Source organism: Prunus dulcis, chromosome 1 (assembly GCF_902201215.1).
Source record: "Prunus dulcis chromosome 1, ALMONDv2, whole genome shotgun sequence".
NCBI classification, from domain to species: Eukaryota; Viridiplantae; Streptophyta; class Magnoliopsida; order Rosales; family Rosaceae; genus Prunus; species Prunus dulcis.
In genome coordinates this window covers 39006612-39145498 of record NC_047650.1, presented here as the reverse complement: position 1 = coordinate 39145498, position 138887 = coordinate 39006612, and the positions used below count along the sequence as shown (strand labels likewise).

Sequence of the window (138887 nt, the reverse complement as noted above, 5' to 3'; positions counted from 1 at the left end):
GTCTAAAACAATTATATAAAAAAATTCCCGCATCCCATTTTTGGTACCCACCCAAATTTTTGCACGACGAAACATATGTATTGGTCGCGCAAAGTTTTACGCGACAAAACATATTGGTCTCGCAAAGTTTTGCGCGACGAATATAGGAATATTGGTCGCGCAAAGTCTAAAAAAATTATTTTTTGAAAAAAAATTCCCGCATCCCATTTTTGGTACCCGCCAAAAATTTTAAATTTTTGTGCGACGAAAAATACATATTGGTCGCGCAAAGTCTAAAACAATTATATAAAAAAATTCCCGCGTCCCATTTTTGGTAACCGCCCATGGTCGCGCAAAGTTTTTGCGCGAACGAAATTTTTTGTATATTGGTTTTTTTTAAAAAAAAAATTCCCGCATCCCATTTTTTGTACCCGCCAAAATCTTAAAATTTTTGCCCGAGGAAAAATACATATTGGTAGCGCAAAGTCTAAAACAATTATATAAAAAAATTCCCGTGTCCCATTTTTTGTACCCGCCCAAATTTTTGCGTGACAAAAAATATTGGTCGCGCAAAGTCTAAAGTTTTTTTTTTTTTAATTTTAAAAACCCGCGTCCCATTTTTGGTACTCGTCCAAATTTTTTGAGTTTTGCACGACGAACTGTTGGTCGCGCAAACTTTTGAGAGACGAAAAATTGGTTCGTACCACAATATTTATAAAAATAATTGTTATGAATAATAAAAAATAAAAACATTTTATTTTATGATTTAAAATATAATTAAGGTGAAAGCTACTTAATAAATGTATATACTATTCAATTTCTTAAGTGTTATATGTACAAAATAAATAAATTTAAAGCTACTTAATAAATAAAAATATATACACACACACACACACACACACACACACACACACTTCAACGATCTAACCATAAGACTTGTTTGTATATACTTCAAGATCGTATACCCCAAAAATCACAAAAACAAACATTCAGAGATCTAGTAACGGGACAAAACTTTTCGATAGTTATAAATGAAAAATCACGATTTAACGGTTATTTTAACTCCGATTTTGATGATTTTTTTTACAGCTACACTCCTTGACCCTATATGAATACAATGACTGAATTTGATCTTCAATTTAAAACATTTGCACTAGTGGATACCACAAAATGTTATGTTATATTTAATGAAAGTATAAATAAACTCTTAATTGTTAGTGAATATATTGTTTTGATGGCATATGCATTCTATGAAACTAGTTTCAACGATCCAACCGTCAAACTTGTTTTTTTATACTTCGAGATCATATACGCCAAAAATCGGAAAAAATAAATATTCATAGATCAAGTAACGGGACAAAACTCTTCGACGGTTATAAATGAAAAATCATGATTTAATGGTTATTTTAACTCCGATTTTGATGATTTTTTACAGCTACACTCCTTGACCCAATATGAATACAATGACTGAATTTGATCTTCAATTTAAAATATTTACACTAGTGGATACCACAAAATCTTATGTTATATTTAGCGAAAATATAAATAAACTCTTAATTGTTAGTGAATATATTGTTTTGATGGCATACACATTCTACGAAACTAGTTTCAACGATCCAACCGTCAAACTTGTTTGTTTATACTTCGAGATCATATACGCAAAAAATCGGAAAAAATAAACATTCATTGATCAAGTAACGGGACAAAACTTTTCGATGGTTATAAATGAAAAATCAAGATTTAATGGTTATTTTAACTCCGATTTTGATGATTTTTTTACAGCTACAGTCCTTGACCCTATATGAATACAATGACTGAATTTGATCTTCAATTTAAAATATTTACACTAGTGGATACCACAAAATCTTATGTTATATTTAACGAAAGTATAAAGAAACTCTTAATTGTTAGTGAATATATTGTTTTGATGGCATATGCATTCAAAAAAACTAGTTTCAACGATCCAACTATCAAACTTGTTTGTTTATACTTCGAGATCATATAGCCAGAAATCGGAAAAAATAAACATTCAGAGATCAAGTAAGGGGATAAAACTTTTCGACGGTTATAATGAAAAATCAAGATTTAACGGTTATTTTCACTCCGATTTTGATGATTTTTTACTGCTACACTCCTTGACCCGATATGAATACAATGAAATAATTCGATCGTCAATTTAAAATATATATTTTCTAACAAAAACCCAATCCGAACAACAAGAATATATTTTTCTAATAAAAATCCGATCCGATCTAAAATAATAAATTTAAAGTTACTTAACAAATATATATACCGTTTAATTTCTTAAGTGTTATGCATACAAAATAAAAAACAAAAATAAATTGGTTTAGGTGACAAAATGTTTGGATTACGTCATGGAAAAATTTTTTAAAAATATTTTTTTATTTTTATAAGGACTTTGCGCGACGAAGTTTACTTTTCGTCGCGCAAAGTCACTTTGAGCGACGAATTATTTTTCGTCGCCCAAAGTCACTTCGCGTGAGCGACGAATTATTTTTCGTCGCGCAAAATTGGTCATGCAAGACTTTGAGCGACGATGTATTGTCGTCGCGCAAAAGTTTGTCGCGCGAAGTGACTTTTTGGCGACGAATTACTTTTCGTCGCGCAAAATTTGGTCGCGCAAGACTTTGCGCGACGATGTATTGTCGTCGCGCAAAAGTTTGTCGCGCAAAGTGGCTTTGGGTGACGAATTATTTTTCGTCGCGCAAAATTTGGTCGCGCAAGACTTTGCGCGACGATGTATTGTCGTCGCGCAAAAGTTTGTCGCGCGAAGTGACTTTGGGAGACGATTTATTTTTCGTCGCGCAAAATTTGGTCGCGCAAGACTTTGAGCGACGAAGTTTCACGTTTCGTCTCGCAAAGTGACTTTGCGCGACGAATAGTTTTTCGTCGCGCAAAATTTGGTCGCGCAAGGGGTTTTTTTTACTAGTGCGTAAGTTATCTGGCTTGTTAACAGACCCCATGCGTGGCGTTGGTAGTACCCGCGTATGGGGAGATTATGTGAAATACAGCGAAATGAATAAAGGTATTGGCTATGTGTGGAATTGGGTTTTAGGAAAGAACTACGTGTGGTTTGATCCCTTAGTGAAGGTAAGTAGGCAGCCTAAGGTTATTAAGTGCAGTTGCGGACATAGATGTGATTGTGTTAGGAGGTTAAAACCTCGTATATTGGGATTGGAAAAGTTTAAATGATACATGTTGAAATTTAGTAATCATAATTCATATTTGAATTTATCGTTTGCCTTGTTTAAGGCATGAATTGATTTGTTAGCATGCTTGGTAGTTGAGAATTATTGGAAGGCCAAAGGCCGTTTATGTGGATTGCATGAAATTATATTGTGCATGCTGCCAGTTGTGGATATTAAATGTGTTTTTATGCAGGTCGAAATTTTGGGAAATGTCCAATTTATAGGGGAGACTCTGTCGAAATTTTGCCAGAAAGTCTCGGTCTTTAGTATGTGGGCCTGGCATTGAGGTGATGTCGAGAATTCCACAGGATTCGTCCCGAGTTTCAGGAAATTTGGGACGGGTCCTTTCATCAATATATATATATATATATATTTATAGCAATTAAAGATTTAAATCTCTTCCAAAACGTTAAGGTATAATAATAATGCCACTTAAAATAGTCTGTAGGTTTTTTTATTTTCAAACACTTGCAATAATTGCCCAAACGTTAGCAACAAATTATAAAAATACAAATGTACCAACAATATTTAAAGCAGTTGCAATTGTACAGACAATATGAAAGCTTCAAACTGCATCTACCCAAAATAAATCGTAATTTTCATTTTGAAAATCCAATACAAATGCAAAAGCTTCAGTCAAAGAGTTAAAAGATATTAAAGCTAGGAATACGGGAAGAAAACAACTTTAACTTACAAAGGCTTTAGATTGTTATAAAAAATAGAGTTTTCCTCTTTTCATAAAGCCAAATACAAAACATTTATATTATAAATAACATATAAACAAATTGGAAATCTTTGAAGGTATAATGAAATTGAAGAAAACAAAATAATAGGTAAGTAAAAGGAAAATAAATAATAAGTAAGAAGGTGAGTTTGGTACGGTGAAACACGTCAAAGACGCTGTCCTAAAGCCTTTGTAGCCTCCCTACGTGCAGGTACTGATGGTCTACAAGACTGATACGACCCCTTGTACACAAACTCAAGATCCGCTATGAGCACGTTCACAGATAGATATAGGTATCCAAGTCACATAACCATTGCCCAAAATAATAACAATATAAAGTAGAGAATATATGTAAAAGTAGAAAAGGAAAGAATTAGAATGTGTATGTGATATTCTGATAATGTATTGTGTGTTATTGTGTGTGTTCAAATGTGAAGGAGGAGTGGCCTTTTATAGGCATCCAAAAACATGTAAACCAACCAAAAAATTAAGGCTTTCACCAACCAGAAATAAAACCTGAATATTAAATATTTATAACCCCACAATAAATAAAATAAAACAACCAAAATAATTAAATAAATAAAACGGTTAAATTTTAAAAACCTTTAAAATTCCAACATAAGGTGTATAGAGTAGACAATTTAAATATATAAAGTTACATTGGATGCTCTAGGAATAGATATTTAAACCGTCAGTGGTTGTTTTCATGCCTGATTAAAATATCAAAATGGTAGAGCCCAGCAAGACTTTTAAGTCTCCTCCTGAGAGTTAAAGAAGCTCCTCTACCTGTCTCTGCTTGCTATTGCTGTCTTGTATTGCATATCTGCATTCATCATCTCCTTCTCCTTCTACCTACGAGAGAAGCTCTGTGCCTGTGCGTCTTCATCCATCTTCAGTCTCTTCTTCTCGTTTCTTAATTAATTAACTAGCATTAATATGATCTGCTGTTTGTCTTGCGCAGGGTTACACAAGGAAACTAAGATATGGCAGTAGAATCTGTGCTTACTTTTGCGACCGAGGGAATACTGATGAAGCTGATTTCCCTTGCTGCTCAAGAAATCAGTCTTGCCTGGGGATTCAAAGCTGAACTAAACAGGCTTCGCAAAACACTGTCCACCATTGAAGGTTACTTAGCCGACGTTGCCCAGGGACCACAAGGTCGGAGCAAGTCCGTAGAAGATTGGGTGACGAATCTTAAACGCCTAGCTCAAGATGCAGATGATGTCTTGGATGAATTCAACTATGAACTTCTCCGGCGCAAAGTAGAAATCCGAAATCATATGAAGAAAAAGGTACTCAACTTCTTTTCACTCTCCAATCCGGTTGCATTCCGCCTTAAAATTGCACATAAAATTCAGAAGATCAATGCATCCTTGGTGAATCTCAAGAGTGAGGCTCCTATCATTGGACTAGTTTCCAAGAAAACAGATGCAGCTCCTCAAGGAATTAGAGGACGGATACAAACCGACTCACTCCTTGAAAAAGATGGAATCATTGTTGGAAGGGAGGAGGTCGTGTCAAACATAGTTACAACCTTGACCAACTCCAACATCAATCAAGAAAATATTGCTGTTATGGCCATTGTGGGAATGGCAGGCCTAGGAAAGACAACTTTGGCCAAGTCTGTATACAATGATAATTCAGTAATAAACTATTTTGAAAAAAGGATATGGGTGTGTGTATCTGAACCTTTTAACATCAATGTGATTTTGATCTGCATGTTAGAATCTCTTAACCCATCAAAAGCCACTGTAAGAGAAAATCAAGATGCACTGCTTAAATACCTTGAAGAAGAGTTGAGAGCGAAAAGATACTTGCTGGTACTTGATGATGTTTGGAATGAAGATTCGGAGAAATGGGAAAGTTTGATGAGCTATTTGTCAAAGTTGAATTCTGATCTAGGAAGCAAAATTATTGTCACTACCCGCAGTGTCAAAATTGCATCAATCACAGAAACACTTCCGCGCCCTAAATTGGAACTTCTATCAACAGATGAATGCTGGTCCATATTGAAACATGCAACTTGCTCAGATGGTAGTTCTGATATACCTCTTCATTTAGAGAGAATTGGACGGGAAATTGCTAAAAATTGTGAAGGCCTACCATTGATGGCAAAGGTACACATACATACATATATATATATATATATTTATATTTATATATTTATTTATTTATACAAGCATTGCTTACAGCAGGCATTTTTATTTATTTATAATTTTATAGATTGTTGGATGAGTTCTTGGCATTTAGGGATCATATCATGAATGTGTTACTTTGAATTGCATTGATGCATTTTCGTGTAGAAGGAAATAACAAGGTCTGAAGCTCTTTTAGTTTCATGTCATCATGACCATCACAATCTCTTTATTCACAATCACTTTATTAAATAGAAATTATCACTTTATTCCATTAGTACCCCACTGGTAAATATTGATATATGCAAATATTGCCTATTGGTGTGGTGATTCGCTAAAAACCTTGCTTCTAATAATTAATTTTGATTTACCTAACAAATATAAAATTAAGGGTTAAAAACCTTTTTGATCATTGGGTTTTGTGTGATTTACTAAATTTACAATTGATTCCATCAATTTGCTATTAAAAGATATTAAACTATTAAAAAATCAATTAAACATGATCTGTCGGTCGGCTTTTCCCAGGCATTATCTGTCGGTCAACAACAATACAAGAGATTCCCCCTTTCAAATCTTAAACAAGTATAACAAAAAAGTGCTATGAAAAAATCCAAACCCCATCGAAACCACCTTCTTTTTTTAGATTATTATACAATAAAACATTCAATCTCATATCCAAAAGTTTTGTTTGGTTTTGTTTTGTTTTTTTTTTTTAATGCATAGGCCACTTATAATACAATAAAATTTTCGTATGGGCTTGCGGGCCGGGGACTGTTAATAAAAGGGATTTTTAAATGATTTTATTTTATTTTTTGTCTCAGAAAATAAGGGATTTAAAAGAGAGAATCTGTTCGGTGCACAGTATTAAATATCGATATTATCGGCGATATTTCGCCGATAATTTCGTTTTTTTGAATGGGCGATATTTTAGCCCATATCCACTTAATTATCGTCAATATATCGATATTTTCGCGATAATATCGGAGGCGATAATTTCCTACTCATTCGTGCTTTATTTGGGCAATATATCGCGATATTATCGATAATATCGATAATATCGCGATTGAAACTAAAATACATTAAATTTGTTTAGAAATGGTGCTTTTGCCAACAAGGGGATTCGAACCAGTCTCAGCCACATCCAACTATTGGGCCTTAACCAACAGGCTGCGAATCAATTTGTTAACAATGTTACGACGTGTAATATTTATATGATCTAAAACGTTTTGCAAGCTAATATTATACAGGATATATTTCCATTTAGAAAAAAAAAAAATCCCTAATATTATTTTATTATGTTTAATTTAGGCATATGTTTAATGTTACGACTTGTAATATTTATATGGCCTTAAAAATTTATGCAAGTTAATATTATCTAGGATAAATTTCTATTTATTAAAAAAAAAATCCCTAATGATAAATTTAGGCATATGTTTAATTTTATTTATTATTTTATTATGGAGGTTTTTTTCTTTTTTTGTGGTTATATATTACGGAGTTGTATTATTATTCACTATTGAGTTTTAATATTGTTCATTATATGTGATACTAAGTTTTAACTTTAATAGGAATACTTTCTATGTGGTAGTAAGTTACTCATATATATATATATATATTTGGTCAAGCTCATATATCTTATCATATGCAATATATTGTAGTAAATTAATATAACTAAAAAATTGTGGTGTGTTTAATTTTCTTTCACTAATTACTATATATTTTCTAAAGACACGGTGTTTGTTAGGTCGCTAAATAATCAACTTAAATCACTCTAACCCACCATGCCATGCATTTTATTCCAGTTTTTTGTGATAAAATAATAGACAATTGACTAAATAAACATCCTCTAAAGTTTCAATAAAAATTTCCAAGTTTTTCTCACAATTTCCTTGATTTTTATTCAATTTTTATCGATATCGATATTTTGTCGATATTTCCATCGATATATCCGTGTTTTTGGACCACCGATATTTCCGAAACTCTCGATATTTTAGACCTTGGTTCGGTGCTAAACATAGGGGGGTTATGGCATGGGGTTGTTAATAAATCATTATTAATGGATAATTTTGCCGTTCAATTCAAATTTTGGGTTTTAGTTAGAAGTATGTGGGTTTTTGTCTAGACTATTTTAGGGGCTATATCTGGACGACTCTTCTTTAAATTGCTAATTATATTATCTACTAATTATTTGATAGAAATTCTCTAATCCATTACCAGGTTTTGGGAGGCATTTTGTGCTCTAAAAAGACTCCTGCTGAATGGTCTGAAGTCAAAGACAACAGAATATGGGACTTACCAAAGGCAGAAGATAGAATCATGTCAGTCTTGAAGTTGAGTTTCGATAATTTGGAATCACCGGCACTGAAGCAATGTTTTTCATATTGCTCAGTGTTCATGAAAGAAGCCAAGATGGAAAGAAATGACTTGATTCAACTTTGGATGGCTCAAGGATTCCTCCATCCTTCTCCTGAAAAAAGTAATCTAGAGATGGAGGATATAGGTAAAGAATATTTTGATATTCTATTCCAAAGATCCTTATTTCAAGATGCTAGACTGGATTATGCTGGCATTATTAAATACAAGATGCACGATCTCATACATGATCTTGCAGAACGTGTATCCGAAACTGGAAGCATGATGAGAGACTTCCATGAGGATGAAGATGTTGCAACTCCCATTATAGAAAGAATTCCAGAAGGAAGTAGTGGGAAATTGAGATCACTGTTTTCGAATGCTGAAGCACTACCTGGAAACATGTTGCCATGGTTTAAAGCTTTACGTGTCTTGAAATTATATGGGGCAAATATTGTGGAGCTTCCAAGTTCAATCAAAAAGCTGAAACACTTGAGATATCTTGACATTTCCTCTACGTGGATCTCCAGACTCCCAAATTCTATTGGCAAGCTATATAACCTACAGACATTAAGAGCAACAGACTGCCTTATTGTAGAATTTCCAAAAGAGGTGCAAAACTTGATCAACTTGAGACATGTTTATTGTGAAAAGGAAACGAAATTTCCAGTTGGGGTATTAGGGAGATTAACTAGCCTTCGAAAATTACCTTGCTCTTATGAGGATTCTGAGGTGATGGGTAGGGAAATTGAGGAGCTGGCTGTCTTGAATCAATTGAAGGGTAAATTGATTATTTGTAATTTGGAACATGTAAGGAATGGAGATGAGGCAAGGGTAGCTAAATTAAAGGATAAGAAAAACGTACGCGACTTGAAATTTGTATGGTCGGAAGATAGGTCAATAACAAACAATAATAATGAAGAGGATGTACTAGAAGGCCTCCAGCCGCATTCTGAGTTGGAAAGGCTAGAGATTCGATATTTCATGGGTACTAAATTTCCATCGTGGATGATTAAGCTTGAAAACTTGAAGGAGATTAAGCTTTTGGGGTGCAACAGATGTGAAAAAGTGCCGACACTCGGCCATCTACCTCATCTTACAGTTGTTTGGATTGGAGAAATGGATAATCTAAAATGTGTTGGAGAAGAGATTTATGGAAATGTTGGATTTCCAGCACTGAAAGAATTATACATTTGTTATTGCAATGAGCTAATTGAATGGATGGATGCACCAGAACAAGTCATGGTGTTTCCTTGCCTGGAGAAGCTGGAGATGTGGAAATGTCCCAAATTGAGAAAGGCTCCCAGTCATCTTCCATCTTTGAAGGAGTTGGTTGTATTCTATTGCTCTAGTCTACAATCTATTCCAGATTTAAACCTCTTCACATCCCTCCGTGAATTGAGAATAGAATATTGTGAGAGATTAGAAAGTTTGGTGAGCAGTGGGCCCTTCAATGTTGTGGAGTTGTTGACTATAACAGGTTGTAGTGGTCTACAATCTATTTCAGATTTAAACATCTTCACATCCCTCCGTGAATTGAGAATAGAAGATTGTGAGAGATTAGAAAGTTTGGTGAGCAGTGGGCCCGTCAATGTTGTGGAGTTGCTGACTATAACATGTTGTTGTGGTCTACAATCTATTCCAGATTTAAACCTCTTCACATCCCTCCGTGAATTGAGAATAGAATATTGTAAGAGATTAGAAAGTTTGGTGAGCAGTGGCCCCGTCAATGTTGTGGAGTTGATGACTATAACAGGTTGTAGTGGTCTACAATCTATTCCAGATTTAAACCTCTTCACATCCCTCCGTGAATTGAGAATAAAAGATTGTGAGAGATTAGAAAGTTTGGTGTTCAGTGGGCCCGTCAATGTTGTGGAGTTGCTGACTATAACAGGTTGTAGTGGTCTACAATCTATTCCAGATTTAAACCTTTTCACATCCCTCCGTGAATTGAGCATTGAATATTGTGAGAGATTAGAAAGTTTGGTAAGCAGTGAGCCCGTCTCTGTTGTGGAGTTGAAAATAAGAAATGCACCTAATTTAGAGAGTCAAAGTTTGGACAACCTAACGTCTCTCTCTCTGTTGGTAATTGGTAATTGTGGGAAATTAAAATATCCACCCACAGGTCTACATTGCTGCGCCAGTTTGAAGACATTGAAACTTGGTCGGTTCTGGGAGGAGCTCGATTCCTTCCCTGATTTCCATCTTGGAACCGGATCATCACAACTTCAAAAATTAGAGTTGAACGGGTGGCCCAAGCTCAAGTCTCTGCCTCAACAAATTCAAGACTTCACTTCTCTAACATCTTTGGTAATATGTGAATTCGATGGAGTGGAGGCTCTTGAGGATTGGTTAGGTAACCTTACATCCCTTACGACGCTGAATATTATCTTATGCAAGAAGCTGATGTATCTACCTAGTGTCACAGCTATGCGATGCCTCACCAAATTACGAACCCTAAATATTTGGCAATGTCCCCTTCTGAAGGAAAGATGCACCGAGGACAGCGCCCCAGAATGGCCCAAGATTTATCACATTCCATATATCAACAGTAATTTCTTCTTTCCTGAAATCAAATTTCTTTTTCAATCTTCACCTTTCTGTTTAACTAGAGTTTGTTCATTCTGAATAATTTCTCAAAGGAATAAGACTTGTTTATCCTTCTCCTTTTTCTTGTCAGTTCGATGACTAGACAGAAGACAAATTGACTCTATGCGTACAATGAATTCCTAAGAGCTCCAACTTTGACAGTGAAGAAATGTAAGCTTTGACACAGAAGTTGGTCTTCGTCTACAAGTTTCAGTAATATATGTTGTTCAGGAGTTTATCTGCATTCATTTTTCACTTTTGTTCAGGATTCTATTCCAATTCTATTAAGGATATATTCAAAATACGCTGTAGATGGGTTCACGGACTACGTACGTTTCTTCATAGGAAGGCCATCCACTACAACTAGAAAACATGACAAGAAAGAAAAAAAAATTGAAATTTAACTCGGTAGTTTGTTGGGTTTATAGCATAAAAGGCTTTCTTTTTTAGTGGGAGAGTGAAATTACAATTCAGCTCTAGCATGATTTCTGTACTTGTATGTTTGATTAGAATTACAATTATAGGTATTTATGACTCCATGATTGGTATTTATTTATGCATATGAATATTTTCTTAGGCATGCCGTTTGTCTTTGAGCAGGTACCCTTTCGTTTCAAGGCAATGCTTCTCGGTATTTGTGGATTCTTTATCACCACTTGGTTAGAGGTAATGTGTCTAGTCTGAGTAAATATTCTTGTCCATTGTTAATTTCAGTATTTCTGTTATATGAAGTTGATAAGGCTGAGCATTTTCGTTTTTTCTTTTCAGGGCCTGAAGGGGTGGGTAGAGAGAGAGATTTTGATATATAGAGAGGATTTATTTGCATCGTAACAACTTAATTGAGATAGAACAAAGAAGAAGAAGGACAAAAAATGCAGGACTTTTTCACATTTTGAACCTACATTTTTTAGCATCCAAGGACAAAAAAATGAAGTGGAGTGGAGTTCGTTGTTTCTTTGAATGCTATGACAACCATTGACAAATATTTAAGTCTTAAGCATCAGTCTCATTACCATTATTGTTCTGACATAGCCTGTTCTCTAATGCTGGGATGCGTGTATAACTTTTGTTGGTTGGCATGTCAACCCATTTCTTGTCTGTAATTGATATGACCTTCTGTTGCAATTTATAGATGATAGTTGCAAGCTTTGTACTACGGTATGTCGAACCTCCTCCAAGCATAGTGGATTGACGGGTGTCTTCCTCTATGACTATGGTACAGATTTCGAGAGGGGTCGGGACAGGATTAAGAGCAAGAATAAGGCTACGGACACCATCATACTGTGGATAATGTCCTCCAAGAAAATCATAAACTCGATCGACTTCAACTTCTTTCAGACGACGAGCCCCATCATCAGCACAACTAAACTCATGTGGACGCAGACAATCAATCTCCTGCCAGATAACATGGAGTTTTTCATAGAACACTTTGACAGATTCACCATTCTGGCATGTAAGTGTGGACTGCCGTCGAAGTTGAAACAGCCAAGACCTATTCTGAGTCACAATAGAGGTCTTTCGGGCAGCCTCCCATATATCAAAAGCAATATCACCATGTTCAAACAAGGCGCGAATTGGCTTAGTCATGGAATTGAGAAGCCATGACTGCACTAGACAATTATCTTCTTCCCATTCGACATAGGCAGCAAAATCTTTAGACGGAGCAGGCTTCTTCCCACCGATCCAACTTGCCATACGACGACTAGTAATTGTAATACGAGCACCACGAGACCAAGAGGCATAATTGGAGCCATCCAATTTGTCAGAAGTAATCAGGGTAGAGTAATCGCGCGAGGGACGTTCCTCCTTTGTTGTAGACGCACTAGCACCCACCACGACTTTGAGATCATCACCCATGATAGCAGCGAAAAAAAAATCACAACACGAAGCAGATATGACAAACACAGCACAAGCACGGGCACAAGAACCCTAAAAGGAATCAGGGCACACAATAGAACATGAGTGGGCACAACACACATAGGTCATCAGAAAACCGGCTCTAATGCCAAGTCAAACAATATGGGTAGAATATTTTCATATGTATTTCATTCTCCGAAATGAGGTATTTATAATACAAGGTTACAAACCCTACTAGGAAATAAGAAAAGTCCTAATCACATAATATTTATACAAAAGGAACTAAATAAAAATCCTAATAGAATAAGAAGGAAATATCTTAATAGAACTAGGATATCTCGCCAACAAATCGTTTAGATGACATATTTTGGCCAAGCAAAAACGACTCCCATTGTGCTTGCAACAGCTTTCTAAATCATATTAAAAAGGAACAAAATGTGTTTATTGTTATCTTTTGTGAAGCATTTTTAATAGGAATTTACAGAGAGACCATTAAAGAGAAAAATGTCCCAGTTGTAAAAAATTACCTCCATTCCAGTTGGAACTTGATCTATAATTATTTTGGCTTAGTTTGTAGTTTCTTAGTAGGTAGGTAAATACAATACTTATATTATAGATCTTGGACAAAGTGCTCCAAGATCTAAAAGAAAGGGCGGAATAAAGATAATATTTCGGAAGAAGAAGTTGGGGGACTATGACCCCTTCTATGTTCCTAATGTACATCATATCATAATGGTTGTAAACAATTGTTTTCGTGCCCAACTCTAGTAACCAAAAATGTTTTTAACCCTTTCGTTTTTACACTCTGTTTATTTTTCCTGTTTTGCCAAGAAATGCATGCGGTAATACAAGCACCACGGTATAAAGTAGACAGTAACAGCTGTCCAGGTGTCGTCTAATTATTCGTCCCTGTGAGAAAACTAAAATTGTATACTCAAATTTTTTTTTTTTTTGGTCAATTACATTGATGTTATCCAACTAGCATAATAAGAGGATGAGAAGTACCACTGTAATATTGGGAGTGGAATTATATTTCTCTTTGTGGTGTTTACACTGACAGAATTTCTCCTCAGATAGACTCCACTCTTTCTCTTCTCTCTGACTCTCACTCTATTCTCTTCTCTCTTTCGTATGTGTTTACAAGCAAATATAATGCCTATTTATAGGCAAAGCAAATGGCTTTTAAGGGAGACATAATGATTTCTCCCCAACATCATTATCCCATCTTTTGACTAATACCTTCTAGCTTTATCTCCATCTTTTGACTAATTGCCATCTAGTTTTACCTATGTGGGCTTCATTTCTTTATAACACTCCCCCTTGAAGACCACATGTCCCTAGATTGGTTGCCTCATTAAAACCTTGCTTGGAAAAACCCAGTGGGAAAAAACCTAAGCGAAGGAAAAAGAGTACAACTTTATTTGGGACATAAGGGTAATGCACTCATGTTGCCTCGTTAAAACCTTGCTAGGAAAAACCCGGTGGGAAAAAACCCTAGTCGAAGGAAAAAGAGTACAACGCGCATATGTCCTGTGTTAGAGGACTCTTGAATGCTCCCCCTGATTTTGCATGCTCCAACTTGATTGCTTGCAGAGTTGTCGTAATCCGATGCCATGCACTAACTTTTGGAATGTACATTTCGGCAATGATTTAGTGAAGAGATCTGCCAGGTTATCGCTTGAGCGGATTTGTCTGACTTTGATTTCTTGACTCTTCTGGAGCTCATGTGTATAGAAAAACTTTGGTGATATGTGCTTGGTCCTGTCACCCTTGATATACCCTCCTGTGATCTGAGCAATACAAGCTGCATTGTCCTCATTCAGAATTGTTGGAGTGTCTGTTGCTGAGGGTAGGGCACATGTGCTTCGGATGTGATGGATCACCGACCTTAACCAAACGCATTCACGACTGGCTTCATGGAGGGCAAGTATTTCTGAGTGATTGGAAGATGTGGCCACTAATGTTTGTTTTGTTGAGCGCCATGAGATTGCAGTTCCTCCACATGTAAATACATACCCAGTCTGTGATCGTCCTTGATGTGGATCAGAGAGATATCCTGCATCAGCATAACCAACAATACTCTGGGCGTTGGTCGATTCACTGGAATAGAATAACCCCATGTCTGTTGTCCCACGAAGGTATCGTAGAACATGTTTGATGCCGGTCCAATGTCGCCTTGTTGGAGCAGAACTGTACCTTGCTAACAGATTTACTGAAAATGATATGTCTGGTCTGGTACATTGTGCTAGGTACAATAAAGCACCTATTGCACTAAGATATGGTACTTCTGGACCAAGGACCATTTCATCATCCCCTTTTGGACGATATGGGTCTTTCTTAGTGTCAAGCGATCGAACGACCATTGGAGTGCTAAGTGGATGGGCTTTATCCATGCCAAACCGTTTCAATACTTTTTCAGTATAAGTTGATTGATGCACCAAAATTCCATTAGCATTGTGCTCAATCTGCAAGCCAAGACAATATTTTGTCTTTCCAAGGTCTTTCATCTCAAACTCACGTTTGAGATAATCAGCAGTCTTTTGAAGCTCTTCAGAAGTTCCAATTAGATTCATGTCGTCGACATATACTGCCACTATCGCAAATCCAGACTCTGATTTCTTAATAAACACACATGGGCAAATAGGATCATTTGTGTATCCTTCCTTCAGTAAATACTTACTGAGACGATTGTACCACATTCGTCCAGATTGTTTTAGCCCATATAATGATCTTCTCAATTTAACTGAGAACATGCCCCGTGGTTTATTTCTGGCTGCTTCAGGCAGCCTGAATCCTTCTGGAACTTTCATGTATATATCTGTATCCAATTCTCCATACAAATATGCGGTAATGACATCCATGAGTCTCATTTCAAGTTTTTCTGAAACCGCCAAACTTATTAAGTAACGGAATGTAATTGTGTCCATTACTGGAGAGTACGTTTCCACATAATCAATTCCAGGCCTTTGTGAAAAACCTTGCGCAACGAGTCGCGCTTTATACCTTGAGATCTCATTTTTCTCATTGCGCTTTCTTGTAAATACCCACTTGTAACCTACAGGGTTCACATTGGGTGGAGTTGGAACAATATGTCCAAAAACACTCCTTTTTTTCCAAAGAATTTAATTCTGCCTGGATTGCATCTTTCCACTTAGGCCAATCTTGCCTCTGTGTACATTCATTAATAGAGCACGGCTCAATATCATCATCTTTTATGATCTCAGCAGCCACTGAGAATGCAAATATATCATCGATGATCATCTCATTTCTACTCCACAATTCATCAGTGGACGTATAATTTATGGAGATTTCTTGACTTTCAGGTACGATTGCCACTCCAGGGGCACTTGTCTCACCAATGACGTTTTCCTTTTCAAGAAGTACCTGTCCCTCTTTGGGGGCATTTGAATTATGAATTGTGGGCTCTCTATTTATTTCATTTGGATTCATTTTGTCCATCAACTTCCTCTTTCGAGGAACTGAATCCTTTGAGCCTAGTGGTCTGCCACGCTTTAGGCGTGCAGCAGATGAACCATTTGCTGGCACATTGCTTTGTCCATTATGGACATCAATCCGTGCGGGTGCATTTGCAGCTGGGATATGAGATTTTGTCACCTTTGCTGCATCATTAAATGCATCTGGCATCTGATTTGCAATACTTTGGAGGTGAACGATCCTTCTCACTTCGTTTTCGCATTGAGCAGTATGAGGATCGAGATGAGACAATGTGGATACATTCCATGATAATTCATGTCGTTTTTCAGGAATGAGTTTGCCTTGTTCTTTAGACACAGATTTTTCTCCCCCTAATGGTGGGAAGATTGTCTCATCAAAATCACAATCCGCAAATCGTGCGGTAAAAATATCACCCGTCAGGGGTTCCAAGTATTTGATGATAGATGGTGAATCAAAACCAACATAAATTCCCAATCTGCGTTGAGGGCCCATCTTAGTACGTTGCGGTGGTGCAATGGGCACATATACCGCACACCCAAAAATTCTTAAATGTGAAATGTTTGGTTGATTTCCCAATACGAGTTGTATTGGAGAATATTGATTGTTGGCGACGGGCCTCAATCGCACAAGTGATGCTGCATGTAAAATGGCATATCCCCAAGCAGAAATTGGCAACTTTGTTTTCATTAGCAAAGTGCGTGCTATCAATTGAAGGCGCTTAATTAAAGCTTCTGCCAAGCCATTTTGAGTATGCACATGGGGAACAGGATGTTCAATATCAATGCCTAGTGACATGCAGTAGTCATCAAAAGTTTGAGATGTAAATTCACCAGCATTATCGAGTCTGATTGACTTAATGGGATAATCTGGGAATTGGGCTCGTAATTTAATTATCTGAGCCAAAAGCCTAGCAAATGCCATATTCCGAGTAGATAAAAGACAAACATGTGACCATCGGGTAGATGCGTCCACCAAGACCATAAAGTACCGAAATGGTCCACATGGGGGATGAATAGGTCCACAAATGTCCCCTTGAATTCTCTGCAAAAATGATGGAGACTCAACATCAACCTTTGGTTGTGATGGTCTGATCACCAACTTCCCTTGTGAACAAGCTTGGCAAAAGATGTCACTTGATAACATAATGTGTTTAGTCAACAAGGGATGTCCTTTAGAGTTGGTGATGATCCTGCGCATCATGGTGGATCCAGGATGACCCAACCTGTCATGCCAAAGCTTAAAAGCATTTGAGTCAATGGACTCTTGGTCCATGACACTATGTGCCTCAATTGTCCGTATGGTTGTATAATACAACCCTGATGAGAGCTCACAAAGCTTCTCCAGTATACGCTTTTGGGTATCACTGGAGGTAATGCAAAGATATTCCATGTTTTCCTCTTTCTTTGTTTCAACATGGTAGCCATTCAAACGTATATCTTTGAAACTCAACAGATTCCTTCTGGAGTTAGATGAATACAAAGCATCTGAAATAGACAGTATTGTTCCATTTGGTAACATAATTTGGGCTATTCCTGAGCCTTCAATCAGATCTGCAGGACCTGATATGGTTGTTACCTTTGCTTTTGTAAGCATTAATTTTGAGAAATACTTCCGATCTTGAAGGATCGTATGAGTAGTCGCGCTGTCTGCGAGACAAATATCTTTGCCATAGCCTTTGTTTTGAGGGCATCCATAATTTACATCCATGCCACCAAATAAGTAAAATAAGCTGAATCAATAAAGAAGAAAACATTACCACTTTTATTGGATTGAAATTTAAACAACACTTCAGCTAATACAAATAGTACATTAAGGAATTTAATCTAATTCGGACTCATAAGCTTCATTCCCTCTTTTAGTAACAAAATCAGAAACATCCAGATGCGTCTTGTTTAGCTGACGTGATATTTCTGATGAGCCATCTGTGGCTGGCGGAGCATGATCAATGTAATTTATCTCCACTTTCCTGTTCTTAAGTGAAGCTTGATAGAGATCCGCCAAATGCTTGGGCGTACGACATGCGCGCACCCAATGTCCCTTTGCACCACATCTGTGACAAGGGCTTTCAACATTTCTAGGCACATGGCTCATCTGTGCCTTTCCCTTATTACGGGATGCATTTTTGCCATTCGTGGATGGACCGCTCCTTGGACCTAAACCCTCTGAACGAGCACCACGATTTTTTCTATTTCCTTGCCAGTGGCCACGCTTGCCCCATCGCCCACGTTTGTGGATATTACCACGAGATGAAGTGGCATTCACTTCCTGAGATGCAGCATTTATTTCAGGAAGTGGTGCTGAGCCCGTTGGGCGAGATTGGTGATTCTTTAATAAGAGCTCATTATTCTGCTCAGCTAACAAGAGGCAAGATACAAGTTCCGAGTACTTCTTGAAACCGCTATGTCTGTATTGCTGCTGAAGGAGGACATTTGAAGCATGAAAAGTGCTCAGAGTTTTTTCGAGCATATCCTCCTCAGATATATTTTCCCCACATAGCCTCATTAATGAGGTAATTCTGTGCATAGCAGAGTTATACTCGGACACTGACTTGAAATCTTGAAATCTCAAGTGAGTCCATTCGTATCTAGCTCTTGGGAGAGTCACCATCCTCTGGTGATCGTATCTTTCACCTAGAGCTTTCCATAGAACCAACGGTTCATCAACCACCACATATTCGCTCTTCAGCGCTTCATGGATGTGGCGGCGAAGAAAGATCATGGCCTTCGCATTCTCTTCAGGCGAAGCATCATTCTCATCTACAATTGTTTGTCCGAGGCCATTGGCTCGTAGATGAATTTTGGCATCCAGGACCCATGATAAATAGTTGTCCCCGGAAAGGTCCAAGGCAGCAAACTCTAGTTTTGCCAAATTTGCCATCCAAAACTTTAGGCTCGAGATCTGGGACATTAAGCCACTTATTAATAGGAATTTCAGGCCCTCATTATTCAGGTATATTAATTGATGATAAAAATAAAGTGCTATGAATTTGCTGGTATGGACGATAAACCCGCACCATACCTTAAATAAAATTAAATGTGCGGTAAAGTAAATTCATAAAGTAAATTGCTTGCTGTATGGACGTTAATTCCGCACCATACTTTAAATAAAAGTAAATATGCGGTAAAGTAAATTCATAAAGTATGAGGGTTAATTCCACATCATACTTTTAATAAAAGTAAATGTGCGGTAAAGTAAATTCATAAAGTATGAGGGTTAATTCCACATCATACTTTTAATAAAAGTAAATGTGCGGTAAAGTAAATTCATAAAGTATGAGGGTTAATTCCACATCATACCTTAAGTAAGAGTAAATGTGCTTGTATGGGCACTAATTCTGCTCCATACTTTTTAAATAAAAGTAAAGGCAGCTGTGTGGACGATAAACCCGCGCCACACCTTTAAATAAATATTGCCGTATGGGTAATAAACCTACACCATACCATAAATAAAATAAATGTGGGGATAAAAACCTCCACCTAATATATATGAAGTGCATAATATATCATATATTGTGGGCAATATAACTGCGCCACTATTCAAGATATAATAGATGGGTTTTAAGATCACACCATCATTTTATTACAATAATTTGTGTTACAACGCGATGGGTAAAAAAAAAAATTACACCACCATAAAATAACAGGACGGATTAAACAACATAGAAATTACAAATTACGTTACAAAGAAGTAAATTAAACAAGCATGGATTAAACAACATAGAAATTGTGAGAACACAAAAAAAAAGTTTGCATGTCGTTGTAGTAGTAAAGTGAGAGTAGACATATGACAGAGAGGAGACAGAGAAATAACCACATAGTGTTGAGTTGGAAAAATTTCAGAAATAAAAGGAGAGACTATCGTGCTGATAACGTGTTATAAAACTAGAATAATAAGAGGATGAGAAGTACCACTGTAATATTGGGAGTGGAATTATATTTCTCTTTGTGGTGTTTACACTGACAGAATTTCTCCTCAGATAAACTCCACTCTTTCTCTTCTCTCTGACTCTCACTCTATTCTCTTCTTTCTTCCGTATGTGTTTACAAGCAAATATAATGCCTATTTATAGGCAAAGCAAATATAATGCCTATTTATAGGCAAAGCAAATGGCTTTTAAGGGAGACATAATGATTTCTCCCCAACATCATTATCCCATCTTTTGACTAATACCTCCTAGCTTTATCTCCATCTTTTGACTAATTGCCATCTAGTTTTACCTATACCTATGTGGGCTTCATTTCTTTATAACATAAATTTCTTTGTTGGATTCGGGGCAACATATGTATTTTCGTGTCAAAAGATTGTTTCCTCTTCCACACGGGAATTGGAAAGTGATGATAATACGTTATATTTTGGGACCAAGAAAAACAAAGATTCGTTACTCCAATCAGGCCAAAGCACCACAGCAGGCACGTGCAATCGTGACAAACTGTCAAATTTGGTAGTACCATGTAAGTCGAGGACCATTCTGAACATTTTGGACCCCATGTGTGATCTATCACTGTTTTTTATTTAAAATAATGAAGTTGGCTGAAGGCCTAAATAATTGTTGGATCAATTCAATTTGGCTGAAAGCCTAAATAATAGATCAACTTTAAATTCATTTTTATCAGTATCTAGTTTTTTTTTTTTTTTTTTTCCAAGCTCACATGTTTTATCTTATTGTTGTTTAGAAAAGGTTTTGAGTTTAAGTTTTAGTATCCGTGTAGTGTGTGTGAGTTTAATAATATTATCGCATCCTCTCAATAAGAAATATCTTTAAAAAAATGTTATTATCTATATACATTTTAAAGTTATTATTTTATATATGTAGATATATATTAAATTACTAAAGTCCCACACATAAGAATTCAGTTATGGGTCTAACCAAATAGCCTACTCTCCTTTGACATAGCCATCAGAGAGAACCTTGCCCATGATAGACCACCTCCCGCCGCCCTAAAGTCTCAATCGTGAAAACTTCCCCCCCCTAAAAGTAGGTGGATTGCAACACATGGGCCTCGCCTATTTTAGTGTGTTATGAAGGCACACCTGTGGTAGGAATCTCAAGGGCTATTTTGGTCTTTTTGTATTGTGATGAGATAAAACTTATCTAATAGTTAGGTTATAGTCTGTTAATTAGATAGGAATTTATGTTAAGTGTTAGTTTTGTGTTGTTAAGTATTAGTTTCTGTTGTTGCTTAGCCAATAAGCACTATATTAGGAAGCTTTCAGTTCAATTAATTTTTAGACTTGCAATCATTCTATAAAAAACATCAATTATAGTTCTGATTTTTTGAACATTGAGTTAAGGTTGAAGAGGTTTTATCATTTGATAATCTCAAAGACTGTTTTTGGTCTTTTAATATTGTGTTAAGGTGACACTTATTTAGTGGTTTTGTCGTAGGTTTGTTAATTAGTAGGAATTTCTGTTAAGTGTTAATCTCTATTGTTTCTTAGCTGATAAGCAACTATATTAGGAAGCTTTCAACTCAATTATAGTTTTCAGGTCTACCATTCTGAAAAACAATCAATACTACTGGTCAGTGGCGAAGTTAGGATTTCATGTGTGTGGGGGCCTCTTATAAATTATAAAAAATAAAAAATTCGAACTCACAATACATACAAAAAATAGTCTATATAAATATATATATATATATATATCACATATGTCAAGAATTATATTGGTTATTGGTTGCAATCATAATTGTTCTCGACAAAGGGATAGACAAATATATTCCAAGCAAGAAAAATTGCAAGAGATAGACAAAGAGTAGCGATTTAGCAAATATCTTTAAAGCTTTTTCCCCCATTAAACCCAATAGAAAGAAGAGAAAAAAAATCAAAAATTCCCAAATTAAAAAAAAAACCTTAGGCCCCTTCATGCATTCATATCATACATGAAAAAAATATTGACTAAGTATGAAAAATGGTTTTTTAGAATAATCATTTTCTCAAGATAATTTTTGGCGGCTTTTATTCCTTACACATCAAATAAAAAAAACTTGATTTTATGGGATTTTAGTATGAAGTATATATTGACTTAATGAGCCATCATTTTTAGCCTAAATCGTATTTTACACGAAAACTGATTCATATTTTGATTTGGTGGGAATTTAATTTTCTAGTATTTTTATTTGAATCCAAATAGGGGTACTTCCTTATTTACATTGTAAAATTAAGTAAATTGAGTAATATAAAAATAAATTAAAGTAAAAGGACAGAGACATTTACTTAAATGTTGAAAATGAAAATAAAGTAATCTGTACACCTGGAGTGCACCACTACCAGCTGAGTAAGTGAGCAATTTGAACTATAGGTCTGCTACAACGCATGTGGGTACATATCAAAACGTAAAGTATTTGAAATAATATATGTACATATAGAAATACATAACAGTATATTACTTTTAAAATATAAAAAAACTTGAGTGGGGGTCGGGGACCACACTGGTCCCAATGTGGCTCCGCCCCTGCTACTGGCAGAGGAGATATCAAACCTAGAACCTTGGATGCAAGAGTAAATATTCTTATGCTTATCTTCGTCTTTTTCCACCTCCAATATCACTTGTATACAAAGATAAAAAAAATAAAAAAGAACTCAAGCTGCCACAAAATTCACTTTAAAAAAATACTTTAGATATCCTCTAAACATACGATTTAAAGTAAGGGTCTTTTGATATAGGTCCAATTTTGAGTTTGCACTATGAATGCAGTTCACCTATCTTCTGACATAGAATTAGGTCCAGCGACTCAATAGGCTAGCCAAGTATGCAAAGCCTTGGCCACTATTTTTGAAACATTTACACATATTGTCATTGTACAATCAATCCTCTAAATTTTATTAATTACTACAATCAATAAATTAGTATCACATTTTTACAATTTATCAAATGCTTTCAACCAATGAATTCCTTATGGTGAGGTATATATGTCTTTGGGTGGTTTGATTTACCTACTTTGCAGGTTTGTGTATGCCTCCTTCATAGGTATTTTCATATCATATATCGCCTCCATAGGTAATTAACATTCATATGCATACCTCCTCCGTAGAAAAATTACCTTCATATGTATACCTCCTCCATAGGTAATTTACCTATTCATACCTAATTAATATTCATGTATATTCCTAGTCCATAGATAATCATACCTCCTCCGTAGGATTGTAAGAAGAAAAAGAAGGAAGAAGATGAACAAGATTAAGAAGAAAGATTACAGGAAATTTATTTATTTATTATTTTGGTATCAGCGCATGTTTATGAGATTTTCAAAATTAAAATGGATAGACAAGAAAATATTTTATAAATTCAAATCATAATTAACTAAAAGGTCAAATATAGTAATTATTGACCTAATCAGTCTTCCACGATTTAAATCATAAGGGCATAATTGGTACATAAAAATAAATTTAAAAAGAAAAAATATATATGATTACATCATAAAATTAGAGAAAAAAATGTAATCCTATGTGGCATTGAAGTCATAGGACTTGAATTACTAACAATACGTGTATAGATTGCACCCAAATTCTATCATAAGAATTGAACTTATATCGAATTATTTATTTAAAGTAATATTTGTTGTATCATATATTTTGATTGGTTCATGTAGATAATCGTAACTTAGCCACAATAAGGGGTGGGGGGAGGGCGTTATACACGCAAAATGCATGTGTGGACACAATGGATAGAAATGATTATATCTTAAGGACAAATCATGTAGTTGAGCGTTTGTATTCTTAATTGCTCTCTTATGCAACAAATGCATGAGATGTTAAGGGAGTGCAAATCGTACTTGTTTTCTCCTCCCAATTCAAGGATATGATATATTTCATCGACGGAGAATAATAAATAAATAATACATAAATGAATTGATAACAGTAAATAATTGTACTAGATGCTGTTTATATCCAATGAGAGTATATCAACCATCCACAAAATATTCATCTAGAATTGATGGTAGATACGTACATTCATCCACTGTTTATCGTTTAGGGTTTACCGTTTACAACATAGCCGTCATGGTAGAGTTCAAAGGCTATTCAAGTTGCTGCTACTCTCATGGCTACTGAGACTTTCGCTTCTTCAATGGCTTTACAAATTGCTTCTTTCGTTGAACGGAAATGCTATAATGAGGGGTTGAGCGCACATATTTGTTGGATATGGATTGGCATTTCTTCTTGAGGTGATAAAAAATCCTTCACAATAATATTGCTGATTGAAATGTAGCCCACCCAATCCACCAATCTTGGGTTTCAGATTGGACTATAAGGTTAATATTGAAAGCCAACTTTTCATACTTAGACCCAACCCAAGTAGAGCAAAATGCCTACTCTCATTGGGACTAGCCCAAGAATTCATCACAGTTTTTATTTTAGTTTCTAAAAAAATTCACCTTTTATTCTGGAAAAAAACAACAAATTTTCAATTTTACACTCATTTCTTCTTCTTTTTTCCCAAATTAATCGGTTTGTAACTTGAAGTCGTTAAGAGAATTTATCCAAAATCCCAAGACCAACGTGTGACTAGATAGGCTGGAAGTTGGAACTCACAACAAATTTTATTCTTTCCTACTTTTTATCTTTTTTATATATGTAAATTTAGCCCACATCATTACCAACTCTAGCCCATCTTCTCTAACTCCAATCTGTACGAAAAACCTAGTTTGTCCAACAATGTTTGATATTAAAAACAAAAACAAAAAAGAAAACGAAATCAAAGCATTGTTGTTCACGTGATATGCATCTCTTAACTCTAAAGAAGTTCACATCTTAGCTTAGCTTACCTTCCTTAAAAATTTCTCCTGTAAACCCTAGGTCTTGCTCTTTGGTCCTTACACCAAACTGTTCTGTACTTTTTTATCCAGGGACCACCTCTCAAATTATGAAAACTTATTGGGCCCCCCAAAACCCCTATCTGGTGCAGTTTTTTTCATCTGGTGGGCATTGTTTGTCCAATTTGAACAAAAGAAGAAAAGGGAAAGAGAGCCCCATACATACCCAATCCCGTAGAGTGTTCTTTTTTACTGTTTCTGAGCTTCACAGTAATTTTTAAACTTTGTACTGCAAGCGACTGCTGCCGCATCAATCAGTGCATGTGCTTTGCGTTTTGTTTGTTGTTAGAACTTGACAAGGTAAAAGTCTTGATGGGATTTGAATTCTGCATGGCAATGAAGGAGAAAAATGGTTAGTGTTTCTGAGTGAGCTGTTGTTGGGGGACCAGACTGAACCAGTGGACCAGTACTGCTTGTTTGTTCCATCATCAAGAATTATGAATTATGGGGCATCTTTGTATCACATCACAGATCATATTAAAGAAAGAGGAATCGAACCTAAAATCACATGAATGTTCTATTTTATCTCAACGCTTATAACTTATTTCTACATTAATTTTCGATACATATCCACACACTTTAGCACTAAAACATAAAGACAACGAATTTCGACCTCTCTCACTTCTGAGCCATGTATATTTGAAATGAAGAATAATTATTGTTATCTGTCCAAAATAATAATAATAATAATTGTTGTTAACTCATGTAGCCTAAATAGTAACCCACATGCCTCGAGGGAATTTCTTGGAGCTCTAAATTCTAAAACTCTAAAATCAAACTCTTTTTTATTTTTATTTTCAAAAGGGTTATTGAAAGATTGGTCCAACACAAATCTCAAAAAGGTCTTATAAAATTGGAAATGAAAGGCCTAAAATTTGAATCACATGTGGTCATGTGAGTAATGTGCTCATGTGAGTACTTACTAGTTAATTATATTGACATATAAGACAAAGGAAAAACATGCGTATCTGAATCAGATATTCAGAAACATTCCTTGGAAGCATGCTTGATGAGCAGTATTGACTATCATACACCTATAATAATCTCTACTCAGATCTGGTAATTGCTCTCTCTCACACACACACACACATGTATAATAGTTAATACCAAAAGTCCAACTTACTCTTTTATTTCTTTTATGCGAGGTAAAGGGTAATAGGCAAGAACAAGTGTAATTTAGTACTCAAACTAGCTATAGTTCCGATTCATTAGAATTTAGGGCATGTTCACTCACCTAGAAAAGGAATGAGACTCATTTCCATTCATGACCACTCATTTGTTTACTTGCATGTTGGGAATGAAAAGTGATGCGAAGCTCACATATATTCATGACTTTGATTCCTGATATAGGGGCAATGACATTCCGGAATAGGGAAGGTGGTATTGGTAATCAAATTGGTTTTCATTCTGATTCTTAACAATAGTAAACAGATTTAATCAGAATTCGTTTTGTTTTCATTCTGATTCCTAATAGTTAGTAAACAACTTAATTGGAATGCTTGACTCGGATTCCAAGTTAATCCGATTCCTGAATAATCTAATTCATGTGTATCCCAATTCCTGATTCCCTTAGTAAATAACTTATAAGGAGTCAATACCATTCTTATTCCTGATTCCCTTTTGTTTTCTTATAAAGGTGCCTAAACTTTACTCTTTTTTTTCTTTTTCTTTTTTGTATTGGCAACTGGAAAATTTGTATGATCATGACTTACTCATTAAATACCATGTCTTAAAAAAGATTTTTTTAAATATATTTTTTATTTATAAAAGTCAATATAATTTTATTAGATCAATAAAAATAAAGAATACAAAGGACAAAGACTGTAAAAGTAACCATCCTAATAACAATATGGCAACCATGGGTAAAACTTCTCTAGTGACTTGAGTGAGTTGAAAAATTGAAACGATCTGGAGAGAATCACACTCGAAAATAACTTTTTTAAAACCCCTTTCAACCACCATAATTTCCTCGAATCTAATTCAATGACATCAAAGACAAAAACTAATTGTTAACCGACATAACTCTCTTAAAAAAATAATTCTAAAACTTCATAATATGTATAAGATTCATTAATTATCGTCTCACAGTAACATGCGGCATGTCTGTTTCTTTCTATTAATTAATTAAGTGATTATGGGACTTAATTTGGATGAAACCATCACCAAAGGCAACGTCTTTTTCACTTCAATTGTGTAATTTAAAAAAAATAAATTTTATCTCTCTCATATTGCTAATGAGATAGCTCCATCTACCGTTTGTCTTCTTCATATTCTTTTTTTCTATTAATCTAATAAAATTTATCGCCTTCTTATCCAAATAAAAAATGAAAAATTGCGTAATAAATTTAGGCATGTGCTCAGTTTTCTCACCAGCCTCCAAGGCTCTGGAAATTATTTGAGACGACTTGTGTCCTCGGCTGGTCGGTTACCCACACCACACAACTAAAGCACGTCCCCAAGAGTAGCTATCTGTCTCTAATGACTAATCTCTAAGCCAAGAAGCCAACTCCAAAAGTCCTCAAACTTTTGGAAATTTCAAATTTTCATAGGAGCTATGGATTGAGCTATATGTTGCTTTCCAAGTATGTCTATGTCACGTGACCTCAATGGCTATCTGAACCATTCGTCTGGTATTTTAATAGTAAAATGATTCATGGTATTTTACATGAAATTGATAGTGAAAATGGCTACCACGATGAGCTAAAAGTCCTCTTCAATCAGCATCACTAGTGTCACCATCACTTTCATTTCTTTTGGTGCAAAAGCACCATAAATAACCTAACCTAGGCTCAACAACTCTTCCACAATGTATAGGATTCCTCACGATTTTATTATAATAGTAGGTAAGACTAACTTTTGTTTTGAACAAAAAGAATAATGATATTGCCTCATCTCTGTTAACCAGTGTTGACGAAATGTTGGTAGGAAAAAAAAAAAAAAAACTCGCGAAATTCGACCAAGTGGTGAAAAAGAAAAAAAATTACATTACAATTAGGATAGGTCAAGAACTCGATCCCTTTTGGCGTTTATCATTATGGTTCCCCTTGGTTTGGTGGCCTAAACTTGTCTCAGCTTCCGACTTATCGCTTTTGCTAGTTTTTGGTTTCGTTTTGTTCTATGATGGTTTGCATTATTGCTTACCTTTGGTTCGTTTTTAGCTCTTTTTTAATGGGGTTTTGGTTCTTGTCCCCCCCCACAAATAGCTTTACCAACAACTTTTCAGAAGAATAATGATAAGATACTTATCAACATTAGATATTATTCTATACAAATCATCATTTATTTTTCTTCAAAATATCCTAATCATGTTTAGTATTTGAAATAGTAAGGTGGATTAGTCTATGTCCATGCTTCCCACACCTCATTAGCCCTCATGGGGTCCTTGCCCCTTACAACAATGAGTGAGGGAGAGAGACTTTCATTTGAAATTCGTATGGAGCAACTTTGATCCAAAAAAAAGGTTTTGATGCTTCATGTCTAGCTATCTGAGTCAGAAGTCAGAACAGTAAATTCCAACTAGGAAAATGCTAGCCAGTCAGTAAATCCACTGTTCTGCTTAGGTGAAAAAGAAAGAAAGAAAATCTACTTTTTCTGCTTTCTTTTTCAACTTAACCAGTCCTTGCTTTCCATGTATGCAATTATTGGAAAATACAAAGTCATCACTCATCAGACAACGGCTGAAAAGGAGACTAAACAAACCATGCTTTTTCATTTTCCATTAACAGATTATATATATATCCATAAAAAGATATAGTAAGTTCAACACAGAAGCATCAAGGAAATGCTAGAAAACAGAGAAAGCAAACAGTTTGAAAAATTAGAAAAAACACAACTTTATTAAGGAGATGGAGGCCAACCATGCCCTCCATACACTGCATCCCCATTCTGATCAATTCCTTCATAGAACCTCAGCTCAAGCTCCTCCAGCCTTCCCTCATCATCCCACATTCCATCATAACTCACATCATCATCATCATCATAGTAATCCTCCAATTCACCAGCCACAAATTCCCAGGCCAAATACTCAGAAGCATCTGAGAAATCGGAGCAATCTTCCCACTCATTCCTCTCATAGTAGTCCAGAATAAGAGGCCCTAAAACCTTCAATTTTGGGTACTTTTCCTTGAGGAACTTGTCCTCAAGTTGAACATCCCAACACCCTCTCAAATCCAAAAACTCGAGCTCAGTGCAGTTTGAGAGTATTTGAAGAGCGCTTTTTGTGCTGATAAGATGGTATGCCATCTCAAGGTGCTTCAGCCTAGGCATTGTGGTGGCAATGGCATGAGCCTCCTCATCCATCAAAGGCTTGCCTGCTGTATCCAATGGGTGCATGTTCCGGCACAACCCCACGAGCAATTTACAGTTCTTTCCGATTGCCTCTAAAGCCCGAGAACCAATTTTGCCACAGTAGCTAAGATCCAAGAAAGTGATAGTAGAAAGCCTTCCAGCTGTCTGTTCTACTATTGAATCACCTATTTCACTTCTTGGCAGTCTCAAGGTCTGAAGAGAACCAGCACTTGCAAAACCAAGAAAACAGGACTCAAATCAAAAAGAACCAATTTATCATAAACCACTCTTCCCCAAACAAAAAGAAGAAAAAAAACTTAATTAACGAAAGACATTGAATATATGGCCTGAACTACTGATTCTACAAGTATATAAGAATATCATCACGATTGAGCCAGAGGATTCACCTTATACTAAATGCTATGCTGTCTAATGGGTTTGCCAAAAAAAAAAAGGTCATTTATGGGAGCAAAAACATAGAGCATTATTCGCATAGGAGCCAATGGGTTAGAACAAAATTTAAAGAATTCTGCTTACTGTTCAGTGATGTAGGAGAACATCATGTCATTTTGGAGGCCAGAAACACAGAGCTTTCGGAGCGATCCACAACTTCTTGCAATCAGCATTTGAAGCATACGATCAAGGTGCTGAGGCTGGCATCTATTACTCCATTCCTCAATGTCTATCTCTTGCCAACAGTAAGGCCCCATCGCTACCTTGCTCCAGGATTGGCAAACCCTTGGGATCACTGTTAGTATATCCTGGAGAGTAAGGTTGCTGAAAATCAGACCCAATGCATCTGGTATTAATTCGTCCCAATGCCGAAAATCAGTTCCCACTTCCATCTAGTCTGCCTGCAGAAAACGAGAAAACCCACAAGTGGAAAATCAGTTTTCAGAGCAAACACTTGGCATTAAAAAGGGGAAAGAAAATATGACATATTAGATAAATCTCATGTAAAAAGAACGAATTTGTCTGAAATTCATGAGAACCACTGTAGCAGGTACCAAAAGAAATAAAGATTCATATACAATGTGTGAGCAGAAGTGAATCCATCATTTTTTCCACTAATCATGTAACATTAACAACTGCTGGAAAACAAAATGCCCTTCTATGCCAATAAAAACAAGAAAATTCAGAAGAGGAATTACAAAAACAAAAAGATAAGGCAGAAAATGGACAAACATAAAACATACAGTTGTAGGAGAAGATAATCAGAAAAATTAACAGGCAAGGAAAATAATTTGGGAGAGAGAAGAAAGTTCAAAGAATTAATATCTGCAAAAGAAGACCAAAAAGAAATCAAAGATAAGATATCAAATTAAAACTCTTGTGGTAGATCCAGCAACACCCAGATGTGACCAATAAAACCATAACATGGGTGAAACAAAAGAGATTTCAGTCCAAATGAGAGCTAAAAGCAGTGGCCAACCAATAAAAGAATCAAAACCCAGGAGGAGGAAGGCATAAGATGAACAGAGTCCAAATCACTGCATGTGTATCAAGGGGTTGTTTGATTAAGTGCATGACGACCTCCTCACAGATCTAGAGGAGAGCCAAAACACCACTAGGTAGCTGAGTAAATGAGATAAAGATTTAGGCTTTGAAAACTCATAACCCAAGAAGCAGAAAGACCAACACTGAACTCGGGCTTATACAAACAAAACCACATCTTTCAGTTGCAGATGCGGTGTGAAATCCCCTGCTTTGCAAACAAGTCCACCATAGTGGAAAAAGATTGCAGCTTTTATCTTCTGTACAAATATTTTTCCTTTTTGAAGAAGATTTTAGACAAAATATATGTTAAAACGTAACAACATACACTGATTATACGCCCTAAAGGAGTGGGCTTTGTTAGTTTCCAGGATTTGGATCATGCAACTACTCACCGGGTTATCCGCCAGAGACGCAGGGCAAAAGAGAGAGAGAGAGAGAGATAGAGAGAGGAAAGCTACAAAATGAAACCCATCTGCTGCCACCAGCAAGCAGAATCCAGAACAACAAAGGTAAAAACAAAAACAAAGAGTGAAAACGCAACAAATACGTATGACTGAGGTATGAAAAAGGTTAAATTAATTTGAACCCATTTGATGGATACACACCTCAACTCTCTCTCTCTCTCTCTCTCTCTCTCTCTCTCTCTCTCTCTCCAACTTAGATCAGGAGAAATTTAAAATTGAAAACTCCAACTTTGAAAATGATTAAATGAAAATTGGACACTGAAAACTGTCAAAATGGGTGTTTAATGATAGATTTAAATGATATTGGTGTTTGGTGTTGGCATCATCCATCCACATACATGCATGTAATTAAAAATAGGATGTTGGGTTTTCTGAAAGATAGGATGTGAGATGACTAAATGGGCAGTAAATACTGTGGAAAGATAGAGACATGAGAGAGAAGTTACAAATTTTTTTTTTGGACAGGGAGAGAAGTTACAATTTCCAACTGGGGTTTGTGGGAAAGAGAAGCACCGACACGAGTCGGTGGCTTAGAGGAGTGAGAGGGAGGTGGTGAACCATCTGGAAACTGGAAATTATGGCACTCTCTGATTTTTTCCAACACTACGTTGAAAATATTGAAACTTGAAACTGCGTTGGTTAAATACATTGACCATAGTTAAAGACCAAGGTTTTATATTCAAGTTTTTCAACCTACAGGTTCAGTTTTACTCCCTGTAACCTTTCTGGTTTCAATTTCAAACATGGGATTCTTTGCTACAGTCAATAAGTTTATTTCTTTTTCTTTTTCCTATGAATCTGAGTTAAATCTGTTTGGATGTGCAGTAAATGCAGGTTGGGCAAGTGGGCAAAGTCAGATTGAAAAGTGAAGAAGAATGCAACAATAATGTATTTGCCATGCCATTCTTGCTTGTTTACCCTTTTGTCTGTGTTCCATTTTTATGGAACGCCAAGTTTGTCAACAATTCTTCGGGAAATAGCTACTATTATTACTAGAAATTTATCTTATTCTTGTGACCTTTTTTTGTGTGGAATCTTTCACTAGTTTCGTGTAACACACTACTTGATTTAGATTGGGATAAGGATTTGGGACCTACTATCTAGATAAACAAAAAAAATGAGGTGTTGTAGACCAACGAAATGAGCATTGAGACTAGGTGCAACATAATAATCATGAATTATAGTGGCAAATGAATCTCACATGCATTAATGGTTGATATTTGTTTACGTGTGCATGAATTTCGTATTTTGATTTAAGGTTTCGTTTGGTTCACGCTAAGGATTTGATGGAAAATCATTTTCTATGTCTTTTTTTTTTTTTTTTCTAATGGATGAGAAATTGAAAATTATTTTGGCATGTTTGATAATACTAGGAAAGTATTCATAAAATACAACTTTATTTCCTTTTCCACGTTTGGTTTGTGAATAGAAACATACTTTGGTTTTTATTAGTTAAGAAATTAAATAAAAAAGGAATGCATTTAATGCTAAATTGTTCATGAGTACAATTTGGTCATGAAAAACGTGCATATAATCTTAGTTTCCCACATGAAGATAAAATGAAAACCAAAATGCATGGAGGGTTTCATTTTTCCCTATCTTTTTTCGATATGCCAGAAAATCATTTTCTATGTCTAGACTTACCAAACAAGATAAATCAATGAACTATAAAACATAAGGATACATAGTAGAAAGACTTGTAATTAAAAAAGAAAATTCCATATAATTGCCACATCATTTTAGGGCCCTTGGATGTCATTAGAACCAATGCTTAAAAAATGTGTAACTTTTATGAATTACTCTTGAGATTCAAAATAAATTGACCCTGCCACGCGCCGCACCTTAATATAGGTGAAAAACTTCTCTATTTTCGTTGTATTGTTCTCTTCTTTTTATTTTTATTTTTTTTTAATAAGTGACATGAAGAAAGAGATAAGATAAACGAGAGCATGCAAGTTTTTCTCTTACTATAGGAAGGCATGGTACCCATGTTCTGTACAATTCCTAATTTTATTAATGATTATATATTATGTTTTGGAAAATATATTCTTTTTTCCTTTTGACTTTCCATGGTTAAGAATAATTAATTAATCTAGAAAAATCCTTTGCTTTCAACTCACTGGAGCAGAACAGTGAACCGAACCCAACCCACGCAAAATGAGGATGCATAGATATAATTTGGATGCTGGGGAAGTGCGAATCTATGGAAAGGTTGTGTGTGCAGTGACTAAGAGCCATGCTAGACAGACAAGAGAGAGAAAAGACAGCAAGCAAAACAGGCAAGAGAAAGAGAGAACAGCAGCGGAGACAGAGATGGGGCAGAGAGGCTAATTTTTCCACCTACTCCAAATTACAATGGTAAAAAGGTCAGTGTGGGGTCTCTGTACTTTTTATTCTTTTTTGGCTCAACTTGCGCGTGGGAGCCCCAGTCCATTTTCCAGACAAAAAATGATAAAAAATCATTTTAATAAAAATATATAACATTCCTATTATTTTACTTTAACCAACATTACTGTTAGATTTGAGATATTTTAATTTTTTAAAATGTAGCTATGTTTCTTTTTGGAGGTGGAGTTGTTAGCCATGGTGGATCTACTATTTTTGGGTGTTGTGAGATTACGTGGGTTTTTGGAGGTGTTGTGGTCTTCTCTGGCCAGATGAATGATGGGCGGTAAGGCTTTTTCATTTTGGATGGTTCTGGTGCCCAGTTAGTGCAGAATTTGTTGGTCTTTCATGATCTCTGTGGAGCATTGGTGCTGCAATAAGCCTTGTGCATCCTCGTACCTTCAACTCTCAATGAGCTAGACTTGATTTTGCTCATTGTCTTGATGGATTTAATTTTCCGAATTATTGTATGCATGAACTTCCATTTAAGGTATATCCTTACTTGAACATTATTTGATTTTGCAAGTCTCCCTTCTCACATCATCTTCTTGTGAACTAAATTTAGAAATGTTTCAATGCCTCTACCAAGGTCCACCTAGTGCAAAGACCTATATGTATGAATACAGAGGGTGTAGTGCAAAGCACAAGAGTGCTGGATTTAATTCATAACATTGTGTTGGGTCATAGATGAGTGAGAATAAAGACTTGCTACTACACTTTGCATGCATGCATGCATATTGTAGAACTTCCCCATCTAGCACACTGGATTATTTAAGTCTTCACTAAAAAGATCATCACAAATAAGTACTTTGACCTACCAACCAAAACAAAAATTATGTACATTGACCCTTGTATATCATGCTTCAAGGAAAGAAGAAAAAGAATTTCATGTCTTGTTGTGTTTAATATTTTTCATTTAAAAGTAAAAAGGTATTTTCGAATAAGACTACTAACACATTTAATGAATGCAATTCAACGATCAAAATTTTGTAATCAATCTTTAACATAAAATATTTATTGAGAAACTAAAAATACATAAATCTTCTTTCCTAGATTTCTTCTGAAAATGGCATCAAAGGTTAAACAAGGACTAGCCCACCACCACGCCATACAGCCCATCTATCACCAAGATTCATTCACTGCATTGAACTCTGAAATTTCGAGTTTTTTTGTTGTTGTTGTAATTCTACTTAATCTTTCCTCAAAACTTAAAATAATGCCCCCGAGCACACCGTTACTTCAAAACATCCATTTTGTGATTGTAGAGGGAGCATCCCTAAACAAACTGCAAGGAAATTAAGAAATCTGTATATTTTTTCAGCATAATCAAGAATCAAGACTACTTGATTTAGGGCATCAAGGGAAAATACTACTATTTTTTTTCTTTATTGGATCAAGGGCAAAGATAGAGATGGACAAACTAGAGGGCATGAGGATGCATATATTAATATTGAAAGGAAATTAATTAATTAATTAATCTTCATGTAAAGTACTGAACCTTGAATTAGGAACTAATTAATCTCTCTGGATTGGAAGTAGGGCTTTAAGAGCACTTCCACTCATGGTATATATATATATTTTACACCTATTGCCATGGTAACCCAAGGACAATTACTATTCACATGGGATTAATTTTATTTTTATGTATGAGATTAATAATAATAAAAATTCTATGTGTGTATTAAAAAAAGATTCTGAATTTTTTTGGTAGTTTTTCAGATTTTTATTTTTTATAAAAATTTTGCCCGGGCTGGATTTGTATGGTGGAGTGGGTTACTTCAACCTAAGGGGGCCTTTTGCCCAGTCTGGATTTTGCGGTGAAAGTGCTCAAAAGAGAATGCTCCCGAAGTAGAAAGCAGGCCCTAAACCCTTAAAAGAAGGGCATCTCATATTTAATGTCCTTGGACAGAAGGGGTTTTGTTTGGGCGTCTTTTGACTATTGGGTGGACAAGCAAATTATCACACATTCGAACGAATGGTTAATGGTTTTCCTACAAACTACAAAAACATTAAAGATGAAGAGGTTCTTACCCAAGTTACCTAAATTTGTTTGGCAACCTGGATCCTGCAAGGCTAGATGTAAATTCTGGTGTAATAAGAATGCAACAAAAACCAGCCGAGGTCTATATACCTAAATTCTGGTTTGGTTATCTGTTTAACATGATAATTTTATTATTGCATCATCATGACTTGAGATGGAAACTCTCCCTTGTCTTTCAATAAAAAATAAAGGTTTCAGAACAATTCAAAGAACAAGAAGCTATATATATGCTCAGATTCTAAATGAAATAGTAAATTCTAATCTACTTTGTTTGGTCTTTTTCTTCTTTTGAGATCACTTTTCCACTCAGCGTGAAATATTACGATCAAAGGAAGAAAAATGCAGTAACACAACAAGAAGACTGCATATTCAGTATTCATTACAGGAGCAAAAGGCAAAAACAAGTTAATGGATACAAAAAAGAGGAGACGTATGCATTTCCAATCTAGTAACTGTTACTCTTATAGTGGCTTATAACCTGACACAAAATTGACTTCTTCTTCTACACCAGATGCTCCAGTAGATCTCACACGACATTCTACTCCCTGGGAAAATAGAGTATTGGAGGAATGAATCAGTTAAGAAACAGAATAAACTACAGTTATCCATTATAAAACAATTCTACGATAATCTAGAAAGCTTGTTAATGAGGGGGGTCCTGCAATGTTTTTCATCTGATCATAATACTATCAAAGAAAATATGCTTTCTAAGACTTGAAATGTACAATTCTAAGTTTAAAAGCCTGTTTATATAGTTATCAACTGTTAAATCATGATTGACACATCTAGTACAAGAAACTAATCCGTGAAAAGTTATGAATGTATGAACAGGGCATAAATTATGACTACTAGTTATAGAAATCATGCTGCCACAGCATTCACATAAGTAATCCAAGGTGAGCAGTATCATTATTCTCTCGACAGTTATCCCCTTTCTCATGGAAATGATGCTTCCCCCATGGTAATAGAGGTATGGTTCAGGTAGAAAGCCAAATAAGTTCTAAACACAAAGATGATCATGAAGACGGGATAAGCTGATGTATATCAAAACTTGCATGATATCTCAGTGTGCTTTTATTTAGGAAGGCAACTGTGAAACACATCATAATTTGCTCTTTTTCCTCTTTAAAGAATTACACAAAAACAATATTGGAATGTGACAATACTGCAACTCAAGGTACACAAAATGTTTGTACACCACTCTTAAGATTTGTGCAATCAATAGGACAAAGTAAATCCGAAAATCATCATTCGATTAGAATAATCAATAACACGCTGCTAAAAAAATGACAGAAATGGGTGATGTGATCAGCCAAAGCTTGGCTCTCAAAACACTATCAGGAATGTTGTTGATTAAAATATAAAAAGTTAACATAGGAGGCACATCAGGATGCAGTCTTCGCAGGTGGGAAAAAGGGATACATCTAGGAAATAGACAGTATGAGGAGACTAATTTCAGAGCGAGACCTTTACAATTAACATGAAGGATGAGGGATTGGAGGTAAATGGCCCCGAGATAACGTTAAATCAAAACTACAACACCCGCTAGAGATTTGCTTAATTTTGTAGAGATAAATATACCAAGTTTGAATGCCCCTCCCCCATTGATATAAATGAATAAATTAAAGTTTTTCAGCTTCACGAAGACTCTGAACAAAACCAAGTTTTTTAGTTTGAATGCCTATCTGCTTAAGTTGGTTCACTCAAGTAAGGAAATTAAACTAGTTTCAGTCAAACTTAAACCAATGCATGATCCCATCTGAGTTTGAACCATCACTACACAAGGCAGTAAAATGAGAAGAACAGAACCACATTTCATCTCTTGGCTTAAAATATTTCAATATTTGCACAAACTAACAATCTGAGTTTATGCAAATAGTTTAAAGAGAGAGAGAGAGAGAGAGAGAGAGAGAGAGAGAGAGGGACAGAAATAGGCAGAGGTCATACCACTTGATTAGCCAGCCAAAGAGAAAATGCTGCATAATGGGAACCTTCTCCAAGACCTCAGCTTTATACATCTTAAGCAACCCACTATTCACTTTGTTCCAATTAGGCACCCCACTGATATCATCCAACAAAGGCGAATGCTCTGAAAACGGACCCTTCTTCACCTTCTTAATAAACTCAATGCCCGAAATATACAAATACTCCTTGGAAAAATTCTCCACTATATCATCATTGTGAATAGACTTGGGTTTCATGTACTTGTGCCCAATCAACTGCGACGACCCAAAAATGAACGGCAAGAAATGGTAGTCGTCGAGACCCCAAACGCCGTGAGACCCCGCCGGCTCCAAGCAATACACCAACTGCAGCTTCCTCATCAAGTCCAAATACTTCACGAAAACCCGGGCCACAACGGCCGGATAATCTTCTTCTTTAATCACGCCCATTCTCGCGAGACAGTACAGCCAAGCAGCGAAGTTGGTCTCGTGCCCAGTACCATAGTCGATTCTGCTAGGGTTTCCAAAGCTATCTGTGAAATAAGGGACTATCTCGATCGTAGAAGCGTGGAGATGCTCCGGGAGGAACTGGAGCATGAGGGAGTCGCTGGTTTGGGACAAGCGCTCGTGCCAGGAGCGGAACGAAACGTTGCCGTATCGGGCGGCTTGCTTGGTGGGTGGGATTTCGTCGACCCACTGAATTAGGGTTTGGAGAATGGAGACGATGGTGGCGATCGTGGGAGATTCGTGGCATGGGTCGGAGATTTTTTTGGCGCGAATGGAATCGGAGAGGGCGGCGACGAAGCCGAGGAAGTGCTTACCGGGGAAGGAGTCGTGGAAGCGGCGGAGGTCGTCGGGGGACTGGATGATCTTGGAGGAAGCTTGGAAATGGTAGGGAGGGGAAATTTGGGGGACAGAGAGGGGTTGGGGGACAGGGGCGAGGATGATGGCTTGTTGGGAATTAGGGTTTTGGGGGAGGTTGATGGCGGGGGCTCGGATTGGGCGGTAGTTTGGGGGAGGGGAGATGTCGGAGAAGGAGGGAGGAGGAGCGGCCATAGGGGTTGGGGCTCCGCATTTGCAGCAGGTTGGGGTGGGAAGGTTGGTGGCGTGTGGGGATCCTGAGGAGCTAGGGTTTTGCAGGTAGTGGTGGTGGTGGTCTTCCGTTTTGCAGGAGGTGGGCTGGTGTTGGGGTTCCATTTTTGGAGGAAATGGAGGGAGCGAGGAAGCAGTGAGGTTTGGTTAATTGGCGTTATGGTGGGGAGAAGGTCATGGGCTGTGGTCTAAAGTTTGGGTCTTCATGAGTCACATGTTAATTATTTTTAAGCCCAATTCTAATTTTCATCTTTGGATCAAAAGCCCAATTTTAATTTCATTTCAATTCCTATGTTACAAATTATGCAATTACTACGCAATTTCATTTAATTCAATATATTATGAACCTTAAATGTGACTTTAAGATTTAAGTTAGAGATCATGAATTACTACTTATCACATATTCAAAGTGGCTTTGATAAATAAAATTTAATTAACATCTTTGTGATGAAACGTCCATTTGTTTTTTATTACTAAAAAAATTTGCATAATAATTTGTAAATTATAATTTACAAAATGAATGATTTCAATTGTAATATATGTACGGTGAAAGATTTGGACACCTAAGTATTGTCTCATTCTCCTTCCGGCTCGAGGTTGGGAGTATGCTATGGAGCTGGTGGGGTGAGACTAGCCAATAGTATTGTCCCATTCTTGATACATGATCTTCTAGCAACACGCACAGGTTGACGCGATTGTTCAGACGAGTGTTTTACACGTGGAGGTCTGCGGGTCCCACATTGCCGGGAGCAAGTACTTGCGTCCACGTACACCTACCGCATTGTAGCTAGCTCACGTCGTTTTGTCCAAAACGACCTCGCGCTCACAGCCTCTAAAGGCGCGTCTCTCGTACCCTGAAAATAGCCGTTTTCAAAAGGGTTCGTCGCCCAAAACCATTGCAAGACTGATCACCATTCCGTCAACCCCAACGTCGCCGTTAGGAGGAACTAACGGCGCCGTCTGCGAAGTTTTCCTTTGGTGGGTTTTGACTTTTGATATTTTTAATTTGGTAACCTTGTTTCTCTGCATCTTCCTCATGTTTATCTTCAACCATGTTGGTTAAATTCTAGAGATATTTAGTGATATACCCATTTCTAGCACTAATATTATAAATAAACCCTACACAATTGAATTCCTATAAACAAACCCAAAAAAAACCCAAAAAATGATAGCAAGCCTTATTGAATTTAATATTGATTATTAAATTACTTTGATGCCCTATTGAGTGCTTTGGGTATTTTTATGAGATTTTGGGGTTGGGCTTGTTTAAAGAAATTGATGGCAGTTTTGTAATTTATAAGAAGTTAAAAGCTTTTTTGTTATATTGTAAATGGGCTTTGGGTGTGTTTCTAAAGTCCATTTTATATAGGGTATTTTTATAATTTGGGCTCCCATATTGGGTATAATAGTGAATCTCCCTAAATTCTATCACTCTAGTCATGTATATTTTATTGTAAATTAGTATTCTAGCTACCTATGGCCATTAGTAGAGAACTCACTATAATATTATGCACATCCGACTTGTGAATATTAATAGATCAAATTGGAACACAAAAGTTTGAACATCAACAGATTACATAATTAATATATAAGAGCCAAGCTTTCGAGTAATTTTTGCTACATTACGTGATTAGTGATTACTCAATTAAAAAAAATTAAAAAAATAGTTTTACACATATCCTATGTGTATTGGATGGTGCACCAATTACGTGGTGTACTCGAAATATACAAATATTTCTCCAAATTTTGTGTGAGTTTGGTTGATGGAACATAGGAACGATATATATACATGCATGGTGGTGGTTTCACTAGATATGGCAGCTAGCTATAGTGGTGATAAAGGTGGTTTTCAGTAAATCAAACTACCCAACTTAATTAGGTTGTCTCCTAAACTATGTACCTAATTTGTTTATCAAATTTTAATGACCAAATTATGTGATGACAACACGTATTCAAACGTTGGCTCCTCATTCCTTCAAACATTGGTGTAGCAAAAAAAAAGGCTTTTAAAAAGGGGTTGTTCTTTATCAAAATGAAGACCTAAACTAGGGTAGAGGTGAAGAACCTTGGAAAACCAAAATGGGGATAAACAGTGTTGAATTTTGATGAACAATATCATGGGTCGGAAAGTTATGCAAACCTAAGATAGTGGGGGCAGGCAGTGGGTCGGTGCTAATTTGTGATATTCTCAGAGAGAGAGAGAGAGAGAGAATGTATGTCGAATTGTCAGGCACTAGACTTGTGGATGGATTGGAGACGATGCACCGCCACGGCGGGCCTGGCGTGTCCAATGTATTATATATGAATGGCTCTCTGGGCCCTGGAGTTTTAAAGAAGAAAATTGATGGGCGGCTCATGGCTGCCAAATTTGCGGCATGTGGAGCACACTTGACACTTATTATGTACTGCATATTGGTCTTTGTATGGTGCCTCCTTCGACCGCGTTGAGTGTTCTCGAAGGAATTTTGGTTGGAAGGACCTACCACCACTGACGTTCATAATAAGTTGCACAAATAATCACGGAGAGAAGAAAGGGCATGCACTGTAATAGTATAACAAGAATTATTATGTGCCACGATAATTCTATGTGACATGTTTGTTGATAGTCATTATTATGTGCTACAGAAATTATGTATATAGCTCAATCAAGTTTTTCCACTCTTGCCTACTTTCAATTTAACCAACACCCAAAGTTTATGTAACTCATTGTTTGTCCTATTCGTACCCACAATCGTATGAATATGACGAGAATTATTCAAATGTCCACTAAATACCTCTGATACTTTAGCCATTTAGTCAGATTCTATCTCATACAACTCTTTTAAGCTTGAGGCATTATATGGTTCTGAAAAGTGACTTTCAATTGAGAAATTATGTCTAAATTACGCTAAATTATTGGGGGATATCAAATTTCGGTGAAATGATGAATACACTGTTTTAGCAAACATGACTTGACTCATTGGAAGAGGATCAAAACTTCAGCAAAAGAATGAACATGCTATCATAACCAACATGCTTAACTCACATCCACTTATTATTATTTACATACTCACCAAAACATAATATTAATGTTTTTACAGATTTACAAATATATATATATATATATATATATGGATATGTATTGTTTAATGTGTATAATTGATATTCATTTTCTTGTTTTTTTTTAATAATAAAGAATATGATGTTAAATGCGGCTTTTTTCTGAATACATCACAGATTGTCAAGCAACACTGCAAGGGAAACAAAATAGTAGATTTTCATTATTGGAAATGTGATACAAAAAGAATAACAAATATATGTATGTTACAAAGTTCATCCCCCTAACAATTATACTTCTCTACATAATGTGTACTCCTAATATTTCCAAATGTCACATAAACCATTGTATGTCCTCTAAGAACTTTTCAGCACTCTCATATCTCAAACCAGAGTAGAACAAGTTGAGGTTGAAGGGTCAAACAGAGCAGGAAGCAAGAACTTCTTCCCATTAGAACCATGAGCATTGTAGCTAGCACCGGTTGTGGGGTCCACCAAGAGGTTTCCAGCATAGCCGGGATAAGCGCCTTTCCCATAAACCCCAGGGCAAGCAGAAGCAGCCTCCAATGGAGCCTCTTTGGGACCTTGGTAGTAGCCATTTCCAAATGGATTGGTCACAGTCCCAGCCAAAAGGCTAGCCAGGTTGATGACCATGCCGTCTAGCCCCACATCGTTGTTGGGGGCCACCAGTGGAGGGCCCTGGGGCCCATAAATGGGCTGATGGAATGGCCAGGCACATTGGCCAGGGCATTGGGTCTCTGAGTTTCCCACCCAAATGTAAGTAAACTTCTGGGTTTTGCCCCTAATGTGGCTGGAGCTAGAGGAAGAGCTATGGCTTCCACATTTGCTCATGCAAAACCCATCAACCAAAACATCGGATGAGGTCAAAACAACGTTGATTGCATAATTCTGGGCACCCTTTGAGGCCAATTGCTGGATTTGACGAGCAGTGAGGGATTTTCCCAAAGAGTACTTGTCATCCAAGGTTTGGGTGCCCAAAGAGAGGGAGAGAGAATATTGTTTCTTGGAACTCAAGAGGTGGTAGTATTTCTCTATGGACTTCAACCACGTGGCAACAGATGGTTGGCCTGAGGCGGGTTTGGATTGGGGAGGAGAAGCAAGGGAGGTGATGAAATCAGAGACGATTGCACGCTGGGAGGGTTTGAAGTTGCCGTACCAGATCAAGTTGATGGAGAATTTGCCAGAGAGGAGAGGGCCATTGTGGTACTGAAATTGCAAAGAGGGTTGCTGGGTTTGGTCAGAAGAAGTCTCAGAAAGGCTCCGAGCTGCCGAGCCAAAATGGAACAGAGAGATCAAAAGCAGTAATTTCAGAAAAGCAGACATGGTTTCGTGTAAAAATTAAAGCGACCAATTTGAAACGAAGCTCAAAGTTTTTGTGGGTTTGGATTAAATTGGAGAATGGAGAAGGAAATTTGTGTATATATAGTGGTCAAAAGTTGGGGGGAAGAAAGTGCATGGAAGGAGGTAAAAGGGTTGAAACTTCAGCACGTAAAGTGGGAGAGTGAGAGGCCAGCAGGACAACGCGTTGCAAATTTCAAGTGGGTGCAGGGTTTGTTTGGATGGATGGAAAGAATTTGAAGACTTGCTATCAGATGACAAATTTGAGCCAGCCAGCTATTTGAATAGGGACAAAATAAAAGACAGCCCAAGGAGTTATGGGGGATGAAAACGACAGAGTTTTGGGCTCACTCTCTCATGACTGTCAGGATTTACCTTTTTGTGGGTGAGGAGGACAAAAACGCGTTTGCTCTTAAGACTTTTATGTGGCGAAGGGTGCGACTAATTATTTTGATATTTTGTCATGCCAGAGTGAATGTGAAGTTGATCACTATTATTGGTGTACATGTGGCGCAGGGCATTGCCATAGTTTTTAACGGATGCTGGTCAAAATAGATCTAGCATGTTCTCTCCCACCTTTAATAAGAAAAATCAAGGGACAAAAACAAAAACAGAATGTAAGGAAACATATGCCTTTTGGGAAGTGAAGTATGAATTCTGCTTTTAAGTAGGGAAAACGGGAGATGCGAAATCAGAACATCTTTTAATATTAAGACGAAAGATATTATTAAATTAAAAGTTAAATAATACGCTTTCAACTCCTCAATGAAGTTAATTACTGTTTGAAATTTTGAGTTTTTGTTGTTGTTGTGATTGATTCATCTAGTTACATATATTAAATCAATTAGTCAACTTGATGCTTTTCCATTAAACAAAATTAGAATTATATGTTATGCAAGGTAAGAGCAATTTTCCCTATTTATGTTTGTGTGGAAGAAAAGTTGTTATACAGTGAGCTACTTTTTGACCAAAAACAAAAATACAATGAGTGACTTTTTGTCCCTCGCATACTCTATGGGCTGTCTCGTCTGTCCAAATTTACATAGCTGGCTCATCCCTGTCATCTGCCAAGTCTTAGATTCGGTCCCAAGCCAGACCCAAACCAGTCTCACACACACCCAATTTGAACCTCTTTCTCTGCTATATAAATACACCCTCTCCCACTCCTCTCATCTCACACCAAAATCACAATCCCTCCTCTCCAAAATCCCCCTCTAAATCTCTATATCAATCTCTTTGTTTTTCAAAAACCCCAGAAGGAAAATGGCAGTTTTGGGTTCTTCTTCTTCTCTTCTGAAACTCTTTCTTGTTGCCTCTTTGATCCAAGTCTCTTTGGGTTCTAGCAGATTTTTCCAAGTCTCCTTGGCAACAAGGAGGCTCAGTGAGCTTGTCCAAGACCAAACCCAGCTCTTGAAATACCACAATGGCCCTCTTCTTTCTGGCAAAATAGCCATCAACCTCATTTGGTATGGCAACTTCAAGCCTTCCCAGAAAGCCATCATCTCAGATTTCATCACCTCCTTGTCTTCCTCTTCACCCTCCAAAACCACCCCACCCTCCGTCGCCACGTGGTGGAAAACCACTGAAAAATACTACCACCTCAGCTCCAACAAGAAGACCTCTCTCTCCCTCTCTCTGGGAAGACAGATTCTTGATGAAAAATACTCCCTTGGTAAATCCCTCACAACCAAACAGATTGTGCAATTGGCCTCAAAGGGTGACCAGAAAAACGCCATCAACGTCGTTTTGACGTCTGCCGACGTGGCTGTTGATGGGTTCTGTATGAACAGATGCGGGACCCACGGGTCTGCTCTGGCCTCCACCAAAACTGGTCTCATCAAGAGCAGCAAGCGTTCCAAGTTTGCTTACATTTGGGTTGGAAACTCAGAGACCCAGTGCCCAGGGCAATGCGCTTGGCCGTTCCACCAGCCCATCTATGGTCCCCAGAGCCCACCACTGGTGGCCCCCAACAACGACGTGGGCCTAGACGGCATGGTCATCAACCTGGCTAGCCTCTTGGCCGGGACTGCAACCAACCCCTTTGGCAATGGCTACTTCCAGGGCCCAGCTGAGGCTCCATTGGAGGCTGCTTCTGCTTGCCCTGGGATTTATGGGAAAGGGGCTTATCCTGGTTATGCTGGGGACTTGTTGCAGGAGCCCTCGACTGGTGCAAGCTACAATGCCAATGGTGCTAATGGAAGAAAGTACTTGCTTCCAGCTCTCTACGACCCTGCTACTTCATCTTGTTCAACTTTGGTTTAGTAGCTGCAGAGATAATTAATATGTAAACGATTATGTAGGAGTTGGATATATTCATTGATTTGTTGATTAAATTGTTGGGTTATGAGGATTATAATAATATAATAGCAGATTGCTTCGATTTGCATTAATTTCCATGAGTATTTTCAGATTTTTATCTTTTATATAAGCAAAATGCAAAGGGGAATGTTAGAAATCTTCTCAATATCCTTGTCTTTTGTATTTTCTCCTTTCTCTTCATGGTATGTGTCATTTTCTTTACACTGAAAACAATGACATTAATGCATTAGACAATATATGTTTTGTTCCCAAATTTACTCTTATTAAATGTATTAACTTTATATTTCCTTAAATTTATAACTTAACTTAAAACAATTAAATTTAAAAAATAAACATTAAAAGTTCAATTAAATAAATATTTGAAAATAAAAACGAAGTATACTTCCCTAAAAAAAACTCTTTTTGGTTTCAAAAATAAGTATTGCAATAAAACCCGTTCAAAATTATGGAATTTTAAAAAAATACAGATAATTTTTTAATAAAAAAATTAATGAACATTCTAATTAATTAAAAAAGTTAAAAGATAAAAAGAAACAGAAAAAAAAAAAAAAAAAAAAAAAACCCACCGTGCACTGTACTTCTCACTCTCCTCCTTCAATCCATACCCAAAATCCATTCTCCTTTCCCTCATCCAAAAAAAGTAGTATACAGAATTTTTTTTATTTTAAAAAAAACACTGACGTTAATTTTGTGGAAGAATTTAAAATTCACTTTTTATTTTTTAACAAGGTGAACATAAAAGTTAGTTTGCCCAATGCATTAACAAGGGTAAATTTGAAAAATAAAACATACATTATCTAATATATTAATAATATTATTTTAAGTGTAAATAAAATGACACATGTCATAAAGAGAAGAAAAAAAGCCCAAAAAAATAAGGTTACTAGCATTAACTTACGGTGTAAAATTTATTTCCCTTAATCACATGAGCATCAGACTTTCAAGTAAATACAATGTCCCCACTTTCTTGTTAATTGAGCTGAGTTTGCTTTTCAAACTTCAAAGCTCCCAACGGACTATTTTACTGGAGATGGCCAAGAAACCAACCATTTGGGTATAATATTATACAGAAAAGAGGAGGCAATTTATTTTGGCATCTGTATTTACAATTCCCATTCATACACTCTGGACTGAATTTTGCAAATAAATGTACATGATCTTTGTCCTTTTGTGAACTAGGGACAAAGCAGAGGCATCTGTTTGCTCTTCACCATCTTAATTTATGTCTCCCATCACTTTGGACATCCCTTTACTATTATTATTCTAGGCTTGGCAGCTAGCCCTTTTCTTTTTGCTTTGAGGGGAGCTAGCATTGGTTGAGAATTGTATGTTCTTTGTGAAACAACAAAAATGGGGTAACTCTTTGTGAAACAACAAAAATGGGGTAACGACAGTTTAGTATTCAGTAGTTAGTCTCCACCTTTTTAAGTTTTACAATTATATATTCTGGTCTTTTAAATTTGTTACAATGTGAATTTACTGTTAATATTCTATTAGATCTCATTGTTAGTTACTTATGGTATTTATGGGTTCCATATTTTTGTTATTTCTAATATTTATATGTAATAAAATATTCATATAATTTTAAAAAATCAATTAAAAAAAAAGGAAAAAAAAAAAAAAAATCTCTCTCTGCTCTCTCTCTCCTCTGCGCTCTCCCTATCTCTATATTTTCTTCTCCCAAATAACCCATACCTATCAATAATGTTATTATTGATATTGTTGCTAATAGAACGTGCTGACGTGTTATCGATTCATTTTCGACAATATCATTGTGTCTTGGTCCTTAATAAAGAACACCAAAGTCTTTGTACAATACACCATGACGAATCTATCTACTTGAGTTTTTAAATTCTTCAAAATTACTGGCATTGGCAATGACTAATGGTAACTGCCAACCCATTGATCACAAGCGAAGGGATTTATTTCAAAGTAGGGACATAAAGCAGGTGAAGTGCAATAATATAAGATAGATAAAAGTCAGCATATAACTATTCAAATTGTGCAAAGATCATGTTTATATAAATATGCACACAACGGATCTTGGGTGTTACAAGTAGGGATCAAATGCCAGAGTTTTTAATATGGTAACTTTTGTTTTTTGTTTTTTTTAAAAATAAAAGCGATAATAAACTAATCTAAATTACAAGGAGGTGAATTCAAACTCAGATGAAGGAGAATACATCCGCTCTAGCAACTTGATCAAGGCCATCTAGGATCTAACTTTTGCTTTTGTTCTACCAGATGCTACTAATCTTGATTTAAATAAAGGCAAGCTCAAATAACAAGAATTCAAGGGACGAAGTTTTATGATGCAAATCAGAACAATTTGCTTTTTATATAATTATAACCCGCATAACAAAAGAAATTACAACAAATCAATGAATATATCTACTCCTAATCAGGCGTATACATTTCGGTCTACTAAAAGTTCTCAAACCCCACAGAAGATTTAAACCAAAGTTGAGCAAGATAAAGTTGCAGGGTCATATAGAGCAGGAAGCAAGTACTTTCTTCCATTAGCGCCATTGGCATTGTAGCTTGCACCAGTCGAGGGCTCCTGCAATAAGCTCCCAGCATAACCAGGATAAGCCCCCTTCCCATAAACCCCAGGGCAAGCAGAAGCAGCCTCCAATGGAGCCTCAGCTGGGCCCTGGAAGTAGCCGTTTCCAAAAGGGTTGGTTGCTGTCCCGGCCAGGAGACTAGCCAGGTTGATGACCATGCCGTCTAGGCCCACGTCGTTGTTGGGGGCCACCAGTGGTGGGCCCTGGGGACCATAGATGGGCTGGTGGAATGGCCAGGCGCATTGCCCTGGGCACTGGGTCTCTGAGTTTCCAACCCAAATGTAAGCAAACTTGGAACGCTTGCTGCCCTTGATGAGACCAGTTTTGGTTGAGCCCAAAGCAGACCCGTGGGTCCCGCATCTGTTCATACAGAACCCATCAACAGCCACGTCGGCAGACGTCAAAACGACGTTGATGGCGTTTTTCTGGTCACCCTTTGAGGCCAATTGCACAATTTGTTTGGGGGTTAGGGACTTCCCAAGGGAGTATTTTTCATCAAGAATCTGTCTTCCCAGAGAGAGGGAGAGAGAGGTCTTCTTGTTGGAGCTGAGGTGGTAGTATTTTTCAGTGGTTCTCCACCACGTGGCGACGGATGGTGGGGTGGTTTTTGGGGGTGAAGAGGAAGACAAGGAGGTGATGAAATCTGAGATGATGGCTTTCTGGGAAGGCTTGAAGTTACCATACCAAACGAGGTTGATGGCTATTTTGCCAGAAAGAAGAGGGCCATTGTGGTATTTCAGGAGCTGAGTTTGGCCTTGGACAAGCTCACTGAGCTTCCTTGTTGCCAAGGAGACTTGGAAAAATCTGCTAGAACCCAAAGAGACTTGGATCAAAGAAGCAACAAGAAAGAGTTTCAAAAGAGAAGAAGAAAATCCCAAAACTGCCATTTTCCTTTTGGGGTTTTTTTAAGAACAAAATAGATTGGTTTAGAGTGGTATTCTGGAGAGGTTTTTGGTTTCCAAGCTGAGAGGGCTTGTGATTTTTGGTGTGGTATGAGAGTGGGGTTGAAAGGGTATTTATATAGCTGAGGAAAAGGTTCAAGAATAAGGGTTAATTGAATGTGGGAAGGGGTTAAGAAAGAGAAAGAGGAGAGAGAAAGAGAAAGAGAGATATGGGTTGCTTGCTTGCTTTCCATTCACGACTTGCGGACTGTGGCCAGTAAGAAAAAAGTGACCAAACGGTACTCCAAGCGCGTTTCTTTATTTCGAAACGATTAACTCATACCTGCTCTCTGCTCCCCACCTCACGCTCCCACCATGCATTTTGATTCCACGCCCCAACCACAAATATCAATCAATAACCTTTCCTCTTTTATTTCCTTTTTCTAATTAAAAACAAATACAAGTACAAAACTAAAAAGAACCAAACAAAACACCTTTCCTTTTATAAACATGTGAGAAATTTAGAATTAAAATAGCATTTGGATACTGTGAGAGGGTTTGTATTGTACAATTATTCCTTCCACTTTCACGAAAAAAAGGTGATCATTTAATGTAATAATGTAACACTATATCAATTGTATTTATTTTCTTCATGTGACAATGTAAAGTCTTTTTGCGTATAATCTCAATAAAATTTACCTTATATCCGAGAGCATGTGATGAATGCTGTAGACACGTGACGATATATCTAAATGACAATTTCTTTTAAAACATGTAAAATTTACTTAATTAAACAAGTTTATATGGATCATGCAAGCAAATCACAATTAAAACAAGTGAATTTTATTATTACTGTTATTTTTACAAAAGTAATTGTCAAAATTATTATTCTAATTTGAATTTGTGGAGGTGAATGAGCAAAAAGCAAAGAGAGTGAGAGTAGAGATTTGTCCTCATTCCAGAAAGAAATCGTGTGTTACAGCCAATGCCTAAATGGATTTATTAATTATGGGTAGGGCAGGGTGAGGCAGAGCCAAAGGCAAAGGCAAAGGCATCCTTTGTGGAAGTAAGTGAATCCTTTTTCCTCTAGCTACAAGACAAAAAAGCATTACAGCTTAGCTACAGATCGCACAACCACCGGAATTGACCAAACCGCCCTTCATTAAACCCCCTCGCATCCGATTATTCGGCGGGCAATACGTCAACTCACTATCGAAGATAGACGTTGCGTTTACAGGCTGGCTTGTGGGCAGAAAAAATGAATGTCTATCGGGAAGCGTGGACTAAGCCAACTGGCAGTCATCTGGTATCCGATGTGGGACGATCACGTGAGGGCACGCGCACTGTAAGTCCCCGCGTCGCACTGTCGCAGTCTCTCCGCTCACACAGAGCTCGTGAGTGATTGGTGGGGGGCTGGCACCGGGGGGGAAGGCGAATCTTACTTATGATCATTTAATTAAGTAGTTAATTAACTAATTAGGGTTAATTAAATGATGTGGATGTAAATTTGAAAAGTCCTTGAGGCGCCAGCTGGATCTAACAGCTTGCAAGTCTAAAAACCTGCTGGGCTGATGGGTTCATAGGTGGAAGGTTTTCACCTAATCTTTTTATGACCAATAAATCCAGAGGAAGGGATTTATATCATCTGACACGTCATTATTTTCCATGTGTATATTAAATTGTTTTATTATTGTTTTTAATTTTTAATTGGCTCTTCATAAGTGTTGAAGGATCTTATCTTCCATTTAGGGAAATGCATTAAATTTGATGTCACCTTTAGTCTTTCATGCATGTAAGAAGTAATTAAAGTGGAGGTGATTTATGAATAAACCCTTCAAACTATTTTTTTTCCTTGTTGGCTAAAAGTCATTTTTCGTTAATATAATTTACGTATTTTTCACTTTTTGTCATTGTACTTTTAATTTAGTGAAAAAAAGATAAATTATAAGGACTAAAAATAACTTTTGATTTTTTAAAAAAAATATAATAGTGGATAGTCTAAGCAATGAGAAACACTTGTGTGAAACATGAATAACATTATTTTATTATTCTGACTAATCATTGCACGTCATACGTGATAATTTTTTCACGTAGCAATATGTGATTAGTTGGGGATAGCAAAATTGTAATATCCCTGTTTCATATAAGTTTTTATGCTAAACTACAAGGAAATGGAGGGGTTCATACACACACACTATTCAAATTTGAGACCATTGATCTACAACTCCTTTAAGCAACCTGTTTTTTTGGACAAATTCAAACTACTGTAATCTAACGAAAATTGATTTTTTTTTATATTCCAAAATTTGATAATGTGATGCATGCCAGTTATGATTTTATAATGGCGGTTAAGTTTTATTTGTGGTACATTTTACTGTTCACCAGTCTATATAAGATGTTGTTTCGCCAAAAAAGGCTATTATAGATGTTGCAAGAATCACTTTTCCTGTGTATTAGGGGGCTATAGGATTTTGCTAAGACAATTCTATTGTCTTTGGTACATAATGTCACCTAATGATATTGATGGAATTGATGTGAGAACCAATACCCATTAAACCCAAACAAAAAAACATCAAAATTACTTGAGGTAATTGTGAGTTTAGTCTAAGTTCATGTTTAAATCTTGCTTACAATGCTACGCTGCCATGTAGTTGGGACAAAAAAAAAAAAAATATTCAGTTACATTTGAAGGACTCGAATTCTAATTCTATTATAATCCTAACTTATTATTCAATTTTCTTTCATTACGGGCTTAAACTGGTTGATAAATGTGAGCAAAGAAAAACATAATGAGAACATTAATATTTATGACAAAAGCTCGGGATGTTTGTTTTCATTTTGTTAATATTGTGAGGGTTTTATGTTATACTATAATTATACGAAACAAAAGTATGTGTTTATGTGTTAATCCTGCATCATTGTATTCTCTGAAATTGAAAAACTGACATGATCAGATTGGATTCCCATGTTCTTTAATCTTTTTTCTTCTTCTTCTTCTTGATTGTGCTAATTGGAAAATATTGTTTAATCAAACTAGAAACAAAGTGATTAATTAATAGTTTGGATCAGACTAACGAGATTTTAGAACATTGTTTCATTAGATACCGGTCTATGTTTATTAGGAGAAAACAGTGGCCTCCCTCAACCCGTGAATTCAAGTAATTCCAACGTTAACATATATACAGTAACATGACTCGTGAAGAAAGTTCATGAATCATAATATACTTTTATTTCGTTTTTAGAGCAAATTAAATCTGGTTTTTGTACACACAACAGGAACAGGTGCAGGTGCAGCAGGAGCAGGAATATTCTAATTTTCATATATAGTTGCAAATTCTCATCACCAGCCGGGCATGAACGTGTCAAAATGAAAATCCCAATCATGCCTATTAATTTAACAAATAAACTAGCTCTAATAACATAACAAATGGTTTAAATTAATTGAGCTAGCATTAAACAAATGATCACGTTAAACTAGAATAAGCAGCTGGCTATCGTCATCCTTATCACCCTATCTAGAACCTAAATTCACGAGCTGCGCGTAATATATGTGAAGAGAAGTACTCTATCAGAAGTAAGGTTCTTTCTATTGTTTGCGGTTGAGAGGGTAAGACTATTCAGTTAGATCGACGACTAAGCTCATATATGTAGAAAAATTTGCATAATCCCCGATGACATAGTCCAATTTTTGTGCTAGTTACTTATTCTATTAATAAAATTCTATTGCTATTCTCTAAAAGAAAAAATAAAAAAACCCATAAGAATTTATAAAGAAACATGCATTGGGTTTATTGTAATTAATTAAATTAATATTCTGTCAGGTTTAACTTGTAAATCAAATCATAATGTTTTGAGTTTGACAATGCGTCCCCCTACAATGCCCTGACACCCCGATTGACTCAAAAGAAAAATATTAAAATGAAAAAGAGCGTGTCTCTTGGCAGATTCAGCACTAGATATAGTTTGCTTTGTTTCTTCCCTGCAGCAGACAGTATAATTTAATATAATTAATCAGTTTAGTTATTAAATTAAGTTAATACCCTTAATTTAATAAGTTTTTGTAGTTGCCCAGAAAGGTTCCATGAATGTAGCCTGGTCTAGTTGATTTCGTATGTTTTAGTTAGGGTTCTGTTTATACATGTAGAGCTATACGCTATGTCCTTATAACATATCCTTATCCTGGATTTTTCTTTGTCTCTGTTCTGGAGGACTCCTTAGCTGTGGTTGTCTATATGCTTGGGGAATAAACAGAGCTGTCTATATGAAAATCATCAATACTTAATTAAGCAACTGAAGCTCCTGGAACTGGTATGGTATTATAATGTCAATCATATTCCATAACTTAGCAAAATGCTTGTGAAGTCTTCTCGGATGCTACCAGCTGGGCATTGATCCAGCTAGCCTGTCTAATGGCTGACCACTTCACGTTTGTACCTATACTTGCAAACATGGTTACCACTATGTCATATTAAAAAAATATGGTCACCCTGATAAATGATAATTTTATAATAGTTTGCACGAGTGGTGCTTTGGAAATCCAATTAAAACTCATTTCCATCAAATTATAATATCTCTGTATTCAACCAAACATTTACTAGCATGTGCTTCGTTATCATTTCTTACACACAGAGGTTCATCACGAATTTTAGTTCAACGCTTCTAATTTTTAAATCTTCACAAAAATTCAATAATATATTTAATTATGATCAATAAAATATATAGACAAGCACATTTTTTTAAGAAAACATTAAAATGATAACTATTTAATTATGTGGTTAAAGGATTTCAAATTCCATCAATTTTTTCGTAGATATGATCTTTGAAAGAATTTTAACCCAAAAAAAAGAAAAAAGAATTATTACAATACAATACAGAACAAACTCTATAAAAGTGTCCCTCAAATAAATACTGTAATGGTCAAATTTGAATTATCATGAAATGTCAAAGAAGCAAATGTAGTGCTGACTTTAAATTATATAGATCTGAAGTGGGCAGATCTAACAATTGAAAGAGTTCGAACTGCATATCTGTTATTCATTCAATAAAACTTAAATAACATTTATACCCTGCAGTGACCACATCTCGGGTATGGAACTTGCAGTACCAGACATGGCATGTGACCCACAAAGCCATAGGAGCCTGCATGGGCTACCTTTTCAAGTTCTGAAAATACCATGATGTTAAAGTTCATTGCACTTTCGTTGCAGATAGAAATAGACTCATCTAAGCAAGAACCTCCTCTTTTGGGCCTACATATTCTAGTGGGCAAATCTTATTATACCTGCTCGCTTTACAGATTCTTTTCAGAAACAAGCCATGGCAAATACAATCGAGATCTCACCCCTTTATTTTCTAGTTTTGTCCTCCACTTTTGTTAGAATAAAGGGTTGTCCAGCTAAGTAAATCCCACCCACTCTTGCTTTGTTGTTAAAAGGCAATGCATTATTGAAACTGCTGATGGTGAGGTAGAAAATTTATCTAACACTCATTTGAGTCTAGTAATTCAGAATAAATTGATAAATTATAAACCCTAAATCTTTATAATCATGATTCGAGTTCAATCTTTGATAAAATAAAGTGCGTGAATACTAGTTTTTGCATATTGCATTGATGGTCTCTATTTTAGAGAAATTATTATGTACGATGGTAATATTTCATATTGATGCGGTGATAAAATCACTCGTTGCATTATTCATGTACACGCAGTTTCCAATGATATATGATTCATGTATTTTGATAAGTATATATATTTTACTTCACTTCATGAGTTATGTGGTGGTGTCCATGTATCCTTGATTTGATCGTATCGAGACATGATTGCTTGCACTTTCCAGGCTTCATGCGGACTGAAAAAAAAAAAAAAAAAAAACCTCAACAAAGTATGCCTCTATCAAGAATCTATAGACTATAAGTACCTAAAATTGAAAATAGAAAACATAAAAAATAAAAAGGCCAACTTAGTCTCATGTTTCACATGTTTAAACCTCATTAGGCTTGAGCATATATAGCTTTGAGGTAGTGGGAAAACAATAGGAAACATCCATGTATGTGCAAAAGCTCAAGTAATATTAAGGTATAAATTAATCGAAAGTGGTGCCTAGTAATTGGTTTTAAGCACATGCAGCCCATTGTTGAACCTTTGCAGGTTCAACGTTCCTTCAATTTTCACTCTTTCTACTTCCCTCGATGCCATTTTGGTAGCCAGGAAATCGAAGTTGGCGTCAGCAAAGCAAATGCAAAGCAAAGTCACCTTCCTAATCTCAATATCTAATCCTAATTAATCAAAAAGTGTTAAAGAATTGGAGATTCCTTCTTTTCCTATGTTTTCGTGATTGGACGAGAATAGCATTATATTGATATTTCCAATCGATCACAAGTTGGCACGTAAAAAAGTAATTACATATGATTAAATGAAGATAACAAAATAGTAATATTTCCGTTTCATATAAGTGTTTCTTCAAATAAGGACCCCACCAATTCATTGCATGCAAGAGATGCTGCTCATATAAATTAGGGTTTTAGATTGCCCGAAAAAAAAAAAAACCTAACCCTTGCCTTGATGTCATATTGATTTATTTTTTTCTTATCATGTTTTGAGATGCAAAATCACTCATAGTTAAGTTTGGTAATCAAAATTTATACTACATCATATAGACAAACGTTTGATTTCTCTAATAATATATAATCAATTGTATGAAAAAAAAAATGTCCTCAATTTCAAATTTTTTGAAAGGCTTTGATATTTGAAACACTTTGGTTGGTGCATGCAGCAACTACCATTGTATTATGCTCTCACTCCTTCCTCTCAATCTCATCACTGAAAAAGCACCAAAATCTCTCTCTCCCTTTGAGAATCTTTCAAACCCCAACAATCTTTTTCTTTTAAAACATGTGGAAATTAATGGGTTCCTCTCAATTTTCTAAACCATCCTATCTTTTCCCTTTCCTTGCTCAATTGAGCTTAATAATTCACGTGTGTCTTGGAGCAAGAAAGCTAACATCACTCTGCCAACCTCCACCCATGGCCCTAACTTACCATGGTGGTGATTTGCTCCAAGGGGACCTCCCAATTTCAATTCTATGGTATGGAAATTTCTCACCACCTCAAAAATCCATTGTTGTCGATTTTATTCTCTCTCTTAATCATATTGATCCACAAAATGACCAACAATCCAAGTCCTCAGTCTCTGTGTGGTGGGGCACAGTCCAAAACCTACATGAAAAAAGCTGGCAAAAGGCCAACCCGCATTTCTCTCTCAACCCAACTCTCAGACAAAAACTACTCAATTGGCAAAAACTTGAAGAAATCTCATGTCTCCGAGTTGGCTCACCGGGTCAACTCGTCACCCGGTGGGTTGACTCTTGTCCTCACATCGCATGACGTGGCGGTTGAGGACTTTTGCATGAGCAACTGTGGGTCCCATGGCCACAAAGCCAACTCGGTCTTCATCTGGGTTGGCAACTCGGTGACTCAGTGCCCGGGTTAGTGTGCGTGGCCGTTCCACCAACCCGTGTACGGGCCACAGACAACACCTTTGGGTGCACCCAACAGGGACCGGGGGGGGATGGTATGGTCGTAAATATCGCGAGTCTTTTGGCCGGTTCTGTGACGAACCCGTTTGGAAGCGGCTACTATATGGGCTCGGCTGAGGCTCGGCTGGAGGCGGCTTCGGCTTGTCCTGGGGTGTATGGGAAAGGGGCTTATCCCGGTTATGCTGGGGTGTTGCCATTGGACACAAGTTCTGGTGCGAGCTACAATGCGATTGGTCTGAACGGGAGGAAGTACCTCTTGCCTGCTCTGTTTGATCCTAATACTTCTCAGTGTTCAACCATTGAGTGAGACTGTTGAGCTGAGAAGGACACGTGGCTCTTTTGTATATGTTAACGTGTGGGTGTAAGTATAAAATGATGTGGTTAATGTAACCATCGCACATGAACCCATTTAGTAAATGAATTTCACTTGGCAGGTTTTCTTGCTTTCAATTTCAATGCCTCCTCGGCAGAAGGGGCCATGCAAAGTGGCCCACCTGGTTGGGATGGGCTTTAAGTCCAGCTATAATATGTGTTTTGTGAAGAGTTTACATATGAACAGCCCATTTACGAAGCCACATCCATGTCAATGCAAGAGATTTTGGGGTGAGGTAGTTTCGTCAAAAATGTGATGTAATTAAGCTAATCTCTTTGAATTGTAGACATGGATTTAGCTAAATTGACTTCAGTGGATGTGCTTCTCACTCTGCTGCACCCGAGTTCGAATCCCCCTCTCTATAGTTTTGATTAAATTAAAGTAGAATATCACTTGTATAAATTAAAAAAACTAATGTATTTGAATTACAGCAATTAGTAAACTACATAGGTTAAATCGTGAAAATAAAAACCATTTGAGCTATAAGGTCCTAAATGTGAATTGAGAAGAGAAGACAGGGTTATATAATTGGTGAAATCTCTGTGATGTGTCAGCATGGGCAATTTGGCAGTGAATGAAGAAGCATTGAGGGTTCGTTTAGTTCAAGGTTTAAGAGTTTGGGAATGAGTTTAAAATTACATTCCCATGTTTGGAGAAATGAGAGCAAAGAGATTCAGCATTTAATACAAAATCTTCCCTTTACATTATACTTATCATATTGCAATTACTCAGAATCTGGAAATAACCAATAATACAAAAGGATGAAGCAACTTTAATCCAGCTTTTCCACTTTGCACAGTGCATCTATCATTTATAAAGCCTGAGTTCTCTCATCTGTAACAAACGAAAGAAAGAAAATAAAATAAAAATCCTCCATTTCTCATGGCTTCAAGCACGAAGACTACATCCCTTTTTCATTTTTTTTACCAACCAAAGCTGAAGAGGAGGAGGCAAATAGGGCCAACAATCCTGAGGAACAAGTAAAAAGTGTTGAGGTGGAAATCAGAGGGTTTTTACCAAAGTGGAAGACTACTTCCTTTTACACTTTTTTACCAACCAAAGCTGAGGAAGAGTTGGAAAAAAAGGCCAGCGATACCGAGAGATGTGTAAAAACTGTCCAGGTCGAAATGAGATAGCTCTCATCGACACAAACAAGGGATTATTTTTCTTCATAGAAGGTTTAGTGATTGCAGGTCCCCTAAATTTGTTTAGTATATCTGGTTTGGCTATAAAACATCAAGACAAACGTGAAAGAATAATTTAGACATGCGTGCATGAGACGGAACCAGATATGGAAAATAATACAAATTTAATTAACAACTGGATTCAACACAAATAACACAATTAATTAATTAACCATAAACAGTGATTTAATCAAATCATTCTACTTCCTCTGCGCTAGAATCACCTGGTTGACCACTTTGTCAAAATCCACAAAAGACAACCCATTAGGACCAGTAGTGGCCTCCTTTGCCAACTTCTTCCACTCCAAGGTTTTCTTCCTCATCTCCTTGCCCTCCTCTCCCTCCATCAACTTCCTCACAAGCCCCTCCACATAATCTCTTTTCACATCAGGGTCTATCTCCAACCCTATCCCCCATTCTTTGCAACTAAACCTACAATTGGTCTGCTGCTCTGCAAAGAAGGGCCAACAGATCATGGGCACTCCACCACACACACTTTCAAGCGTAGAGTTCCATCCACTGTGCGTCAAGAACCCTCCTATGGCCGGGTGATTCAGGACTTGTTCTTGAGGGCACCAATTCGCCAATAGGCTCCTTTCCTTCGTCTCCTCCACAAACTCTGCCGGAACCACAGCTGATTCTCCCCCTACAAGGTCAGGCCTAATAACCCACAAAAATGTATGCTTGCTGTTTGCAAGCCCCCAAGCAAACTCAATCAGCTGCTCAGATGTCATGACCGTGATACTTCCGAAATTGACATAAATCACAGAGTTGGGTTCTTTCGTGTCGAGCCATTCAAGACACTCTGGTTCCTCTGTCCACAGATTTGACCCGATTGACTTCAACTCGTTGTCTGCTGGTATCTGGCTGAGTTGCAGATGGAGAGGTCCAATGCAGTGAATAGGTGAAAGCAAAGTTGAAAGTGCATCTATGACTTCATGTTCTAAGTCATAAAACGTGTTCAAAATGATAGCTGAGGCTTTTCTAGCTCGTGTTGTTTCGTGCACGATAAAATCTAGTATGGGGTCGTTTGCGTCTGTGGTTCTCATGAAGGTTGGGATGTCCCTCAATCGGATATCTTTCATGCCTGGTATCCAATCTATCAGAGTCTCCAGGTATCCGTTTGTCAAATAACTGGCATCTGCAAATTAAATCAAATTATCAAATTAGGAAAGTTAGTTAACATTTTAATTAAAATATAAGTTAATCATATGAACAACATCAGTCAATATCAATAAATAGAAGACGTGTCCAACTGTAAAGCCGGTCACTTTCCAAATGACCAGCTCGGAAGGTTGAATTTTCCTGAATTTCAAAACTTCATACCAAACACCATTCCTAGGCCGCCATGTTACAGTATCCATCACATTATCGATATCAACCAAATATCAACAATAATTAATGTACTGCAACTGTAGATTTGTACCCAATAACAGGAGAAACTCTTGCATAAAACCGAAATAGCACTATTCCGGCCAATAACGGTATCCGACTGTGATTAGTCAGCGATATCAAAACAATGCTATTCTCGTTTCATACAAGTTTTTCTATAACAATAAACACTAGATTGTTTTGTTTTGTGTTTTTTTCCGAATTAGTATGCAGTTTATTATTAAAAATGAAAAGCATAAAGATATACACAAGCAAGCGCAACAGTACTTGGGTCTTTCATTTTGATCGAGATTAATACCTTTAAGAGGAGTGAGACCCTTTTCAATAAGACGATGGTACTGAACGTAGGACATGAAGCCACAAGCACTTGTTGTCCAGAAAAGCACTTCTGGAATCCCTAATTCCTCTGCTGCATCAAGAGTGAAGCTCATGACACCATCAGAAACTATGCAACTCACAGGAGGAGAATCGGGGGAACAGTTGAGCTTAGACAAAAGCTCTCTGAAGTGAGGCAAGCAGTGTCTCCTGGTGGAGTAACACAGAGATGGTATGTCTTGGGTGACACTAGCATCCGTTGGAGGCAGGCCATCCGGAATGTTTTTGAACCGAAAGGAAGGAAGGCCATCGAGAGAGTTGGGGCCTCTGGATTTAAGAAGGCGTTTGTGGTTGAACTCTGTGTTCACAAAGGTTATGTGGAAGCCCTTGTAGTGGAGGAGCTTGGCTACTTTGAGCATTGGGTTTATGTGGCCTTGTGCTGGGAATGGTATGCAAACTGCATGAGGCTTCTCTGCCAAACCAATTGAACCCATTTCTCTGTTTCTCTCTGTTTTTATTTCCCTCAACACGACACGAACACGAAGCTAATGAAAAATGGAAATGGAATGGTGTGGTGGGAAGAGGAGGTGTTCGCGGTTTATATAGAAGGTAAGGGGTGGGCTATTGGGTTCACTTACACATCGATTTTTTAATTAATTTAAAGGTCAAACAAATCGGAAAGATATAGCTGTATCGTTCATAAGCACAATGTAATCATATTATATATATATATATATATATATATATATATATATTTTAGGAGGCATATCATATAATATCAGAGTCAAATTGTCAATCTCACTACCGACCTAGTTTTAACAGAGAGGAGAGGACGTGCTACAGTGAAGACCGCATGCAAGTATTTGAAGTTTTTTTTTTAATCATTCATTCGTATTGACTATCTGGGTAAGTGTGATCTGATTTCATGGCTTAAAATCTCCATGGATGGGCCTCCGAGTAAACACTCCCCATCACTATAAATATTATACAATATGACCTCAATGATAGGGTCCCTATTTAAGGGAAGGATCGTATGGAGATTTGTGAACGAGCATCCCTAGATGCGATTCAGTGATCTAAAACCGTCTATTTAGAAACCGTTGATTTGATGATGTATTTTTCTGTAATAAAAAATAGAAACAAGAACAATGTCTTTGACAAACATTGAAATGACCTATGACAAATAATTTTAAAATAAGTGTCTAAAAAATAGACGGTTTGAATTATGAAATTAAATTACAAGATAGGATCGATTCTAACAAAATAATGAATCTTCGTAAATAAAGAGACTTATTATATTACGTGTGTATTTCATACCACAAATAGAAATAAACAAGTGGAACTAGCGTGTCGGAGAAAGATTTTTATAAAGCAGGGATATCACTTTCACTTGTTTTGGTGGGACTAGTGTGCAGCATTATTGACTGTGCTATCTTTGTTGCAATTAAGGCAACTTGTTTTGGCAGGGCCATAACATATCTCTCTGTTGAAAGAGACCACTCTTAAATGGTGGTCATGAACATTACCATCACACTACGTGTCGTTGAATCATTTATTGAAATTTAAATAAAGGGTAAATTATATCAAATTAATCTGATAACATATAATGTGACGATAATGCTCACTATAAACACTTTTTGAACACTTAGATTGGATATGATGATTCCATTATTTGCATTGGGAGTTAAATTTCAGATCTACTATTGGATTTGTTGGTATACGTTAAACGAGTTCACCCTATGATTAAAAGCTAATGTAATGTGAAAAAGTGTCATCAAAGGTCATTGGGGTGTACTTATGTGAACAAAATTAATTACAAACATGTTATTAATTTTTTTAGTTAGAGAATATTATATTATTAGTTACAAATGACAATCAATAATTAATTAGAAAGAATGAATAAAAACCTACTTGTTATCAACTCTTGCTTGTACGAGGCATACGCCCATGTGAGAGGACCATCGATGCATCGGGAAAGAAAATGATTGTTAAATTAACATCAAAGGTCATTGGGGTGTACTTATGTGAACAAAATTAATTACAAACATGTTATTAATTTTTTTAGTTAGAGAATATTATATTATTAGTTACAAATGACAATCAATAATTAATTAGAAAGAATGAATAAAAACCTACTTGTTATCAACTCTTGCTTGTACGAGGCATACGCCCATGTGAGAGGACCATCGATGCATCGGGAAAGAAAATGATTGTTAAATCGGTAAACTGCCGAAAATTCCTTTAGAACTATAATATTTGTTGAAATATTCATCATAAATTATTTTTTAGTCAATTTAATCGTCAGACTATTTTAAATGACCAATTTAATGTCTGTTTTAGCATCCAATTTTCCGTTAAAAATAATTAAATCTTTAAAAACCAAAGAAGCAAAAAAAAACAAAAGACGAAAAAAAAAACCCTAGCAATCAACGTCTCCCCCCCCAATCCCCAAACTCTCTCTGTGCAATCCCACATCTGTAAGGTTTTTTCAGTGAAAGAGCTGCAGATGTTTTTCCAGTGAAAGATAAACAGCGGAGGTCTGCGACAGCAATTGGGTGATTTAAGTTTCAAAAGTTTTGGGCTAAATTGAGTTTCTGGTATTCGGTGTAAGTTGAGTTTTTGGAATTGACAAAAGGGCTTTTGATAAAATAAATCAAAAAGCTATTTGGAGTTTATCTCAGAATTTGGTGGCTTTTTTTTTTTTTTTGTAAGAGAATTTGGTGGCTTTGATAAGAATTATTTGGGGATCTGCCAATTTGGTGGTGCGGCAAGCAGTTGGGCCAAAGGTGCAGAGGCATGGCGACATGGATCCGCTTCCGATTATTCTAGGTAGAGATATTGAATACCAATAGTAATATATCTTCTGGTCAGGTCAATAACTAGTTTAAATGTGTTTATGACAGGTACATGGATTGATCTGAAGCAACATTTGATTGGAGGTGTAGTGGACAATGGTTCGAGGCTGGGACGAAATTCTTCAGATTGAACTGGCTGATGCTGTTGAATCTGGGGTGGGTGCATAAGGATATCAGAATATGGATTGCACTTAAATCGGATTCTTGAAAGAAAGTGAGAGGGAGAGAAGAATAAGAAGGAAAAATATGAGAGAGAGAGAGAGAGAGAGAGAGAAGAAGGAAAAGGAAAAAGAAAAAAAAAAAGAGAAAGAGAGAAGGAATTATGATTTTACATTTTCTTTATTATGTTTTGGTATTGTTCTTGTAAAATGACAAAATTACCTTTATAATTAACAGAAAATTGAATGGACGTCTAAAAACTTGACGGCAAGGGCTAAATTGACCATTTAAAATAATTCAAGGGCTAAATTGGCTGAAAAAATAATTCAAGATGGACAGTTTGACAGTCGATCTAATTTAGGAGGGTATTCGGCAGTTTACCCTTGTTAAATTAAGGGGCCACAATTTTGTCATCAATATCTAAATATTTGGACCGCTTGCGTAGGGGCTGAGGTAAAGGTTCAAAGACTCGTGACATCATATTTTATATTTAAATTTTAATATAATTTTTAAGTTATTAGATTACTTCATTTTTAATGGATAAAATTAAACTTTTTAGCATAAAAAAATTATTTAAATACGAATTTTAAATATATGAGACAGATCCGTAATATATATATATATATATATATATTTTCTTTTTTGCTCTTTCTGAACTTAATTATATATACGAATCTTATATGCAAGTTGCAACTATAGGAAGATTGTAACCCTCCAAGTTCGCCTAAATGTCGAATGTCGGTGGATGATATAGAAAGATACTAGGAGAATTTCTCCAGCTAGTGGGCCCTTTAGTTTTTGAAAAGTTTTAAATGCTTTCATTTTATTATACTTTTCAACTTGAAATATGAAAGATATATTTTGCTTCCAAAATTATTTAATACAAGCGATATTATAAAGAAGTTTTTTACACACACTATCATTATATCATGTGGATTTGAACATGAAATGCCTAGTCTGCAAGTCAAGGCCATTTCTACTGGCTAAACACCTTTGACCAAAACAATATGATTTACTTCCCTTGAATAAATAATTTTAACATCTGAAAATTTCAAAACAAACATATTTGAAATTATATTTTGATAATAAATTTCACTAAACCAATTTTTCTTCACTTTCACCTCGAAAAGAATGAATCTCCGCGGATCAAAACTCTTCTTCAGCTTTGGTTGGTAAATAAGTGTAAAAGGAAGTAGGCTTCCACTTTGGTAAAAACCCTCTGATTTCCACCTCAACATTTTTTACTTGTTCTTCACCATTGTTGGCCCTATTTGCCTCCTCTTCTTTGGCTTTGGTTGGTATAAAAATGTAAAAGGAAGCAGTCTTAGTGCTAAAAGCCATGAGAAATTGAGGCTTTTTTTTTTTTTTTTTTTTTCCTCCTTTCTTTCTTTTGGTACAGATGAGAGAATTCAAATAGTTGAAACATTAAGAATTAATCTGCCTCTGGTTTTTTGTATTAGTGGTTTGTTTCCAGATTCGGCAGAACTTTGTAGAGCAAGAACACTCACGTTGCTATTCTCCTCCAATGTAATAAAATTACTTTGTCCTATTGTAAAGGTATCAGAAGAATTACCCTATAATCTAACACTCAATAATATTTTCTATTCCATTTAAAAAACTATATAATATATATAGGAACAAAACAAAATGAACTAAAAAAACAACAAACAAAAGAACAAAAAATATTGGAAATTCAAGAAGAATACAAGTCTCGCCGGCCGCCCCCTCTATTATATGACACAGTTTATGGAGACAAAATTGCTTTGCACCTCATGACAGTTTTGGTTAGACCATCGATTGTATGAGAAAATGATCAATAATCCTGCGTTGGCATCATAGATATTTTGATAGGCTTGAAATTTTTGTATGACCTGGTTCTTCAAATGCCCAATTACCCATGCTAACATAAACCAAGAACCACAAGAACGGAAATTAAAGTAAACAATGATACATTACATAGATTTAGCTTATTATATTACGATGTGTTCTCAATTTAGATTGCATTAATTTTTTAAAGAGATTTTTTTTTTTTTTTTTTTTTTTTTTTTTTTTTTTGTGGTTCCACCACAAGAGAAAACAACATTATTACTGATGTAACTGGTGTCATAAGATGTGGTGGCTAAAATACCATAATGGTATTTTTAGCCACTTCATCATGTGTAACGAATATCAGTATGATTTAAAATGAACTCGATAATGGATAGCATTCACTAAAAATACATCACTAATCAATCTCTTTCTGTTGATTTTAGCCAAAAGTTCCAACAACAGCACGCCTATCAAGAATACAAATTGGATCACTTCAAGGCCAAAATAAAGTCTTAATTAAGAAATTTGCGGTTTGAATAAAATCACATGGTAAGGATTAAAAAAAGAAGAAGCAAAACTACAAAATCAGAGGCCTAGCCTAGCAATCATAATTTATGACTCATAAACATTAGGGTTGTGGGATTTTTTGGGGGCCACAAGCTTAAAATTATGGGATTTTTTGTGCAATCTATACTATACTCGTTGTATAGTCAAAGAGGTGAGAAGATGATGGGGGGTCTAGGCCATCTCAGATCTATGAATGGTTCCGCCCTTGCCACCCATTACCAACTATATATAGTCATAAGCATTATTGTTGCCTACGTAAACAGCATATTCTTTGGCCTGCATCTCTCCTAATTGGGGTGAACAATAAATAGTATGAAATATGGATAGCTCAAGATGAAATGATTTCAACTATCATAAGGGCAATATTAGAAATTTTAACCAAGGTTTGACAGATAAGTTTTCTCAATAATATTTTCTATTCCATTTGAAAAACTATAAAATATATATGGGAACAAGAACGGGCAATCGCCGCCTCCAGTTGGTGGAGAGTGATCCAGTCTCATTATAGAATACAAAAAAAAACCATACATAAGAACAAAACAAAATAAACAAAAAAACAACAAACAAAAGAACAAAAAATACACATAGATATTTTGATAGGCTTGATATTTTTGTATGAACTGGTTCTTCATTAGTTGACTTTTCAAAAAGGGGTTCCTATAAAACTGGTACTGTAAGAGGCTTTTCTTCTCACCTCTATATCCCATCTTTCTTAGCTTCTCTGGTTCAATTTGTGTGTGATTTGAGAGGGAAAAAGGAAAAGAGACAGAATGAGTTCAAATTGTTTGATAGAGAAGCCACATGCAGTTTGCATACCATACCCAGCTCAAGGCCACATTAACCCAATGCTGAAACTAGCCAAACTCCTCCACTACAAAGGTTTTCATATAACCTATGTGAACACTGAGTTCAACCACAAACGCCTCCTTAAATCCAGAGGTCCCAACTCTCTCGATGGCCTTCCCTCCTTTCGATTCGAGACCATTCCCGACGGCCTGCCTCCAACTGATGCCAATGCCACCCAAGACATACCATCCTTATGTGATTCCACTAGGAAACGCGGCTTGCCTTACTTCAGAGACCTTTTGTCCAAGCTTAACTCTTCGCCCGATTGCCCTCCTGTAAGTTGCGTAGTTTCTGACGGTGCCATGGGCTTCACTCTTGATGCAGCCCAAGAATTTGGCCTTCCGGAAGTGCTTTTCTGGACAACCAGTGCTTGTGGCTTCTTGGCCTATGTACACTACCACCGCCTCATTGAAAAGGGTCTAACTCCTCTCAAAGGTTTTATTCTCAGCTAAAAGGAAAACCCTACTTCTAGTTTGGTCATTTGGAATGACTGACTTTGCAATGAACATATATTTACTGATCATGATCTTTATTTATTTATTTTTGGTTTGTAGATGAACATCTTGTCCTAAACCATGCTACTCGACATTATTTTTAACGCATTATTTCTTAATTTGATTTGCAGATGCCAGTTATTTGACAAACGGCTATTTGGAGACTGAGATAGATTGGATACCAGGCATGAGAGGCATCCGACTAAAGGACATCCCCAGCTTCATTAGAACCACAGACCCAGATGATATCATGCTGGATTTTTGGGTGCATGAAACAGAGCGAACTCGAAAAGCTTCTGCTGTCATCTTTAACACCTTCCATGACTTTGAACACGAAGTTTTAGATGCACTTTCGACTTTGCTACCACCTATTTACTCCATTGGACCCCTACATCTACAGATGAATCAGATCCCGGCAGATAGCGAGTTGAAGGAGATAAGATCAAACCTATGGACAGAAGAACCAGAGTGTCTAGAATGGCTTGACTCTAAAGAACCTAACTCTGTGGTTTATGTCAACTTTGGAAGCATCACAGTGATGACAGCAGAGCAGCTAATTGAGTTTGCTTGGGGACTTGCAAATAGCAACCAGACCTTCTTTTGGGTGATTAGGCCTGACCTTGTTGGTGGGGATTCAGCTGTGGTTCCACCAGAGTTTGTGGAAGAGACCAAAGAAAGGAGCCTGTTGGCAAATTGGTGCCCTCAAGAACAAGTCCTGAGCCATCCGGCTGTAGGAGGGTTCTTGACTCACAGTGGTTGGAACTCTACTATTGAAAGTGTGTGTGCTGGAGTGCCCATGATCTGCTGGCCCTTCTTCGCAGAGCAACAGACCAATTGTAGGTACAGTGAGAAAGAGTGGGGCATTGGCATGGAGATAGAGAGTGATGTTAAAAGAAACCACGTAGAGGGGCTTGTGAGAAAATTAATGGAGGGAGACGAGGGCAAAGAGATGAGGAAGAAAGCCCTGGAATGGAAAAAGTTGGCAACGGAGGCCACCAGTCCTAATGGCTCATCTTTTGTGGGTTTGGACAAAATGGTTAACGAGGTGCTTCTATCTCCATGAAATATTGGAATTGATAAGAATTCTACCTAGTTGCTATTTTGTATTTGGCCTAGTTAAACCTAAAAATTTTAGTGCTTGAAAACCATGTTATTCTTACTCATTTGCACTATAGTAGTAAGCTGCCTCATATCCTGTTAATACCTAAGATTATGTTCTTTTTCCCCTCATTAACGGAGGAGCTCGATTTGGCAAGACTATCAGCAACCATGTTTCCTCTCTAGAGACCTGAGCTATCTAAACTCTTTCAAGCCACCTCAAAACACATTCAAATTAAAACAAGCGTGAAGATAAAGGAAATTCATACCTCCATAACATGTATTACTCACCCATGAATAAAACTCTATAAATCATATATATATATATATATATATATAAGAGATTGTACGAATGCTATGTATTTTATACTATCCATTTGTTATTTTTCCTTCATGTTTACAATGGTATCCGCACGATAATAACATGCGGACGTCCGGATGAGAGAATAACTATATATTCTGCAAACTGAAAGAAGACGTCATGCAAAGAAAACAAAACCGTTAAATTTATTGCCATATTAATTTTAGGGAGGTGTTTCATAGACTTGCCTTTTTATTTTATTTTATTTTATTTATTTATATTTTATAGTGTTATATACTGTAAATTAATTAAAAATTATGAGCATATTAATTGCTTACTTAGTGAAACACATAGGTTGCTGGATTTTAATTGAAAATGGAGAGCTTATCGACTACATCATCTGGATAAAAATAGACCTCTATCTAAGAAGCTCTATCCACCGTCTCTCCCTTTGACATCTCCAGCCACCCTCTCAAGTCATTTTCCACACATAGAAAGATTCTCAGGTCGTTTTTAAGAGAGAGAGAGAGAGATGTTGTGGCATCGCAGTTCCCTCCCCCTCCTTCCATGCTTCTAGCCACAACATCTCTCTCTGGAAAATGACTTGAGAATTTTCTGTGTGGAAAAAGATACCTGATAATCAAACAATCCAAAAATGTAAGAATCCAAAAACGTGGAAAGAAAAGTTAAAAAAGAAAACTTGCCATAAAAAGTAATGCCATATGTAAAATTTCCCCATCGCAGTTCCCTCCCCCTCCTTCCATGCCTCCAAGCCACAACCTCTCTCTCAATCCGAAAAAGTAAAGAGTCCAAAATCGTGGAAAGAAAAGTTTTAAAAAAAAATTGCCAGAAAAAGTCCACCTCCAATTAAATGCCATATGTAAAATTTTCCCCATATTATACGACAATCAAATGCCTACTTATAAAATAGAACCATAGAATAATTGACAAATGAATTATAAAACTATAAGAAGCATTTTGCTCGCTCCCTATAATGTTAAAAATGACGATAAAAATACACATTGAGTTTAAATAGTGAACATAAATATTTTCTAAAATTATAACGCGAGGACTATTCTTTAGTAGGCATTGACTGTATGCCCTAAAGACAATTTTTTTAACTCTTGGATCTAATTTTTTCCACCACGGTTTTGATTTGAGAATTACTGTTGAATCTATTCTCATGTCAAAGAAGTTCACCTTCTACATGAGCCAATGTGATTTGATAATATATCATCAGGTATACGATTGGTGTGAACTTATGCAAACACAAAAACAAAAATATTCTCAAAGTTATGTGATTTGCACTTTCACTTCTCTTGATTTTACTACTTTTGGATATGCAAAATGACAATCAATAAAAATATATTATCATTCACCAATCATGCTGTGTGTACGAAAGTGCAGACGTCAAGGAAAACTTCATTCAGATAGGCAGCTTTTGCGTACACGTCGCACCAATATCTCAGCATGGTCGGCATGCCCTATTATTATTATGATTATTATTATTTGTAGTTACGAGGACAATCAATAATTAATTAGAAAGAATTAACAAAAACCTACTGGTTAAAATGTAACAAGTTGTAATCAACTTTGCTTCGTATGAGGTCAATGTGGTGCGTGCGGGAGGAGGAGGAACAGCTAGCAGGTTTTGCATCAACTTTGCTTTTTTTAATTTATCTTTTTATGGATCAACGCGCTTTGAAGTTTTAAATTGACCCTTGGCAGAAAATAAGTCTTATCTTAAGGGGTCACGATTTTGTCCCCATTTAAATAATTGGACTGCTTGCGCAGGGGCTGACCTCAAGGAAACAGAGTTTGTAAACAACTCTAATGTCACGGTTGTAACGCTCTTTAGACATAGTAAAGAAAATAATATGTTACGAAAAATATTTTTGACTCATTTCTTTTTATTTTTTATAGACAAATTAAAGTCTGACATGTTTGTATAAATCAAATTTTTTGTTTGTTGTGTATACTGTCAATGACGGAGGAATTGCTCCATATAAGTTATAGAAAATACTTGACTCTTTTTTTGTAGATAAATTATACAATCTGACATACGTGTATAAATTTTTCCCAAAAATAATTTGAATGAGTTATTTTTGTATTTGCAAACAGTGTCTATATATTACAATTTTTTTTGGAAAAATCTTTATATTACATTGGTAACGTTGAAATTTGTATATAAAAATTAATTTTTTCTTCTTTTTGGACTTGATTATATGTATGAATTTTATATACCACCCTTTAAGTACTAGTGATTTAAGTCGAAGGAGGGTAGATGGGGAAATAGATTATGATTTGGTCAAAGGGTAGGTTCCCCTTCATGATAACCAACCTCTGCCCTCTTCCCCTTCCTACCTCTCGCTTTCTTGTTGAACAAGCCTGCTTCTACCTGGACAAATTATTTTAACATCTGGAAAGTTCAAAACAAGCATTATCAATTGATTATATTGCGTGTTTTGCTTGGTTATCTAATCATCAATGCGTTCAGTAAAACTAGAATGATGATGGGTAGAAATCAAGTGGTTAAATAATTCACACTTGCAACCCAAAAAAAATATAACATTACACTTGGACTGGTCTTTTAAATGATGATCCTCGAAAGAAAGCTTCAAATATGGATGTGCACTCTTGGCGTTCGCTGTATTTTAGTAAGAGACTATTTACTTCAAAAGTGTGATTGTGGACTTTGACACCCATAATAGCTTCCAAGACAACGGGTCCCAAAAATGGGCTATAATGGTCTCGGAAGGTGTGCCATTATTGGTACTTTAAAAGTCTAAAGAAAATGTATGAATTGGATGTGGTATTAAGAGCATTTCCACCTGTTAGCCTTTTGTCATGGCAAGGGGAGCTCTAGGATAGTTACTATTCACGTGAATAGTGGCTGTCCTAGCTCCCCTCAGCAAAGTATGTTTACAGCAGTTTAGGCTTGTCATGGCAAATACTATTTTTATTATTTTTATTTTTTTCACAACTTTGTTTACTTAAACAATTAATTTGGATAATATTTTCGGATAAGATTTTTGGGTTCCTACGTGTCAATACTATTCATATCGGATAAGATTTTCGGTTTCAAATTTCAGATAAATTCAAAATGTCAAATTTCAGATAAATTTCAAATTTCAGATAAGATTTTCACCCTCTAAGATTGCCCCGCGTGTCATATCTATCTGTGTACATTTTTCTATAAAACCAGAGATTCATCTCATACCTCCCACACCAGTTCTTCTCTACATTTCCATTTCTCAAATTTTAGATTTCATTCTCCATTCTCAATGGTAGACATGCAAGAGGTTTTGGAGAGGCAAGAGCGAGAAACTAGAGAAAGAATGCGTAGACGAGCTGCAAGCAAAAGGGCGCAGAGAGAACTAGATGAGCAACTTGGCATAGCAGTTGCTTTGCTAGAGGAAGAAAACCAGAGTCGCCGTGGTTCACGAGAAGGCCGTGGCCCAAATGTGGACAGACATAGACATTCTCGGGGTAAGAATCTTATGGAAGATTATTTTATCCCACAATCTCTGTACTCCGATGTTCATTTTCGAGGGAGATATAGAATGCAACCCCATTTGTTCAATAAAATCATGCATGATATTTGCAATTATGATGAATATTTTGTTCAAAAGAGAAATTGTGCTGGAAATTTGGGACTTCTTCCAGAGCAGAAGTTCACAGCTGTGATACGAATGTTGGCGTATGGGTCATCTGCTGATCATGTGGATGAGATTGCTCGGATGGGGAAGTCCACTATTTTGGAGAGCTTGGTGCGATTTTGTGATGCAGTGGAAACTCTGTACACCAGAGACTACCTCCGCAGACCTACGCCCAGGGGCCTGCAAAGGCTTCTCCAAAAAGCTGAGTCTCGAGGATTTCCTGGCATGATTGGTAGCATTGACTGCATGCACTGGCAGTGAAAAAATTGTCCAACTGCTTGGCAAGGGGATTACGGAAATAGAAAAGGGCAGAAAAGTATCATCCTGGAAGCAGTTGCTGGTTTTGATACATGGGTTTGGCACGCCTTCTTCGGAGTTGCCGGATCTCAAAACGATTTGAATGTCCTAGGTCAATCCCGGTGTTCAATGATGTTTTGAGAGGTGAAGCCCCAAATATCACATATGAAATTAACAATACCATCTACCAGACCAGGTATTATCTAGCTGATGGCATATACCCAAGGTGGACAACATTTGTGAAAACAATTCCACATCCCCGATCCCATAAGCAAAATTTTTTTGCTCGCTATCAAGAGGGGTACAGAAAAGATGTTGAGAGGTGCTTTGGTATCCTTCAAGCCCGGTGTGCTATTATCAGGGGCGCGGCACGTCTATTTGACGAGGAGGTGCTTAGGAGTATAATGATGACTTGTATCATCCTCCATAACATGATTGTGGAAGATGAATATGATTACGATGCTGATGAAGTGTATGAACCAAATCCCATGGACACGGCCCTAACATGAATTTATGAAAAACCAGTGGGGCCAAATGGAGAACCAGTGCAGCATGAATCGTTGGTTAGAGACGGTAGTTTCATGCCCCGTATGATTGATCGCTACACGGAGATGTAATCGTCGTATATTCATGAACACCGTCAAGTTGACTTGATGGAGCATTTATGGGCGGTGAAAGGCAATGAAGGTGAATGAAGTGAAGTGAAGATGTTTTTTTTTAATTTATTATGTTTATGTTGTATTTTTAGTTATGCTTTGTTTTTTTTTATGCTTTAATATTTTTAGTTGTGGGTTGTTTATTTTTTATGCTTTGGTTGTGGGTTGTTTATTTTTTATGCTTTGGTTGTGGTTTGTTTATTTTTTATGCTTTGGTTATGGTTTGTTTATTTTTTTTGCTTTGGTTGTGGTTTGTTTTTTTTTTATGCTTTGGTTGTGGTGTGTTTTTTATGTATGGAATGTTTTGAATAAAAAAGATTTTTGTTGAATATTTTCTTTATTCACTAAAAGAAAAGCAATACAACTAATAAAATAAAATACATGAATTAAACAAAATAAAAAATACAATGAAATCAAAGGCAAGTAAACTAAGACATGAAAGGCAAACAAACTATTTTAATGGTTTTCATCATTTAACCAATCCGTGTTGCTAGGTCCATCGTCACGAAAAAGTCTTTGTCTCATAACATCCCTTCGTTCTAGCTTCCAAAATTGTTTTGTTTCAGGGGACATATGGCTTGTATCCATGGCCATGGTTTCCCGATTTTTTTTTTTCAATGTTTTGTTCGCGTACATACTCCCTTTCTTTGCGTACATACTCCCTTTCTTTTGCATATTCTAGTTGAATAGCCATATCGTGCTCTTGTTGTTTCAAGTCCATTTCAATTCTCATGGCTTGGTGCTTTGAAAGTTCCTCCAAAAATTTAGATGCATTCTTGCTAGAATTACTCCCTCTCTTCGCCTTTGCCGCCTTCCTCCCAATAGGCCTTGGCTCCTTTTCAATGGGTGAGTCTTGACTCATCGGGGAATCCATAGGTGAATCCGATGCCGGCGTCTCATGAAGTGGAGTCTCGTTCAAGACTACCGTCGGACCGGTTGGAATAATTTGGAATCTCTTACAAGTCTTCACCACCTCCCAACAATGGGTATGGTTGAAACTTTTTTCCCCTTGCCCAGTAGCACCAAACCACATTTGTGCTTGCATAATCTATAAAAAAAAATTAAATGGAAATGCAAGAAACTTTAAAAAATATTGGCAATGCAACATGTAAAAAAAAACTAATGCAAATGCAATAAATTTTAAAAAAATGCAACATGTATAAATAAATAAATAAAACTAGAGAAATATTAACAAAATATATAAATTGCAAGAAACATTTAAATAAAAATTAATATGACATAGAAATTAATAGAACGAAAATGACAAATAATTTACCTCACTGCTAAGGTTTCCCCCCACTTCTATGGTTGTCCATCGCTTTTGCCAAGGCATTTCTCCATTTCGCCAACTCTTTATTAAGAATTTTCCACCTACTAGATAATGTCATTTCTGTACGTGTCGAACCAATTGCCCTTTCACAAAATGCTTGATGAATTTTTTTTCCACATATGAGAAAATTTAATCTCATTGCCCGTTACGGGACAATGACTAACTTGGACCCAAGCCTCACACAAGCTAACATCTTTCATCATGCTCCATGCCCCTCCATTTTCAGTAGAAGAACCCATAATATGATAGAGAAAAATACAACTTGAAAGTGAAAAAAATATTGAGTAGAAAGTGAATAAATATTGAGGAGAAAGTGAATAATAGTAGAAGGAGAAGAAAATGTAAGAGGATTTGGTGTTAAAAGTGAAGAGTATTGGTTGGTATTTATACCCAAAAAAAAAAAAAACAGTAATTTTTGTGTATTTTTTTTTAAATTTTAAATTTTATTTATTTTTTTTATTACAGAAAAATTGGCTGCCGTTGGATTGAAAGAAAAAATCGAATTGGAGAGCCAATAGGGCGACACGTGGAAGGTAGCCGTTGGCGGTTACTGTAGCGCGTTGTTTCAAATTTTATTTGAAAGCGGAAGGGCTGACGCCAGCCTGGCGTCAGCCATGACGTCACCGCCCTTAGGTTCTTGCTCGGGCCAAACTCCATCACGGGCCAGCCTAGTCTCGTGGCCCCCACCTCTTGCCGGGGCTGCCTTTTGTTGCTGGAAATCCATTTTTCTCCCAAACCCCCCCAGCCGGAGTCCAGCCTTAACTGCTGGACTTGCTCTAATGTTGACGTCTTGCGACTTAAGAAATTGTAACTCCTAATCGAGAATTATGTTTCGAATGGGAAACTAACTCTGATTGATTCTTTTATATCCCTTGATTGATAAATACTTCAATATAAATATTTCACTTGTGCAGTTCGAAGACTAAAAGCAAATTGAGAGATCAAATCGGAATTATGATATTTATTTCTCATAAAACTGTATTCGAATGGGCATTACAAGTTAAAGAACAATGATTGAATTCGAACCAACTGAATAAAAATCAACGAACTGCGAGGGTTTGAGAAAATGTAAATACAAAGAGAGTTTTCTTAAGCATAACTAGAATAATGCTGTATGAATTGAGAAAATATAACATGTAAAATAAATCGATTGGTTGAAAGATAAAAGTTAAAGTTAAAAAAGCAACCAATTAGAAATAATACAATATTAGCATAATATCCATAAGTATGAATTAAGTTTACATTTGTCAAAAGTTATAAAGCATTTGCTGCAACAACAACAACAACAACAACAAAATTTGTCAATAGGAGTGAAAATGATGGGTAAATTAGAAATTTTCTTGTACTATCTTGCCCTTGATCTTTCAAGTTCAACATCACGTGACTTGATAGAGAGTTTTTCTTAATAATATTTCTATTATATATAAGGGGCTTGTACATTTGTCCATCTGTCTTGTTCGACTTCTTCCAATCCAAAATTGCTTGTGTAATCTATTATTAAAAAGTACTTAAAAATAGGAATGAAAACGTGCAATCGCTGTCGCCGCCTCCCGTGTGGGTGGAGAGTGATCCAATCTTAATATAAAATCCAGAAAATCAAACCAAAATCAACAAATAAATAAATAAACAAACAAACAAAATGAATCAATGCATTGCCAGACTACATCTGTATTCGGAAATAATACAAAATCTTATACAATCTCGCCAGCCGGCCCGTCTATTATGGCACATCATATTATACTATATCTCAATATGGAGACAAACTTGCTTTGCAGCCCATGCCCGGAGCCGGAGGGTTTGAACACGTATGAACAAATTGTCAACTTCCACAGCCATTATTGACATTTTAATAGGATTGAAAATTTTGTATGAACCCTCATGTACTGTGCTTCCTTTGTCTCATTTATTTATCTTTAAAAAAAAAAAGAAAAAAGGTTTTATGAGCTCATGGATTTTGATCCTATAAATCTGGTACGGTAAAACACTTCTCTTCCCCAACTGCATATACCACCATCTTCCTCAGCTTTTGGTTAAATTTGTGTTTTATTTTAGAGAGAACAAAAAAGAGAAGAGAAGAGAGAATGGGTTCAAACGGCTTGATAGAGAAGCCACATGCAGTTTGCATACCATTCCCAGCTCAAGGCCACATTAACCCAATGCTGAAACTAGCCAAACTCCTCCACTACAAAGGTTTTCATATAACCTTTGTGAACACAGAGTTCAACCACAAACGCCTCCTTAAATCCAGAGGTCCCAACGCTCTCGATGGCCTTCCCTCCTTTCGATTCGAGACCATTCCCGACGGCCTGCCACCGACTGATGCCAATGCCACCCAAGACATACCATCCTTATGTGAATCCACTAGGAAACACAGCTTGCCTTACTTCAGAGACCTTTTGTCTAAGCTGAACTCTTCGACTGGTTGCCCTCCTGTAAGTTGTATAGTTTCTGATGGTGTCATGAGCTTCACTCTTGATGCAGCCCACGAACTCGGCATCCCAGAAGTGCTTTTCTGGACAACAAGTGCTTGCGGCTTCTTGGCCTATGTACACTACCACCGCCTCATTGAAAAGGGTCTCACTCCTCTCAAAGGTATTAATCTCACTCCTCTGACTTTTTCATGAACATATCTTGACTGATTTATATTTTATTTTTAGTTTTGTATATGAATATCTTAACCTAACCATGTTGCTTAATAGAATAATAACGCACTATTTCTTTGTTTGATTCACAGATGCCAATTATTTGACGAACGGCTATTTGGAGACGCAGATAGATTGGATACCAGGCATGAGAGGCATCCGACTAAAGGACATCCCCAGCTTCATTAGAACCACAGACCGAGATGATCTCATGCTGGATTTTCTGGTGCATGAAACAGAGCGAACTCGAAAAGCTTCTGCTGTCGTCTTGAACACCTTCCATGACTTGGAACATGAAGCTTTAGATGCACTTTCAACTTTGCTACCACCTATTTACTCCATTGGACCCCTACATTTACAGATTAACCAGATCCCGGCAGATAGCGAGTTGAAGGAGATAAGATCGAACCTATGGACAGAGGAACCAGAGTGTCTAGAATGGCTTGACTCTAAAGAACCTAACTCTGTGGTTTATGTCAACTTTGGAAGCATCACAGTGATGACAGCAGAGCAGCTAATTGAGTTTGCTTGGGGACTTGCAAACAGCAATCAGACCTTCTTTTGGGTGATTCGGCCTGATCTTGTTGGTGGGGATTCAGCTGTGGTTCCACCAGAGTTTGTGGAAGAGACCAAAGAAAGGAGCCTATTGGCACATTGGTGCCCTCAAGAACAAGTCCTGAGCCATCCGGCTGTAGGAGGGTTCTTGACTCACAGTGGTTGGAACTCTACTATTGAAAGTGTGTGTGCTGGAGTGCCCATGATCTGTTGGCCCTTCTTCGCAGAGCAACAAACCAATTGTAGGTACAGTGAGAAAGAGTGGGGCATTGGCATGGAGATTGAGAATGATGTTAAAAGAAACTACGTAGAGGGGCTTGTGAGAAAGTTAATGGAGGGAGAGGAGGGCAAAGATATGAGGAAGAAAGCTCTGGAATGGAAGAAGTTGGCAATGGAGGCCACCGGCCCTAATGGCTCATCATTTGTGGCTTTGGACAAAATGATTAACCAGGTGCTTCTATCTCCAAGAAATTAGAATTGATCAATATTCTACCTAGTTGCTTACTGCTTTGTATTTGGCCTGGTTAAACCCAAACACGGGACACAACTATTTGTGCAACATATCATGCATTCTTTGGAGAATCCATTCAGTGCCACTCAGTGTTTTATGTTTTGTAGACGTCGACAAGTCAAATTTGAAAAGAGTGTATTTTGTTGTAATGGTTCTACATCGTGAATGATTGATCAGATGAGTATTTTTAATAATATAGATATAAGGTTTTTTAAAAAAATCACAGATGGTGTCAAGGTTTACAAAATTATCACATTTCGTCTCTAACATTTTTTTTATGATAGTAATGATCCTTAAGGTTAGCATTCATACATCAAAATGGTCCATGCTATTAGCTTCCGACCAATTTTCTGATAAATTGTTGATGTGACACATGTGTAGAGTCCACACAACCAATGGTATAGAGTAACGTGGTTTTAAACAAACCTCAAAACTGTTTAATATGGAACACATAATTATCAAATCAAATAAAAAACAAACATAAATTATTGCACGCCGAACAGAATCTTATCTAGTATTGACTGCCATTCCAAGGATTATCACACATTACAGAGTCAACTTGAATTATAAGGACAAATCGACTTTGTCATGAAAAGTGCCTTTTTGGACTTTAAAGTTTATTAAGTGATTGATCCCTTTTCTCTCTTTCCTATAAAACTGATACTGCAAAAGCCTTATCTTCTCCACAACCATATCCCATTTTCGTTAGCTTTGTCCAAATTTATTTGCCAGAATGGGTTCTATTGGTTTGACAGAGAAGCCACATGCAGTTTGCATACCATTCACATAACCCCAATGCTGCAATTAACCAAACTCCTCCACTACAAGGGCTTTCACATAACCTTTGTGAACACCGAATTCAACCATAGACGCCTTCTTAAATCCCGAGGTCCCAACTCTCTTGATGGCCTCCCATCCTTTAGGTTCGAAACCATTCCCGATGGCCTCCCTCCAACAGATATCAATGCCACCCAGGACGTAACCGCTCTATGCGTTTCCACTAGAAAAAATTGCTTAGCACCCTTCAGAGACCTTTTGTCAAAACTCAATTCTTTGCCCGATTCCCCTCCAGTTACTTGTATAGTTTCTGATGGTGGCATGACCTTCACTCTTGATGCAGCCGAAGAATTGGGCATTCCGGAAGTTCTTTTCCAGACACCAAGTGCTTGTGGCTTCATGTGCTTCCTTCAGTGTGGCCCTCTCATCGAAAAGGGCTTAATACCTCTTAGAGGTACTACACTGACTTCAAATTCCTGATTGGTCATTAGGGAACACTGACTTTGTACTCAAAATGTTACATATTTAACTAGAATGTTAACTCACCGGTACTATTACTCAATTTGATTTGCAGATGCTAGCTATTTGACAAATGGGTATTTGGATACTGAGATAGATTGGATACCAGGCATGAGAGGTATCCGATTGAGGGACATCCCAAGCTTCATCAGAATCACAGACCCAAATGATTTCATGCTGGATTTTATATTGGTTGGGACTGCAAGAGCTAAAAGAGCTTCTGCCATAATTTTGAACACGTTTGATGCGTTAGAGCATGAAGTTTTAGATGGACTATCGACTTTGCTACCAGCTGTTTATTCCGTTGGACCCCTACATCTACAGCTTAATCAGATCCCAGCAGATAACGAGTTGAAGTCCATTGGATCAAACCTGTGGACAGAAGAACCAGTGTGTCTTGATTGGCTTGACTCTAAAGAACCTAACTCTGTGGTTTATGTCAACTTTGGAAGTATCACAGTTATGACAACTGAGCAGCTGATTGAGTTTGCTTGGGGACTTGCAAACAGCAACCAGACCTTTTTTTGGGTGATCAGGCCTCACCTTGTTGGTGGGGAAGCAGCTGTGGTTCCACCAGAGTTTATGCAAGAGACCAAAAAAAGGGGTCTATTGGCAAGTTGGTGCCCTCAAGAACAAGTTCTGAGCCACCCGGCCGTAGGAGGGTTCTTGACACACAATGGTTGGAACTCTACTCTTGAGAGTTTGTGTGGTGGAGTGCCCATGATCTGTTGCCCCTTCTTTGCAGAGCAACAAACCAATTGTAGGTTCTGTTGCAGAGAGTGGGGCATAGGCATGGAGATAGAGGGTGATGTTAAAAGAAATTACGTAGAGGGGCTTGTGAGAAAGTTAATGGAGGGGGAGGAGGGCAAAGAGATGAGGAAGAAAGCCTTGGAATGGAAGAAGTTGGCAAAGGAGGCCACCACTGGTCCAAATGGGTCATCTTTTGTGGGTTTGGACAAACTGGTTAACCAGATGCTTCTATCTCCGAGGAATTAGAAATTTAGAATTGATTCAAAATCTATCTTGTTTTTACTTTGTATTTGTCCAAGAAGTTTACCTATTAAGCTTAATACTGCTTCTATCACGAATTCATTTTTCATGTATGCATTTACTTAACATCGGTCCAATGTAAAATGAAGTCCAAGGCAAACGTAAGTGGCATCGGTTACCACGTTGATGCATGATACCAAAGTTTCATGGCCACGTTGTTGATCGGGAAATAATCGATGGGTTATGTGTGATAAAAGCTCCCTTTGTTACTAAACCTAACATAACTAAAGAGCTTGACAACCATGCTATTCTAACTAACTTACACTACTCTGCCTAAATTCCTGCATTGGACTTCCATACTGTGCACTCTTAGGTTAATATACCAAGATTATCTTCTTTTTACCCTCATCAAAGGAGGAGCTTTATTTGGCAAGACTAATGAAACGGTGTTCTTTTCTCTATAGAGCTGAGCTATTTCAACTCTTTCAAATTAGGCAGCAGATGTTTGCAGCTAGAGATCAGAGTAACAAGGGGGTGACAGACCTGCATTGCACCCATAAACAGCGTGGGAGAGAGAGAGAGAGAGAGAGCCTAAGATAAGATATAAAAAAAACAAGCTTTATGCAAGTGAAAGACATGAAAACAGAGGTACCGCATTCAGAAAAATTAAAGGCAAATCCCATAGAGGCATTTTAACGAATGATTCACGTGCAAACATAAACAGCCAATTCTTAATCCACCTAGTGTGAAGATCAACATTATAAAAATAAACTTCACACCAAAGTAATTACTAACACAAAAAGAAGTGTTTAACCTTATAGAGACTCAGCGCAGGCTAGCAATGGTACTCCTAGTGTGCAATGTCTGCTTCCCAAGAAAACTCCATTTCCGATAGAAATGAAGCAAATTGATGCCAATTGGTAGGGTTGTCCGTACCTACAGCCTACAGACTCTTTAACGTGTTTCAATTTCTAATTTCTTTTATTTCAGATGAAATCTTTCGGGATGTTTAGCTGATAACAGTGTTCCGGATTACTAACGGCACAAAAAGGAGGGAAGGGTTTTTTGAAATGAAAATAGCAGCTTATGTCAGTAGTTGGTAAAATAGTGGTAATTCTATAGGTAAGCTCAACTTAGTTGGGGGATGTGATGAACACCATTGTTGTGATTCTGTGATTATTGCGAGTCTTTGAGTCTTGAAAACTCATTCTGCTCTCAAAGATTTTGCTGCCATTTTCCAAATGAAATTAAAATTCAACAATTTAAATGGTATGAGCGGTACAGGCAAAGTATGGATGGAACTTGTAATAATGTATCATGCATGCTAAACATTTTCTTTAATCTTACATCCAATGAAATCCAAGTACATGAAAAAGGATGAACGACTTAGACGTTATCAGATCAGATGGACCAAATTACAGCTACTCTTTTTCTTCAAGGGTGAACGAACGGTCCTACGAGTGCCAAGTCGATCATAGAAAGGAGAGTGGATTGGGTGTTTTGGTTCAGCATAAGGCCATGCACGGATACAGAAATTAGAATTTATCAAAATTCTACCGGTTGCTGCTTTGTATTTGGCCTAGTTAAACCCAAAATTGAAACATGTTGACATACAACATACCTTGCATTCTTAGGAGAAACTAGTCGGTGTGACTCAGCGATTGGTGTTTTCCGTTTATACTCGGAGACTTGTTGCATAACAATAGAATCGCTCATATTTGCATGTCCGAAAAGAGTGTATGTTGTCAAATCTGAAGAGTGTACTTTGTCAAATTGTGTTGCAGAATGCGCGGATGATAAATTCTTGGTTCATAAAATATACCAACTAAGGTAGCTCTAGCCCTATAACATTAACATTTGATTTTCCTATAGTATTATTTATGTAATAGCTATGAGGTTAAATTTTGATATAATGATCGATCAGATGAGTATTTTAATAACACAGATATAAATGTACATTTCATAGCAAAGATAATAGGGATCAGAAAAGGTGTAAAAAAACAAAAACAAACCCCAAAACTCTTCAATATAGAACACATAATTATCAAATCAAAACAAATACACAAACATAAATGATTGCATGCCAAACATAGTACGGGAAAGAATACAAAATCGAATATTATTGACTGCCGTCCAAAACATTATAAAACCTCGTCATGGACTGTGACTTATTGGACTTGAAAGTTTACTAAGTGATTGATTCCTTTTCTCTCTTTCCTATAAAACTGGTATTGCAAAAGGCTTCTCTTCTCCACAACCATATCCCATTTTCATTAGCTTTGTCCAAATTTATTTGTGAGAATGGGTTCTATTGGTTTGACAGAGAAGCCACATGCAGTTTGCATACCATACCCAGCTCAAGGTCACATAACACCAATGCTTCAATTAGCCAAACTCCTCCACTACAAGGGCTTTCACATTACCTTTGTGCACACAGAATTCAACCACAGACGCCTTCTTAAATCCCGAGGTCCCAACTCTCTTGATGGCCTCCCATCCTTTCAGTTTGAAACCATTCCCGATGGCCTCCCTCCAACGGATCCCAATGCCACCCAAGACATAACTGCTCTATGCCTTTCCACCAGTAAAAATTGCTTAGCACCCTTCAGAGACCTTTTGTCAAAGGTCAATTCTGTGCCTGATTCCCCTCCAGTTACTTGTATAGTTTCTGATGGTGGCATGACCTTCACTCTTGATGCAGCCCAAGAATTGGGCATTCCGGAAGTTATTTTTGAGACACTAAGTGCTTGTGGCTTGATGTGCTACCTACAGTATCGCCCTCTCATTGAAAAGGGCTTAATGCCTCTTAAAGGTACATACACATACTTCAAATTCCAGAGTGGTGATTTGGGAACACTGACTTTTACTAAAAATGTTACATATTTAACTAGAATCTTAACTCACTGGTACGATTTCTTAATTTGATTTGCAGATCCTAGCTATTTGACAAATGGGTATTTGGATACTGAGATAGATTGGATACCAGGCATGAGAGGTATCCGATTGAGGGACATCCCAAGCTTCATCAGAACCACAGACCCAAATGACTTCATGCTGGATTATCTATTGGTAGAGATAGCACGAGCTAAAAGAGCTTCTGCCATCATTTTGAACACATTTGATGCGTTAGATCATGAAGTTTTACATGGACTTTCGACTTTGCTACCACCTGTTTATTCCGTTGGACCCCTACATCTACAACTTAATCAGATCCCAGCAGATAACAAATTAAAGTCCATTGGATCAAACCTGTGGACAGAAGAACCAGAGTGTCTTGAATGGCTTGACTCTAAAGAACCTAACTCTGTGGTTTATGTCAACTTTGGAAGCATCACAGTCATGACAGCTGAGCAGCTGATTGAGTTTTCTTGGGGACTTGCAAACAGTAACCAGACCTTTTTTTGGGTGATCAGGCCTGACCTTGTTGGTGGGGAAGCAGCTGTGGTTCCACCAGAGTTTATGCAAGAGACCAAAGAAAGGGGTCTATTGGCAAGTTGGTGCCCTCAAGAACAAGTTCTGAGCCACCCAGCCATAGGAGGGTTCTTGACACATAGTGGTTGGAACTCTACCCTTGAGAGTTTGTGTGGTGGAGTGCCCATGATCTGTTGGCCCTTCTTTGCAGAGCAACATGCCAATTGTAGGTTCTGTTGTAAAGAGTGGGGCATAGGCATGGAGATAGAAGGTGATGTTAAAAGAAATTATGTAGAGGAACTTGTGAGAAAGTTAATGGAAGGAGAGGAGGGCAAAGAGATGAGGAGGAAAGCCTTGGAATGGAAGAAGTTGGCGAAGGAGGCCGCCACTGGTCCAAATGGGTTATCTTTTGTGGGTTTGGACAAATTGGTTAACCAGGTGCTTCTATCTCCGAGGAATTAGAAATTTAGAATTGATTCAAAACTATCTAGTTGTTACTTTGTATTTGTCGAACAAGTATACCTATTGAGCTTAATAATACTTCTATCATGAAACCATTTTTCAGGTCTACATTTAATTAAGATTGGTCCAATATAAAATGAAGTCTAGGGCAAACGTAATTGACATCGGTTACCACATTGATGCACGATACGAAAGTTTCATGGCCACGTTGTTGATCGGGAAATAATTGATGGGTTATGTGTGATAAAGAAGTTCTTTGTTACTATACCTAAAATACCTAAAGGGATTGACAGCCATGTTATTCTAACTCACTTACACTAGCCCGCCTAAATTTCTGCATTGAATTTCATAAATGTGCATTCCTGGGATAATATACCTAAGATTATGTTCTTTTGCCCCTCATCAAAGGGGAGCTCGATTTGGCTGCATCCATGTTCTTTTCTCTATAGAGCTGGGCTATCTCAACTCTTTCAAATTAGGCAGGAGATGTTTGCCGCAAGATTTTCCCCCCTCCCTTCGCTCTATATCGATTGATCAAATGAGTTCTTTTGATAATATAAATATACAAATATTTTATTAAAGATTATGAAAGGAACGAGAACGTGCAAACAAATAAACAAACCTCAAAACTCTTCATGGAGAACACATACTGTCAAAACAAATAAACAAACAAAGAAACTTTAGTGCATGCCAGACCCAAGTATAATATGTACTCTCGACTGCCGTCCCAAGATTATGGCAAAATTATATACCGACAAACTTGCATTGCACCCATGAACAGTGTTTGAGAGAGAGAGAGAGAGAGAGAGAGAGAGAGAGAGAGTGCTGCAAATAGCCAAACTGCTTCATGCAAGTGAAAGACATGGAAACAGAGGCACCACATTTATAAAAAAGTTAAAGGGGAATCCCATACAGGCATTTTAACGAACAGCTCACGTGCAAACATAAACAGCCAACCCTTAGAGCTACCTATCGTGAAGATCAATACTATCAAAAATACACTTTATACCAAAGTACTCACCAACAGAAAAACGTTTAACCTTAAAGAGACCTTGTTCAGCGCAGTCTTAGCAATGCTACTCCCAGTCTACAATGTCTGCTTCAAAAGAAAACTCCATTTCTGATAGAAATAAAACAAGCAGATGCCAATTGGTAGGGTTATGTACCTACAGCCTCTTTAATATGTTTTAGTTTCTAATTTCTTTTCTTTCGGATGAAATCTTTCGGGATGTTTAACAGTGTTCCGGATTACTAACGGCAGAAAAAAGGAGGGAAGGGCTTTGAAATGAAAATGGTAGCTTATGTAAATAGTTGGCCAAATAGTGGTAATTTTATGGGGATAAATTACATTTTCCGGTTACCCAAATTTTATTTTCGCCGGCAAATAATTTTTTAATATGAGAGTGACACCAAAATTTTTCCGATTTCAAAATTCGTTTCTACAATAACTCTTCGACAATTCCTTAAATTAAAATTTTCAATATATTTGACAGATGCTTAAAGGTTTTAATTAAGTTCCGATAAAACATGCTTATCGGGAATATAATTAAGTGACAGATATTCTGGCTAAACGCGATCATACTTCTTCAGTTATGTATGTTTGGTTTGGAAATTCTCCAATGGATATTTTGCATATATGACGACGTGATTTTATATAATATTCTTCATATTTCAGCATCAGTAACCTGTCCCTATCCCAACATAGCAAAGTATCTTCCAATCCGCTCACCACAACTTTCTCAAAGGGCACCACATGAGCCAATCATGAGACCAGATTTTTGTTATTTTCCTTGAGTGGAATCAAACTCTTAACCTATTATTGTAGCCATAATCCATTTCTCACTCTCCCCCACTGCTTGAACTCAATTTTATCTTTTCTAGTCATCATAAATTTGCTCTGTTTGCCTAAGTAGGCAAATCTGTTAATGGCTTTTTTCAATGCCCTGACCTCAGAGAAGCCACATGCAGTATGCATGCCATTCCCAGCTCAAGGCCACATAAAACCAATGCTAAAACTAGCCAAACTCCTCCACTTCAAAGGCTTCCATATAACCTTTGTCAACACTGAGTTTATCCACAAACGCCTACTTAAATCCCAAGGCCCCAACTCTCTCAATGGCCTCCCTACTTTTCGTTTCAAAATGATCCCCGATGGCCTGCCTCCAGCTGATGCTAATGTTGCTGCCCAACATATGCCGTCCCTCTGCCAATCCATTAGGAAACACTGCTTACAACCCTTCAGAGGCCTTCTTTCGAAGCTCAAATCTTCTCCGAATTCGCCTCCGGTTACTTGTCTAGTTTCTGATGGCATCATGAACTTCAGTCTCGATGCAGCCCAAGAACTCGGAATTCCGGGTGTTATTTTTTGGACAACTAGTGCTTGTGCCTTCATGGGCTACATTCAGTATGGACCTCTCATTCAAAAGGGTTTAGTTCCTCTTAAAGGTAACAATTAATCAAAAATGATTATGCAGATAAAAACCCAACTGCTAATTGTTTCTGTTTTTAGTTTTGAAAAAGAAAAACTTGTACTTGATGTTTCACATAGAATTTTATCAATCAACTCACTAGTTTTTTTTTTTTTTTTCTTAATTTGATTTGCAGATGCCAGTTACTTGACAAATGGGTATTTAGATACTGTGATAGATTGTATACCTGGAATGAAAAGTATCCGATTGAAGGACATCCCAAGCTTCATTAGAACAACAGACCCAAATGACCCGATTCTGGATTTAATTATGGTTGATACAGAACGAGCTAAAAGAGCTTCTGCCATCATTTTGAACACGTTTGATGCCTTAGAGCATGAAGTTTTAGATGCACTTTCGACTTTGCTACCACCTATTTACTGCATTGGACCTCTCTATCTACAACTTGATCATATCCCAGCAGATAACGAATTGAAGTCCATTGGATCAAACCTGTGGACAGAGGAAACAGAGTGTCTTCAATGGCTTAACTCTAAAGAACCCAATTCTGTGGTTTATGTCAATTTTGGAAGCAGCACAGTCATGACATCTGAGCAGCTAACTGAGTTTGCTTTGGGGCTTGCAAATAGCAACAAGGCCTTTTTTTGGGTCATTAGGCCTGATCTTGTTGGTGAGGGGAAATCAGTTGTGGTTGCACCAGAGTTTGTGGAAGAGACCAAGGAAAGGGGTCTATTGGCAAGTTGGTGCCCTCAAGAACAAGTCTTGAGCCACCCGGCTATCGGAGGGTTCTTGACACACAGCGGATGGAACTCTACTATTGAAAGTGTGGGAGGTGGGGTGCCCATGATCTGTTGGCCTTTCAATGCTGACCAACAAACCAATTGCAGGTTTTGTTGCAGTGAATGGGGCATAGGGTTGGAGATAGAGGGTGATGTTAAAAGATATTACATAGAGGGCCTTGTGAGAGAGTTGATGGAAGGAGAGGAGGGCAAAAAATTGAGGAAGAAAGCCTTGGAATGGAAGAAGTTGGCAAAGGAGGCTACTACTGGTTCTAATGGATCATCCTTTCTGGATTTGGATTAAATGGTTAACAAGGTGCTTCTATCTCCCAGAAATTAGAATGGAGCAATTGTGTTAATTTTTTTTTTTGTTCTTGGTAGCTCATTGATACAAAACAACGCTTGGGTGTTGGGTAGCTTGAAGTTTTTGTTTGTAATTTGCTCTTATTTTTTATTGGGTACATGAAAATTAATAAACAAAAATTCTATTGGAACCCAATGGTTTGCTAAATAGGCCCAACGTTTTTGGGCTATCTAAGATCCAATTTTACCAATAAAAACTACATAATAAAATTACAATTGGGTTTATATATATGGCACCATTACTATAAAATTTTGCGTCTATATTGATACGCAGAGTTATAGGTTTAGAAATTTAACTAGTTTTCCTGCTTGAATGTCCACCCCTAACTGAAACTGGCCCCTCCATGGAACCGTGGTCTAAAATATCGATAATATCGATGAAATATCGAGGATATTATCATTTTTTCGAATCACGGATATTTCGAAACGTATCTATGCACATATCGTATTAATATTGATAATATCGGAAAATATTGACGTCGATAATTTTGCTCTCACTTCAGCAATATTTTGTTACAATATTGCTAAAATATTGAAAATATAGAAAATATCGATGTAATGAAAAAAAAAAAGGGGAAAAAAACACAAAAGGGATTCAAGGTGTTTCCTCTTGTAAAATTAGTCATCATTGGTTTGCTTTGTATTGTGGCGTCCAAGTGGTAAGTTCTTTTTTCTTCTGAATATTGAGACATGGACAAGCAAAGAATGATGGACCTTACATTTCCAACCATTTCTCTACCTTTCATACACCATTCCTTTTGGGAAGGAATTGAGCAGCTCATTGAAAGAATTCAAGACTTAATCTTCAAATGATTTTGCTCATGAACAACGTCAACCAATCTCGAATCCATATGGGTGGCATGTTAACAATTACATGCAAAACTATTTTGGGAATTTATCATTTGATGACTACTTTTCACAATACACTTACTCTACACATAGAGATGATGAAGATAGTGAAAAATTTGAATCTCATAGGAACTCTATGTGGTACCAAATTACTTATGTGTCTTACCATGCAATGTATAAAATGTAAAATATTGTAGTAAATCATTATATATAAATAATTGTGGTGTGTTTAATCATCTTTCATTGATTACTACATATTTTCTACACTCATAGTGTTTGTCAGCTCGCTATATAATCAACTTAAATTAGTTAAATCCATCATGCAATGCATTTCCTTCCAATTTTTTGTGATAAACTAATAGCTAATTGACTAAATAAGCATCCTCCAAAGTTTTAATAAAAATTTCAAAGTTTTTCTTACAATTTCAATGGTTTTTATTCAATTTTTATCGATATCGATAATATCTCGATATTTCCTTTTAAATTTTTATGTTTTTAGATTAGCGATATTTCTAATATCACCGATATCTTAGATCTTGCATAGAACCACGTACTGAGGCTTGCTTTCAATCCCCTTCAGATTTCCCAATTCTTGAAACTATCCATCCTTTGGGGGGCCATGCCTGTATGTGACCTGAAGGGAAGAACGAGTTACTTTCACTTGTCTGTTTCCTTCTTTTACATAAAGGTAAAGAGTTCGTGTAGTCACGTTAAGTAACAAGACAAAGTAAGAAATGTTGTAAATAATTAAGTGTGGAGCCCACATGTTGGAAGATTTTTCCTACAAAAGGGTTCATCCCTTCTCATTGTAATATACAGAGAAACATTCAATGAATGAAGAAGAAAGATCAGAATGAGAAATATTAAATCTCTATGTCTTCTCTCCATCTCAAATTCTCTCTAGTTTATAACACGTTATCAGCACGAATTCGCTCTAACAATACCAGCTGAATTCTCTGATGAAACCCAGATATCTTTTCTCTTTCTCTCTCTGCAACGGAGCACCTTTACCATAAGCTTCTCTGCAAAATATAGCAGAAAACCCAAATTATATTGGTGATTGCCGTCACTGATTTCTGACCACAATTGTTAAATTGCGCGGCCTTAGCCTCACCCAAAAACACCCACTGCTTCTCTCTCTCTCTCTCTCTCTCTCTCTCTCTGTCTCTCTCTGTGAGTCTCTCTCATCAGATAGATCAAACGGTCTCTGTGCTTGGTTTAGTTCTGTAATTAAAGCGAAAATGGAGGGCAAGGAAGAGGATGTCAAGTTGGGAGCCAACAAGTTTTCGGAGAGGCAGCCGATTGGGACGTCGGCTCAGACCCAAGATGAAGGCAAGGACTACAAGGAGCCGCCACCAGCGCCGCTGTTCGAGCCCGGTGAGCTGACGTCATGGTCGTTTTACAGGGCTGGGATCGCCGAGTTCATCGCCACCTTCCTTTTCCTGTACATCACCATTTTGACGGTGATGGGCGTCGTCAAGTCTCCGTCAAAGTGCTCGACGGTCGGGATTCAAGGGATCGCTTGGGCTTTCGGCGGTACCATCTTCGCCCTAGTCTACAGGACAGCCGGCATCTCAGGGGGTCACATAAACCCGGCGGTGACGTTTGGACTGTTTTTGGCCCGGAAGCTGTCGCTGACAAGGGCGGTTTTCTACATCGTCATGCAGACGCTTGGGGCGATCGCCGGTGCGGCGGTGGTGAAGGGCTTCGAGAAGAGCCGCAACTTCGAGTTGCTTGGTGGCGGGGCCAACTCTGTAGCCCATGGCTACACCAAGGGATCAGGGCTTGGTGCTGAGATCGTTGGCACCCTTGTTCTTGTCTACACAGTTTTCTCGGCCACTGATGCCAAGCGCAGCGCCAGAGACTCCCATGTTCCGATTTTGGCACCTTTGCCTATTGGGTTCGCTGTGTTCTTGGTGCACTTGGCTACCATCCCCATCACTGGAACTGGTATCAACCCAGCTAGGAGTCTTGGTGCTGCCATCATCTACAACAAGAAGCATGCATGGGATGACCATTGGATTTTCTGGGTTGGACCGTTCATTGGGGCAGCACTTGCAGCTTTGTACCACGTGGTTGTGATCAGAGCCATCCCCTTCAAGTCCAAGTCTTAAATTCTGTGCTAATTGATGGTTTATGATGATCGTCAACATGATGCCAAGTGTTAATGAGCAGCAAAGCATGTGTTTGATTGGATCTGCTTCAAGAATCAACGGCCCTGGTTTCCTTTCGTTTTTAGGCAAAGGCCCCCATCTGATTTGTGTGCAGCTTGTCTTGTGCAGCAGAGCTACTACGACGATTCCAGCACGCACCCAAAGCCGATGGATCTCTTAGCTTTTTGGTTCTTGGAGATTGGGGAAGAAGAGGAGCCTTCAATCAATCTCAAGTTGCTCTTCAGGTTCATGTTCATCAATCATGGAGCAGACAAACGCTTTCACGAGCACTATGGTTTGTCTCAACTTTTCTAATTACATATATTAATGTCATGATAAGGTTTGCTTTTTTTTTTTTGACTTAATGAGGTTGATGTCCGTAGTGGATTTTATTAATTAATTGTGGGTGCTTTGTGTGTCTAATTTTCCAAGCGAGGAAACATGTGAACACCCACCAAGAGAATAGAGAACCCACTGAAAAACAATAAATCTTCTGCATCCTTATCTTTCAATTACTTTAGTATTATCCTACACTATTTAACTTGCTCTGCAGGTGGAAAGTTTTTGATTTGAGAGACAATCATAATGCTTTCTACAAACGATAATAATATTATCTACTATATTATTTGATTGTGGTGTTGATATGAACTCACAAATAATTATCTTTACCGCACATTTAATTTATTTATGGTATTGTGTAGTTTTATTACCCATACGGCAATATTTATTTAAAGGGTGGTGCGGGTTTATCGTCCATACCAGTAATTTATTTTATGGATTAATTGTGCTGTATGATGAGTTTTTTTACAGTATACAGATCAAGACCAGAAGTTCCTTGATCCTCATAATACAATTACATCAGGACTTGAAGATCCTTGATAATGATATTAATATGAGAGCTGGCAGTCTCTCCGGTACTATATTTGTAAACATGTGATCGGACTTAAGAGTCCTTGATCCCTGACATGTGAATAAGGACCTGGGGTTCCTTAATGATGTAACAGTACCGTATTGGTTCATAGTGCCGTACACATGGATGATAACTGTACTGGCAGATGTACTGTACACATGAATAGTACCGAATATATGAATAGTACTATTCACATGAATAGTGACGTATGCATAAATATTAACCATTTTGGGTAAACCGTCACTATATACAAAAAGAGGTAGTTCCTTAAACTCATGGATGAGCAAAGTAAATGAGATGCCAGAAGTTCCTCAAAATATGGACAATTATGTAAGGACTTGAGGTCCCGAAATATGTACAGAAAATTGTAAAAATATCCATACCATGAGAATATGTGATTTTGGCCCGAAGTTCAAAATCTAACAGTGTTGAGAACCTGAAGTTCCAACAATTAAATGGACAACCCTTGAGGTATTATTGCAAATTGTGGTATGCCACATATTTCTTTGGCATAAGAATATGATGAATTTAATAAAGTTCGATTTTGTTATAATCGACACCTCAAGGAAGAAATATATTTTGTGAATCCCGGTTGTTAAGAATACACCGTGAAATGGATAATATCAGTATAAACTTCAAATGATGAATTGAGGCTCCCCACATATTTTGGCCGGAAGCCCATGGATCCAAATATATGAGAGATCCTAAACTTGAAGTTGTGGGTATATAGTAGTTAATGTTCTTCACTACTATATTGCGATATTATCGTGGTCTTTACTCAATTCTTATTTCATGTCCATTTGAAAAGGGCAAATAAATTCTGAGTTTGTGTTTAGCCTAGGCCAAAAGTCCCAGGCCAAAACTATCCCAGGCCAAAACTACACGTGGCCTCTGATAATGTCTATCGGCACTTTCGGCGTTTTCAAGTATTATTTTCGTTAAAGCCGATCTTGCTTTACGGATTTCACGGGACTACTTTTACAAAAGTATCCCGAAAATCTCGCAATTTTCTTATGATTAATTTGAAATCGACCGGTTCTATCTATTCATTGTATTTGTGTATAAATGTGTTACTAACAAAATTTCCTTTGCAGATACATCCAGTTTACTCCATACCTAGTGATGCGATATCTACTTGTTTTTCTTATCAGTAAGCACTTAATATGCCTGAGAAGCAAGACTATCTCTGATCATCCATTCAGGAAGCAAGACTATCCCTGATCATGTTTCTGCAAGATCAGGGAATTGTGAAGGCGGCCTTGTGCTCTAATCTCCTGAGGTCCTTCTAGACTAGGAGAATTGAGAGCTTGTTTTCTGCTCCCACCAGCTTCCTTCCTTGATTGATGAGCTGCTTGTCTGCTCCCACCAGCTTCCTTCCCTGATTGCTTACCTTATCTTGCAATCAATATCACAATTTTTTTTTGCATTTTTTCTCTTTTGCAGCTCTCTGTTCATAAGAGATTTTATTTCTTTAGAATGAACATCTGAAGAAAGAATCCATGAAGTGATCCTAACTCTGAGAGTTATTGACAGAGAAAAGAATTGTGATTTTGCTTTGCAGGATATAACTAGATCATCAAGCACTACATTTACTGGGCCGATACAAGCTTGAATGATACTTGAGAAAAGTTTCTCCCACCTAAGGATGTAAGCAATACTTGTGTTATTTTATGCTTATATACTTATTTGATATTTTATCTTGAAAGGTAACCAAATGGGGAGATAAGTCCGTTCCAAAAGAATGGCTTGTATGTATCCATGAATTATTAATGCAAATTTTACAAATTGCAAGTTGGATACATTGATAATACACTGCACAAATTAAAGTCCCATAAGAACAGAATATGGGTATAGCAGTGATCAATATGATGCACGCCTGTTGCGTAGCAAATGATGTGGATTGAAGTCCCGAAAGGACAATCCCTTGACATGTCAATATTGATATTGTGCACGCCTAATGCGTTGCAAATTGTATGGGTTAAAGTCCCAGAAATCAATTGACATGTATATATTAATCTGTGGCATGCCTGCAGCATGCCCGATATATGGTTCTAAATGTTCCAACTCCCTAAATGGAGATTATCCACGCCCTACTATAACATAACGCTCCATTGGAGGTTATAATCCACATTCTCACATAATAAAAGCCCCCTGCAGTGGCTTGGGTACCCAAAAGCAAAGAAATGCTTATAATTGATGCATGCGCATGCACATGAGAATGGTGGGATCATGAATTGATGAATGACAAATTTTGATTTTGGAGTAGCTACTCAAATCATCAATGGGCTGTGTTGATTGGAACCACGCTCAATTATTAAATGTCGACAATATCATTGGCCAAAATGGAATGAGGCAATTCCATTATAGATGAGAATGAACGTGAAAGAACAAACCCACAGTACGAACCCCAAAATTTGTTAATACTGAAAGTTATACTTGGGTGTTCGGAATAAAAGGGAATATACCTACTTTGTATGACACAATGTTTCTGGCAGAAACAAGGAATGTTGGGTTTTCTCCATATTTACAAATTCAATTGTGCCCCCCTTATTGCACATTTACGGAGACCAACATGTTATCTTTAAGGGTTATTAAATGCACAGAGCATATCACCTGAAGTGATTCCCTAAAGATGTATAAATAGCTGGGTTAAAGCTATATAATGTGTCATAAAGTTTAATCCCTTTAAACAAAATCCTTGAAAGGATTGAAATTGCATGAAGCAAGTCCCTGAATGACATGTGCCTGAAGCACAAAATCCGTACTCAATACTAATATGCATAAATTGCCTCAGTGAGTACATTAATATGTTTGCAAACACATTAAAGCTTCTCAAGAGTTCCAGAAATATTTGTCTCGACTGAAAGATCAAGCATTATGCCAACGAGATTATTGCTTATACTAAGAAAGTATTGAAGCATTTTTATGAGGATTATCCGTTGGACACTTTAAGGATTTTCCGGAAGTATATTGGACCGGACATCGTATTTTCCAGATAGAGCTCAACTCCACCATCATTTTGGGATGATGTGAGGCATATTTGATGCTATCTAAGCATAACACCATATACGGGCATATTTTTGAGTGAAATTATAAATAGCCCAAGTGTTATTAGATATGCGGACTCTGGAAATCTCTATGGTCGCTTACTGGAAACAGCTAGTCATGAAGTTTTCAGGGGGAGATATTCATCAGGGGGAGCATGGTATTCATAAAGACTTTCATACACTGTACTCTTTTTCCTTCATCAGGTTTTTATCCCACTGGGTTTTTCCTGAACAGTGTCGCTCAAGATTGATCACAGAAGCAGTGTCAGACAGACAGATGATCAACAGTATGGCTTCAAGATATTCTATGCCAAGCATCAGGGGGAGCGTGCCATCAATAAAGACCTTTCCACACTGTACTCTTTTTCCTTCGTCCAGGTTTTTATCCCACTGGGTTTTTCCTGGCAAGGTTTTAACGAGGCAGTGTCGCACGCATGTCAATATACACAGAATTTTATGTTACACATGGTTATGTACTCTTTTTCCCTTCGACCAGTTTTTTATCCCACTGGGTTTTTACTGGCAAGGTTTTTAACGAGACATATTCCGTATCATTTGTGGTCTCCAAGGGGGAGTGTTGTAAATAATTAAGTGTGGAGCCCACATGTTGGAAGATTTTTCCTACAAAAGGGTTCATCCCTTCTCATTGTAATATACAGAGAAACATTCAATGAATGAAGAAGAAAGATCAGAATGAGAAATATTAAATCTCTATGTCTTCTCTCCATCTCAAATTCTCTCTAGTTTATAACAAGAAAACATTTTTGCGATGCAATCTCGTTGAGCCTATCTTTTTTGTCGAGCCACAAAGAGTAGAGAAAGTTGCTAATAAACTCAGCGTCAACTCATAATGTTGGTGTCCTATCCAAAAAAAAAAAAAGACACATAATGTAGGCTTAAAATTTAATGTTAAACTTGATCCACTTTACGATAGTAGTGATACTTTTGTCAAAAAATTCATATAAGTATATGTTGGTGGAGCATACGTCCCAAAACTACAAATAGTGAATAGCAGCGAATTTTTATAAACAAATCCATATAAGATTGTACTGATTCTTGTTCCATCAACAAATATAAAATATAAACAAATCCATATACATTCATCTTTTGTAGGACCCAAATTGGTTGATGGTTAAGGCAATAAATAAAGTCATATTCATGTGGAGATCTGATACTTTTGGATAGAAGAGGTGAGGCAATTAGCTCCAATAATTGGACTATGTGCTAAAGTTATTTGTGAATAAATTTTTTGTTATATTTTTATTTTTTATGAACATTTTACCTCAACAAATTTCAATTTCCAACATAATAATTGAATTAAGTTATTGCTAAATGCCTGATAACTTTTTAAATTACCTAACACCAGTTAATATATATTTATTTAGACTGAGAATGACAAATTTAAATATTTTTATCTTGTGTGCCAATGTCTTTTCAATTTCACCTCATATTAAATTACAAATATATATAATTACATAAATATATTTAGATAACTTTTCAAAGGAATTATGATTACTACCGGCCAGCAAACTATGATAAGTACAGTTTGTAAGAAAATAATTAAATACGGCACATTATTAAGAGATGTAGAAGGGTACAGGCAAGTATTTTTTTTATTTTTTTTCTGAACATTTTGTACTATATGTCTTACTGCGTGGGCATGTGCTCTCGCACAGTTCACAACATGTGCTCTCACGCAGTTCACACATCCTAAGACTGAGGAGCACACTTATCTATCAGGCATCTTAGACCCAAAAAAAACCACACATACACACACACACGTGGATTTTTCATATAATGTGGGAGGGTGAGTTCTACGTGCATTATTAATGGCCGGGAATTCCCTATCGGCTTGGTAGCACAGCTCATTGACCTTTTTACCACTTTAAAACTCCCAGGTACGTACTCTTTGTCATTGATTAGCATCCCATTTTCCTGGTTTGTGTTTGATTTGGGAGAGACGAGAGAGAGGATGAGCTCAATTGCCTTGATCTCAGAGAAGCCACATGCAGTCTTCGTGCCATTCCCATCTCAAGGTCACATAAACCCTCTCATGCAATTAGCCAAACTCCTCCACTACAAAGGCTTCCACATAACCTTTGTGAACACAGAGTACAACCACAAACGCCTCCTTAAATCTGGAGGTCCCGACGCTCTTAACGGCCTCCCCACGTTTCGATTTGAGACCATTCCCGATGGCCTCCCTCCAAACGATGCCGATGCCACGCAAGACTTATCATCCTTGTGTGATTCCACTAGCAAACACTCCTTGCCTCACTTCAGAGACCTTCTCTCCAAGCTCAATTCTTCGCCCGATTCGCCACGTGTCACTTGCTTAATCACTGATGGTGTTATGAGTTTCACTCTTGATGCAGCTCAGGAACTTGGTGTTCCCGCAGTTTTTTTCTGGACACCTAGTGCTTGTGGTTTCATGGGCTACGTTCAGTTTCATCAACTCATAGAAAAAGGTCTCACTCCTTTTGAAGGTATTAATCAATCAATCAATCAATTGTTTGATTAAGAGTAAACTGCCGTTTTTCCCTCTGAACAAAACATAACGGACTTAGTTAATTTGATTTTGCAGATGCCAGTTATTTTACAAACGGGCATTTAAATACTGAGCTAGATTGGGTACCAGGCATGAGGAACATCCGTTTGAAGGACTTCCCAACCTTCATGAGAACCACAGAGCCAGATGATATCATGCTGAATTTTCTGGTGGGTGAAACAGAGAGAACTAAGAAAGCTTCCGCCGTCATTCTGAACACATTTCATGACTTGGAACATGAAGTCATAGACGCACTTTCAACTTTGCTTCCACCTGTTTACTCCATTGGACCCCTAAACCTACAACTCAAACAGATCCCAGCAGATAACGAGTTGAAGTCGATTGTTTCAAACCTATGGATAGAGGAGCCAGAGTGTCTTCAATGGCTCGACACCAAAGAACCCAACTCTGTGGTTTATGTCAACTTTGGAAGCATTGCAGTCACCACAAATGAGCAGCTGATTGAGTTTGCTTGGGGACTTGCAAATAGCAAAAAAAACTTTCTATGGGTGATTAGGCCAGACCTTGTTAGGGGAGAATCAGCTGTGGTTCCGGCAGAGTTTTTGGAAGAGACGAAAGACAGGTCTCTATTGGCACATTGGTGCCCTCAAGAACAAGTCCTGAGCCACCCAGCGGTAGGAGGGTTCTTGACGCACAGTGGATGGAACTCTACACTGGAAAGTTTGTGCGGTGGGGTGCCTCTGATCTGTTGGTCCTTCTGTGGAGAGCAGCCAACCAATTGTAGGTACAGCTGCAGAGAATGGGGCGTAGGGTTGGAGGTAGGGGATGATGTGAACAGAAATTATGTGGAGGAGCTGGTGAGAAAGTTGATGGAGGGAGAGGAGGGCAAAAAGATGAGGAAGAAAGCCTTGGCGTGGAAGAAGTTGGCAGAGGAGGCTACTACTGGTCCAAATGGATCATCCTTTTTGGATTTGGAACAAATGGTTAACAAGGTGCTTCTATCTTCCAGAAATTAGAATGTATTAATTTTTTCACATCAACTTGTCCTTGGTACCACTTTCAAAACTCTATTTCCAGGAAAAATTCTTGGGTGTTGTAGCTGAAGAATTTGTCTTCTGAATTCCCTTATTTATTTATTTTTGGTAATTTGCTCATCTTTTTTGTTTGACCAAAATACAATTATTGAGTATTTTTTTGGGTGGTGTGCAATGTTTCTTAGATTAAGGCACACTCATTTCAACACAATGAAACTCGAGTTTCGCCCAGTGTTGTAGTGTTAATGTGTCATCGATTTCGTCAATCTTGTCCTTATGTTTTCACTTGGTGTGAGAATAGATCTGAAGTTAGTTTTCTCATTGAAGACAGCAGGTCTTTCTTTTCCTTTTTATCGTGATTGTAAGTTCTGGTTTGGTGTTTCGTCAGGCAATATTGCGGCCCATAGATTAGCTCGACTGTCACTGTCCTTAACTGAACACTCTGTTTGATATGGGGATTGTTTACTGATAACAGAATTGATGATAATAAGGACGAAATTGACACACAAATGGAATTAAGCTGAAAAAGTTGTTTAGTCTACGTTGAAATCTGTTTGAACATACTTCAATTCTTCTTTCTAATGAATTTTATTGGGAGCTGTTATTGCAACTCTAAAAAATTATCATGCACTACTCCCTTATAAAATCATAAGAGATAATTACAATTGAATGAATTAATGTATGATGTCTTCTTTGAAGTGTCAATAACAGTTTCCATTTTACATTTTTACAAGGCATTCTTCAGATTTAAATGAAAAAGGTGAATGTGCAAGGGGCTTGTAGTCAGTGGCGGAACCAGAATTTCAAATTAGAGGGAGTCATTCACAAGTTTATGAAGAATATGCTAAATTAATATGACACTAAACTACTCCTTTTGGCCTACTTCATAGCATCATTTTATATTGCTTAATAATATATCAATTCATTACAATCATAATTGTCCACAATTTCATATTTTATAATGATTAAATACTAATCTCATCATCTACATTATTATAGACTCAAAAATTAATAATTTATATTCCAACATAGAGAAAAAAATACAAAAAGGGTTCACAAAATCTAATATTAAGGTACCCAACTCAAACGTGAAAACAGAGAGGGAAATAAAAATTCACAAAGTTTAACTTAAACAAAAGAGAAAGAGAAAGAAAGGTTAAAAATGTAGGAATTTTTAGTGTAAATATCATAAACTAATCTAGAAGGTAAAAGAGAGAAGTAAAAAAGAGATTAAGACGTTTTGTTGTTGTAGACAAAAAATACAAAATATATACTATTTATTTTAGGATAAATATCTCCTAAAACTAATCAAATATGTTAAATATTATACATCATACATAATATTATAATACAATAAATAAAAGATGGAGTGGGGTCATGGGACCACACTGGTCTTTTAATGGCTTGCCCTTGCTTGTAGCTCAAGTGATTAAGAACAATTACACTTGCATCCAAGGTCCTAAGTTTGATTCCTCTCCCCTCAATATCGCTTATATAAAATAAAATAAAAAGTAAATGCATAAAACAACGCACATGTTCTTTCAAATGGAATTAACTAATGGGCATTGGCATAGACTCTTCGACATCTAGCCACAAGGATTTTCTAATGACTGGTGACTAGCATAGGCAAATGGCAAAAAGAAAGATTTAATGAGATTCTAGGGTGGTCACGATGAAAAATGATATGGTTTACTCAAATTTGAAATTTTATAAGGGGCTGAAGTGACTAAGAATATTTGTCTCTATAAGTTATAACCAAGGTCATGTATTTTATTCCCTCTTTTCAATATAGCTAGTATGAACAACAATTTAAAAATTCAAAAATATTAAACTAAACCAAAAAGTAATAACATCCATAATTAAGGTGACAAATAATGTTTGTTCTTCATAAAATGTAACCTTATACACAGGAGCATAGTTTGTTATTTTATTTTATTTTATAAATTATTGAATAATTATTTCAGGCTAGTTATCTTTGCACGAGTGTAAGTGAAAAAAATGGGAGTGTGAAACTTCTTTTTCTTTTTCCCAATGTAATTTATTCTCTAAAACTTCCCTTTTTTTTTCAAAAAAGTAAATTTAGGTTTTAGCCACAAAAAAACTTTAATTTTTTGAAAAAGCCAAAACTTTTTAAAAAAAGACAAAAACCTCACAACTTTCAAACCAAAACATGCAAATGTAAAGAATTCCTTAAGAAATCCAAAAATAAATAAATGCAATTTTGTCCATTTTGACTTCTTTTAAAAAATTTCTCTTTCTTTCAGCCTTTTCCAAAGTCTCCATGTTTGTTAAAGACTTTCTACATCTTAAAATTTATAAGAGCGTATGGCCCATGAAGAAATTATGAAAGTTGCCGGCCAGCATTTCTCTTCTGATTATGGCTGAACCTTGTGTGCGTTTTGGAGTCTACATACATTTCACACATTTCACACTTGCCCATGCGACAATATCTCCAATCCAACACACTAATCAGGCAGTCTTTGTGCGAGCATGTGTTCTGGACACCGTGGCCTTGGACTCATTTGGAAAGGTCGATCTCTGAGATTATAATAATCATAACACGAGGAATGACTGGCACTCAATTTATCTTAAAAAACAGATAGAGAATCCAAAAAATGCATCAACGGTCAAGAAGCACTTGCCCGCACAGTGAAGCCCTTGACCCTTCACCACTATAAAACTGCAAGTTCTTACACTTCTCTTAGCATCCCATCATCTCCATTTCCCTTTAGCTCTTTTGTGTAGGATATCATACAGAGAAAATGAGTCCAGTTGCCTCCAAAGAGAAGCCACATGCAGTTTTTGTACCCTTCCCAGCTCAGGGTCACATAAACCCTATGCTGCAATTAGCCAAGCTCCTCAACTACAAAGGCTTCCACATAACCTTTGTGAACACAGAGTTCAACCACAAGCGCATGCTTGAATCCCAAGGTTCCCACGCTCTCGACGGCCTCCCTTCGTTTCGATTCGAAACCATTCCCGACGGCCTCCCTCCGGCTGATGCCGATGCCAGGCGCAACTTGCCTTTGGTGTGCGATTCCACTAGTAAAACCTGCTTGGCACCCTTCGAGGCGCTTTTGACCAAGCTCAACTCTTCACCCGATTCCCCTCCTGTGACTTGTATTGTTGCTGATGGTGTCACCAGCTTCACCCTTGATGCAGCAGAGCATTTCGGGATCCCAGAAGTGCTTTTCTGGACAACTAGTGCTTGTGGCTTGATGGGCTACGTTCAGTATTACCGTCTCATTGAGAAGGGCCTCACTCCTTTTAAAGGTACTATCAATTAATCATTCAGGGGAAAAAAAAAAAAAACAGAAGTTCACTTTGTTTTAAAAACTTGAGTGTTAGCTAACTAGTTCCATTGATTTCTTAATTTGATCTGCAGATGCCAAGGATTTTGCAAATGGGTATTTGGATACAGAGATTGATTGGATCCCAGGCATGAAGGATGTCAGATTGAAGGACATGCCTAGCTTTATTAGAACCACAGACCCAAACGACATCATGCTGCATTATATGGTGTCTGAAACAGAGCGATCCAAAAAGGCTTCTGCTATTATTTTGAACACATTTGATGCCTTGGAGCAAGAAGTTGTGGATGCCCTTTCCACTTTGCTACCTCCTATTTACTCCATTGGACCCCTTCAGCTACCATACAGCGAGATTCCATCAGAATACAATGATTTGAAGGCGATCGGATCGAACCTGTGGGCAGAGAATACAGAGTGCCTTAACTGGCTGGACACCAAAGAGCCCAACTCTGTGGTTTATGTCAACTTTGGAAGCACCACAGTCATGACAAATGAGCAGCTGGTTGAGTTTTCTTGGGGACTTGCAAATAGCAAGAAGCCATTTTTGTGGATCATCAGGCCTGGCCTTGTTGCTGGAGAAACCGCTGTGGTGCCACCTGAGTTTTTGGAGGAGACCAAAGAGAGGGGTATGTTGGCAAGTTGGTGCCCTCAAGAACAGGTTCTGCTCCACTCAGCCATTGGAGGGTTCTTGACTCACAGTGGCTGGAACTCTACCCTCGAGGCCTTGTGCGGCGGAGTGCCTCTCATCTGCTGGCCTTTCTTTGCAGAGCAGCAAACAAATGTTAGGTACAGCTGCACACAGTGGGGCATAGGCATTGAGATAGACGGGGAAGTTAAAAGAGATTACATTGACGGTCTTGTGAGGACATTGATGGATGGAGAAGAGGGCAAAAAGATGAGGAAGAAAGCCCTTGAATGGAAGATGTTGGCAGAGGACGCCACTGCCCCAAAAGGGTCGTCTTACTTGGCTCTGGAAAATGTGGTTAGCAAAGTGCTTCTTTCCCCAAGAGATTAGAATTGATTCAATTCCATCTTGTTCTTTTTTTTATTTTTGGTGTTTTAATCTGTATTTGGATCATCCAGTTCCTGATAAAATAAAATAAAATATGCACGCCGAGGCTTTTGAGAAATTCAACTGCCTATTAATCTAAATAAAGGGTACTATTTCTGTTTTTAAATTGCAGTTTCATGTGTGATTAGTGGGTGAGATCAATGTTGGATTCAAGATTCGAAATCCGGTTGGGTGAAGTCCACATTAAAAACTCAATGTTATGAGTGAATCTCATTATAAAAAAAACATAAAAATATACACTTTAGTAGGGGGACGTAATAAGTCTTACCCTCAAATGTACCTCTATATATAAATAAAAGTTTAGCCCAAAAAAAAAAAAAAAAAAAAACCTACTCTTTTTCTTATTAAAAAAAAATTCCAAAAAATTCTTTATTTTCTTGGGGTTCAGATTGTGATCCGACATAACAAAAGATAACCTATTTAATCCAACATCCCAACAAAAAATCAAATAAATTCTCATAATAGCATCAATGACTTTAATCAAACATTAACATACCAACAACAAATCAAACTTCTCAACAATACCAATATCAAATCAAACATCTCAACAAAATTCCAAAGACCTAATTAATTTCAACAAAGTCAACAAATTATAATTCATTCTTAAGTAAACCTTAAAATTGATTAGAACACATAACTCCTAACCTATTTAAAATATGTTATATTCAATGTTGTCATTTACAACATCTTAAAATTTGGAGGTAGGAAATTAAAGAGAAGATAATTAAGGAGGAGAGAAATTTTAGATTATGCATACATGTGGGTTGCTTTTTGGGTGGGCATAGGTGTGTATGTTTCACATGGGTTGGCCTATTACATATGGGTACCCTACCTTGCCCTCGGCGTAGAACTACCCCTGGGTAGGGATGGCAACGGGCCGGGTAAGGGTCGGGTATAACAATACCATCCCCGTCCCCGCTCTCCATCCCCGCCCCCATCCCCGAACCAATCCCCGTTTAATAGGTTTCGGGGAATTCCCGTCCCCGTTCCCGTCGGGGGACTATCCTCCATACCCGCCCCGAATTTCTAATTTTTTTTGCACAAAAAATATTTATCATATATTTTAAAATTAAGTTTCATATTAAATTATCATTCAACACATCCAAATTAACTATAAAGTTCAACTCAACTATTCAAAATCACATCAATATGAAATTCTAAAAAATATTAGGAAGAATTAGGAGAGAGAGGTTAACTTAGGGTTAAACATAAATATTATAATTATATATTTATTTATTTAAATATAAACATATATATTTTCGGATCGGATTCGGGGATGGGGACGCCAATACCATCCCCTTCCCATACCCGTCGGGGATTTTTTAAGTTCGGGGATCCCCATACCCGATAACCATTTGGCCCCGAAATCTCCCCCCATTAAAGTCGGGGACCCGCCTCCGCGGGGATTTTTGCCATCCCTACCACTGGGTGGGATTGTATTGGACTATATCAATTAAATGGTTAGTCTTAACTGTTTTCGGTGCTCCGGAAATGATCTCATTAAAATGGACAACCATTCTGCATATTGTATCTTACAAAGATGAATAAGACTAATAAGAACTAGCTTAAACTCAACTCTAATCTAATTTAATCCGAAACACCAAACGAAATATAATAGTTTTCACTGAGATTGAGCTTAAATTCATTGCAGAAAAAAATATACATATATAGTTGTCTAATAATGTAATATGGCTTTACGCTATAGAATGAGACGTTATGACCACGTCAGCGGGTTATACTCTCACTTAAAATCTAACACGTGTCAATTTTAAAAAAATAATTATATTTTTTTCATAGTTGTATTTTGTCTTCCAACTTTATCCTGAATAAATTTTATTTAACTTTTTTTGAAAAATATGAAAAAGAAAAAAAGATTGTAGCAGTGTCCCACCAAGATCCCATCGGCAATCTGTCTACCGGGTTACTTGGTTGCCCATAACATCCATCATTACATTTCTTTCAGTTGTGGGTTGTCAACTTATCATCATAGGAGATGCTTTTGAATATTTCTGATTTGCACATATATATATATATATTCAAGACAAGATTTTTGGCTTTTTCTTAATGCGTTAATGAGAGGGAGGTAAAGAGGGGTTGGTGATGTTGGATGAGAAGGGAGAGAAAGGCTGGGGTGGGTGGCGAGGGAAAAGAGAGAAGACAGCTTGGTGGCGAGGAAGAAGCGAACGGTGGGAGAGGGATTAGGTCTAATTAATGTTGAAGGGTGAACCTGGAAGACAAAGTTCATGTGTAATTGTCTTTTAATTTTTTTTAAAATTGATACGTATTAAATTTTAAATAAGAGTACCACTAGTTGACGTGATGATACCGTATCACTCTATAACGCACAAAGGTACATTCATTGCTGATGAACCGCTTCGTCAGATCATCAATTAATATATAATGTTTATTACGAATTAGTCCAACAGCCAATGCACATTGCATTGAATTCATGGCTCACCAGACTCCAGTGTTGCATCACAATCTTATGCATGCAATGCAATCAGCGGCGCTTTGAAGGGATCCGCCTTGTTTAGTTTTACTTTAGTTTACACCTAGAACATCACGCCAATTTAATATATTATCACCTTCGGCTTTGATCATTATCCGAACTGTAATATAATATCATGTTTGATTTAGATCTTAAACTAGTGGCATAAACAATAATTAAGCAAACATTTTACCATTGAAGATGGAGAAGTTTAATAATAAAAAGGAGGTGCATTATGCAATGAAACAAACACATGAGATGGTGATAATAACCAATACAGAAAATGTTAAGTGTTTAAAAAAAAAAAAAAACAAAGATTAATATAGGTAGTTTGATTCGGTTTATGTAGCTTTCATGAATAATTGTTATTTGGTTCAGTTTCGTTTAAGATTAACTTTTTTAGTGTAAAAACTCAATCAAACCGTTTGTATTAGTTTGATTTGGCTGGTTGTATAATTGAGACGCATAGAATTTTGCAGAAAATGGTATCATGAAATAAAATCAAAATTTTCCAATTCAAGTTTTGGATCTAAATGGAGTTTTCTTCCATATATTTACTAAAATACAAACTGAGTTGACTTTTCTCTTTCGGACCTCACTTGTATCCACTAATTAATTCCATGTTTTTAGCACTAATTCTCACTTCAAAATACAATTATAAGTAGAAAGTCATGTTGATAAATGGAAAAAAAAGAAGAACAACTCAAACAAATTTTAACCTTTCCCTCCTCCAAAGGGCATGTAGGAGTGGAATCTGACGCAAATGCCCACTTGTCTGGTGTGTGACGGGCACTTTTTTGTACTTTTTCTAATAATTTCCATCTTTCGACCAAAATATAATAATAATTTCCATGCAGCCCTTGTCTTTCGTTTTCTGGCATCCGTGTCTTCACATTTTTTGTTATCATGAGAATTATTCAAACCTAACAATAATTATAGACAGCATTGGAGATTTCTCCATATATTTGTCAACATCTTCCACTGACTTTTTGTAGTGATATGCTTGAAATCTGAACCACAAAAACAAATGCAAATCCAACGCTTGCCATAATCCTTCTCATGCGTTTCCGGTCATCTTTCACTGCCAACTACTTGCCATACTTGCTGCACGTAATGGGCTTCCATGTCATGCTTCCTGTTGTAGTGCGTTTGAAAGGCCCGAAATCTGGCTCCGTTTGGATGGAAGTCGTAGAAAGAAAAGATTAGATCGAATGTGTTTGAGATAACTAGCCATAAATATAGTATATTTGGAATGAGTTTCAAATGACTTTGTGTGCAATAATTCATTTGTTTTCGTCATTTCATTCTTATTCAAATCTTAGTATACATATATCGTAATCAGGGGTGGCCCTGAGGGTGTGCAAGTGGTGCCACCGCACAGGGCCCCTTATTTTTCAGGGGCCCCAATTTTTTTTCATGTGTATAATATATGTAGAGTGCTGCTATTTTCACCCACCTCATATTTTTCCACCCACCTTGTTTTAAAAAATTTAAAGATAAATTTATCCCTATGTAAAAATGACTTCTAAAACCCTAAAAATAAAACAAATTTTAAAAAGAAAATATATTTTTTCTTTTACTCTCCATATTCTTTCCATCTTCCTGACCTCAACAAATTCAGAGAGCATTGATCTACCCATCCCAATCCTTTGAAAAGTTTTTTTAAAAAAATTCAAATCAAATTCTCAACTCTACCTTTAATATTGTGTCAGGGTTGGTAGGTGTTGATAATAGAGGCCAAATCCTTTAATTTTATTCCATTTTAAAGATTTTTTAGTATGATTAACCCACATACGGGTCCTTATTCCATATAACATCACTTCAATTAAAAATCCATTGTAGTCTTGTTGGTTGTATGTTGTTGTGGTGGTGGTGTCGCGGTCGTGAAGCCACCAGTACTACTAAGGGGTTGATGAGAATATTAATATGGTAGGGTAAGGTTGTGATGTTGAAAACAAATGAAGAAGATGAAGAAAGTTTTATTTTATTTTTTTTGGGTTAAAATTTTTATGTTTTTAACTTGGAGTTGATGGTGTTTGGTCGAATTAATAATTAAAGGGTATTTTAGGAATAATGGTGGGTGGAAAAGTAGGATTTTAATTTTTCAAATTTATATAGTAGGTGAGAAAATAGGACAGATAGGTGGAAATATCTATATACAGAGTGAGCAAATTGTTGACACAAAGACGTTTCTAGTTGTGTTGGTTTGTAGGGCCTCAACTTCTATTCAGGACTCGACTTCAAAACCTGCTTGTGTTAAAGGCTGGTCCGATGTCAACACCAACATTCAATATCCCATCTACTTTCACAACCACAAACTGAAATAATAAATACCCGATCACAATGAATTAGTCAGTAATTATGCTCAGATATTCTATTTAGCAAAAATAATGCATCCAACTAAGTCAACCAAAATAATTGCATCAAAGTAATGATGTTGTTGGAATATTGATACAAAATAAATTAGGTGTTAAAAAATATTTAATATCTGAGTATGACCTATGATGACAAAGACTCATCGTCACAATCATGGTGATTATTCAAAAGGCGTAACATCTCTGACCCAATGTAATCGATTTAATCCAATTTAATTCTTTTGTGAAATTTCAATTTTGTCCTTGGGAGCAGGGGTACTTTGATCACTTGAAGAAAAAAAAAAAAACATTTATTGTATGGTATTACATAATGGTGTAAGTTTGTGTTAGCTTATGTGAGGCCCCAATTTAAAGTTTGTACAGGGCCTTCAAAATCTCAAGACCGGCCCTGATCGTAATAATCTAAATAAAAAAATTTAACCTTCTAATTTCTTCAAACTCCCGGAATTTGAAATCACTCCATCTAAATGGATCGACTCTTAAAGGATTTGTTTGCTCTTAGGTGGTCCACTCCATGTTGGCTTTTCAATATTTAGCACGACAAAAAGAAATGGATGTCTAATATGGCTCAAGGACTGGCATTTTCTTGGGAGCTGATGCAATGAAATAGGTAAATTTTTGCCGAGATTTGGAAGATCTGATTTGTAATTTAAAGCCCTATCCATCTGCCGTATGAAACATAGCATGACATTAGAAATCAGATATCTGTGGTGCCAGTGGTGATACTGCTTGCATACCATGTTCCTTGGCAGGTTTTTGGATTAATATGCAAGTTGGCTAAGATGACGTGCTCTCTCTATAATTGTACTATGAATACATGTGCTCTCATGAAAGCTCGATCGGTGGTGTTATCACTTTCTTTTTCTTTTTTTTTTTTTTTTTTCTTTTTTTTTTTTTCTTTTTTTTTTTTTCTGTACAACAAAAATATATTAAGCACCAAAAAGAAAAATAAAAAAAGAAGTTCCAAAACAAGGCAAGCCATAAAGGGCTCAGCCCAACTTATAATGAATATCAGACACCAGGCCGAACAAGCAACTGATGGCATGTTTATTCGTAATTGGATTAAAAGTAATTGAATTGAGGAAGAGTTGGATTGAGGAGAATTAGATTTCAGATTCCTATTGAAGTTGTTTACTAAATCATATGGAATTGGGGTATGAGTGGTACTAATTACTAAAATGTCCTAGTTGTTGGGTTTAAGTAGATGGCAAATTTGAAAATTTGAAAATTGTGTGAGGATATAATGGGTCAAAAAGATAAATTCCTAATGGGTTAATTCTCCAGGAATTAGAATACCACCTCCCATCCAAGAATTGAATTCCTCCAAAATAAGAAATTCAAATCCTAATTTCGTGTGGACCCCACTCACTTTTCAATTCCTTGATATGAAGTAAACGCAGGAATCCTCTATAAGTGGAATTCAATTCCTGATGAGAATTCCAATTCATGATTAGTAACCACACCATGAGTTATCTGGCTGAATTTATAAAAAGCCGTACTGTTCCTCATATCTTACTTAGCCGATACACTAGTTGCCAAATGGTTTTTTTTATTATTTAAAACTTTAAAATTACGAAAGAGAAAATGAGTTTGATTTTTGTGTCTCGTGAAAATAGGACCATGTTTTTACTTTGATTTTGATTTAAAAAAAATTTTAATATGAAAAATTGTTAATTTACTATATTATCCTTAGTTTTTACAACTATGCCTCATATTATCTGCTAGACTTCGCGTAGATTATTTCGCCCATTCATGTTTATTATGCTTTGACCTAGTTTTCGTTGGGTGCAATGTCCCTCTTCTTAGAGTACTATCACTCATTTGCCATGGCAAAAGGCAAGGGCTACTGTTCATATGAATGGTGACTGCCTTAGCAATTATTTTTGATGCATTCCCCCATTGCCACGGCAACTCAAGAGCAACAACTATTCACATGAAATATAATGAGAGAAATTTATATGGAGTTTTGGTGTGGGAAGTGAAGAATATGACTAGGTATTTATATATAAAAAATTCTGAATTTTTCCATTTTTTTTTCTCCATTTTTTAATATTTAAATTGGCTATTGACGTCAGCGTGAGGTTAGCTTGCCCAAACAAGTCTTGCCTATGGGCTTGCCCAGACTTGAGTATGGCCCACATCTGCCTGAGGAATATAGTGCTTATACATGTTCTGTTTCACACGTTTCTCGCATTCTAGATTGAGGAACATAATGATTTGTCGTTAACTATGCATGATTGGTGCGGAATGGAAATAAAAGGAATGGTCATGATTTAAAAATGTGGCAAAGTTGATCAGAGAATACAATGTACGTGTCACTGCTATAAAACTGCAGGTACTCTTCACCATAGCATATCCTATTTTCCATAGGTTTTGTGTGTGATTTGAGAGAAACGAGAGAATGGGTTCTGTTGCCTTGACAAAGAAGCCACATGCAGTTTGCATACCCTACCCAGCTCAAGGTCACATAACCCCAATGCTGAAATTAGCTAAGCTCCTCCACTACAAAGGTTTTCATATAACCTTTGTGAACACAGAGTTCAACCACAAACGCCTCCTTAAATCTCGAGGTCCCAACTCTCTCGACGGCCTCCCCTCCTTTCAATTCGAGACCATTCCTGATGGCCTCCCTCCATCTGATGACAACGCCACCCAAGACATACCATCCCTATGCCTTTCCACTAGTAAAAATTGCTTAGGACCCTTCAGAGACCTTTTATCAAAGCTTAACTCTTTACCCCATTCCCCTCCAGTTACTTGCTTAGTTTCTGATGGTGGCATGACATTCTCACTTGATGCAGCCCAAGAATTTGGCATTCCCTGTGTTCTTTTCGAAACAACGAGTGCTTGTGGCTCGTTGGGTTACCTTCAGTATCTCCCTCTCATGGAAAAGGGTTTAATTCCTCTTAAAGGTACTATTATATTGATAAAAACGTTCACTTGTCAAACAATATTTATGTTATTAGAATGTGAATCTGAATAGTAATCAAGTTGATTCTTGTATACTATATATTCAATCTAACAAGATACGCATTTGTCTAATAAAAGAATATTTCAATCTTCAAAAATAATCAATTAAAAAAAAAAGAGGAATTTACTTCAAATTCCTCACTGGTCATTTGGGGACACTACATAATAAAATTGTTACTTTTTCTTTTTTCTTTTTTGGTTAGAATGTTTGACTCACTAGACCTATTTGATTTGCAGATGCCAGCTATTTGACAAATGGGTATTTAGATACTGTAATAGATTGGATACCAGGCATGAGACATATTCGTTTGAGGGACTTGCCAACCTTCGTCAGAACCACAGATCCAAATGACATCATGCTGAAATATCTTGTGAGTGAGTACGAAAGAGCCCAGAAAGCTTCAGCAATCATTTTCAACACATTTGACGCCTTAGAGCTTGAAGTTCTGGATGCACTTTCGACTTTGCTACCACCTATTTACTGCATTGGACCCCTTCAACTACAGGTTAGTCAGATTCCATCAGATTATAACAATTTGAAGTCGATTGAATCAAATCTATGGAGAGAAGAAACAGAGTGCCTTGAATGGCTTGACTCAAAAGAACCAAATTCTGTGGTTTATGTCAACTTTGGAAGCATCACAGTCATGACATCTGAGCAACTAATTGAGTTTGTTTGGGGACTTGCAAATAGCAACAAGGCCTTTTTATGGGTTATAAGGCCTGACCTTGTTCTTGGAGAATCCGCTGCGGTTCCACCGGAGTTTTTGGAAGAGACCAAAGAAAGGGGTCTATTCGCAAGTTGGTGCCCTCAAGAACAAGTCCTGAGCCACCCAGCTGTAGGAGGGTTCTTGACACACAGTGGATGGAACTCTTCCCTTGAAAGTTTGTGTGGTGGAGTGCCCATGATCTGTTGGCCCTTCTTTGCAGAGCAACAAACCAATTGCAGGTTCTGTTGCAAAGAATGGGGCGTAGGCATAGAGATAGAGGGTGATGTTAAAAGAAACTACATAGAGGACCTTGTGCGAACATTAATGGAGGGAGAGAAGGGCAAAGAGATGAGGAAGAAAGCCATGGAATGGAAGAAGTTGGCAGAGGAGGCCGCTACTGGTCCAAATGGGTTATCATTCTTGGCTTTGGACAACATCATTAACCGGGTTCTTCTTTCTCCAAGAAATCTTAATTGACTAGAATCTAACTAGTTGTTTCAGTCCATACTTGGATCATCTTGTTCCTGATAAGAAGTTCCTTTTTGTTTGAATTTTTATGTGCTTTGGTGTAGTTTTTGAATTTCTTGGGTCATGAGAAGTTCCTTTTTGCTTTTTTGTTTGTTTTATGTGCTTGCTTTCCAAGTAGGCGTATCTAATAATAATGCTTCACGAACTCTTGTAATTTTAAAATGGAACATTTGATCAATATACACATCAATGATGTGATTTCGAATTTTGATTCCATGTCACAAGCAAACCATCAAAAAGGCAAGAAACTATATCAAGCAAGGGACATCAATTATGTGATTTCAACTTTTGATTTTATGTTAGCTCAATGGGTTGAGTGTTTACACTAGAATTCGAAGTCCTGCATTCCAATCCTCCAATATATAAAATTTTAAAAATAAATTCAAAAGAAGTTCTTCTGGTACCCGAAATTTCTGTCTACAATGGTAGTTTAGAGTATTATCTATTACTATTAGGCCATTACTCGAGTCTCTATTGTCCCCTTTTGAGTTTTTACTTTTCGTGAGTTTTTACGGTTTAAAGAATTTAGCATTTTTCCGTTTAATACTCGTATTAAACACGTATGTGCTTTTCAATAATACTTCTATTTTTCGTACACGTCTTAAAGACTCGGTGAAATATACGTATTTAAAAAACCAACATACAATACATGTATCGTACACATACGTATGTATTTTTCATGTTTAATACAAGTGTTTAATACAAAATTTTCAATAAGACACACAAAAATCACGTATTGTACACATAATTCTCACAAATTGTTGAATAAAAATAACATATATTAAAAATGTATATGAATTATATTAAAATATAATACAGTGGCCATACTTTTAAGTTGTAATTTACCAAAATTTTGCCGAATAAAACACATAAGTATTTTATTCATATTTTTTTCCGTTTTGTATTTTACTAACTATGAATGAATGTGAGAGGCTAATTGATAGGCAGGTCCTCTTTTTTTTTTTTTTTTGGGTTGCTTTTTTAAAATAGTCTAGCCGTGTGCCTATACGAGCTTTTAAATTTTTTTAAACTAGTATAGCCGGGCGATAGCCGACGGCTATACTGTTTTTACACGTGAGAGACTAAGCGCTGCGGTCTTTTTAAAAAATAAACGCGTCTATACTCGGTTCTTTAAACAATAGTATAGCCGCACGGCTATACTCGGTTCTCTCTAATTTTTTTTAATAGTATAACCGCGCGGCTATACTATTAAAATACTATTAAAAAAAATTAGAGAGAACCGAGTATAGCCTTTTTTCCCTATAATTTTCGTTTATCGATACGAGTAACTTAGAGCATTATCCATTATTATTAGGCCATTACCTGAGTCTCTATTATCCCCCTTTGAGTTTTTACTTTTCGTGACCCTTTAGTTTTTGGCAAACTTTAAATCTCACTTTTGTACCTTGGGATACAATTGAAAAAAGAAAACAGATGTTGGCTGGCTTTGGCCCAGCACCTGCCAGGCTGCCACTCATCGTCCACCCAAGTTCCCTCACTAAAGCTTCCATTTTCACAAAAGTTCCTGTGTATGCCTGAGAAAGCACAATAATGCCTTATTGTAAGCCCAAGTACTTGTAACTGGGGAAAAAAGAAATGGCTTTCACAAATAAGCCTCTCAAAAGTCTAATTCATAATTTAGAAAAACACTTAAAGTCATGCACATGGGATGAGGAAATTTGAGACTGTTAAGGAATTCTAAAATGTTCAAAAATTTCTAACTCTCTTGAAAGTAAGTGTTTCTCAGTAATATTATCAATTTATGGATCTTGAACTAATTAAATAGAAAAGAAACTTTTAGGCTCTTCACAACGTGAATATTAGTCTTCACAAAAGGGGTTTGTATTGAATTTTTTGGTACCAAATATACTAAAAATCACTACTTCGATATATTAGGCACCAAAAATGCCAATACAAACCACTTTTGTAGACCAATAAACAAGCCCATTGTTTTTCTTAGTAGTGTAACGTGAGAGCTAGACACATACATAGTAAGTTCTTATTATTATAAACATTATTTGCTCTAAGAAATAGCAAGAGGTCGGCCCTGAAGGGTCTCGCATCAAGGAGGGCTTGAAAGTTGAAACAAACTATTTATCACAATAAAGTCAAGTTTATTGTGCAGCGCTAACCATTGTGTGCAGGCTGCAGCGCAGTTGATGTTTGTTTCCTAACTTTAGGTGGCCAAGTTTAATTCCCATGCTGCCTTTCTAAGTCTTTTTTTAGTTAAAATGGTTCAAATTTTACCTTTTTTTATTTTAAAAATCTTTACAGTGCAGAGAAGTTGGCTATTTTTCAGAATTTCCCTTACAAATATGATCTCTAAATTACATGATGACACCACAGTTTTCTACTGAAAGGAAAATATCATGGAAATAGTCAACTGATTTGTGTATCAAACTCATAGAATTTTTCATTCAAATCTTCGTCAACGATTCTTCATCATAAAAAGTTCAAGAGGGGAACACAAAATTTTCATTTGCCTTAAGAGGTTGTGTCACTTGACATGCCTTTAAACAACGATGGTGTGGTACTAGTATCCTCATCAAGATCCCTGACTTCATCAAAAGAATTAGGTGGAAAAGGTCTATGGCCATGGCCAAAAGCCTTGATATGGTCTTTGAGTGATCTCTTGTGCTTAAAATCCGAACCACAAATGCAAAGCCAGCGCTTGCCACAATTCTTCTCATGTGTTCTCCAGTCTCCTTTCACTGCCAGCAGCTTCCCACACTTGCGACACATGAAGGGCTTCATGCCATGCTTCCTCTTGTAGTGTGTTTGAAGGGTCCGAAAGTCCTTTAGAGGCTTTGCTCTTGGGTGGTCTATGTTGTTTTTGCAACCTTCTGCACAGCAATAGCATGGGATGTTTAGCATGGCTCGAGGCTGTGTTCCTTTCAGTGACTCTGGCCCTCTTCGATACTGCGACCCATGCCCCCACATGTGCATCTTCCATGGGAATGATGATATGACAGTGAAAAGCACAGGAATAGTGAAATCAATTAATAAGAACATATAAAAGGAAACTTCTAAATTTCAGGTAGTAAATTTTTCCAACGTTGTTAATCAAACCAAAGCATGGCTTGAGGGTTTCGAATGCTAAACTGAAGTCCGTTTGGTTGGCTCGAAAGGTTTTCTTTTTAAAATCAAGGAATAATATATGGTATTAAACCAAAACCCTCCAAGCCAACCAAATAGGCTTCAGTTTAATTACCGAATTGTGAAAGGGATTCATATATTGAACATTTGTGTGTGTACGTATCTTATATATGTGAAATTTTGTACCAAATATTCGAAAGAGACTTAAATTATAATTTAGACAACTAACCGTACCTGCAGATTATTGTAGCGGTTAAATGTTTTGAAGCAGACATGGCAAGAAAAATGGGTGAAGCCAATGAGTATTTGTTCTGGAGTTGGAATCCAATATTTTTGTGCTGTCACATTGTTTTCATCTTCCTTCTCATTCAAATAGTTCATAGAGCCATCTGAATATTCTGGAAGGCCAATGTGCAGGGCCACAGTGACTTCATCCTCTTTATGATCTTCATTGCATGCTTTAGGGTTTTCATCATGGGAATTAGGCACCTGATGCTCAGGTGAACGAAGCAGGCAGTTTATCAGTGGTAGAGGTTCAAGATAAGCATTTGGGGTCTTATAATTTGGAAAAAGATTGAGGGTCTCAACATGATCATTGGCAGAAAAGAAGGGGGAGGAGCTAGATGAAAATTCAGAGGGCTCCATATTATAAGAGCACTAATTATTAAAACTACATAGAATGAATGGTGTGCAACATAATTGATTTAAGATCAAGGCATTTATAATGAGATCATAGCTTGAAATGAATGCATGGTAATCATGAGTGAGAGAGAGAGAGAGAGAGAGAGAAGGGGTTGGCTGGAGAATATTGCAGTTGAGTGAAAAGAACCATTGTTGAGGGGGTCATAACTATGTGCTGTCTGCACTGTGTGTATCTTTGGGGAAAGGAAGGAAATAACCTTAAATTCTGTGGCCCCTGTCATCTGAATTTAGCAACATTTGCACCACAGAGGGTTGAAAATCTAAGGCAATTTGTATCATCATGCTCTCTCTCTCTCTCTCTCTCTCTCTCTCTCTCTCTCTCTCTCTCTCTCTCTCTCTCTGCAAATGTACATACCCAACAGTCAACTCACACCAGACACACACAGAAGAGCAGAGGGGGAGAGAGAGAGAGAGAGAGAGAGAGAGAGAGAGAGAGAGAGAGAGTTGCAGGGTGAATCATTAATTTCTAGTTATTTAGGATGTGCATGTGGACATTTCAATCAATATTCATTCCGTGCAAGTTTTACTTAACCTAGCTATATAGTTTGATTAGTCGTTCATCCTAGCTACCTTTATTTTCTGAAAGCTGACATGCTATCTTTCAATTAATTACCATTTACCACAGCAGTAAAGCCAGTAGCACTAGTTCTGGAGCTTAGAGAAGAATGAATGCATGCGGTTTTCTTTGCATTCGATACTGAACTAGCCATATGATAGCTAGCAAAAGCAATATACTTTGATCAACATCATCAAGCCATTATGTGATCATTGTGTAGACTGTGAGACGTAGGAGGCAAATTATTCACTGAATAAATTTTTCAAAAAAAATAAAAATAAACATAAACTAAAGAGTTTGAGGGCTATTGGATCAACTGGCCCATGGTCCAAAAGAAACGGGCCAAAAAACTTTAGTACTGGGCCAAAATTCAAGCTCAAAGCTTGATCACCTCCTAAGGGCAGCTCCAGCGCAAGGAGCAAAGGCAGGAAAAAGGCAATCCCAGGCCCAAAAACCCCCTCCTAAATGCAAGGTCCAGCCCTAGCAATGGGTGAGACCCACCAGCCGGGTCAAGTCCATGTGCAAAAATTTCCTGGGCTAGTGCCCAAAGGCTGCTAACACAATGCTGACTTCAGCAACCAAAAATTTTTATAAAAAAAATTGAAAAAAATACCTAGAATTTTAGAATTTTTTTATATATATAAATACCTATCCGTATTATTTACTTCCCACACCAAAAACTCTATACAAATTCATTTGCTCATATCTTATGTAAATAGTAATTGCCCTTACCCTTGCCCTTGCCCTTGCGCTTGCCCTTGCCCATAGGGGTGGAGATAAAAAAGGCAAGGTTTGCACTATTCACGTGAATAGTGGCAAACCTTGCCTTGCCCTTCCCCTTTGGGGTGGAGGTGCTCTAATAGAAGAGTTTACTCAACTCAACAAGGGCTGAGCCGAAGCCCAATTATGGGTAAAACGAGTTGGGTGAAGTGTATTTCAAAGTTTTAACTTTAGGCAAATCACGCTCCTTTTAAGTTTGACAAATGAGGGTTGATTTATACATGGAATTTCTTTCAATATTGAAAAGAGAAACATCACTAAACTAATAGCAAATTCTTATGCAAATGAGGTTCTTAAAAGAGCAAATCTTGTACAATAACGTGAAAGAGACCCCTCATCCTTAGTTTTGTGTATGTGTATGAAGATTCCGAAAGAGGCAAAGGTTGAGAATTGATTTCTTGTCACAAGTGTGGGGGTAGATGAACGCGTAGAGTATAAACCTCGTGTATTCTTTTCTTCTTCTTTTTTTCTCTCTCTACGTAAGGCTACACAATGCACATAAACTTATGTCAACCTTCTTATAATTTAAACACCAAAAATATTATACTCCTCGAATTTGTATAAGTACATATGTTAAAGTGTACACTTAATAAATGAGGTTTATAGTCAGGGTCAACCCTGACTTTTGGGTGGCCCAAAGCCCAAAGCCATAAATTAAATTAGGCTCTTTCTCTTAGTTAATTGATTGACTATTTTTTAGAAGAAGCCGATGTCCTCAACATGCTTACTTTAGAGCATCTCTAGGAGACTCTTTATTCTCTCATCCCTAGCTATTTTGGCAAAAAAAAAAAGGAAAAACAACACTCCAGCAACGTCGCTACCTCTCTCACCATTTTGGAGAACACAATTTTGGCTCGCTACATCTAGTAAGGAGGAGAGAGAAATTCAAGGCTCGCCATCTCGTTGCAACAGTAAAAAATTCAAATTCAAAACTTCAAAGTTTCCACTGTCTTCTCTCTGTGAAGTCTCTCTCACCTTGTTTCTATGTTTCTCTACCTCTCTTTGAACTCTAAGTGGTCTTTCCAGATGAAATTTGAAAAATCCTTTTTAACTATACTTGAAATTTGTGTATGAATTTCTGGTTTTGAAATTTGTATATGGGTTTCTGGGTTTTTGCTTGGAAGTGTTTGAAATTACTTGATTTGCCAAGTTTTGAATACCTACAACCATTTCAAGTTAGGCAAGGTTCAGATTAATGCATTTTATGGTTTGTGTTGATTGAACTTAACTATGCCTGCAAATTGTTTGATGGGTGGCTTTACAAAGCTTCTCATTAGTTTTTGTTAGGAGGTGCTTCTCTACAAAAATATATTTTAAGAATAATCTTAACTGTGGTTTAATGTCATGAGGCTATATATGTAGATTGATTCTGCAGATAATACATATTCAACATTTGGTTACACAGCTGCAAACCAAAATGAAGGGGACAATGACATGCCTCAAGTGATTGTTCCAACTAGACCAACCACTAAGAGCTAAGAATTTTGTTGTGAACAAGACAGGGTAATCTTCTTGCCAAAATTACTAATTTATAATCAAATTTAGTCATTATGTATATTTATTATTGCAAATAAATGAGAAAATTTTGAAATTTCTTACCTGATGTGTATGATGATTTGTGTTTTTGACACTGTAAATGACTTGTGTTTTTTACGCTGTAAATGATTTGTGGTTTTTACACTATAAATGATTTGTATTTTTACAAACTGTTTGATTGATTATTAAAATACTGTGCAGATCTTAGAAGCAAAAGAAATGTACCAACAACTCATGGGATCAGCATTTGTGTATGAGCATTGTTGGCATCTATTGAAGGATCAACCTAAATGGATTACTTAAACTAGCAAGAAAAAATCCAAGACTAGTAAACTAGCAGTTGGAAAAGTAGTTATGCTAAATGTTTAAATTTTAAGAAATAATAAAATATTTGAGGTTAGCTAAAATAGAGAGCTTTGTTGGAAGAAGCACTTTTTAAGTAGTTTGCCATAATGGCTTCTTAGCTATTTTAGCTAGAATTTAACTAAAATTTGGAGACTCTCCTACAGATGCTCTTACTTCATCACCCAAGCTCTAATTACACATAAAATGGTATTGAGAGACTCTTACAGTTCAAATCCTATAAACAGGCTTTAGAAAATTACATAAACCCAAAAACATTTATCCATTTTACAGACTTCAGAAAATTTCCCAACTTATTAACATTAATAATTTAAAGAATTCATAAATCTAATTTGTTTTTTTAACTTTCATGCTCCTCTTCTCTTGGTCACTTTCAGTTTCAAAGACAAAGATTAGATTTTTATTTTTATTTTTATTTTTATTTTTTATTTTAAAGTGTGAGCTTTTCAGTGAGAGATCGAAGCACAAAGATAGGAAGACTGAGAGATCCCTCCATATATATATATATATATATATAAACAATCCTCCTTCATTTGAGGGATTTCTCAAATTATTTTATTTGAGGGACACCCTTCAGAGTACCCTACTAATTTTTTTTCCTCCAACGATCCAAACCATCTATTTTTCAAGTCTTCATTCATATATCATCCTTGCAAAAAATGAGACAAATTGAAAATCATTAAGGCATCTAATTGAAACCAACAAAATATCAATTAACCCAATGCTTCAAGAAAGTACTTAATTTTCAATAATTTAATTGAATGGTCAAATGATATTAGATTCAAATGATTTTTTTTGTAGAGTTTGAATAAATATTTATAAAAGAGACGGTTTGAATTAGTGAAATACAATATGAGGTGAGTCCTACAATCTCTCAACGAAACCTCTCTGTATATATAAATTTTGGAGCCCTAGCCATCGCCCTTGGTGCCTAGGCCCAAGGCCGACCCTGTTCATAGCCGATTTAGATTTGAATGAATTACATACTATTATGTCATTCGGTAAGCGTAGCAATGCTCTGTGAACATCGATGCATATGGTAACAAATGGTGCATTCGTTTGGAAGAAGCCACTATATGAAGATCCACCACATAACATTTTGAATTGCACATTTTGCTTAATTGCGTAAGACGTGTTGGCTCAAGTTCGACATAAACTTCCTGTACGGGCCCAGAACAAAATTTCTTCATACATTTACTGGAGAAATGATACAGTTTTAAAATGAACAAAGTAAATTAATATAGAAAAGGAATAGACCAAAAAAATGCATGAGTTGGTTGATTAGTTGATAATCTTTTTCTTGCCACATAATAGCTGTGTTGAACACAAGAAATCTTGAAGCAGTATTCACCTATTTCGACCCAAAAAATATTATGAATGGCTGCCAAACGGAAAATAATGATCGACTGATAAAGAGAACATGACCTTTTAATTATAAAGTTTATACAAATGAAATTTTTTTCATGAAATCATGTATATATCAACGAGTCCCTTTAGGCATCTGGAGTACTTTCTGAAGAAACAACTCCAGCTTCTGTTTCTGTAGACGCATGTTGTGGATTCTGTGAATCTGAGACCAAGAACAACAGTATAGATTTCCACATGAGCACATGCTCTACATATAGCGGCAATTTAGAAAGAAATTTTAAGAGCACAGTTGTTTGCCCTAATATATAAGAATAATACACCCATTGAAAGACAATTTCATATATGACCAAATCAATCGCGATGATTAATAGTCTGACAATATAAAGCAATGCTACAAACACCGTGATAAACTTAATTTAAAATTTTGAATCTCAACAAATGTTCAGTACTTTATTTATTCTGTTGGGCATATTTTGAACTTCATTTGTTTCTAGCAGCTATAAGATATTGTCATATCATTTACCACTTTATTCAGTAACTCAAATTTTAGAAAGAAAAAACTAATTGCTCGGAACATGTCAATGATAAACAAATCTTTAAGTATGAAATAGTTGAAGACATAGAATTTTTATTTTATTTTATAGAAGTTGAAAGATTAAGGAAAGGAAAGAGAAGATCATGGAAATTATATATACTATATGTCAATATTAGCTCGGACGGTCCATATTTTCAGCATGACCACCTCATGGATTGTAACGCAGTATTGAGACATCATTCGACAAAAATTTGTATTTAAGTGCTTTTAAAGAGTGGGGTTAATGTCAGACCAAGAGTGGGGTTTATGAAAACTTAAGATTCTGACCAAAAAGAAAATGACTATCAAAATTGTTGCAGGCATGACCACTCAAAACCACAGGTATCCACAACCATTTTCTCAACATATTAATCACTTGTCTCATGCCAAAGAATATAGAAAATGTTTTGTGATATATATATGAGACCTAAGTAATCAAGCAACATATACATAAAGCAATTTTTTTTCCCTCATATTATGTAATCAAACTGTTAATCAGTATAACTCGAAACTCAATTATAGCTGTGTTTTTTTTATAATCCTCCCAAAAAAAATAATCCCCACATTTCTAACAGATAAAAAACTAGTGTGAAATGAGAGTAGCATTATTTTGATCCCTCCCGATTTTTCTTCTTCCCCTTAGTATATGACGTGAGATAATAAGAAAAAATTATAAAATTTTAGATTATGACCCTCAAACATTGAATTATGGCTATGCCCCAAGCTACCCGTTCCACACAAGTGTTAATCCTCCAAACGACCACTTGACTACAAATATCTTGAGAATGAAGCATGATTTTGACTGCTGAGGTTGAAGCCACATGTAGCACTGTTAATTTACACAAATTATGCTTCTGCTTCTCTGTCATGACTTCCCATTTGACACTTTGGGTCATCACACAAGCTATGCAAACAGCTCACTCACATGGGTTGGCCTTGCCCTTGTAGCCCCACTAGGTCCATGTTAGACAAATCCCTAGGGAACCCCCCAAAAAAAAACACACACATATATATATATATATATATATATATCATGTGGAACTACTACCTAACTACAAAGTTTTAATAATTATTTTCCATTGAATTTTAAACTATATATACTTCACATATAAATACTAAATACCAAATAAAATAAAATAAAACAGTGATAAAAAAAAGTAGAGAAATTAATGAATTGATTAAGGTAGTTAATTACCAGGTGAAGGAGAGGTAAAATTGGGAGGATGTTGCCTTGAGGTGGGGGGTTGTTGTAGGAGTGGAGGAGCAGGATTTGGATAGGAGGAGGGTTCCATCTGCGTAGGATAGTAGAGATAGGAAGGAGCAGGCATACGATGCGCCGGGGGTGAAGAAAACGTTGCCCTTGGAGATTGAAAAGAATAGCCATGATAATAATATGGAGTGCCCATGGGAGAAGATGGTGATGATCCATAAACTTGATGAGAGTAGTACTGGGGCTGCTGTTGAACTTGTGGGTTGTACATTGCCTGCTGCAATACATTGCAACCATTCATTAATATTGTGAACCAATTGTTGCATATGTTTCAATTATTGTATATGCATGAGAGAGAGAGAGAGAGAGAGAGAGAGAGAGAGAGAGAGAGAGAGAGAGAGAGAGAGAGAGACTAACTTGATGGTACCCATAATCTGCAGGAGTGTACGTTGGGTAGCTGCAAATCAATATTAAATGAGATTGCCGGGTAAGGATGAGCAGAAAATAACTTGATAGCTGAAGATTTATTTCCAACAAATAAATTCATTCTATAGGTGAGAAGTTTTTTTCTTTCTATGATTTCATTCTCGAAGACAATGGGCTTATAGTTCAAGAGATTGAGAGTATTTATCCTTGTATTTGAGAGGTCTTAGATTTGATTTCCCCTCCTCAATATCGCTTCTATTATAACAAAATAATAATAATAATTTGATTCTTAAAGTGTTTCGCACTGATCATATTAACAGAGATTAAGTTAACTTTGACTTAATGAGATGTATGAGTGATTGGTTTTAGGGTAGAACTTGTAAAAAGGGGAACAAAGTTGGAAAACACAAAAGACTTAGGAAGCACCACCCTTTCTTTTTAGCAATATCACTGTAATCTATTCACGTCATCATCTACCAAATGTAGCTCCATTAATCTTTATAATTTCCTTAAAACAATTACATTTTTCAGCAATTAATAATATAATATTAATGCTGTTTTTTATAGATGATTTTGGTCAATATATCCATCAATGTATCATAATATATGTACATCAAGAGAACATGGCACCCCGCCTTCTCTACCAAGGTCAATTTACATTATTTATATTTGCTATTTACAGGTTGATACCAACTGTACCGAGGAAATATTTATTTATATGTAGCATAAAAAACGACACTTATTTAATTCATTGCATATGCATAGACCATTTCTCTTTAACCCTCCAAAAAAAAAGCTTTAATCGTTATAAAAATAATAATAATTCAACATTTCTTACCTGTAAGGTGGATATATAATAGGGGCTGGTGGCGGCAGCGGTGGTGGCAATGGCGGCGCTCCGCCATACGATTGTGCAGCCTGTGGTGCACTTCCCTGGTATGGACCAGAGGCTTGATTTCTTCCTGTATAAACCATGAAAATGCACAGTTTTAGCAAAGTTTTACAACGATACGAGAGAGAGAGGGGAGAATCGAATGCATGACCTCAAATGCGGGATGAAATATGTAATGTACCTCTCGGGGGTGAAGGCCGAGGACGTCCTAACGAAGCAATGTTACAATTTGCTCTTCTTCCATCGATCACAGGGTTTGGATTTGCACAAGCCCTCCTTGCCGATTCCGAATCACGAAATGTCACCTAGTCATAAAATTAGAACACAAGAGTAAGCCAAACCAGAAGACAAAATAAAAATAACCCATCGATCTTTGATTAAAATATCAAAGACTTACAAATCCATAGCCTTTAGATTTTCCAGTGTTCTTATCAGCAATAATGACAGCCTCAAGAATCTCCCCAAACTGCTGAAAGTATCTACGCATTTCATCAGTTGGTGTCTCCCAAGCGAGCCCTCCAACAAACACTTTCGTAAACGTTGTGTCCCCAAACTGTGATCGGTAATGTGGATAAGCCATGGCATCTAAATCATCAAAATCACAAACTGGTTTCTTGGTTTTTGCCACATGAACTCATGCACAAACGCAGTTGTTGATCACAGAGAAGAAATATTGGCTAAGCAGAGGCCTCTTAATTTCTTCCACCTCATGTTGTTGTTGTTGTTGATCTTCTTTGCTTGCTCCATGTCTATATGCTCCTCCATCTCCATAATTATTATTCCATCTCTCTCTTCTTCTTTTTTCTATTTTTTACAGAGAGAAAATCATTGAATACACAGAAATTTGAAAAGGGTTATTGCATTAGTTTAAAATGTTGCTGATGCTGTTGCTGTTCGTATTGCTGTCAAATATTTGATGAGTAGTTTGAAACAGAGGAGTTGGTTTGGTTGATTGAGTGAGGGGGAGAGAGAGAGAGAGAGAGAGAGAGATAAAGCACCCGACAGCTGCAAACCCTGATTTGCTGGCTATGAATTAGGAGAGGGGAGGAGGGTGGCTTTGTAATAGCGAATGACAGCTCTGCGTGACTAATGCACTTCAAGTGTGTCCTCCCTGTCTCTGCATTAATATACCCTCCCACCCTCCAATCAAATTTTAATCCCACCACTCCAATCCTCTCTCTAATTCACTTGTTTTATCTGTATCGTCGTAACACCATCACATATTATATTATCACTCATATTATAACATTGTGTATATTTATTTTATTAGTATTATACCTTAGAGTGATAATTATTCGTCATAATATATCATAATTTTGATGAATTTGTAATACCACATAATAGTATTGCTGTAACAAATACAAAATATTTTGATCTTCGCCACCGTGGTGTTCTTCTTTTTTAGTTTTTAATCTTAATTATTTGTCCGAAAGAAAGTTGTATTAATGTAGACCCAAAAAGCATAATATGGTATGATCTGTAATTAGTTAGTTGTTTTGTTTACACAATTAATACAGCGTGTGTGTAGGTGTGGGTATTAGATGCCCCAACATTTGTACTCATTGTGGGTCTGCTAACTAGGCCAGTAAGATGGACCATTCGATCATCATCGAGTTGCCCTTTGTATCGAAAAATGATTCAGTGGATGTGATTGCTTTTGGATAATTAGATATAACAATAACACAACTAAATTTATTCATCAAATAATGGGTCATACTTGGAACCAAGTTCACATCAAAATTAATCATCCGTATTTGTGTGATTCATAAGTCATATTCTGAGTCAGAGTCGATTGGGTCGATGGCAACACCTATCAAGGTGTGGTTGGTCAGTCGGATCGGTGGCCACATCCAATCAAGATGTAACTGGTTTGGGTCGGAGCCCTGCTCTGATACCATGTTAAATTTCAAAGAGGCGGATCAGCGGCCCACTACTAGCAAAACCGATATTGTCCCCAATTTAACCACTTACAAAACTCAGTAGGTGTATGGTTTTACCACAAAACGCTTCGGCGTTATTAGGAGTGGAACCACTTATTATAAGTTGTAATTTATTTAGTCAAGTTTTCGATGTGAGATTTTATATTCTTCAACAAATACATATTAATATATCTTACTTATTAATTCTAAATGAAATTGAAAGTACATACAAATTTAAATTAATCAAACGCTGCCGTGTTATTTGGTGAATAAAAGTTAAGGAACAAATTTAGTATCTCTAACAGTTCTCTTAACTAAATAAGGAAAAGTTAGTTGCTCTTGTAATGCTGCTGAGCACTAACCAGTGGGTTTAATTAGTTCTTTGAATTTGTTTAATGTGTTTTGATTTATGGCTGCAATAATGGACCACAATTCTTGGTATGTGAATTGACAATTGGTTTGCCCAAAAGATCACCAATGTTATTATTATAATTTCTGCACTTGTTGTTCTGCCTCATGTTACATTAGCTGGTTATGGTCAAAAGAACAGCTAATTTTAGCTTAATTTATTAGATTAGGATTTAATCTTTTTTTATGACTCAACTGCTTCCAAAAGCTAATCAAATATTCCCACATGACCCCATGTTCCTAACTGTCTAATCATAAGCTGTTTACAAAGCCAACTTCCAAACAAGAAAAATAAGTGAAAGAAAACAGTAGTTAGGATTACATAAACCAATGGTTTCAGTCTTTCAGATAAAAAATCATGTGCATTGCAAGCTTTGGGCGGCAGCCAAGGAAAATCAAAAATCTACACTGGTACATTGTTGTTTAATTTTATATGACCATCTGTATCGAATCATTCCCAATGCTTGGTCAATAATCATTAATTAACTAAAAGGGTTCGTGCTCTTAATTGAATTATTATATGTTAATGGAAGACCATTATCTTGTCCACAAGCTAATGACCATGCGAGCCATAAAGTCTCTTTTGAAGGATCACACATGTTCTTCATTGTCATGTTTTAAAACTTGAAATTGAATGAGTATATATCGAGTAATGTTCTCTTGTCAGATTTATATTGTCACACAGTTAATTATTTTTCCTATATTTGTAATATGAGCCGTACACACTAAACTTATCAATTGTTTGTAATCATAGTATGATAATTTAAGTATCTTATATATGTTTGTGTTGACAAGCCTTATATTAAGATAACATTTATGATTTTATATAACTATACGGTAATACTATCGCTGCCATACTTATGTTACCAAACCATAAACATGAGTACATATTCAAGCAAAACCAAACATTATCAAATGGTTTAGAATCTTAATCTAACAACATAGGTATATATTATTTTACAACATGTTGATAAGAAAATATTTACGATTGAACATAACTATGTAGTGTAACATTATTCCACCGAACTTATTATGTTATTAAAAAAATATTTATATTGTTATACTGTGAATCTAAACTACATGTTTTAAAAAAATCAACCTCATCAATTATCCATATTACAATACAACTGTTCCCCTGTCAGTAGTATATGCGGGAGAACATGCATTTCCCTAATTAAGTATGTATTGTATTCATATAACTCTCAAATGACTTTTGATGGTGAGGCCCATGAGCAGAGAGAGCAGCAGAGAGGAGGATTGATAATCTAGCTTGTTGCCAGCGTTAGGGACGAGGAGGAGACAGCTATGAGTTGAGCACCTCTCTCTATAGTTTTTATGATACAAAACTGTACAAGTCCGTGAACTGGCACTTTGCCAGTCCTCTCCACGTGGGCTCCTATCATTCTTTGACAACAATGAGCTGGATTTCCATCTATCTACCCCCTCTCTCTTCTCTCTCTCATAATATTTTTGGGTGACCCTCCTTTGCCTGCACCAATCAATGGCTATTTAAAGCTGCCCTCCACTCTCAGTCTCCACTGTGGTGGAGTCCCTCAGATCGTATTTGCACAACCCTAATTTGCACATTTCTGCAGAAAAAGAGCTTTGCCCTTCTCTTTCTCTATGACACTCTTTCCTCAGCAGAAGACGACCCTTTTCTCAGTAATACCAGACAGGCTTTCCTTCATGTTCATGACATGATTGAAAAGCTGAACTCTTTGAGCCTTTGACCTTTTTTCTTCTTCTTTCCTTTTACCCTTTAGAGGATCTTTTCTAGGTACGCACCTAGACTTAACATTTGCAAGTTGTTCACCAAAGAACAATGGCTATAGCACTACTCTTAAATCATATATGAACATGCAATGCTAATGACCTATGAATTTTTACACCTTTTTGCTCTACTAGGTTTTGAAACTTCAAACAAGATGTTAAATTGTTAAATTGTTAATGTAGATATTTGTACATAGTAGCATGTGTACGTAGGGTCAGTTTGAGACTGGTTGTACAAAATGTACATATGTTCATAAGAGCATTTATTATAAGCGTTTTTATTAGAACAACATAATATATAAATAAATAAAAACTATTTAAAAATCAAGTGGAAATTCTTTATAAAAATAAATAAATAAAAAATGTGTGCCCTCTTGGACAGTGAGCCCAGGGAAGTCGCATTGACTTCTTCTGTCCAAGGCCAACACTGAGATTGACAAAATTTGAGAAAGTTCATGTATTATGACTAAAAAGTAATAAATATTGCCATGCCAGAGCAATGAGGTTATGTATTCAATTCCTCCTTCTCCGTAAGAAAAATTTACCTATATAGGAGATACCACTGTTACGGTTATCTCTAATTAATTATTTATTGCCATGTGTTTTAAGTTTCCGACATAACATTGACAATGCTATTTTCAACACATAGTAATGCATGATAGATTTAAAATACCGTCATAATGACATCCCGTTACATGTAAGTTCTTCTCCTTTATTTATATCACATATATCTTTTTATTAACTCCTATTTATAGTGCACAATTTTCGTGGAATGTAAGGTAGTGGTCATGATCAATTTGATATAAAAGAGGGCATTTTTTATCAACCATATAAAAGAGGGCATAGTGTGTGGAGTGAGTAAATTATTTGGTTGAAATTAAAATTCTCACCGGTCCAAAACCCTAAACCCTTATAAATACACCTGAAAAAGCGCAAGTCAAATAAATAAAAGAAATTTTCATATAAAAAAGCCGAAAGGGGTGCAATTCAGCCCAACTTTCTGTAAGTGAAATGCTAAGAGTTAATGGCCCTTTTTCTCATTTTGGCAATCAGTCAATTAAAGGCATAGCAGGCCCATTTTGCTGGCAATCAGTCAATTAGAGTATCTACAGTGCAGGCCTTTAGCCTTGGCAAGAGGCCCCTTTTGAAGGGTTTGGACCTCCAGCGCGCAACCAACAGCCCTGGCAAGTCTAAGGACAGATCTTGTCTGGACTTCAGTCCAAAGACGCTGACGTTAGCGACCAAAAAAAAAAAGGTTCAAAAATTAAAAAAAATTCAATTTTTTTATTTAAAACATACCAAAAAATTATGGATTTTCTCTCTATAAATACATAACAATTTTATTCAATTTTCCTATAAATACATAACAAGTTTATATTTTGTTGCATATTCTTTTTCTTTTTTTTTGCTCTTGTCCTGGCCTTTTCGGGTGGAACCAAAAAAGGTAAGGCTGCCACTATTCACTTGAATAGTAGCAGCCCTTGCCTTGCCTTAGCGTTAGCCTTAGCCTTAGCCTTTTGGGGTGGACACGCTCTTAAAGGCATAGCACGCTCATTTTGGCAATCTGTACGAGTTAGTAGCACAGAGACAGTCACAGGCACAGACGGCTGCTGCAAAAGCTTCAGGCTTTTCCGACCCGCCTGCATTCTGTACTCAAAGGACAAGCTCCGGCCAATGCCATTCATGGCGCGTCCATCACTTCTCTGTAAGCCAATGCTGCGTTGGAGAGAAGCGATTGGCCCTTTCAGGCTATATATACTGGTAAGGCTAAACCCAAGAATTTGTTTTGTGAGAATACAAGCCACAGAAACTTCAGTCCATTCATAGTTTCAACTTTCCTCTCTGTCTTTACATTTATTTTTCTTATTCACTCATCTCATCAGGATTCATGGCTGGGAAATGCTCCGTGTTTTTCAAGTTTTTGGTTCCTGGGTTCAACAAACGACTTGTATGATTCTCTTCTCTTCACTCTCTGTTTAATATATATATATATATCTATATATATATATATGTGGGTTTTCAGGTTTATGTTGTTTTTGAGGTTTATGTTGTTCAACTTCATATGTTGTTTACATATGCTTTCTCTTGACAAATCTAGATTCATTTTTCTGTCTTGGTAAATTATTTATTATAGGGTAATAAATAATTAAATATTTAAAAAAAAACCTAAATCTTGCTGCTTTTTCCTTGGTCATATGATTGTGTATGTGCTGGCATATTTTATGTACGAGCAACTTTGGACTATTAATTGGAGATAAACGACTCCACATTTTTGTTTTATAAAGATTACTGTCCCTAGTTTGATTCTATGTAAAGTTGTGTTAATCGGACTTATAAATTAATTATAGTAACTTTCAAGTAAGTAAACTTCATTGCTGGAAACTTGCTTTGGTAGTTTTGTGCATCTATGGTTTTTACTATGAACTACATCTATGGTTTACCAGCTATTATGTTTACAAGTTATGTGACCAGCATAAGTACTCTGGCGTACTCTTTTGAAGTAGCAAAGAAGTGAGTGTTTGCCCAAGTGGGACAAGTGACGTAAGAAATAAATTTTGGGCTTCACACTCATGGTCTTATCATTCTTTTTATGCTTCTCCTTTTATTTCCAACAAATTTCAATAATTTGTTTTGATGGCAGGCTATTTAGTTTCTCAGCTACTGACTTTGTTTCACAAAGTATGAATATTGGTCTAGGAAATTAAATTGGTGTTTAAGTTGAAAGTTGAATACAGATGCATGCAGTTATTAATATGTTGATATGTTTTTGGTTTCAAACATGTTTTTTGGCACACTGTATTCGAAAAAGTGCAAAACAAACTACGACATTTACTTCCGCTATGCAGACAATATATTGATGTTGAACATACTGGCACACAATCTCCAACTAAAAGTTTTGTCAGTGGAGTGTTCAAAAGATTGGTATCTCAAATTGTCATCTATGAGACTTTTGATTCAATCAATCAGTGGGAGGAAAAGGTTAATTTGCAGCTGTTCCATTAAACGTTCCTAGTCTTCTCATGTTGACTTATCAATAATGCATACTGCTGATTACGCAGTTTCTGATTTCTGATGTATATTGATTTGCAGCTTAACATAGTGCTTACATAAATTTTTTTCTTGTTGGTTTGACACAGATTTTAATGTTTTGATTGAAAATACATTATTGAGTTCAACTATGAATTCGTCTTCAGTTGGGATTAGGATTGTGATTAGGATTGTGACCTAATATTTTTGTTCTACATATGAACAGTCACTTCCGGTGGCTTTCTGTAGTTCTCTGAGTGAAAAGAAACTGGATAAAGCAGTTATTAAAAGCTGCTTGGGATCTTGGTGTGTGAGACTTGGCAGGAGTGTTGATGGAGTACTTTCTTTCGAAGAAGGTTGGGAAGTTTTTGTGAACCATCACGGCCTGAACATTGGAGAAATGGTAGTATTTGAACACAAAGGCAAAATGGTGTTCAATGTGGTTGCCTATGAGTCACTTGGTAGTGAGAAAGAGTATGAACTGCAGAGCGACAAGCACCAGCATGATTACAAAGGTGGGTTAAATTTAAAATTCTCTTGCATTTCACACAAGAATGGCAGTGGCATATTAATTTTCATTCGCCTTCATTTCCCACAAGATTTACATCAGGTTACACTCAATATTTTTACTTTTGATAGGATTGCACCCTCTTAATTATAATGAATGTTGGGTTGCATCTAATGTGGGTTGTTCCTTGGACTACTTTCAGGAAAAAGAACCTTAAAAGGAACTGCATCCTGAAGCTCAAGGACTTTGTTCGGTACCACGATGAGTAAAACCCATGGGGATCCTCTTCATGCTTGTATGGTAAGTTTTCTAACTTCTCTTTGCCGAAGTGTGTCATGTTATTATTTGCATATTATTGAAGATAAAAAATTTCATGATGTTCACTTCAAGCACACTTCTTGAGTCTGGAGTTTTAGTGGCAAAGCCCTAGGCAGAGTTGTGAAATTGGTCTGTTTGTTAAGGGTTGAGTTGCAATCCTTACAACTTTTTTCTTTTTTGGATTTTCTCTAAATTTGGTAGTTGTTTTATGACAGACTTTTCCTGCGAAATTTGCAAGATCAAATGGCATTGTGGCCACATCCAGAATCATTCTCAAAGACCCGTCTGGAAGATCATGGCCGCGGATCATAAGTAGAGTGGGAAAGCAAAACCAGGGGTAGTCATCGTCTAGCTACTAGAAAAGGATGGTACAAGTTTTATGAAGCCAACAAGCTCAAAAATGGAGATGTCTGCACATTCAACCTCAAACCGGTATCATCTAAGTCAGGTTCAAAATCAACACGTGTCTTGGAAGTCCAGATAACCCGCGGTGGATCCTAGTCCATTGGTCAATTTGTTGTTGTCTTTCAGATTTTGAACAAAGATTATCAAGCCAGAAGAATGGAACTTTGATGATATCTTTATTTAATCACGATTTATTTTACACTTTACCTCCTGAAAGTTGAAATAAATTTACTTTTGTCGAACCCACCTCACTTTGAAATTACTTTGCCTTCACCACATTCACATGCCTGCTTCAACTTGTAGCATCGACAAAAGAAATTAAAAGAAAAGAAACGATCTGTGGCCGATGGTAAAAACAACATATATATATACCACATTTTGTGGGTTGGAATGTGAACTGTAATATTTAGATTTTGGTTTTGTAAACAACAATTAATTGATGAATGATTACAGAAAATAAAATACAACTTGAAAAATTAGACCATAACATTTGTGCTTCTTACTGTCAGGTCACCTCTTCTTCCTTTCTTCACACTCTCTCTCTACTCAATCATACCTGCAAGCAATTCATTCACCCAGTCGTCGCTAAAAATTGTTGCACCATGCAACTAATTAAAAGTCTTTTTTCTTCTTTTTGTTCTTGTTTTATTTTCAAGTTTTACATCCTATCGTGAAAATAAACATCGCTTTCTACATCATGTGGTATAAAATGTAGTCTTCGTAGCATGCATTTCAACACAAATTTAAGCCAAATTAAGCATGTTAGAAACCAAGAGGAAATTGGAGCTATATCTTCCAAGTAAATTGGATTTGGAAATCTTATATATATGGAACCCAAAGTAATATTGCAATGGCAACTGTCATCATTCATAATTTACATACCGATAAACTAGAAAGTACCCCAACACCATTGATCTTCTCTGGCTCGATATTAGCTTGATATGAACATCCACCACTTGTGTAGAGCAAACCCATAAACCGTGGCATAAGCAACCAATCTCATAGGATTTTTTCTAAATCTGCAAAAGGGAGAATTGTCTCTTAGGTTACAAGTCAAACACTCCGGCCTACCTAAATTTAGTCCATGAATATACTTGTGATCAATAAAATAGACAAACACAGTTTGGATCATTGAAATACAATGTGGTGGACCCTATAAGAGTGTCGCTCAAATAAACTTATTTGAAGAACCCCTCTATATATATGTGTGATATACCATACATACATAAAATATACTTAGATTGTATTAGTGTAGAAAGAAGTTATCGTATAGAATTGAGAACAAAAAAAATGTTAATTACTATATTGCCGTGAAATATAGTAAAATATGATCAGGCCGGCCGAAATTTTGGGCCGGTCTAGTCCAACAGACCTTAAGTCGATGGCCAAACAACGACACCTAATTTTGTTTGTTGATGTTTTATCACTTAATGATGACCCTAAGCTAAACACATAAACATCAATCAATTGTTCACTAATATTCTTCCACAACAAAATCACAACATTCAATTGAAAAACCAGTAAATCTCACATGTCCCAAAAAATAAAAATAAAACTGACCTTCTAATTAACCCAGATCTTTGAGCAACTTCAGAGGCTCTTTCCTCGGCTGAAACCGGAGACGTCCACCTCGAAAAGTCTCGGTCAAAGTAACCCCAATCGGGCAAGAGCAACCCAGAAATACCCAGCACACCAACCACGTACGTTAACATCATCTTCTTGAAAGACTGTGTGAATACTCCAACTACCACTATTACTGCAGCCAACCAAACTAGAAAGGCCCTGAAAACGGCATCGTTTGCCATGGGGTGGCTTGATGAAAATGACAAAGTTAAAGTGGGGGCTGAAGATGGGTGAGAGATTACTAGTGTGGGGAAGGAAGGAATTGGGCATGAATGGGTGGTGGTGGCGGCCAAGCCAGCCACACAATACTCTCTCTCTCTCTCTCTCTCTCTCTCTCTCAGTCTAAGGATTTGCTTCAAATTACGGGCAGAAGTAGTTAGAAAATGCTTTCAATGCTAACCCAGCTGTTGTTATAAATGCACTTTATGTTTACTTTCTCTTTCAATTCGGGGCTTAGCTGTTACTTGCATGGGGAATGCCACGTAATGCCCATTTCTTCATTTTTTTACACTTAAAAATTGAGTCTTGTTGAAGCTCTACAGAAGCTTGATGGGCTTGAGAGGTTTCTATTCAAGCGCATGCATGCCTTACATATCTTCAACTTGAAGGATTAAGCCCATTTGGTCGGCTCGAAAGGGATTCAATTCTGAAGGAAAAAAATGAGATTGAAACCTTTTGAGGGCCAACTACATCGATTTTAATTTCACAACCGAAATCCTTCCAATTAATCAATGAAAACTTTGGTTTGGTCTGTAAAAGATGATTCGATTTCAACCCAATGTAGTACGTAGCATAAAAATGAAGTGAACTATTTCGATTTCATTGAAGGTAAAAACATAAACAAAAAACTTATCCTACATTTACAATAATTTAAGAGTGCCTGATCAGAAGAGGAAGTGTTGGGGAAACTTAAGAGGAGATTATTCAGTTTGAATTCAACATGTGTCCATTGATTTGTCCAGGCTTGATGGGGAGCTTTTGTGAGTCTGGTTGGAGTTAAAGGGAGATGTACATGATTGGCGATTGGGCCAATAATTATTTGTTGTTTGCAAACTCATTTTAGAAAGCAAATCAGTTGGTTAATTTGACAAGGAAAGCAAAGATAATTTATGATAATAAGTCAAGCTTAGCCTTCGATGGATATACACCATTAAATACAAGCTTATGATCCATAGACCGATACAAAACTCGATTAGTAGTCAAGGGGTATACACAAACATATGGAATTGACTACCAAGAGACATTTGCACATGTTGCCAAGATCAACATTGTATGTGTTCTCATATCCTTGGCTGCGAATCTTGACTGGCCACTACTGCAGTATGATGTAAAGAAAGCCTTTCTTCACGAGGACTTCCAAAAAAGAAGTCTATATGGATCCACCACCAGGGATTCCTATGACATCCGGTCCCAATACCGTATGCAAGCTGAAAAAATCGATGTATGGGCTAAAGCAGTCACCTCAAGCCCAGTTTGGGAGATTTACTAATTCCATAAAGCGCTTTGGTACGCTTAGAGTAACTCATATCACACATTGTTCTTAAAGCGTCGTGGTAAAAAAACTTACGGCCCTAATCATCTATGTAGATGATATGATGGTTACCGGTAATGACAGTGAAGAGATGCAGACTCTACAGAAGCTCCTTGCAAGTGAATTTGAGATGAAGGAACTGGGTGAGTTACAATATTTTCTTGGCATAGAGGTTGCTAGATCAAAACATGGCATATTTCTATCCCAAAGAAAGTATGTGTTAGATTTATTGACAGAGACAGGAATGCTAGATTGCAAGCCAGCTGACATATCTATTGAACAGCATCACAAATTGGGGATGTATCCAAACCAAGCTCCAACTGATAAAGAAAGGTATCAAAGATTAGTTGGGAGATTGATTTATCTATCCCACACGCGCCCCCACATAGCTTATGTTGTGAGTGTGGTAAGCCAATTCATGCATCAACCAAGTGAGACACACATGAATGGAGTTATACAGATATTGAGATACTTGAAGACTGCCCCTGGAAAAGGGTTGACGTTCTCCAAACATACACATATGGATCTAGAAGGATACACAGATGCTGATTGGGCAGGGTCCATCACAGGTAGACGTTCTACTTCTGGATACTTTACATTTTGTGGGTGGCAACTTAGTCACTTGGTGCGATTTTGTGATGCAGTGGAAACTCTGTACACCAGAGACTACCTCCGCAGACCTACGCCCAGGGATCTGCAAAGGCTTCTCCACCGTCGAACCGGTTGGAATAATTTGGAATCTCTTACAAGTCTTCACCACCTCCCAACAGCACCAAACCACATTTGTGCTTGCATAATCTATAAAAAAAAATTAAATGGAAATGCAAGAAAATTTATAAAATATTGGCAATGCAACATGTAAAAAAAAAACTAATGCAAATTAAATAAATTTTAAAAAAATGCAACATGTATTAAAAAAAAAACTAGAGACATATTAACAAAATATATAAATTGCAAGAAACATTTAAATAAAAATTAATATGACATAGAAATTAATAGAAGGAAAATGACAAATAATTTACCTCACTGCTAAGGTTTTCTCCGCTTCGATGGTTGTCAATCGCTTTTGCTAAGGCATTTCTCCATTTCCCCAACTCTTTATTAAGAACTTTCCACCTACTGGATAATGCCATTTATGTACGTGTAGAACCAATTGCCCTTTCACAAAATGCTTGATGAATTTTTTTCCACATATGAGAAAATTTAATCTCATTGCCCGTTACGGGACAATGACTAACTTGGACCCAAGCCTCACACAAGCTAACATCTTCCATCATGCTCCATGCCCCTCCATTTTCATTAGAAGAACCCATAATATGATAGAAAAAAATACAACTTCAAAGTGAAAAAATATTGAATAGAAAGTGAATAAATTTTGAGGAGAAAGTGAACAATAGTAGAAGGAGAAGAAAATATATGAGGATTTGGTTTTAAAAGTGAAGAGTATTGGTTGGTATTTATACACAAAAAATTCAGTATTTTTTGTGTATTTTTAAAAAAAAATTTGATTTTTTTAAAATTTTTTATTGCAGAAAAATTGGCTGCCGTTGGATTGAAGAAAAAAATAGAATCGGAGCGACCAGAGGCTGCCACGTGTAAAGTAGCCGTTGCCGGCTACTGTAGTGCTGCGTTTGAATTTTTTTTTAACGTTGGCGCGTTTCGAATGCAGGAGGGCTGACGCCAGCCTGGCGTCAGCCATGACGTCATCGCCCTCGGGCCCAAGCTCGAGCCGATTTCGCCTTCAGGCCTGCCCAGTCACGTGGACCCCACACCTCGCCAGGGCTGCTTCCAACTGCTGGACCTCCGTTTTTTGCCCAAACCCCCCCCCCAGCCCGAGTCCAGCTCCCACTACTGGACTTGCTCTAAGGGCAAATGGGTGGAGTTGCTCTAACAATGGGCCCAACTTTACGTTTTTGGGAGAAATTAACGTGTGACCCAATAATTTCAAGATTTTGTTTGGATACAAACTCACTCTACCATTCTCAATTATACATACTTCAAATTAATTAAAAGTACAACATGGATTAAGCCAGTTCGTCAAAATAGTATGTTCGCACTTTTGCATTGACTTCGATTTCCTTTTTCTATAGATTAGATTAATTTATAGTAGTTAACAATCTCTTTTTATAAAGAAATTAGTGTATGATACTGCAACATAGTTATATGATATAACCCGTCCACATGTTACACAATATGAGTGGATAACAGGTAAATGAGTTATCACGTGACTGTACTCCAATACTCCACTATAATTACCATTTTTTGTACTAAGGAGGTTTAGGGTCCTTTTAATTTTGATTCAATAACGATCCTAAAATTCCTTTTAATTTTTGAATTATATAAGTATTTTATTATCAAGTTACCTTTTTGGGTCAAAATAAATTTATTTGATAAAAGCAATCCAATAGTCCCCTTAGGCCCATTAATATAGAAGAGATAGCACCAAGAATTATATAGCCCCAGTAACCAACTTTATGGGCTGACTTTGGTGCTTTTCAACTAAGTTCGTTGGGCTAAAAGGGCTTATATGCTGAAATCAAGATGATGAGTCTGGATTGAACTGCTGAAGCGAATAATTACAATGTTTTGGACAGAAAATAACATCAAGGGGTGGTGGCGCAGTTGGCTAGCGCGTAGGTCTCATAGCTTCTGAGTTATCCTGAGGTCGAGAGTTCGAGCCTCTCTCACCCCAAATGTTTTTTAATTTTTTGCTAATTTCAAATCATCATACTTGTTTTTAACTAATATTAATGTCAAACAGATTTAAATCTGGAAGCATTGGAGAACTAATTGCAGAACCTGAAGCTAAAAGCACTACTAGAACAAGGGGCATAAAGTTAATGACAACACCCATAACTACCACAATCACATAATTTATGACCAACACCCTTTGATTACGGGTTGTCTATAACTAACATGAATATAAGCCACAGTCTATCAATGACTTATAAAGAATCCATTTTTGATGGATCGTTCATACCATAATACAGTGATCACAGTGGTCCTTAATTTATCTGTTAATTTTGCCTTTTCCTTCTCATTCATAATAATAATAACATTGGCCAAGGCGCAAGTGGTTGGTGCAAATACAATTTGGTTATTATATCTGTCCCACTCTCAGTCTCAACCAAATGATTATTCTCTTTGAGATGCCATGGCATGGAAGTCTAGTGGGCAATTTATTAGACTCATCTCAACCCCCAACTGATCAAACAAAACTTGGTGAGGCTATATCACGGGCTGTTTTGTTAAATAATTATAATTATAATTTGGTTGATGCGTTTTGTTGAAATGTCTCAAGTTTGGGATGAACAAGAAACAAAAAAGGGAAGAAAATAGTGATGTTAAATTAATTGTGTTTGTTGATGGACCTACAAGAAAATAAAAGACTAGAAACAATCAAACAGCTACGTAGGGTATCGGAAAAGGATTTCTGATTCATATTTAAACATGCAATATGCATGTATTTTTTAGCTTTTGGAAATCGCTTTTGATCCTACAGTTTTTCTGTCTTCCAGTTTGTCTGTAATGGAACTTGGCTTGGTTCAGGAACTCATCCAAAGAACAATACTGCAGTGCTTCGTTTGGTTGACAGGAAAAATAATTCTTAACACGTATAATATTGTTTGGTAATTATCTAGGTTCAAATTTTTATTTATTTATTTATTTTTAAATTCCTCAATATCAATTTTGTCTCAAATGTCGATAGTTGCATCCATTTTTGAATCTATAGAATGTTGACATCTGTTAGATGAAAATTGGTTAAGTAATTAATGCAGAAGGGATTTGTTTTGAGTTGGAATTTTAAATAAGCACGACAAACAAGTACTAGCTAGGCAGAGAGTAACGTGACAATGGCTACAAAATCATGCCCCTTATCAATGAACTTGGGGCATGGATGGTCCAGCTTTTTGGATACAATTTTAAACTGGATATAAGAATTCCATTCCAAATTAACAAATGAAGATGACACAATCAACTGCTACATTATTGTGCAATGCGGGTCAGGCTAGTTGAGTAAGGTTAGTGTGTCCGCCCTTTTACACTCAAGCTCGATTCTCTTCCTCGCACATTAGAGTAGTTAAAATATCACTTAAACAAAAAAATAACGACTACGTCATTGTATATAATATACCAAGTAGGTGCGCCTATACAGTGTATTAAATTCATTCATATTATAATATGTAGAAGCAATAATAAAACATTATGGTCATTTAAAATATATTTAAAAAAATGATTGTATATGCTCTATAATTTGGTGAATTCGATACACACCACACCACACCACATAGACATGTTAGGTGATGCAATAATCCTCAGCATAAAACACAAATGATCCATACAAACATGTTACAAAAATATATCTACTCACATTTCAATTATCTACTAAAAAAAAATTACAAATCTTAACCAGATACATGTGCCACTTGAGGATACTTAACTAACAAGTCGGGTTAATCTCTATTCATGATTAAATAGACAAGACATATTAAGATTGATTAATACTCGATAGTTCCTTAATAAACATAATTTGACGTGACCTGATTGCTACCCTTTGCTCTAAAACAATTTATGCTACCAATCTCAACGTGAGCAGCATCACTCACGTAGCATTCACAAAGCAAAGAAACTTG

At 36.7% G+C, this 138887-nt stretch overlaps 18 protein-coding genes and 2 pseudogenes across 25 annotated transcripts; 12 read left to right on the top strand and 8 right to left on the bottom strand.

The window, feature by feature from the left end:
- The first annotated feature begins 4661 nt into the window (after positions 1-4661).
- LOC117619813 (putative disease resistance protein RGA3) lies at positions 4662-11797 on the top strand. Its single transcript, XM_034349857.1, has 5 exons — positions 4662-4786; positions 4874-6029; positions 8265-10755; positions 11589-11654; positions 11757-11797. Exons 2-5 carry the CDS (start codon positions 4896-4898, stop codon positions 11795-11797), a joined length of 3732 nt encoding a protein of 1243 aa, XP_034205748.1. The 5' UTR covers positions 4662-4786; positions 4874-4895.
- Positions 11798-28794: 16997 nt separating this feature from the next.
- Positions 28795-31848, bottom strand: LOC117614247 (F-box protein FBW2). Of its 3 annotated transcripts, none has more exons than XM_034342991.1 (3): positions 31221-31848; positions 29936-30252; positions 28795-29627 (listed from the first exon to the last, which is right to left on the bottom strand). In XM_034342991.1, the coding sequence occupies exons 2-3, from the start codon at positions 30241-30243 to the stop codon at positions 28949-28951; spliced, it is 987 nt and encodes a 328-aa protein (XP_034198882.1). In that variant the 5' UTR covers positions 30244-30252; positions 31221-31848; the 3' UTR covers positions 28795-28948. The 3 variants fall into 3 exon arrangements, with proteins under 3 accessions (XP_034198882.1, XP_034198880.1, XP_034198883.1); XM_034342989.1 differs by having other exon boundaries at positions 31288-31845; XM_034342992.1 differs by lacking the exon at positions 31221-31848 and adding an exon at positions 30831-31182.
- A 4140-nt stretch (positions 31849-35988) lies between these two features.
- Positions 35989-38989, bottom strand: LOC117615946 (probable serine/threonine-protein phosphatase 2A activator 1). Its single transcript, XM_034345128.1, has 2 exons — positions 37733-38989; positions 35989-36330 (listed from the first exon to the last, which is right to left on the bottom strand). The coding sequence occupies exons 1-2, from the start codon at positions 38923-38925 to the stop codon at positions 36324-36326; spliced, it is 1200 nt and encodes a 399-aa protein (XP_034201019.1). The 5' UTR covers positions 38926-38989; the 3' UTR covers positions 35989-36323.
- A 3068-nt stretch (positions 38990-42057) lies between these two features.
- Positions 42058-43276, bottom strand: LOC117616443 (protein PHOSPHATE-INDUCED 1-like). Its single transcript, XM_034345769.1, has one exon. The coding sequence runs from the start codon at positions 43198-43200 to the stop codon at positions 42241-42243; it is 960 nt and encodes a 319-aa protein (XP_034201660.1). The 5' UTR covers positions 43201-43276; the 3' UTR covers positions 42058-42240.
- A 1095-nt stretch (positions 43277-44371) lies between these two features.
- LOC117616504 (protein PHOSPHATE-INDUCED 1-like) lies at positions 44372-45617 on the top strand. The gene has a single exon (XM_034345839.1). It carries the CDS (start codon positions 44479-44481, stop codon positions 45475-45477), a length of 999 nt encoding a protein of 332 aa, XP_034201730.1. The 5' UTR covers positions 44372-44478; the 3' UTR covers positions 45478-45617.
- A 2208-nt stretch (positions 45618-47825) lies between these two features.
- Positions 47826-49107, bottom strand: LOC117615802 (protein PHOSPHATE-INDUCED 1-like). The gene has a single exon (XM_034344957.1). It carries the CDS (start codon positions 48983-48985, stop codon positions 47987-47989), a length of 999 nt encoding a protein of 332 aa, XP_034200848.1. The 5' UTR covers positions 48986-49107; the 3' UTR covers positions 47826-47986.
- Positions 49108-55783: 6676 nt separating this feature from the next.
- LOC117619804 lies at positions 55784-56819 on the top strand (annotated as a pseudogene). The gene has a single exon (XR_004584617.1). The product of XR_004584617.1 is annotated as a protein PHOSPHATE-INDUCED 1-like (transcript).
- Positions 56820-58175: 1356 nt separating this feature from the next.
- LOC117638520 (7-deoxyloganetin glucosyltransferase-like) lies at positions 58176-60420 on the bottom strand. The gene is made up of 2 exons (XM_034373634.1): positions 59760-60420; positions 58176-59210 (listed from the first exon to the last, which is right to left on the bottom strand). Exons 1-2 carry the CDS (start codon positions 60268-60270, stop codon positions 58270-58272), a joined length of 1452 nt encoding a protein of 483 aa, XP_034229525.1. The 5' UTR covers positions 60271-60420; the 3' UTR covers positions 58176-58269.
- On the top strand, positions 59090-67569 carry LOC117638532 (7-deoxyloganetin glucosyltransferase-like). Of its 2 annotated transcripts, none has more exons than XM_034373645.1 (3): positions 59090-59097; positions 65936-66447; positions 66638-67569. In XM_034373645.1, the coding sequence occupies exons 1-3, from the start codon at positions 59090-59092 to the stop codon at positions 67567-67569; spliced, it is 1452 nt and encodes a 483-aa protein (XP_034229536.1). The 2 variants fall into 2 exon arrangements, with proteins under 2 accessions (XP_034229536.1, XP_034229541.1); XM_034373650.1 differs by lacking the exon at positions 59090-59097 and adding an exon at positions 63122-63136 and having other exon boundaries at positions 65961-66447.
- An 8339-nt stretch (positions 67570-75908) lies between these two features.
- Positions 75909-77721, top strand: LOC117614250 (7-deoxyloganetin glucosyltransferase-like). The gene is made up of 2 exons (XM_034342995.1): positions 75909-76439; positions 76582-77721. The coding sequence occupies exons 1-2, from the start codon at positions 75929-75931 to the stop codon at positions 77517-77519; spliced, it is 1449 nt and encodes a 482-aa protein (XP_034198886.1). The 5' UTR covers positions 75909-75928; the 3' UTR covers positions 77520-77721.
- Positions 77722-78249: 528 nt separating this feature from the next.
- Positions 78250-79935, top strand: LOC117637113 (annotated as a pseudogene). Its single transcript, XR_004587152.1, has 2 exons — positions 78250-78786; positions 78907-79935. The product of XR_004587152.1 is annotated as a 7-deoxyloganetin glucosyltransferase-like (transcript).
- Positions 79936-82073: 2138 nt separating this feature from the next.
- On the top strand, positions 82074-83714 carry LOC117612205 (7-deoxyloganetin glucosyltransferase-like). The gene is made up of 2 exons (XM_034340970.1): positions 82074-82653; positions 82774-83714. Exons 1-2 carry the CDS (start codon positions 82143-82145, stop codon positions 83712-83714), a joined length of 1452 nt encoding a protein of 483 aa, XP_034196861.1. The 5' UTR covers positions 82074-82142.
- A 1802-nt stretch (positions 83715-85516) lies between these two features.
- On the top strand, positions 85517-87293 carry LOC117614221 (7-deoxyloganetin glucosyltransferase-like). Its single transcript, XM_034342949.1, has 2 exons — positions 85517-86159; positions 86319-87293. Exons 1-2 carry the CDS (start codon positions 85640-85642, stop codon positions 87224-87226), a joined length of 1428 nt encoding a protein of 475 aa, XP_034198840.1. The 5' UTR covers positions 85517-85639; the 3' UTR covers positions 87227-87293.
- Positions 87294-89256: 1963 nt separating this feature from the next.
- LOC117630845 (probable aquaporin PIP1-4) lies at positions 89257-90640 on the top strand. Its single transcript, XM_034363656.1, has one exon. The coding sequence runs from the start codon at positions 89376-89378 to the stop codon at positions 90246-90248; it is 873 nt and encodes a 290-aa protein (XP_034219547.1). The 5' UTR covers positions 89257-89375; the 3' UTR covers positions 90249-90640.
- Positions 90641-95995: 5355 nt separating this feature from the next.
- Positions 95996-97907, top strand: LOC117613828 (7-deoxyloganetin glucosyltransferase-like). The gene is made up of 2 exons (XM_034342417.1): positions 95996-96730; positions 96829-97907. The coding sequence occupies exons 1-2, from the start codon at positions 96217-96219 to the stop codon at positions 97767-97769; spliced, it is 1455 nt and encodes a 484-aa protein (XP_034198308.1). The 5' UTR covers positions 95996-96216; the 3' UTR covers positions 97770-97907.
- Positions 97908-100328: 2421 nt separating this feature from the next.
- Positions 100329-102281, top strand: LOC117636363 (7-deoxyloganetin glucosyltransferase-like). The gene is made up of 2 exons (XM_034370835.1): positions 100329-101060; positions 101173-102281. The coding sequence occupies exons 1-2, from the start codon at positions 100550-100552 to the stop codon at positions 102111-102113; spliced, it is 1452 nt and encodes a 483-aa protein (XP_034226726.1). The 5' UTR covers positions 100329-100549; the 3' UTR covers positions 102114-102281.
- A 7090-nt stretch (positions 102282-109371) lies between these two features.
- Positions 109372-111450, top strand: LOC117613382 (7-deoxyloganetin glucosyltransferase-like). The gene is made up of 2 exons (XM_034341994.1): positions 109372-109945; positions 110241-111450. Exons 1-2 carry the CDS (start codon positions 109435-109437, stop codon positions 111188-111190), a joined length of 1461 nt encoding a protein of 486 aa, XP_034197885.1. The 5' UTR covers positions 109372-109434; the 3' UTR covers positions 111191-111450.
- Positions 111451-113647: 2197 nt separating this feature from the next.
- LOC117616307 (protein TRANSPARENT TESTA 1) lies at positions 113648-115022 on the bottom strand. Its single transcript, XM_034345569.1, has 2 exons — positions 114572-115022; positions 113648-114187 (listed from the first exon to the last, which is right to left on the bottom strand). The coding sequence occupies exons 1-2, from the start codon at positions 114980-114982 to the stop codon at positions 113726-113728; spliced, it is 873 nt and encodes a 290-aa protein (XP_034201460.1). The 5' UTR covers positions 114983-115022; the 3' UTR covers positions 113648-113725.
- A 4504-nt stretch (positions 115023-119526) lies between these two features.
- On the bottom strand, positions 119527-123799 carry LOC117616308 (probable RNA-binding protein ARP1). Of its 2 annotated transcripts, none has more exons than XM_034345571.1 (6): positions 123142-123799; positions 122926-123049; positions 122691-122814; positions 121844-121883; positions 121412-121700; positions 119527-119844 (listed from the first exon to the last, which is right to left on the bottom strand). In XM_034345571.1, the coding sequence occupies exons 1-6, from the start codon at positions 123322-123324 to the stop codon at positions 119768-119770; spliced, it is 837 nt and encodes a 278-aa protein (XP_034201462.1). In that variant the 5' UTR covers positions 123325-123799; the 3' UTR covers positions 119527-119767. The 2 variants fall into 2 exon arrangements, with proteins under 2 accessions (XP_034201462.1, XP_034201461.1); XM_034345570.1 differs by having other exon boundaries at positions 121412-121703; positions 123142-123796.
- Positions 123800-131437: 7638 nt separating this feature from the next.
- LOC117614979 (signal peptidase complex-like protein DTM1) lies at positions 131438-133074 on the bottom strand. 2 transcript variants are annotated; one of them, XM_034343938.1, is made up of 3 exons: positions 132660-133074; positions 131982-132118; positions 131438-131655 (listed from the first exon to the last, which is right to left on the bottom strand). In XM_034343938.1, the coding sequence occupies exons 1-2, from the start codon at positions 132902-132904 to the stop codon at positions 132031-132033; spliced, it is 333 nt and encodes a 110-aa protein (XP_034199829.1). In that variant the 5' UTR covers positions 132905-133074; the 3' UTR covers positions 131438-131655; positions 131982-132030. The 2 variants fall into 2 exon arrangements, with proteins under 2 accessions (XP_034199829.1, XP_034199828.1); XM_034343937.1 differs by lacking the exon at positions 131438-131655 and having other exon boundaries at positions 131880-132118.
- Between the last annotated feature and the right edge of the window lie 5813 nt (positions 133075-138887).

Excerpts from the sequence above, each read along its gene's own strand:
- LOC117619813 (XM_034349857.1), top strand. The coding sequence starts at position 4,896 with ATGGCAGTAGAATCTGTGCTTACTTTTGCGACCGAGGGAATACTGATG. Across the intron at positions 10,756-11,588 it reads GGCTCTTGAGGATTGGTTAG|GTACCCTTTCGTTTCAAGGC; the intron begins GTAACCTTACAT and ends GTCTTTGAGCAG. Across the intron at positions 11,655-11,756 it reads TTATCACCACTTGGTTAGAG|GGCCTGAAGGGGTGGGTAGA; the intron begins GTAATGTGTCTA and ends TTTTCTTTTCAG.
- LOC117614247 (XM_034342991.1), bottom strand. The coding sequence starts at position 30,243 with ATGGAAGTGGGAACTGATTTTCGGCATTGGGACGAATTAATACCAGAT. Across the intron at positions 29,628-29,935 it reads TTCTCCTACATCACTGAACA|TGCTGGTTCTCTTCAGACCT; the intron begins GTAAGCAGAATT and ends TGGTTTTGCAAG.
- LOC117615946 (XM_034345128.1), bottom strand. The coding sequence starts at position 38,925 with ATGGAACCCCAACACCAGCCCACCTCCTGCAAAACGGAAGACCACCAC.
- LOC117616443 (XM_034345769.1), bottom strand. The coding sequence starts at position 43,200 with ATGTCTGCTTTTCTGAAATTACTGCTTTTGATCTCTCTGTTCCATTTT.
- LOC117616504 (XM_034345839.1), top strand. The coding sequence starts at position 44,479 with ATGGCAGTTTTGGGTTCTTCTTCTTCTCTTCTGAAACTCTTTCTTGTT.
- LOC117615802 (XM_034344957.1), bottom strand. The coding sequence starts at position 48,985 with ATGGCAGTTTTGGGATTTTCTTCTTCTCTTTTGAAACTCTTTCTTGTT.
- LOC117638532 (XM_034373645.1), top strand. Across the intron at positions 66,448-66,637 it reads GGGTCTAACTCCTCTCAAAG|ATGCCAGTTATTTGACAAAC; the intron begins GTTTTATTCTCA and ends TTTGATTTGCAG.
- LOC117638520 (XM_034373634.1), bottom strand. The coding sequence starts at position 60,270 with ATGGGTTCAATTGGTTTGGCAGAGAAGCCTCATGCAGTTTGCATACCA. Across the intron at positions 59,211-59,759 it reads GGGTCTCACTCCTCTTAAAG|ATGCCAGTTATTTGACAAAC; the intron begins GTATTAATCTCG and ends TTTAATTTGCAG.
- LOC117614250 (XM_034342995.1), top strand. The coding sequence starts at position 75,929 with ATGGGTTCAAACGGCTTGATAGAGAAGCCACATGCAGTTTGCATACCA. Across the intron at positions 76,440-76,581 it reads GGGTCTCACTCCTCTCAAAG|ATGCCAATTATTTGACGAAC; the intron begins GTATTAATCTCA and ends TTTGATTCACAG.
- LOC117612205 (XM_034340970.1), top strand. The coding sequence starts at position 82,143 with ATGGGTTCTATTGGTTTGACAGAGAAGCCACATGCAGTTTGCATACCA. Across the intron at positions 82,654-82,773 it reads GGGCTTAATGCCTCTTAAAG|ATCCTAGCTATTTGACAAAT; the intron begins GTACATACACAT and ends TTTGATTTGCAG.
- LOC117614221 (XM_034342949.1), top strand. The coding sequence starts at position 85,640 with ATGGCTTTTTTCAATGCCCTGACCTCAGAGAAGCCACATGCAGTATGC. Across the intron at positions 86,160-86,318 it reads GGGTTTAGTTCCTCTTAAAG|ATGCCAGTTACTTGACAAAT; the intron begins GTAACAATTAAT and ends TTTGATTTGCAG.
- LOC117630845 (XM_034363656.1), top strand. The coding sequence starts at position 89,376 with ATGGAGGGCAAGGAAGAGGATGTCAAGTTGGGAGCCAACAAGTTTTCG.
- LOC117613828 (XM_034342417.1), top strand. The coding sequence starts at position 96,217 with ATGAGCTCAATTGCCTTGATCTCAGAGAAGCCACATGCAGTCTTCGTG. Across the intron at positions 96,731-96,828 it reads AGGTCTCACTCCTTTTGAAG|ATGCCAGTTATTTTACAAAC; the intron begins GTATTAATCAAT and ends TTGATTTTGCAG.
- LOC117636363 (XM_034370835.1), top strand. The coding sequence starts at position 100,550 with ATGAGTCCAGTTGCCTCCAAAGAGAAGCCACATGCAGTTTTTGTACCC. Across the intron at positions 101,061-101,172 it reads GGGCCTCACTCCTTTTAAAG|ATGCCAAGGATTTTGCAAAT; the intron begins GTACTATCAATT and ends TTTGATCTGCAG.
- LOC117613382 (XM_034341994.1), top strand. The coding sequence starts at position 109,435 with ATGGGTTCTGTTGCCTTGACAAAGAAGCCACATGCAGTTTGCATACCC. Across the intron at positions 109,946-110,240 it reads GGGTTTAATTCCTCTTAAAG|ATGCCAGCTATTTGACAAAT; the intron begins GTACTATTATAT and ends TTTGATTTGCAG.
- LOC117616307 (XM_034345569.1), bottom strand. The coding sequence starts at position 114,982 with ATGGAGCCCTCTGAATTTTCATCTAGCTCCTCCCCCTTCTTTTCTGCC. Across the intron at positions 114,188-114,571 it reads ACCGCTACAATAATCTGCAG|ATGCACATGTGGGGGCATGG; the intron begins GTACGGTTAGTT and ends TTCCCATGGAAG.
- LOC117616308 (XM_034345570.1), bottom strand. The coding sequence starts at position 123,324 with ATGGCTTATCCACATTACCGATCACAGTTTGGGGACACAACGTTTACG. Across the intron at positions 121,704-121,843 it reads CAGATTATGGGTACCATCAA|CAGGCAATGTACAACCCACA; the intron begins GTTAGTCTCTCT and ends AATGTATTGCAG. Across the intron at positions 119,845-121,411 it reads TTTTACCTCTCCTTCACCTG|ATTCACAGAATCCACAACAT; the intron begins GTAATTAACTAC and ends TCTTGGTCTCAG.
- LOC117614979 (XM_034343938.1), bottom strand. The coding sequence starts at position 132,904 with ATGGCAAACGATGCCGTTTTCAGGGCCTTTCTAGTTTGGTTGGCTGCA. Across the intron at positions 132,119-132,659 it reads AGATCTGGGTTAATTAGAAG|ATTTAGAAAAAATCCTATGA; the intron begins GTCAGTTTTATT and ends TCCCTTTTGCAG.